Source organism: Pseudonaja textilis, chromosome 2 (assembly GCF_049901715.1).
Source record: "Pseudonaja textilis isolate UNSWEBS1 chromosome 2, rPseTex1.2, whole genome shotgun sequence".
Lineage (NCBI taxonomy): Eukaryota > Metazoa > Chordata > Lepidosauria > Squamata > Elapidae > Pseudonaja > Pseudonaja textilis.
Genome location: NC_141991.1, coordinates 197,624,075 through 197,768,253, shown reverse-complemented (window position 1 = coordinate 197,768,253; position 144,179 = coordinate 197,624,075). Strand labels below are relative to the sequence as shown.

The 144,179-nt window shown below is 36.7% G+C and overlaps 3 protein-coding genes across 13 annotated transcripts; 2 read left to right on the top strand and 1 right to left on the bottom strand.

Annotated features, from left to right (window-relative positions):
* The first annotated feature begins 16,341 nt into the window (after positions 1 to 16,341).
* Positions 16,342 to 44,203, top strand: GOLM1 (golgi membrane protein 1). 3 transcript variants are annotated; one of them, XM_087926798.1, is made up of 10 exons: positions 16,342 to 16,894; positions 29,560 to 29,705; positions 31,342 to 31,521; positions 33,632 to 33,686; positions 34,806 to 34,908; positions 37,227 to 37,359; positions 39,771 to 39,939; positions 41,677 to 41,985; positions 42,797 to 42,916; positions 43,143 to 44,203. In XM_087926798.1, exons 2-10 carry the CDS (start codon positions 29,577 to 29,579, stop codon positions 43,214 to 43,216), a joined length of 1,272 nt encoding a protein of 423 aa, XP_087782924.1. In that variant the 5' UTR covers positions 16,342 to 16,894; positions 29,560 to 29,576; the 3' UTR covers positions 43,217 to 44,203. The 3 variants fall into 3 exon arrangements, with proteins under 3 accessions (XP_087782924.1, XP_087782925.1, XP_087782923.1); XM_087926799.1 differs by having other exon boundaries at positions 16,400 to 16,894; positions 37,227 to 37,305; XM_087926797.1 differs by lacking the exon at positions 16,342 to 16,894 and adding an exon at positions 17,220 to 17,234 and having other exon boundaries at positions 37,227 to 37,305.
* Positions 44,204 to 49,036: 4,833 nt separating this feature from the next.
* Positions 49,037 to 74,083, bottom strand: NAA35 (N-alpha-acetyltransferase 35, NatC auxiliary subunit). 4 transcript variants are annotated; one of them, XM_087926794.1, is made up of 24 exons: positions 73,994 to 74,065; positions 73,706 to 73,869; positions 72,818 to 72,951; positions 71,847 to 71,880; positions 70,381 to 70,495; positions 68,651 to 68,725; positions 67,296 to 67,463; positions 66,472 to 66,538; positions 65,650 to 65,693; positions 64,993 to 65,043; positions 64,537 to 64,620; positions 63,265 to 63,379; positions 62,427 to 62,605; positions 61,998 to 62,057; positions 61,811 to 61,917; positions 58,890 to 58,956; positions 58,057 to 58,155; positions 56,783 to 56,961; positions 53,473 to 53,609; positions 52,532 to 52,599; positions 51,945 to 52,085; positions 51,395 to 51,517; positions 50,319 to 50,399; positions 49,037 to 49,489 (listed from the first exon to the last, which is right to left on the bottom strand). In XM_087926794.1, the coding sequence occupies exons 3-24, from the start codon at positions 72,939 to 72,941 to the stop codon at positions 49,430 to 49,432; spliced, it is 2,178 nt and encodes a 725-aa protein (XP_087782920.1). In that variant the 5' UTR covers positions 72,942 to 72,951; positions 73,706 to 73,869; positions 73,994 to 74,065; the 3' UTR covers positions 49,037 to 49,429. The 4 variants fall into 4 exon arrangements, with proteins under 4 accessions (XP_087782920.1, XP_087782921.1, XP_026559655.1 ...); XM_087926795.1 differs by lacking the exon at positions 73,706 to 73,869 and having other exon boundaries at positions 73,994 to 74,083; XM_026703870.2 differs by lacking the exon at positions 73,994 to 74,065 and having other exon boundaries at positions 73,706 to 73,963.
* On the top strand, positions 73,936 to 127,962 carry AGTPBP1 (ATP/GTP binding carboxypeptidase 1). Of its 6 annotated transcripts, none has more exons than XM_087926790.1 (27): positions 73,936 to 74,124; positions 83,456 to 83,544; positions 90,108 to 90,235; positions 92,243 to 92,310; positions 94,550 to 94,617; positions 94,845 to 94,987; positions 97,031 to 97,162; positions 98,187 to 98,280; positions 98,545 to 98,582; positions 99,248 to 99,456; positions 101,679 to 101,856; positions 104,701 to 104,798; positions 107,325 to 107,441; positions 110,763 to 111,466; positions 112,519 to 112,557; positions 115,334 to 115,417; positions 116,782 to 116,868; positions 116,949 to 117,097; positions 117,981 to 118,068; positions 118,720 to 118,864; positions 120,196 to 120,349; positions 120,980 to 121,160; positions 122,863 to 122,992; positions 123,710 to 123,841; positions 124,913 to 125,089; positions 126,293 to 126,453; positions 127,642 to 127,962. In XM_087926790.1, the coding sequence occupies exons 2-27, from the start codon at positions 83,513 to 83,515 to the stop codon at positions 127,817 to 127,819; spliced, it is 3,714 nt and encodes a 1,237-aa protein (XP_087782916.1). In that variant the 5' UTR covers positions 73,936 to 74,124; positions 83,456 to 83,512; the 3' UTR covers positions 127,820 to 127,962. The 6 variants fall into 6 exon arrangements, with proteins under 6 accessions (XP_087782916.1, XP_087782918.1, XP_087782914.1 ...); XM_087926788.1 differs by lacking the exon at positions 73,936 to 74,124 and adding an exon at positions 78,259 to 78,559; XM_087926789.1 differs by lacking the exon at positions 73,936 to 74,124 and adding an exon at positions 78,259 to 78,754.
* Positions 127,963 to 144,179: the final 16,217 nt, after the last annotated feature.

Genomic DNA, 144,179 nt, shown 5'->3' with positions numbered 1-144,179 from the left:
TGATCAAGGTTTAGATACCAATTGTCCCTATCTGAAGCACACTGGTCGTAGAAAGGAAGGCCAAGGAAGTCCACATTGACCAAAGTTGGGCAGTTGATGATTGGTCTGATATCCTTTATTTGGAATCCTCTTAACTCCAGGACCCCCAACCTCCGGGCTTCAGCCCATTCCTAGGCCTTGAGCTATTTGGCACTGGGCCACAGAAGTGGTGGGCGAGCACACACACATCGCCACTTGCATGAGCAGTGGGCAAGGTGTGCTCGTGCGAATGGAGCTGTGAGCCCATACTTTGCCTGCCACTTAAAGCAGAATTGTCTCCTCTCTCCCCCGGCCCCCGGGCTGGGCCACAAAATGGAAAGATTGGGGGACCCTGATCTAACTCATTTTATCAATTATTTGCGAAAGTGTCCCAGCCACTTGACAATATCAGGTAATTCTCATTAAATGAGGACAAATCAGGACTTGTAACACTGTTGCTAAGTGATGCATTATAATGTAGGTTCCACCGTGGCTGTAAAGTATAACATGACAGTAACTTATTGTTTAAATTAAAAAAGAAAAGTTACTAATACTGAAGGTCTCTTCTTGGTGAATTGAGGAACTCCTCTAAAGCTTTTGGTGTGAAATCACTCATCTCTGGATTCCAGAGCTTGATAATGCATGTACAAAACTATCCACTACCTGCCTCTGTCCTCTGGCTTCCCTGCCTTGGCTCTTGATTCACTGACCTGGGTCTGCCTCTGCTGGACTGTTTTTTCTTGATTAGCAACATTTCACCTGGGCCAGTTTCTGGTTTATCTGGTCTAAATTAGGCCGCTTAGCAGCCCGGTATGTCTATATTTTCAGATAGCTTTGTTTGTATGCTTTCTTGCTCTGCTTGATATCCCTCCACATTTTTTCCCCTTTTTCCTTATTAAGTTACAGTACTGACTTCTGATAGTCTGATATTTATACCATCTGAGTAAAACTAATGAATCCATAAGCACCGGAGTGGATTTCCTTAATTAAGATGTGGCCTATGCAGAGGTTGGTGATGGCTATAGCCCCATTAATCTAACATCTAACCAGAAAGTGATTTGACTGTAACAATGGATTCAACCCTTCCAGAATACTTGGAATATGCTTTAAGGAAAATACTAAATCTGTTGAATGGACACCTGTGTGCATTGTGCCAAGTATTACCTGGGATGCAACCAGGTTGCTATAGAGGTAATAGACTGCTGAGTCATCCCTAGAACTTGTCCTCAGGATTTGAAGATTGCAAACACACCATCACCAGCTTGATCAGATCCAACTTCAGCCTCCCATGAGATCAATGATTTCAGGTAGGAATACTGCAGCAGAGTGAATGTGGGGCACCAGTAGTAATGTCCCAAACTTTAATATTTTTTTTCCTTGAATGCCCTTTGATGTTTATCTTTCACTGTCTTGGAAAAAGTACCGTAGACCAGTACAGTACTGTCGTACTGTTTTAGACCAGTTTTTCAGAGGCCAGCAATGAGTGTCGTTTTTCTCAGAGTGTATCTTCTTTAATGGCTTTATTAGACTTTTTATGTTATTACAGGCTAAGCAATTAGGTAAGTGCTTGAAATTTTTATTTTTTCCGTGTATAGGATTAAGATGAGAATCCTACTGTGCCGAGAATATTCTTGAGTGTCCTGCATGACACTCAGCTATAAAGACTGCATAAAAGGCCTACATTGCTTTAATTGAATTGTAACTGATCTACTGAAACATTTGCAATTTTATTCTGATAGAAGAGCAAAAATATCAATTTTCTTTTTCTAATGGCAGTATAGAAATGCGTGCCAAGAACTAATGATAGAAGAGTACAGTTTACTCAGAACATCATGAAACCTGGACACACACACACACACACACACACACCCCTTACCATGTTGTATAGTATATTATTTTACAGATAGTTTTGACTTAAGTATTTTTTACTTAATAGGCTATTATAATTGTAAGCTTAGGTTTATATAATGCTTTAAAGTGATTTGCTTAATATGTTGTGGGAATCCAATATTAGTAAATATTGCTTTGGGTTTATTTAGTGGGTTAGGTTTATTTATTTAGGTGACCCCCCCCCCCCCCCAGTGAATTTGTTTATTCAATCAACCTAGTTATATCATATTTTATCATGATATCTAATTTAAAACTCTAAGTGAGCATTGTATATGTCCTTAAAAGAAAGTGAAATTCTACATATGAATAAGGGCTTGTGACTGTATATTATACACAAATATAGAATCACTGCAAATAATTGTGCTGCTGTCTTATTGATGAATATATAATTACTGCAAAACAATCTCTTATGCAAGATTTTAATATGTTTGATTGAAATACTATATACAACTTAGAACAAACCATTACTTTGACATATCCATATTTATGACAGCAAGTGTAAATCTAATTAATATGGTATTAATTAAATCTGCAGATTCAATGGTTATTTTCATGATAAAATATGGTTTAATGAGCATTTTTTAAAGTCTGTGTGGGAAGAATCTATTAGAAGAATCTATCTTTTGAACTGTATTGTTGCCTGTCTTCATCATTGAACTTGCAAGCAAAGAATGTGAAGTTATTAATGTAAGCTTTTTGAGTAAAATGGTAGAATATAAAAGTTTTTAAAAAAACAAACACCATCCATCTATTATGCTAGGCTAGGGCATAACAAAGTAAAACTTTTTTAAAAAAATATTAGGCTGGCCAGCAGATGGCAGCAGACATAAAATTTTGCACAAAAATCATTTGCTGGTCCATGGGAAAAACATAAAATCCAAAGCTGGATGACAGCTTTATTGAGATCAACAAAAACGACACACAGGGGTGTGACTCTTAAAGCAAACCCTGTTCACAAAAGATCTTTAACAGTAAAATAAATAAAATAACAAAAGGAATTGATTCTTTTCATAGTCCTTGTATTGCAAGCTCATATTTGCTTACAGACAGCTCTCCAGCTAAAGCAGCTCTCTAAGCAGTTTACAGAGTCAGCATATTGGCCCCAACAATTTGGGTCCTCATTTTACCCACCTCGGAAGGATGGAAAGCTGAGTCAACCTTGAGCCTGGTGGGGTTCGATCTGTCAAATTGCAGGCAGCTGGCAGTCAGCAAAGTAGCCTGCAGTACTACACTCTAACCACTGTGCCACCACGGCTCTTATGCACTTATGCACCGCCCCATAATGTATCAGTAGCACTTATGTACTCCCATCATGTTTTACAGCACTCTGAGCACTCAATCTGAGTCCTCAGGATAGAACTTCAGGCTGTGGGCAGATTGCCTGCAATAAGGCATTCTAACCATTGCACCACTAGAGATCCTTATGCTGCTATTAATGCTAAACTCATTCTTTAATACACATAATGGCACTGCCTATGTACATACGAGACCTAGTTTGGTGTAGTGGTTAAGGCATTGAGCTATAAATTGGGAATCTGAGAGTTTTAATCCACCTTTAGGGACAAAGTCAATTGTGTGAGCTTGGGCCAGTCCTTCCCTCAGCCCTTGGAAAGAGACAGTGGCAAACCACTTCTGAAAAACCTAGAGCCAAGAAAACTGTAGGGATTTGAGAACTGGATACTATTGAATGGAAGAGGGGAAAGTACTATGAGAGACAGTAGGAGTTTGGACAAACATAAACAAAATTTTATGATGTGGGATCACCACGAATATGCTCAGAATGCACATAGAAAGACTTGGAATATTAATTTAGTTTAGTTTATTGTCATTGCACCTCATACAATGAAATCAAACACCATCTTCAGTGAACATCATGACCATGAAAATAAACACACACATCCTTCACACTCCACACATTGAATTGAAAACCCTGACACTACACCAACACTGCACTATACAGAAGAATTCAACAGAGCTACTGCCCTGGGATAGAACTTGTCAGTCTGTGTACCAGATGGTAATCGTTCAAAAAAAGGGTGCCTAGGATGAGATGGATCTTTAAGAATGTTTTGAACTTTCTTAAGGCAGCGGGAGTTATAAAGCTCTTCCAAAGAGGGGAGAGGGAAACCCATGATCTTCTGGGCAATGACATTAACCATCTGGAGTGCTTTCCTATCTGCCACTGTGCAACTGGCAAACCATACAGAGGTGCAGTAAGTTAAGATACTCTCTATGGTGCAGCCGGGGGTGGGTTTCTACCGGTACTGTCCACCTCTGTAGAACTGGTAGCTCTGAGGAGCAGCAGACATAGAACCGGTTCTATGTCTGCTGATGTTTTTGCCCACTGGCTCACCCAGGCTCTTACCCGACCTTTATTTCCTGATTTTTCAACTTCAGCTGCCGCACGAGGCACAGCTGCAGTTAAAAAGGAAGGAAAAGAGGGCTGTTTCAAAGGCTGCTTCTCTGCATGCAGCGTGCCGATGATGATTTACAGGCGCGTGCATGCAGCGTGCAGGAAACACATCGTAAATCACCGAACCGATAGTTAACCCTGTCCAAACCCCTGGGTGCAGTGGTAGAACGTCACCAGCAGTTTTCCATTCTGTTGTTGTTTTCTGAGAAGTCTCAGGTAGTATGATCTCTTCTAGGTCCTTTTGACCAGTGCTGCAATGTGGGCACCCCAGGTCAGGTCCTCTTTTAGGGTAATACTCAGAAACTTAAAACTGGCCACTTGTTTCACCCAGTCTCCATTGATAAGCAAGGGCTGGATGTCTGATCTGTTCCTTCTATAGTCCACTATAAGCTCCTTGGTCTTATTGGTGTTGTGGACCAAGTTATTGCCTCCACACCACGAAAGAAACTAGTCGACCTCATCTCGATAGGCAGAGTCATACCCCTCCCCCCGGAGATTAAGGTGGATATGAAGAAATGCATTGTTCCTGAAGAAAGCACAGATGCCTTAGCTGAGCCTGGTGTTTAGGCATTTTAGATAACATTGTGCAGGGTTTCAGTTTATTTTAAAAATTTATACCAAGCCTCAGTCCTGGCTTCATCAAATTACATAACAGAGACAGAAGCTTCCTTGTAGAGAAGTGTTACCCTTGGGAGGTAGGCCAGACAAGAAGTACACCCAGAAGTACTACTTGTCTCTTTATTGTAATGTTCGACTGTCAAAATCTAGCAAAATCTAGCAAGAAACTAGGGAGATCCCTACTGAGATGTTTGCCACAGCTACATTCTTTCGGTGGACTCAACTGCCATTTGCCTGGTCTGTGGCTTTTCTTCCAGTCCCCCAAGGTCATTCCCACATACCAATATAGGAATCTACTAAAGCAACTTATCGACATGTGAATGATAATGTGCCATAAAATAGGTACCTGAAGTAGATTCCATGGTGTCATTCGTACTATGATGTCATGACATACATTTTGAAATAATCGTGGTTTGTTACTGATGCCCCTAAAGAGATCAGAGACAATCTGAAGCATATTTGCTACAGCTAGTCCACTATCATAATCACTTGCTTCATTCTCCTGCTTTTTGATGCCTTAGGACAACGGCATAATGGCTGAGAAAGAAGACATTTGGGACTGTTGTAGTCCCAGTATAATATAAATGCATAAAAAAGGCATTAAGCTTGGATATGCACTACAATGTATTTTAAAAGCTTGTACCAGTGGATAATAATATTCTCCTGTTACATTTCATTTGTTAGGACAGAAAATCTGTTAAGACAAAACACACAAACAAAAATGCAAAAGTGATTCTCCAAGCAGAGGTGTCCATAGGTGGGAGGTCCTAAAAGAAGAAGATGGCTGTGACTGATTGATCATCTGCCCTTTTTTAAAAAAATGTGTGTTGTATTTATTTTGATCATGCAGTTAAGGCTGCTATTTTTACTTTCTTGATTTTCATTTATGGACACTCCAGGTTCAATACAAACAGCAAAAAATATTTTCAAAGAGATTAAAAATGTAAACTGGATTTAATTCGCTATATCACAAGATTCTATAGAGATAATACACGAATACACAGTTCTCTTGTACGCAAAAATAAAAGGCGGAAGACTTTAGCATAGCACAATTAAAAGGGATTCACTTTCATACAATATTTCTGGCTAAATATTTGTACTGATTTTATTCAGAGTTTCCAAAACAGATATCCCCCTCTATTGTTCCTGGGAATGCCAGTCAATTAATTCTCAGGCTGCTGGAAAGAAGGAAAAACTTACAGTAGTTCTTCTCAGCCTCAGAACCCAATCTCCAATTTTGTCTTTGGAGTTCTTCCTTAGGTTTAAAAAAGATTCACATTTTCTGTCTGTGAGATTGCTTAGTAAGATCTGTTGACTCAGCTGCTAATAGCCTGCACAATAAATAAAAGTTAAACCATGGTTTAATTGCACATTTTACTGAATTGTAAGGGAGAAACAAGAGGCTGCCAGCTGTTTCCCAAGTAACTATTAATGAAGTCTCCTGAAAGAAGGTATTTTCACTAAGAATTCTAACAAATCCTAAGCAAAATAGGGGAGCGTATAATGTTCAGTATGTCACTCCTCGCTAAGCTAAACTTCGGACTACAAATTGTCTGACGCACAACTGCTATGTCCATATCACAACATACTAAATGCTAACTTTTATAAAATATAATGGTTGGTTTCACACAATATTAGTTTATTCAAGAGGATTTGATTGTACAAATCTGGATGTAGTCAAGTTCCTAAATCCTCCATATTCCTGCAAACTCCTGGCCTTCAGGGATCCAAGTGATTTTATTAAGTCTGTCTAACTATTCCCTTCCTTTCTCTTCCTTAAATAACTAGTGTTTTTCTTGTTGCTAGGGAAACATTCTTTCAACTTAACAGACTTTTACTTGTAAGATGTACCAACTGACTCTTTGTTCTTTTGTTTACCCTCCCACCCTTATCTGTCCACTCCTTGACAGGGTAAGCTTTTCCTTCATCCTTCCTTCATCCTTGCTTAGTTTTGCCACATATTTTTCTTTGATCTTAATTTAAATACCCATAATTCTCCAGCCCATATTTTTGCCTTCTCCCTTGTAAGCTTTGACAGGTGATTCTTGGTTCAGTAAATTGGTCTCAGGATTAGAATTTACTTTTATTTTGCGCCTTCAAATCCATCTTGACTTGTGGACTCCTCTTGAACAAATCTACAGTTTTCTTGGCAACATTTTCGGAAGTTGTTCACTATTGCTTTCTTCCTCGGCTAGGGCTAAGAGAGGGTGACCAACCTAAAATCACTGGTTTCATATCTAAGGCAGGCATAGAAGTCTCTTGGTTTCTAGCCTGAATTGGGAAGCCACTGTGCAAACACAATGAGACACTGACTGGTTTAAGATAGACAGGAACTGCATTTTTTCACCTTTCTTATTCAACTTGTACTGGATGCCAAAGTGATCTGGAAGAAGCTGGAACTTGAAGAAACAAAAATATAATAGTTTGGAGGATAAAATTAGTATATGCTGATGACACAAGTCTCTTCCTAAAACCAAAGAAGGCATGAATGAAACAACTGATCACAAGAAGAAAGCAAGAAATTTGGCCTCTTCCTGAATATCAAAAGCTCAGGACCACTGTAAGGAATAGAAGTGTCAAAATAATAGTTGATGGGGAAAAGATCAAATGCATGCTAGAATTCACTTTCCTAGGGACTTAGATTGATGAAAGCAGTGAATGTGGTCTAGAAATAAAGTGTTAAATTGTACTGGGTCATACAGCAATAATGAGCGTGAACTGAGTATGGAAAGCAAGAACATCAGCTTGGCAACTTTCCCATAGCTACCTCTCATATCAAGTTGCAAAAGTTGAACCATGAAAACAACTACGTAGAAAAATTGATTCACCCCAGCTGTGGTGTTTGAGAGGCTTCTGCAGCTGTAGACAGCAAAGGTGACAAGAAAATATTGGAGTGTATAACACCAGACATACCAAAGGAAGGTGAAATCACAAAATTCCAATATACTTATTTTGCCCATGTCATGCAATCAAACTCTCGGGAAAAGGCAGTTATGCTTGGGATGTCAGCGGTAAAAGAAAATAAGGCTGTCAAACCCCATGGAGGTTGAACACCACCAAAGTGATCACCAGAGTATAAAATAAATGAAAGAACCTGAACAGAACTGGAAATTGTTGAGAGCTAGTTCATAGAATTGTTGAGTATCAGGCATAATTGAATAGAAAGTACCATAATCAAACTCCTGTTTCAGTAAGTATGTTGGACAGCCTTTGAAGATATGCAAAATGTAGGTGTAAAATGTTTTCATAGGGACCAGAAATTCCACATGACTGCTTATTTTCTGAGAAAAATTTAAAATGCTTAGCAGGATCTTGGAAACTTTTTACCCTTCAAGACTCTAATTTAACATCCATCTGCCTATCTGTGTCCTTAAATCTTCCACAGAGGATTTCCTTCCTCAATCAGTATTATCTGCCTCTGCTCTCATACATCCAAGCAATCATGTGTGCCTCTCCCCAAAGAGAAGTTCTCATTATATCCGTGCTTTTTCTTTCTGGCAGCAGGTTAATGCAGTGTTAATTTTCTAGATCTGTGCTTTTCTAATTGTGTTATGTGCTGGCAGTTTTAATTCCTTTTACAGTTTGGCCTGTTTAGCGGTAACTTTGTGCTGTCTTATCAAGCTGCTGTTGCATTGTTAATAATTGGTTCTTATATTTTCTTTTTTACTGCTATAGTAGTTTTTAATATCATTGTGAGTCCTTTAGAATTTGGCATTTTATTGTGTCAGAGTGACTGACCAAAGGTCAGCCAGTCAGCTTTGTGCCTAAAACGGAACTAGGGCTTCTAGTCTCCCAATTTCTAGCCTGATGCCCTAACTACATCAAACTGGCTTTAACCTTACCTTAAATCAGTGGTTCCCAAACTTTTTAAGTCCACCGCCCCCTTGGTGCTACAAACTCATCCTCAGTGCCCCCCACCCAGGGGTGGGATTCAAATTTCTGTAGCCATGGCCTAATTTGAAGGTATGGCTTGCTGGTCATGTAACTGGGTAGGCGTGGCCAGGTGACTGGCAAACCAAATACAACTGGTCCTCGCTTAATGGCCGGTTGTTTAGCAAGTGTTCTAATTTATGACTGGGCTCCCCAGAACTACCGTATTTCCCCATGTATAAGCCACCCCTTTTTTCCAAAATTTTCAAGCCCAAAAAGTAGGGGGGTGGCATATACAAAGCAGGTACACTTTTTATACATGAAAAATGCATAAAATAATAAAGTAGGAATAAACTGGTTTTCCAGCAGTATGCTATACTTTTTTGTAAAAATTGTACGTGATGATACGATTACGAGTGCGAATACGCGATAGAAATGCATACGCTAGGCATCGGCCTGAATGCTTCGTTCCTACTCTCATTCCGATGCGTAGATTGCTAGCGTCGCCCGCACCGCTTTCGGCGTCATGACCGAAGTTGTAGATCTAGACGTCGAATTTTGTTTCTTTGTAAATTTTCTTTCTTCATAACTTGTTTCTCTAATAAAATACTTTTTTCAAAACTTCACAGTCCAAAAATTGGGGGGGGTGGCTTATACAAAGGGGGTGCTTATACATGGGGAAATACGGTACTTGACCTGTTTTTGGAGTTTTGACAGCTTTAGATGAGGGGTCTAAATCCCACCCCTACCTGTGTATGTGAGAGAGAGAGGGAGAGAGAGAGGTTGGATCAGATCTCTCTCTCTCTCTCTCTCTCTCTCCCACCAACGCCAGAAAGCCACCGTCAGTCAAAATTCATATTAGTGGTCTCCAGGATTTAAAATTATGAGTTTGGTGGTCCCTGAGGGATGAGCCTGAGAGAGGGAAAGAGAGAGAGAAAAGAAAGAGTGAGAGAAAGAGAGGAAGAAGGTCCAATGGGTTCTGTTTAAAGCCTCAACAAAATGTGAGAGCTTCCTGGTAGTTTTGACCCATGTTTCGTCCACAAAACCTTTAATAGAAGCCAAAGAGGTTTCAATGTGGAAAAGGACCTCAGTCTAAACTAGGCCTCATTCAATCTGATGCATCAAGTCTCTCTCTCTCTCTCTCTCTCCCTCCCTCTCTACCAGACTGGCTTTGCTCTACTTTCCCGATATGCCTGCGGGGCTGGCGCTTGGAACATGGATGGATGGATGGATGGATGGAGAGAGAGAGAGAGAGGGAGAGAGAGAGAGGGAGAGGCAGGCAGGCAGGCAGATAGGAAGATATATTGGTAGGTGGGTAGGTAGGTATGTATATAGGTAGGCAGGCAGGCAGGCAGGCAGACCTTTTGGATGGATGGATGGATAGGTAGGTAGATAGGTAGATAGATAGATATATCTATATTGATAGATAGGTAGGTAGGCAGGCAGGCAGGCAGATCTTTTGGATAAATGTATGGAAAGATAGGTAGGTAGGCAGGCAAGCAGGCAAGAAGACAGACATATCTTTTGGATGGATGTATGGATAGGTAGGTAGGTAGGTAGATCTATATTGGTAAATATGTAGGTAGGTAGGTAGACAGAAAGACAGACAGGTTGGCAGGAAGGCAGGCAGGCAAACATACAGAACTTTTGGATGGATGGATGGATGGACGGACAGACAGACAGACAGACAGAATGCGACAATAGCGGCACTTTGGGAAAGCGGTGGTGGTGGCTTTTCCCAACGTGCTGCCATATTTGAGGTGCCAGTTCCAGTGCAGTAGAACAGTCAATGGGGTGAGCCTGCAGGGCCGGCGCCTCGAACGCCCCCCTCGAATGCCCCACTGCCGCCTCTTAGCACCCCTCTGCCGGCCCCCTTGGGAACGCTAAGAGGTGGCAGTGGGGCATTCGAGGCACCGGCCGGCCCTGCAGGTTCACCCATTGACTAGCACTGTTCTGGAGCCGGCACCTCCAATGCGGAAGCGGTGGCATGTTCCGTGCCACCACGGCCGCATTCGATGCACCACCCCCTGCTGCCTCTTAGCTCCCCTCTGCTGGTCCCCTTGGGGATGCTAAGAGGGGGCAGGGGGGTGGCGTGTCGAACGTGGCTGTGGCAGCACATAACGTGCCACCGCTTCTACATTGGAGGCGCCAGCTCAGGAGCATTACTAGTCAATGGGTGAACCTGCAGGGCTGGCACCTCGAATGCCCCCTGCCACCCCTTAGCGTCCCCAAGGGGGCCAGCAGAGGGGCACTAAGAGGTGGCAGGGGGTGGCATGTTGAATGCAGTCGTGGTGGCACGTAACGTGCCACTGCTTCTGCACTGGAGACCAGCTTCGAAGCGGTGCTACAGTCAATGAGTGAACCTGCAGGGCCAATGCCCACCTGCTGCCTCTTAGCACTCCCCTGCCGGCTCCCTTGCCTTTTAGCGCCCCCCTAAGGCATCCCACCGCCCCCCAGGGGGCGGTACCACCCACTTTGGGAACCACTACATTAAATCAACATAATTTGTGAAACACAGTAACAAATTATCCAAATAATGTAATTTCACCAAACTCACATAGGTCAAGAACAATATGAATCCGAATTAAGACTTTTGAATTCTTAAACGTTCACCAACCTACCTAGGATAATTATTTGAGGTATTAATGATTTTGCTTGCAAAATATGACATTTTAAGGTGACTTGTTCAGTTTTTTGTTTACTGCAATATGTGAACCCACTGTGGATTATGAATCATGGTGTGTGATTCTTTCCCAATCTGATACCCTCCCAGATCAGGGGTAGCCAACCTTTTGGACCACAGGGACCACCAAAATCATAATTTTAAATCACAGGGACCACTAACTGGTTCTATGGGCATGGCCCTCCTGATTTGTGGGGGTGTGGCTTGGTGGTCATGTGACTGGCTGGGCATGGCTTGTATGTAAATATTATAAATATTTATATTTTTTATTAAAAAAGAGCAACTTTTTTGATTTTTACCCAAAATCAGGCAAAGCAGGTAGGCAGATTGAGTTGCTCACAGAATCATTCAGTGATCTATCTATCTGCCATCAGCTAGCTCAGTCTCTCAAATTTGCTTGCCGTGAGTCTGCACTAAATAATAGAACCTTCAGTCCTAAGGGATCTTCAGCTGTGCTTAAAAGCAGAGCCGAAGATCTAAAGACTAGCTAGAAAGCAAGAAATCCAACCATTTTGTTTCCTAGCTAATCTAAATCTCCGGGCACAGCAGAACAGATGATGATCGGAAAAAGGAAAAATGGCAATTTAGCAGGCAAGTTTGCCAGGTAAGGAGTCAGTGGGCGGGGAGGGTTCCCGTGGGTCATGTGGGATGCGCAGCAGCCTGGATTAATTGCTTTTGGGGGGGCTCTGGGGGTGAGATTTCTCTGTGGCCCACCAAAGTTTTCTCACGGCCCACCGGTTGGCGCCCGCTGCTCCAGATGTGTTAGGCTGCATGTCTCATCAGCCAGCACAGCAGATATCTTGGTTGATGGGAGTTTTAATTCAGTATTCTTGGAGGACACCAAGGCTTGTTTATGGTTTAATGTTCTATGTGAATATACTCAATTATAGTTTAGTTAACAAACCATGATTAAACGATGAGATTCGTACAGTGTTTTAAACTGTATCCATTCCCTTGGTCTCGTTGCATGAGAGAATGGGCCATATTTTTCACACTCCCGTTTACGGTAGTAGCGACATTGATGGGACTGCCACAACTATGGATTTTCAGATTCATACAAGTCTAAATGCATTGACATTTGGTTTTGTTTTGTTTTAGTCAGAGTCGATTAACAGTGCCCTAGCTGTAATTTTCCCTGGTGTCACAACCTGTGTTAGAATGTGTTACACCTTGCCAAAGTACACATAAAACAAAATCATAAATGTACTAATATTTGGAACCCAGTTGTGTAACAGGTATTACAACTTGTTTTAAAAAGCTCAGCAAGATTGAGAGTATGAATTCTAGAAGGATTGCAGACACTGTTGGCAACAAGAATTAATTTTCTAAGTCGGTAGCAATTATAGGGATCTGTGGGTAAGAAAGCAAGGGGATGTAAATGATGAAACGTATATTGTTATATTGCAATACAAACCATGCGACTTAACATAATTGTGTCCAATTTCAAGTATGAATGTCTGGGGTTTACATCATCATGTTATTCCCCCCCCCCAAAAGTGTGGTTTGTATCCAACATATATAATTTATAGTTTTGCAATTAATTTCTGTCCTCGGAGCAAGCAGCAATACCCATGAGCTAGAGGAGTGGGGAGGAGGATAGACTGACAAATGCAGTGCTAGTTTCATCACTGCTGTGGAGTCATAATGCAATCCAGGCTCTCTTTTTTGTGTACATGCATTGCAACGTTGAACGCACTGAAGTGGCAGAGCTTTCAGAGCTACACTGCTTTCTTGTTCTCATGCAAGTTACTGTAAAAACCATTAGAAGCACAGAATTTCATTTGATTACTGAACTCAGCGGTTTGATTCTGCAAATACTGGCAGTCATTCCAAAGGGAACTAATGACACATTCTTAATTTATTTATTTACTGAATTTCTACTGCACTACTTTGTTTCTTCAACAGTCAAGGAGGCCAGCAGTGATTTAAAAAAATGTAACTACAGCAACCATTAAAATAAGAATTAAAATTAAAAATTCCAATACAAACACATGGAGGAATATGTATATATATTTATTAACACCATCCTAAATATTGAGCATTGAATCAAATAAATCCCCCCTAGGGAGTGCATTTCACATCCTAGAAACTATACAGATATAGTCAAGCTTCTGTGGGCGAGGAAGCCTCGAAATGCTCAATCTTGATGATCTAAATTAGTAATTTTCAAATATTTGGCCTCAAGACTTCTTTACATTCCCAAAATAATTGAGGACCCCAAAGAGCTTTAGTTCACTGTGTGTGGGCTGTATCTAGTATATTCACTGTACTAGAAATTAAAACTAAGAAATTTTAAAATACGTATTTAATTGGCTTCGCAGATCCTGCGAAAATATCTCAGGGACCCCCAGGGATAATCAAACTACACTTTGAGAAGGGCTGCTCTCAATAGAATGGTTCAGAGTAGAAGAGGCCAATTCTCTTTAGAATTAGATTTGGGGTTCAAGCTGTTAAATGCTTTAAAAATCAATATTAGTATCTTGTACTGTGCCCAGAAGGCAACCGGTAGGTGGTCCAGGCATTATGTGATCCCTGCATTTTATAAATGCCAATTAGGACCTGTATTTTACAATCATGTATTTAATTTTAATTGTTCAAGCTGTTCTGTGAATAACCTCCTTATGGCATTTTTATTACACCAGTAGACCAACCTCCTCTCTATAAAGTGAGCCATTTATGCTAAGGTTCAAAAGACTGTCTAGCCCTAGAGATTTCTCCAACTCCTGATTTTCTGCCATCTAGATGCATAGTTGATCACATATTAACCAGGAACTTATAAAGTTGGATGTTGTTTCTTTATTCTGATTGGAGCTTTAGTGGAAACAAGACTTTTCCCAACTCCTAAATATAACCATAACAATGTCCTAGCAATAAAACGGAAGCAGTATGCCAAGTTCCATATTTGGGTAGACCAGGTTGCCCTGATAAAAAAAAACATTTTGTTCTGGTATTATTATTATTTTGCTATCTCCTGATGACATTGACTTCCTTGTCCCCAGATATATGACTTAAATCATCATCAGCTACTCTGCAGTATTTTCTCACTTATTCTGGCACTGCCAAGGTCATTTGCAAGCTATTTGACTTTAACATCCATTAGATCCACTTAGAGCAGTGTTCTTCAACCTTGGAAGCCTTTAAGATGTGCCTCGGGAATTCTGGGAGTTGAAGTCCACATATTTTAAAGTTGCCAAGGTTGAAAAGCATTGCCTTAGGGACATTACAACTGTAGTGATTAGGAACAGTTAATTAAGAAAAAATTGCAATGGGGAGGTGTAATAAAGTTCTCATCAACATGATTTTCTGAAACCAAGATGGAGAAAACTTCAGTTCATCAGCGGGGGACCGTCTACACTTACAGAAAAAAACAGCCCTTTTGTTTTGGAAAAGAAGAAAAATTTTAAAAATCCCTAGGTTCAGAGGTGGTATTCAGCAAGTTCTGTCCAGTTCTGGAGAACCAGTAGTGGAAATTTTGAGTAGTTTGAAGAACCAGCAAATACCACCTCAGACTAGCCCCACCCCCATCTATTCTCTGCCTCCTGAGTCCCAGCTGATTGGCTGGGTCTTCTTTTGTTGCCCTGCACAGGAGAACAGAGCTGGAAAGCAAGTTAGTGGGGTGGGGAGGGAATGGGACTTTGCAGTAACCTTCCCCCAGGACTGGAGTGGGAATGGAGATTTTACAGTATCCTTCCGCTGTCACGCCCACCAAGCCATGCCCTCAGAACCAGTAGTAAACATTTATGAATCCCACCACTGTGTAGGTTCCTACCCAAATAATAAAGACATAGATGGGAAGCCTTTGCCCAGGTATTGCTGAACTACTGCTTCCAACATCCCTGGCAACAACAACTGTGTTGTTACTGAATAATATTAGGGAATGAATTGTTGAAAACAGTAAGTCTCCTGTGTCTTTAAATGTTACAAAACAGGAGTTGAACCTGACTGTCTCCCCACCACCCAAGTCCTTTCCTGACAGAATCTTATTGATTTCCTAATTTTCAACTAAGCAGCTTGAAAAAGGGAAACCTCTTAGTTAGAACAAAAGAGTTCCCAAAGGTGGAGCAAAGCCTTCATACTAACTTTCCTCCCTACCATCTAGGGACAAGGAGCGATGCTACCTCTTGGTGACAGATTTGAAGCTTTTATCTTAACTGAAAGCAAATAGCTAGGCGGAACTGTTTTCCTGCTCCATGTAGGGTAGGCGAATAGTAGATTACCACCATTAATAGTAATAACTCATTATTAAAGCAATGATGATAGCAGAATCCATCATTACAGTACATGCACTGTTCTCTAAAGCAACTTTGGAGCAAAGAACAACCAACAGCAAATAGCATGTGCCATTTGTATTGTACTATATTTGCACCCCTGTTGCCTTAAAAGTAAATCTTACTGTTTGGTGAGGCTTTATCTCTAGAGAATATACCTAGGTTGGCAATTACGCTGTATATATTTCAAAATCCCCATTGTGTTTGAAGGAGCTTAAAGGAAAGTGTGTGTGTGTGAGAGAGAGAGAGCATTGTAGCTTTGGTTCATCATTACATTGCAGAAGTGACAGTGATCACAATTTTTTTTTTGCAGGTTGTTTTCATTTCCTTGTTTCACTCTTGCTCGAAGGAAGGGCTACTTTCATCTGTTTCTCCACCTTATGACCTTCAAGAGGGTTAGGGTCCTCTGGGAATTGACATCCACACACCTGAAAAGTGCACGCGGTTGACAAACACTGCTCTGGGTGGTGGAATCACATTGCAAGAAAGAGGCTATTGAGGCCCGACGGAAGCAGGCAGCATCTCCCTTGCAAAGTTTATCTCGGGGAGGCGTCTTTCCTTCCCTTCCCCCCTCCGCCCTTAATCTCCAAGGAGCACAAAGCAAGAGCAAGCAGATATTGAGGGGGTCTCGTTCCTCCTTCTCTCTCTCTCTCTCTCACACACACACCGCGGCTGCGAGCAGATGAGGCCGAGCCCTCCCGCCCAGGACCTTCTGCCCGCTTTCCTCCTCGGCGCGGCGAGAGAAGGAGCTCTTGTCTAGGGGCTACCTGGGTGGCGGTAGCGGCAGCTCCCTCGCCTGCACTTCCTGCTCTGCCCGCAGTGCCTCCTGCAGCACCAGCGGGAGTTGAGGCGCCAGCGCCCCCAGCTCCTCTTTCTGGTGCCTGTGAGCTTGGTTCCCCCCCACAGCAGACGCAGCCCCGGTCGCTTCTCCTCCTCAGCCAGTCGCTCCCCGCCGCCGCCGCTCCTCCTGAAGAGAGGGCGGGGAGGGTTTGAAAGGCGCCGCCGGGAAGCCAAAGCCAGGGTTACTTACTTCCTCCTCGTTTTCGCCCCAGGGAGCGGGAGGGCTGACCTTACCAGCCTGCCTAAGAGCAAGGAGGGCCTCGGAGCGACGGGGACGGGGGGGGGGCAAGGAAGGTAAGCGCCCCTCATTGTATAGCCGGCCGCCTTGTCTGTCTCTGTGGGCTCCCCCGGTTGTTTCCCCCCACCTTCTCGGATTTGCCCTCTGAAGACTCGTCGCCCATTCATCCCCCTTCCTCCTTTCTCTCTCTCTCTCTCTCTCTGCCCTTTTGAGCGCTTGGCGGTCAGTCCTTCTGGCCACTTGCTCCCGTGGGAATGCTGTTAATTCCCCTTTGGATGAAGGAATCCAGGTTGGGCGAGTCCTCGAAAGACAAAGTGCTGCGGAAGGGGAAAAAAAAACAGCAACCCACCTCTCTGGTTGCAATTCTTCCCGGGGTCAGAATTAATCACCCCCAGAGTAAGGTGGTTATTTAGGGTCTCTCCATTTCAGGTTTTAATCTTTCTCTGCTTTTGTTCTCCGGGTTTGGCCTTGACCAAGACAGTATTTTTTGCAAGAATGAGTGACAGGAAAAGTATCTTTGCAGGTTTTCCACCCAATACTCTGCTTTGAAATCTGTTCAAAGCAGGGAGGTTGAGGTGAGCAACATGATGGCTTAAGATCATTTGGCTCAGATATTGAATAAGTAAACAGAAACTTAACTTGAGGGTGGGTTTGGATTGGTTGGAAGAAATGTACTGTAACTTGTGATGGTTGGGAACTTAAATGTGCTGGTGCTCTGCTGTGGTTAATACAGAAGGAGATCAATGCTGATGATAATGCTCTAGAAGTAATGTGGAAACAGTCTGGTCCTTTTGGGGAGCATTTGTTTCGGTTTGAAATAATTGCTGCTCATTAATCCAGATGCCAAAGTATGGAATTTGAGTTTGAATAGACTGGTGAAAGCAATTTGATAAAAAAGATGTTATCTTAATTCAAAGATTTGCTTTGTTTGATGATCTGCATTGGTTTTGTCTTATTTTTGAGTGTCATGAAATAATTATATGTCTTTGGGCTAATGAAGATACTAAACTTTTTGTAGATTGCTAGTTGTTAAAAATGAGTGCTTCATCATATAGATTTGTTGCTACATTTGACTTACTCTCCCTGGAATCTCATTTCCACTGTGAACACATTCTTCAATTTGGGGGGGGGGTATCTGTTCTACACAAAAGTTGAACTTTTATCAACTGAATCATATAATAATTTGCCAATAGGAAAATTCAACTGTATTCATTTGCTTTATTTTTTAAAAATCTTGCAAATTATTAACAGTTTGGCACATGAACTAATTAGTTAGGATTGGTGTTTATCAGGGGTGGGATTCAAATTTTTTAACAACCGGTTCTGTGGGTGTGGCTTAGTTGGTGGGCGTGACTTGATGGCCATGTGACTGGGTGGACGTGGCTTGGTGGTGATGTTATTGGCCAACTCAATATCACTCACATCGAGGCACACATCTCTTCGCCTGGCCTCTCATGACTGTGGGGATGCTGCAACAGTTGTAAGTGTGAAAAATGGTCATAAGTCACTTTTTTCAGTGCCATTGTAACTTTGAATGGTCACTCCACACAAGCAAAGTACCAGCAAAAGAGGGAGAAAAAACTCCAGAGAAGTTCCTGAGACATGAAGTCTAATCCTGCCAAGAATGTAATAAGGGTTAACGGAGAGGCAGTTTCTGTAAGCAACACCAGAATGTTTCCTTCCTGCCTTCCTTACAGGATTAGGCCACTAATTTCTTCTAACAACCGGTTCTCCAAACTGCTTAGAATGTTAACAACCGATTCTAGCAAATAGGTGCGAACTGGTAGAAACCCACCCCTGGTGTTTATACTGAACAAACTAAAAATCAAAGGGCAAAAACTTAAGAATAAACCTGGAGAAAAAACATGAGCAAAAAATTTGACAATACATACTTGAAGAACAAATATTTTAAATATCTATTTCAGTGTTTCTATTTGGGTTTGAGCATTACTGTAAAAGTTGGTAAAATGTACCAATTTGTATGCAAACCCAAACATTATTTAGAAGAATTACAATTTATATAAATCATTGTAGTGACATATAATTCAGTTTATGGATTATTTTCATGATTATTTTCTTGATTAGCACTAAAATCTAAAAGGAACTGATAACATAAAGAATTCTAATATAATTAATCAAGTTCTAATTGGAAATCACTCTTCCAGACTTTTAAAAGAATCAGATTTACTATAACAATTTTATATAGTATGGTTGAAGTTCATTTGATCTTAAATATAGATGCTTAAAGCTAGTTTTTTGTGAGCAGAACACACAACATTCCCAGTACACATTCACTCTTCTTGAACACATCCTCCTGGACAAAATGCACAGCGGTTAGCAGGGCATGTCACTGGTGACATGAAGAGTCTGATGATCTCAACACCTTTTGTTGGAAAGAGAAAAGGGTTGGTCCCTTTAAAAAAAAGAAAAGAAAAGGAGGAAAAGGTTGGATTTTTAATATCACCTCCAAAAGCTTCTGATGAACAGCTGGAATCTCAAAGGGAAGTCCATATATTGAACTAGAGAGACCATGTGATTCAATACAGGACAAGTAAGGTCACAGCTACTATCAGCATCAACAATATCTGCCAGGCTGCCCTATCCTCTTTACATAGATGATCTGAAGATGTATGGAAAAACACCATCTGAAATAGAGTCATTCTTCAAAGCTGTATGTTTATAGCCAAGATATTGCACTGGAATTTGGGTTGGACAAAAGGATTACCCTCACCGTCAACAGAACAAATACATATAAAGCCAGAATTGAGAAGATAGTAACAGACAGAAAATACTATCTCTGCAAAGATGTTGTAGAAACAGTGGGCCACCAGTGTACTTAGCTAATGCAGGAAGATTGCACAGACTGATTACAAACAACATCAGGACACAGTAGCAAGAATGGTGTATTAGAACATCTTCAAGAAATACCCATTTTCCTCCAAACAAGCACTGGTGGAACCACAAAATAGACCAAGTAATAGAAAATAAAGAAGCTAAAGTGCTCTGGGATTTTAGAATTCTAACAGACAAGCATCTGCCACATAACACCTTAAAACTGTGGATAAGAGAAAAAAAAGTATCTTTATAGTGGATGCTGCAATACCTGTAGACAGCAGAATAGAAAAAGAACCAGAAAAAAATGACAAAACGCAAAGATTTACAGAGAAAACTAACATAGAATGTTTGTGGCAAAAAAGCAAAGGTAGTGCCAATAACAGTAGGTATCTTAGGCATAATTCCAAAGCTATCTGGAGCACCACTGGCATTGACAAAATCATGATCAGTCAATTGCAAAAGGCAGCTTTACTTACATCCTGTGACAATGTAGGTTGTCCTTATTTAACGACCATTCATTTAGCTATTTGAAATTACGCTGCTGAATGAAGGGAAGTTACAAACTTTTCAGTGTCCTTATAGCCACATGACAAAAACTTGTGTGGCCACGCTTAAAACTGCCAGGGACGTTGCAATTGACACTGCTTATTTTTCCCTGATATCAGCAGGAAAAGCAGCCCTTTAGGTCAAGGCCAGGCATTGCCAAGCCTTGATCTAACATAGAGGCCTGGGGCCTTCAGCAATCTCAGCCAGTTTCCACCACCCCAGGCCTCAATGTCAGTCCTAGCACCGCTGCTGCTTCTCAGAAATGATACTTTGCACCATTTTTCAATACACGTGAGCCTGGCAGTCTGCACAGTTGCTCCCTTCATTCAGTGCTTCTGAGGATCGGTTGCCATGCGCTGCTTACCTTGTGGCATTTTCTCCTGCTTTTGAGAGGCCCATGCAACCTATCTGACACAGTTCCTGTCACACTAGGCCTTCTTTCCTGAAATCATGAAAGCCTACGGAAGCCTTTGAAGTGTCAGGCCATGTAGGCCTCCCAATAGGAGAAAAAATGCCTGAAGCTCTGGGTGAAACAAGTAATACATGATTTCATACAGTTTACTTTGGAGAATTGGTTATAAAAGTTGGTGACAAATGCGGGTCTCTTGTAGATCCACCTAAGTAATTGAGCTATAAAATCATATGGTTTTTTTCCTGCTGTTACTGTATTTGAGATTGATTTAAACAGAATTGTAAATGAAGCTCTTGAAATATGTATGTTAAAATACATATGTTCTTGGCTATATCCCCAATACGAAGATTTTAAGATCAATTATATATCCAAGATATCAGAAATATTTCCTTACCAAATTCATCAATGTGTTCAACAGTGGCAGAGCTTCTAATGTACTGGAAAATAATAATCCAGGGAGATACTTGGAGATGTGAATGTGTGATGCATAATTTCGCTCAGTTAAAGGTTACAGATACAAGAGTTTTAGTAGCATATTCATAAGTGTTCCTGTGATGAAAAAATGTGCTGACAAGTTTGCGATAATGCCACAATGCGGATCCTGACCTGTACTAACTTTCTGATTCAAATATATAAACCATTGACTTTGCATTATCTTAACATAATTATCATGGTAGTATCTATCTATCTTCTGTGAAATACTTAAATGTTAACAAAAGTGTTAATGTTTGGTCCTGCCAGTTTTTAGATTTTTTAACTCTTAGTCTTAATTTTTACACTTGTCTTAATAATAATATGAATATTGTAAGTAATATTATCTTTACCGATAGACTAGCAAAAAGAAAAAGAAAAATATGAATTGTATGTATAGAATATTTTATTTACAAATGCATTGGCTGTTACATAGTTATAATTATACCAATAGAGGATAATATTTATAGCTTGAACTTGATGCTCTATGAGCTTGATTGTTTTCTTGGAGAGGTTTTATGATTAAACTAGATAACATAATCAGTGCTGACAGGGATTTGCTCTCATTTTATATACTAGTGGCTTTCCCTATCAGCGTTGGTGGGAGCAGTTTTGGTGGTTGCTTGATTAGACTGTTTACGGTTAGCTTCTTGGTCTGAGTTGGTAGATTTTTTATTTGAATATTGTTTGTTTCTTGATTGCTGGTCTAGTATTGATCGTGGTGTTAATGTCTGTTCAACTGGGTGTTGATTTCTGCTGGGGAATTGTTTTGGTCTTTTTTGTTTCCTTTTTATTGTCTCTTTTTAATGGTATATAGATGCTGCATATCTTTGTGTATCTATTGATGGCTGATTTGTCTGAGTGCTAGGCTTCTAGGAATTGTCTTGGGTTTTTGGACTTGGTTTGGTCTAGGATACTCGCAGTTTCTCGACATCATGGTTAAGTCTGTTCATGTGTTGTGAAAAGAGATTTCATCATGTCTTTTGACTGTTAGTTGGTGTTCATGGATGCACTCTGTTAGTCTTCTTCCTGTTTATTTTACGTAACAACTGTTTTAGTTTTTCCATTGTATGTTATAGATCAGGGGTGTCAAACTTGTGGTCTGCGGCCTGGATGCGTCATGTGCTAGCCACACCCACGCCCAGTTTAGCAAAGGGAAAAAAAGTCGTGATACCTCACGTGACGATTCGACTTTGAACCTTTATTATAGATGATTCCGGTTTTTCTTCTTCTGGGATTGCTGGATCTTTTGGTTTATTTAGGATGTTTTGGAGGGCTTTAGTCACTTTGTGTGCTGTGGTGATGCCATGTCATTGTAATAGTCTGTTGTTGGTTTCTGAGACATTTTTGATGTATAGCAATATTATCAGTGGTGAGATTCAAAAAGTTTTACCACAAAGTTTGGTGGGTGTGGCTTGGTGGGTACGGTTTGCCTGCACGCATGCTGAATGCGCATTTTGCGCAGACGCAGAGGCATTTGCACAGACACAGAACTCATTCCAACTCACCTCCTGCAAGCCTGCACTCTCCCGGTCACTTCAGCAGCTGCCACGCACCACTCTGCTGTGCCGCGCAAACCAGCTGCACTTCAAAAGCAGAGGATAAAGGTGAGTATGGGAGCCCAGACAGGTGGGTGGGCCCAACAACAGAGCAACAGAGAGAACCGGTTCCGTCTCCGCTGCTCATCGTCGCTATCGGCTCGGCAGAACCGGGCTGAATTGGTAGAATACCATCACTGAAGATTATCCTTTTCACAGTTTGTGTTCATTATGTTATATTGAGTTGAGTGACCAGACACCTTTCGATAAAATTGTGTGGGTATCCATTTTGTTGGCAGATCTTGTATAGATGATCTATTTCCTTTTTGCTGATGTTCAGGGTTTCTGCACTGTGTTTGTGCTCATCTAAATAGTGTTCTTATACAGCTTCTCTTGTGAGAGGTTGGGTACTTTGGTAGTGGAACAGTTGATTGGCGTGGGTAGTTTTATGAAGACCCATGTTTGCCATCACTGCTTCTGCTGATAAGGATATCCAGGAAAGGTAGTGTGTTGTTTTCTTCTTACATTGTGAATTTTATTCCTTTGAAGATGTTGATGTGTGTATTCTCTAATTAGTTCTTTTTCATTATGACAAAGATGTCATCTATGTACAGGATCCATACTTTGGGTTGTATGCATGGGAATGCTAATATAGATTTCAGACGTTGCATTGATAAGTATAAAGAGGCGTTTCTCACATAAACACCTTTACAGAGCTACTGTATTGTCAGGAAACAGCAAGACAGTTTGGTTAATTCCCAAATTACAATATGATATTGTCATTCTTGACAAAATCTCTTTTCTTTGGAAGGGAAAGATGGAGGTTCATGAGTGGGAGATAATTACATTTCAAGCATTGTTGTATCACATCTTGGAATAACAAACTCCTGATATCCATCCTGAGCACAAACTCCTGCAAATCAGAGTGTAACTAAGCATTTTGCCCCCTTGACAAAAAAGATACAAAACACATACATTCCTTTCTCACAAGAAAGATCTTAATCAACTTCAGAGGAATAATCTAATCTCATTGAAGAAAGTGCTAACTAATTAGAAGACAAGAAGCAATGGGTGGAAGCTAATCAAGGAGAGAAACTTAGAACTAAGGAAAAATTTCTTGACAGAACAATTAATCAGTGGAACAACCTGCTTCCAAAAATTGTGACTGCTCCAACACTGGAAGGTTTTTTTTTTTTTGTAAATTTTATTTGAGTTTTCACAAAGAGAAAAAAAATACAAATAAAACATCTTTTTTGAAAGTAGCGTAATCCCAGGTTACATTTCTTCTTCGTACAGACACAAATTCAAGTTCATGCTCATTTTTATATTCTATTCCATATCTTATTACTATTTTTACATTTTCTGCATAGCTTCTCCCCTCTTTTAATTTTCTCAATTTTATTTTAATTATCTCATCTCAATTCAGATCATTGTATTTATATTTTTTGTCTGTCCTGTTTCAATTATCTATTATCTTTTCTCATTAAACAAAATTTCTCCTGTAGTTACTGATTGGAGTATGACGCCTTTGTATCTTTTAAGTTTATCCATTTAACTCTTATTTAGGCTTCAATATATACCCTAAAGTTATAACATTCAATATAATACATAACTTCCATTCGGATTCTGCTTGGTACATTCTTAAAATACACACTATGTTCACAAAAAATTTTTTATAAATGTATATAATTAAAATAACACATTCCATTCCAATTCAATTCTGTCATTAATATTAATATTCATTAAAGTCTTAATATCTTTAACATTACTTTTCAATTAAATATCATACTTCTATGGGAACAATTATAAGCTTTCCATAATTAATTCCCCCCTTCACTTATATTTTATAGAACATTAACTAATTAAAATATTCCCATTCCTTCCTAATTCAATTTTCTCATATATTTTATTTCACTTATTTTATTAACAAACATTTCACTAAATTACACTATTTTATCCCTCATTTTAATCATACATTGTTTTCAATTTTCTAAAGTTATTTCTATTACTAATATAACAATACAATCTTATGTACATTTACAGAACCCCTTTTTCAGTTAGATTTTCACCCATTATCTCTAAATAGGTCCTGTTTATATCTTGCTCCAGTCCTTTGTAACTTCTTTTCCTTTCCTTCTTCCCTCTCTTCTTCTCTCTCCCCTTTTTACCCCCTTGTCTCTCTGCCTCTATTTCTCTCTTCTGTATTCCCCTTTTCTGTTGCTTTCCAGTATTATACTTATTTTTCAAATTATTTTTCTTTTCTTTGGTTGTTTTTTTAAGTCTTAAATTCTCCATTCTCTTTCCCCCCTTTCCTTTTTCTTCCCCACATAAAATTACTTGTTCATTAGAGATGGCTTCTTCTTTGTCCCAGTCTTCTTGTTTTGCAGACGTTTCTTGTTGTTTCTCATAGTTCCAAATCTCCATTTCTAAAAATTGAAAAACGGAGCCAAAAGAACCCTTCCCTTCTTGTGCATCTTCTTTGTACCTTTAAAGTTCCATTTTCAATTCATCCAGAAGTGGTACCATTGTATAAATTTTTAAACAATCACCCACTTGATTTTAGTCATTCAAATGTAATAACCAAGAATCCAGACATCACCAAGTAATCCAAATACACGCAAGCTGTTTCTTTTTGCTCTTTTTTTTCACTTTCTCTTTCTGGGGTTACTGTTTAGTTACAAAGTTTCAGTTAAAATGTATCTTTTAGAAGTCTTGTTGAAGTTTTACTGTGGATTCTTTTTAATTCCAGGCAGTCTCCTCCCTTTTCCAGATCCTGCCCTTATTCTTTTTCTCTCCCTTCCTGCTTATGAAAAAAAAAAATAGTGTCCAGAAATCTTTATTATTCCTTTGGCATTTTGTTTTATTTTCAGCTTAATTGCCTATTGATGTCAAAGTGGATTTTTCTGATTTCTTATTTAAGTCTCTTAATTGTCAGTATAGGGAAGGAGAGAGAAGAAAAAAAAAGCCAAACCTTTCCTTCGCTGCTTCTGACTCTTCTTTGGGAGCGATGTTATTTTTTAAATTCCAGGGTACCTTAGTTGTTGCTTTTACACTTTAACCTGGTCAGCCAAAACTTTCACTTCTTATCTTCCTCCTGCACATTCTTTTCCGGTCGAGTTCTTCTTTGAGGTGGCCATTTCTGACCACCGCTGCAACCGCCTTCAGGAAAGGGAGTAATGGCCAGCTGAGGAGGAGAGATGCGGCTCTCCTCAACCCTGCTGGCAGTCTCCCCCCTCTTCGCTACCTCTACGGGGTGGCCTAGCCCCGAAACCAGCCGGCTCAGGGTGCTCCAGCAGCAAGCCCTGACCGAAACCGCGCACAATCACGGATTTCTGTCTGTCGCCAAAGAGAGTTCAAACCGGAAGTCGCAACACTGGAAGTTTTTAAGAACAGATTGGATAACCATTTGTCTGAAATGGTATAGGGCCGTGATGGTGAACCTATGGCATGCCTGCCACAGGTGGCGCACAGCCATTTGTGCCGGCACACGAGCTGCAGGCAAACTTACCTCACTGTGCATGCGTGTGCCTCACAGCTGATTTTTCGGCTAGTTTGAGGCCTTTTTCGGCCTCCCCAAAATACCGGAAATGATGAAACGGGGCTAGTTTTTGGCCTACAAAGCCTGCAGAAGCCTTCCTCAAACCCCTGGGAGGCCAAAAAAGTCCTCAAACCGGCTAAAAATCAGCTGTGAGGCACAGTGCAGGTTAGGTGGCAGTGGGGGTGGGAGGGTGGGGATTGTCCATGCATGTGAAGGGGGCGTGGAGGGGGTGCACAATGCCTTCTGGGTGCTGGCATGTGAGTGTGAGCATGTAAGCGTGCACAATTTTGGCACAGGAGCCCAAAAAGGTTAGCCACTACTGGTGATGGGGTTCCTGTCTGAGCAGGGGTTGGACTAGGAGATTTCCGAGGTCTCTTCCAAGTCTGTTATTCTGTTAATTTTTAAATAAATCATGCAGAATATCATCCATGTCATAAAATACAGCAGGATGGCTTTTCTATTTTAAAGATCAACAGTTTTTCAAGCATCTCTCCAACTAGGATATTCCTTTCTTGCATGACATTTGCAAGAAATGGACTCTAATATTGACTAATATGGACCTGGATATTTATCACATCAACTAATGCAAAGCATTTCAAAGCAAGGCACATGGGAACCTTAAAGATAGAATAGTACTTCTGACCACCACAGCGTTGGAAGAAAATTATTATCCTTTCCACTCATGGAACATTTGGAAGTAACTTTCTTGCTATACTTCAAATTGATGGAAATTATGTTTAATATTAATATTTATGCATTTGGCTTAGAATACAAATGAATCAGTTAACGTAGTCTTCTTCACTGAAGCCCATCCAGGACCCTCAGTTTTATTAGTTTCAGAAAAATCTAAATCAGGGGTCCCCAAAACTTGGCAACTTTAAGACTTGTGGACTTCAACTCCCAGAATTCTCCAGCCAACATAGCATAGCTGGCTGGAAAATTCTGAGAGTTGAAGTCCACAAGTTTTAAAATTGCCAAGGTTTGGGACTTCTGATCTAAATGCTAGGATGGAGTTTAACAATGAGGCTCTTTTTGAGAAGCTTAGCATAGCTCTGAGGAAGAAATATTAAAGACCCCTTTATTACCAAGTGCTGCAAAGAATCTGAAGTAACTTGGCTGGTCTCTGCATCAAATAATTCGCTCTGCTTTGGACTTGTGCATATGAAATAACTTGCTTGCCAGGAACTGTCTGGCTGTATGTACCTTTGGAGGAATGGTAGAAAGCCCACTGTTGACCACTGGCTAACTTCCTGTAATATGACTCACTACGACCATTTCCCAAGTCATTCAGTAAAACATTAGCCAGATTAATTGAATTGAAATATCCTCAAATAAAGAACTATTGTACTGGAGTATGTATCCAGAGGCATGATAAGAGTTGAACCACCCCTGAATCCCACTTAGGATATTGGAACAGCTGATGACACAAATGAAATCTGATCTGGGTGAATAGAAAAAAAACATAAATAAGTTAATATAAGCCTTATGTTGATTTTATGTTGTTTGAACATGAGTGCCTGAAAGCAAAAAGGCAAGGAGGTTGGTGGCAAAGTGGTTAGAATGCAATATTATATGGTAATTCTGTTGATTGCCAGGAGTTTGATCCTCATGAGCTCAAGGTTGACTCAGCCTTCTATCCCTTAGAGGTCAGTAAAATGAGGATCCAGATTGTTGGGGCCAATATGCTGACTTTATAAAGGGTTTTAATTCACTGTGGGTTTTAATTCACTGTGAAGTGGTATATAAGTCTTATTGCTATTGCTATTCAAGGGGTTGCTTAAATTATAAATAGCAGATTATAATAGCACACTGGGTAGCCCTGCTTAATGTCAAACAATCATATAAATCTTATAGTGCAAGAACATCAAAATCACATTAAAACTTGGCAGATGTTAATTCAAAGTGTCAGTAATTGCCAAGTCTCACTTTTTTTGATATTTAACAGTTGTAGTGTATCCTAAGACCAGGTCAAATAAATGCCTGTATTGGGGTAGGAAAATGTTATAGAACTGTATTATATGCAGATCCAGAGTATATGCTACATAACCTTACAATGCAACTAGTGAAGTTTGAAGCATAGCTCCCGGTTTTGTTATTGGAAAGAGTAAATCTCATAATGTCAAATCCTATACAGAGCACATGTGGGAATTGATGCCCTGAAGAATACTATCAAACTGATAGAAATGAATTTTTTGAAAAATATTCTTGCTGCCCTAAGATGTGTAGCCAACACTGTTCTGTGAATTGTGGTGGGCATGTCTATCAGTTATTGGCTACATATTCAGTTCTTCCCCATCAGCCTATTTGCCTTGTATTATCAGAGGAGCATTGTCCAATTTGGAAGAATGCTGTAGCACTCAAACTGGGACCTTTTGGTTGGTTCCTTCTTAGCCTGGGTTATTAAAAGGCCAGACATGTACTCACTCAAAGCATATGGAGTACCAACTGGAGAATAATAGGACATCACCTAAAAGCAAAGTGAGGATTTTAAGAGAAGTTTGAGGGCCAACCAAATATTTCTCATCTCCCACATCCCCTAGCGTGTGAAAGAACTTGAGAAAAGTCCTTGAGGTTGAGAAAAACTTCTAAAGAAGCCAACAGTAAGCCCAACTAAAGAAACTCCAAGACTGCCCCTACCAACATTGGCAGGGCAAGCCACTGGAATAGGGCTGTCAAACTCCCAGCCCAAATGTGTCACGCCACACCCACGCCCGGTTTAGCAAAGGGGGGGGAAAGTCCCGATTCATCATGTGACATCGCCGTGATGATGTGAGTTTGACACCCCTGCACTAGAATATAAACTGAGAACAAACAACACTCCTTACTAACACTGATGATGTTATCTAGTTTAAGTAGCGAAAGGTCCTCAGAAAAGACTTTGTTTGAGCACAGCAGAGTGCATAATCATCAGCTCTTCTTCTGGGCAGATATTTCAAAATCCTCTAATCCAAATGAACTTTTGATTTGGACAAACTGAAATCCTTCTCCCTGTAATGCTGCATTGCAATTTATACAAGAGCAAATGGAATTCTTTTATTTCATCTTTTCCGTGATGGTATTCTGGATAAACAGATATTTATTACAGAAAGCTCCACTTTCTGACTCTAATATTTGGATTACAATATTATGATTAAATTCTATGTTGCTGCTGTTAAAATGTGTCATAAAACATAGATTATTATGCTTTTATATGTTTATTGTGTTTTTTCCTATGGAGATATATAGATATACAGTATATGTATACACACACATTTTTTAACTCATCAAGCCTTAAGCATCTTCTGAGCAGATACTGTTACTGGCAAGTTTTTTTTTAATTGCTTGGAAATTTTCATTAATCAGCAAAGGTAAATATAAACATTTCTCTTTTTAAACCAACAGAAATCTGTAGCTTTAAGATGGTTGGGCTAGGAAACAGTCGTCGTGGGATAAAATCACCACCTCTTCTAGTAGCAGCGCTTGTGGCTTGTATAATTGTTTTGGGATTTAATTACTGGATAGCAAGTTCCCGTAGTGTTGATTTGCAGGTATTGCTCTTTTGTTGGTTTTTCACAATGAGTGAATCAATGTATATTTTATTTCAAAATGTTGGTTTTTATCTCAAGATTACAGTGCACTTTAGAATAATTCTATCTGACAAACATTTGGCAAATTAGCAAATAAGGAAGAAGAAAAGTACCTTGAAAAGATTGCATCCTGTTCAACTAGGAAATGTAATTTTATACCAGGGATAAGCAGCATGGTGCTCTTGAGCCTTGTGGTATCAAAGACGTCACTAGATAGCATTCATTGACCTCTGCCATTTTTTCCAAATCTCATGGGGCAGTCAAATCTTAAAATATCTGTATTGACATTTAATGTTTCATGAGTGTCTCACCATTTATTGTTCATTTTTCAAATACCTTTGGCACCTTTAACTTTGCACAATGCTGACTGCTGCCTTAAAAAATACTATTGGGCATGACTTCAGATTAATTTTATATGATTGAAAAGACCATTTTCAGTTTACTCTGAGTATATGCAAACAGGCCAGCAGCCTTCTTATTTTAACTCAGTATATGGAATTAATTGTAACCTTCTTGGTTCTGCTATCTCATGGTTTTGGCTACTCCAATCCTTGTCCCATTTTGCCTCATAAGAATGCACAGATCCACCTGTGATAAATGGCAGTGTCTCTCTGGAGCCCTTTATCCTCCCGAAGCATCATTATATCAGTATCTTTTTCACAGATGTTGCAGTAGATCACATTTCATAGTAACACAGAGTCTCCTATTCTGTATTCCCAATGCTAAATATAAACATTCAGGCAGACATAAATAGCACTTGAACTGCTAAAAAAGTCATTGGATTGTGGCTGGAGTGTATGACCCATATACGTGGTGCATTTTTAATACAATAGAATACCTTTATTGTCATTGCATTCTACAAATACAATGAAATTTAAAATAGTTGGGTAAATGTATTAAAATAAAGTTGTGCAATTATTCTTAGCTGTAAGAGGTGTGTCTATGTGTATAGAAAGTTGGCCATGTTCCCATGGAAAAGCTTATTAATCACTCTTTTCAAATAAGAGGAAATAGAGGCCAACTAATTCCCCCAAATATCTTCACCTTGCCCCAGATCAAAGATGAAAGTTGGGAAAATATTGCAGAGCTGGTTTTACAGCTTTTAAGGCACTCCTTTACTAGATTGGATAACTATTGAAATGCAACGAGTCTATTAATGCAACAACCAAAAAAAAGAGACTTCTCCAGATTGGCCCCTTACCTTCTCTCCATCGGTTTCTGCTAGCAGCAGCTGAATTCTATTCTCTGAGCCAATTAATGTATTTCCTCACAATTACTGTACTATCCTGAGGATCCAAAACTACAAGGAACATTATTCTCACCATCCTTCCTCTACCCACATTTTCAAATTCTGTGATTCCCATTCAGCTAGTGAATTAAAGAATTCATAAGCATTTCATGGTAACCTCTCTATATGTGCATATAGAGAAATAAATATAATTTTGGACTTGTTTTGAAGATACAGAAAGGAAAAACAAATTCTCATTATTCATGTATACTGGAGAGACTTAATCTGGTCAGTAACTGTGATAAAGGTATAACTACTGTATACGTATTGTATATATGGAGATTTTTTTTCCAAATCTTTTCCTCTTAGAATCGTTTAATGGAATTAGAAGGCAGAATGCGCAGGGCCGCTGCAGAAAGAGGCGCTGTAGAAATGAAAAAGAATGAATTCCAAGGAGAACTAAAGAAACAGAGGGAACAGATTGACAAAATTCAATCTATGCATGATTTCCAGATAGAAAATATCAACAAAATACACAGAGGTGAAAAGGTAGAATTTTTTTGCTTCTCATTTTTGGACTTTATATTAATGTTCTATTAACATTGTCTGTTCTTTCATAAAGGAAAAGGCTTGGTTAATAAAAATTAACATACAGTTTCTAGGGATAATTCGGCAGACGTTATGACAATAGTGTGGGAATTCAGGATTCTAACATGAAATCTGTTTTTCATGTTGCAGAGAGTGTAAATCAGTTATCCATGTTGAATTTATCAACCAATTAGATTAACAACTTCAAAAATAACTTATTTAACTATTTCCCCTCTTCCTTCTTGTTGATTAAATTTGTAAGCTCTAGTTTACTCCATTGCAAACACAGGAAAACTAGAATACTGTAAAAAAAAACAGTAATTCTTATAATCATTTCCACTCCAGTAAAACTCTCAACAGTTCATAGAATTTACATCAAAACAATAAAATAAAATACTTAATGAAAGGAATTCCAAAGGGATAGAGCCACTACCAAAGATCATTAATTCATATAGGGAAATGCATAGCATCATCAAACTCTGGATGCACTGCCTGGGAAGTTGATTCTATCAGAAGGAAATGATCCTGAATGAATCTTGGCATTAAGCTATGAAGGGTTTTATACGTAATAAGCAGCACTTTGAATTGTACATGGAAGTGCATCGGCAATCAGTACTGTGCAACAAAATTGATGTTGAATGGTTAGGAATTGCTGTATTTTGCATCAGTTGCAGCTTCCAGATAGCCTTCAAGGGCAATTTTTGCAAAATGCCACATGCAAAATTCTAGTAGCTGGTCAAAATTGGGATGGAACATGTATTATGGTCACCTAGAGCTGTTGCTTGAGGAAGGTCTACAATTGGTGGCCCAGCCAAGGTTGTGCAGTCTCCCTAGCCATGATCTTGACCCACAGAGCATTCTTCTCATTTCCTTGAAGTCAACAAAATATTGCTGCTCCTTTATCATAATTTTAATCAAACTAACCTTAAATACAGAGTATATCAGATAGGCATAGTCTTTCAAAAACCAGGTGGCTTTGAATTATGGCTACTGGCAAATCTGCCTTTAACACAGGCTGGAATGCTTATGTAATTTTCAGTTTTCAGATAGGGCTATCGCATTTTTCACGAGTCTCTACCCCATAGATTAAGCTAGAATCTGCTTTTAAAATAAAAGTTATCAATATGCTGTTTTTCTTTCTGAAGTCCTCTTCTGAATTTACACAGAAATCCAGTACAGCTCACAATTAATTAATGCTAACTGTGACATAAAGCTCTTACAAATACAGGTGTGTTAGCTGAAGAAAGTTTATTCATTTCTAAATTAGTTGTCTAGACAATTTTACACAGATTTTAAGCAGAACATTTCCAGGAAGTAGTCTTGTACCATCTGCTTGCCAGCTAGACCACAAATTGCAGACAGCTATTGACAGGTTTGCTTTATAAGATAACTAAATACTAGTTGTAATAACAATATGTCTTTTCTTTTTTACACGAACAAAGATATATTAAAAAATTAGGCCATAATAAAAAAGCAGACCATGCAATACATATTTTTAATTTGATTATTTTCCCCCTTGCCTGAGTTAAATTTGTTCAGGTCTAATAATGTTGAGTTTGTGTCACATCTTATTTGTAATATAATCTTCAGAGCTGGCAACTGTAAATGAATGATGTAGAGAATGTGTAGCTGAATAATGTAATTAGAAATAAAATTGATTCAGGATATTTTACAGTGTGGAAGAAGAAAATATTGGTGGAGTTAATTGTAAGTTATTTGAAGTGAATTGAGATCAAATGATGAGCAAATACAGTTTTGATTTTCTTCAAAATGAAATCAAGGTTTTGGTAATATTCCAATACAGGCTTCTGAAGAACATACCCAGACTATAATCTGTTGCAAAAAGAAACAAATGCCACTTCCCAAGATTAGTTAACATTTATATAGTAATAGGAGAATGTAAAAATTAAACGTTGAAGGCTTGAGATGAAATCTAGACATAGTTACAGGCAGAGGAAATTATTTCAATATCATTCTATTTAACTATGTGACATGTACTCTAAATATGATTTAAGGATGGATCCAATTGATATTTTTCAACCATGAAACTTCCCATTTTTCTTTATTGTAGGAAATATTATTAAATAACATCACAATAAATGATCAACTGATCCAGAATCTTCAAGGTAAATCTCAGTAAAGTATCATCATTGCAACTTTTATTCTGTATTTATTGATATTTTTTTCCATTCCGAAACAGTAAAAAAGGACAACCAGAGAATATAGATTTAGAATGTAAGCCTGATATATAATTGGATGAAAAAAGGAACTTGAAATACAATGCTTGAAGAAAGAGTTTCAAGGCCATTCTTGAAGGATCATCTGTTTCTTTGTTTATTCCTTAAAAGAAAAAGAATTTGTGATATATTGATGTGGTTCCAAATAGATATCAGCAGGAGATACTAGGAAGCAAGTCATGTCTCATGCATTGTGACCTCATGCAAATAACACGATTATATAACATAATGCAATTCATGCAAATTGTGTAATTCATGTCATTTACATGTATCTTGTCACCATGGCTTCCTGCGAAAAGCGTGTGGAATGTGTACAGATAAACAGTTGTGTCCAGAAAAATAAAATATCAACCTACTAAACCAAGGGTCTTCAAACTTGGTAAGTTTAAGATGTGTGGACTTCCACTCCCAGAATTCCTGAGCTAACATGACTGGAGGAGGAATTCTGGGAGTTGAAGCCCACAAGTCTTAAAGCTGTCAAGTTTGAAGACCCCTATACAAAACAATATTGATACTAGGACTTAAGTCATAAATTGTTACAATATTAGAAGCTTAAATTGTGAACAAAAAATTGAAGTAATTGGAAATATTGAGTCTTTACTGGTTTTCAGGACAGAAGCAAATAATATTCTTTATTTAAAGGCTTCTTCAGAAGTGTGAGTAATGCTGAGGATTGTTCATATTTTAATGCATATGAAGGATACTATTCCAATATCCATTTTTGTTATGTAAGAAAAAGAGGAAGGAGGGAGGGAGGGAGATAAAAACTAATTGAGGAGAAAGTTGGAAGAGAATCATGCAATTATACTTTTAAGACTGCAGTCTAAAACATCTGGAAATAAAGTGGACCTTTCTTTTAGATAAATAGAATAGGTCTGGCAAGACTGAAAAAATAGGTTTTATTTAGTCTAATGATTATGGACCAGTCTCTTATTAGTGAAAAAAAAAACACCTTTGCTCTTTCATATCTTGCTTTTTCCTCTTTTATTAAAAATAAAAATGCTGCAGAGAATTTGAAAACATTGCAGAGGAAATGTGAAAAGCTTCAATTAGACGTCAACAGATTTCAGAACAATCAGACTGACCTCCAGAGAAAATTTTTATTTGACATGTAAGTTTGCATTAGTCAGCTATTTTTATATGCAAAATAAGTACAAATCAAAATTTGATTAAGTCTGAATATGAATAATATTTCTGTACTGAAATTAGTAAATTAGATTTTTAAATACTTTACATATGTGGAAGCAAGTCCCATTAAAGTCAGTAGGGTTTCAGAAGGAAGCTATCGTTGCACTATGGATCGCTACATCTAAATGTGTTACTTAACTGATTCATAAATTCTGGTATTTGAAGTCAAACGCTTTATGTAGCCATATATCAAACAGGCAAGAAATACACATGATTTGCAGTTCAAATGAAAGTTATATTTGGTTGATCTTAGCTATATTCGTGCCATTAGAAAGGTGAGTGCAAAAGAAGGAAGAGAGAAGTCAAAGAGGGACTGGAAAAGAAATTTCTCTTCTCATGGAAATTAGACTTCATGTAGTTCCTCAGCTATCTAAATTAGCTGAAAGTGGCCTTGGTAAATTTTTGGTTTCTGATCTTTCCAAGGCTACAATAACAGGAAAGTTGTTGTCAGGACAACCAACAGATCAACATATGTAGAGTTCAAGCTGTCTACTTTATTACATGCTGCCTATTACAGGTAGTCTTTAACTTACAATAGTTCATTTGGTGACCGTTCAAAGTTACAACGGAACTGAAACATTTGACTTATGACCATTTTTCACAGTTCTTACCTTTAACAGCCCCTTGACCATGGGATCAAAATTCAGATGCTTGGCAACTGTCCCATATTTATGACCATTGTTGTGTCCCAGGGTTATATGATCGCCCTTTGCAGCCTTCTGACAAGCAAAGTCAATGGGGAAGCCAGGTTCACTTAACACTGGGCTGCTGACTTATCAAACTGCACAATTCACTGAACAACTGTGGCAAGAAAGATCGTAAAATGGGGCAAAATTCACTTAACAAATGTCTCACTTAACAACAGAATTTTGGGGCTCAATTGTGGTTGTAATTGAGGAATACCTCTATGCAGGAATCTCCCCAGACTGCCAGCTTTTGCCTGGGAACAGATAAATAAGGCTTCATAGAGCTTGGGGTGAGGAGAGTTGTCAGTCCTTTTGCGGCTGCACCAGGATTCCAGGCTAATTCCACATTTGAGGACTCCTCCCTGCCTGGCTGGGTGTTTCCCAAAATTGACAAAAAGCCTTTACACCAGTGGTGGTATTTGACTGGTTCAGCCCAGTTCTGGTGAGCCGGTAGCAGCGAAGAGCAGTGGAGACCGAACTGGGTCTCCACGCCACTCTGCTGTTGGGCCCATTTGCCTGCCTGGGCTCCCATACTCACTTTTATGTGCTGAATTTGAAGTGCAGCTGCTTTGCTTCGCACAGAATAGTGTTGCGCGGCAGCTGCTGAAGCGACCAGGATTGTTCAGGCTTGCAGGAGGTGACTAAGAATGCCTCTGTGCCTGCGCAAACGCCTCTGCGCCTGTGCAAAGTGCATGATTGGCACACATATGCATGCAAAGTGTGTGTATGCATGCAAAGCGCGCTCACCAAGCCACACCCACTGAACTGGTGGCAAAAATATTTGAATCCCACTACTGCTTTACACTACAATAAAAGATTAGCAGGCTTTGTTCAGATTATTTCTTTATGATGTTCACCTTCCTTGGATGAATTCAAGGCAGTACTGTATGCACTGTTCTCTCCCTCTCTCAATTTTATTGTCACAACAACACTAATGTAGGTGTTGAATCTCAGAGGATAGTGACTGTCCAAAGGTCACTCAATAAGCTTCTTGGCTGGATAGTAATTTGAACCGAGTCTCCCCATTTCTTATCAAACAGTAACTGTAACAACATGTTGGTTAGTGGATTATAGATTTTTAATGTGTGTGTGTGTCTTGGCATGTTCGGGTCTTTTCCTGTGTAAGATTGAGAGTATCTTGGTGACGTTTTGACGAGGTCCCACTCGCCATCTTCAGGCTGGTGCTTTCGGCTTCGTGCTTGTGTGAGCAAAGCGTGATCTCAGCTGCCGTCTCTCTATAAATACTGGTGGGGAGGTTGGCTGTGTTGTCATTTCTTAATTGGTTGATGGAGTTGATGTTTGCAGATTGGCATCAACCAATCAAGAAATGACAACACAGCCAACCTCCCCACCAGTATTTATAGAGAAGGCAGCTCAGATCACGCTTTGCTCGCACAAGCACGAAGCTGAAAGCACCAGCCTGAAGATGGCGAGTGGGACCTCGTCGAAACGTTGCCAAGATACTCTCAATCTTAGACGGGAAAAGACCTGAACACGCCAAGACCTGCATACCTGTACCCGTTAAAATCTACGAATTTCTGTTCTTTGCTTCAAGGTCTAAATGTGTAAGTAAGATGGAGGAACTGAAGGAACAATGTGAAGAAAAGCTAAAAGCATCACCAGAAGATAGCAAGGTACAACAAGAAAAGAAAAAAGAACATAATACAAATATATCAGGAATAAACCAAGTAAGATTGTAATGCTTTTTGTAGATGATTTATAGTTTTATACAAACTGAATGATCTCATTATTCAGAACAATATAGTTGGGTTAAACCCAATAAACCCCAACCTCCCTGGCAGGACAGTATGGCGCTGGGTTATTTGGTCCATGGATAATTGCCATCTTTGTTCTTGGATGGAGTCATACTGCCCCATACAGACCTGGTGTGTAATCTTGAGGTACTCCTAGACTCATGACTCCTGTTCAAGGAAAAGGTGGCGGTTGTGGCCCGGAGGGTCTTTGTACAATTATAGGTTATAGGTCAGTTATGGCCTTTCAGGGCAAGGTGTGTTATGGGTCTCCTCTCTTAAAGAGACCCATCTTATGGGATGAAGAAGAAGGCCTTCTCTGTAGTGTCTCTGCCTGAAATAAGATTGACCCCCACCTTGACACTCTTTTGAAAGATCCTGAAGACATGGTTTTGCCAGGAGCCTGGGGACCCCCATCGGTTTGATTGCTGGGGGTGGTGGTGGTTATTGGGTTTTGTATTGGGGTTTTATTTCTGTAAGCTGTTCAGAGTCACTGTGAGGGAGTCGGGTAATCATGTAAACTTTCTAAATAAATACATGAAAGACCACACTGCTTAGATCCACCTATATACTACACTATCCTGGGTTTTGGGGAAGATGTATATGAAGGTTAACATCAGGCAAAGAACTGGCAGTTGTGACTTCACATTGTTGTGAACAGATTGTAATACATAGTCCCAATGAAGTGGTTGTAGGGTTTGCATGCTTTAACAAAGAAGAGAACTATGTCAGAGGATCAACCAAACTGGAGGGTAAGGTCCCATCCGAGTAAGTAGCCAAACAAAGTGTCTTTCCCATAAACAGTATGGTGAGTAGTAACTTACAGAAACCTGTACTGGATCAGTCCTTGTCCAGGTGAATTAATTGGCATGCTAGATATTGGAGTTCCTGGATATCTGGTAACAAGTGGCTCTCAAGATTTTTGGCTGGGCAATAAGAACCAGCAGTTGCAGGACTATTGGAAGAAAAGTTGCTTACTCATCACAAATTTTAAAAAACTGAAAATAAAGAATGCTTTGAATTACAAACAAAGTCCAATGGGAAAAGGATATCTGAAAAGAGAGCACCAATTGTAGAAAGAACCTCCAAAATCTGAAACAACAGAGGCTAGTGAATCCATATCGATTTATAATACAAAATAAAATATTCACAAAAGTAGAAGTAAAAGAACTGCAATTGGCTATCCAGACCAAGCAAACTGAAGCATTGCCAGAAGTAGCTCAGACAGCAAAGATGAACTAGGGAGAGTTTGGAGTAAGAAAACTATGAATACTTGGGTATCTTTCAAGTTGACAACACTAAGCACGCTGAATAAAAAGGTTAGAAAAGAACACAACATGAGAGTGAACAAGATCTTAAATTCAGTGGCAGAAATCCTATCAAGGCAATTAATATCTGGGCAATTTCTGTCATTAGAAAAACAACAGGAATAGTGCACTGAACTCAAGCAGAACTAAAAACACTGGATAGGAAGACTAAAAAACCAATGACAATGAATCATACCTTTAAGTTAAAATAAAACAAGTACAAATTTAAAATTACATAGAAGTATCCATTCTGAGGAGAAAGGGAAAATCACAAAAAAAGATTGATGCAGAAGTGGGCCTGGACCAACACATGAGGAAAGTGACGAATTTTGAATATTCTCTTAAGGATAGTAGATTGAGAGTATACTAGGGGAATGTTAATCCAGAGAGCAGGTGCCATAAGAGTGAAGGTATGCCAACTGTGTCAGATATTACTGGACAATTGGAATTGGTATTGCAGGCTCTATGAGACAGAGCTTTATTGATAACAACCAGCACCTGGAATTGGACCTAGAAACCAATGCAAATATTTTGAGGTATACCCACTGTTTCTAGATATGCTGTTCTAAAATATCGGTGTAATTGTCTTCAGGGGAAAATTATTGAAAACATTAGGGGTTTCTACATGAACACTTCCAGCACTTACATACTATTTCCAACTCTTGGAATTTCTTTAGTTTTTAACATATTGATCTCCCTTTTCTTCTGATTATGGTTACCCAAGAATTTTGCATATGTACAGATTGGACATAATTTTGTGATAAGGTATGCTCTTAAATATATTCTGAATATATTCACACAATTGTGTAGGTAAACAGAACTATGTATTAACCCAGCACTATATTCTGCTAAAGAATTCTATATCTGCTTTCTCAACCTTATGTCCTTCAGGTGTATTAAACTATACCTCCCAGGAAGGCTAAGCAGAAAAAAATATAGGTCAGAAATTCTGCAGGATAAAATTTGGGACAGACTACTCTGCAATGTTTTTCAATATGAAACAAAACAAAAAGAAAAATATTGTCTTTTGTTTTTTAAAAGGCCAATATACAGATGCAGGATTTTGAACAGACAGAGATTGATCCTCATGATCTGACAAACCAGGAAAATGAACTTCAAGAAAAAAATCTGTCTAATAAGACTATGAAATTAGATTCAAAACCAATGTCTGTACTAAACAAAGAAGAATTGAATCATCATAGAGAAAAGGGTAAAAAATATAGCAGTTAATGATATTTTGATTTTTCATTAAGATTTTATGTGGAATGTGGATGAATGTGGCTCATAAATTTTGTTTTACTGTCATGGCCTGTCTTCCATACATGCAGTTGAATAAGTCATTTAAATATTGAAGTGAATGTGAATATGAATGCCATATCCAGGACACTTTGAAACATTTTCAATCTGCAGAATTTATTTCTGGAACAGGCCAAACTGCTCCCAGAAGAGTATGAGCTGGAGAATATTATAGAGTCTCTTGTTCCACTTTGTTGCTGAATTTTGCATACTACTCACATGTGTATATGTGCACTACTAAAGGTCATACTTCAAAGAAGGGTAATTGCAAGAGTACCACTTTCCTTTCAATTCACAGTCTAAGTAATTCAGGAAAAACCCTTCATCAACTTTTGGACAAGTGGCATGTTTCTTCTGGCAACTTTCAAATATAAACCTTCTTCCCGATACGATTGCCCAATAGAGTTCTATACCTTAATTTCCCCATGATTTGAGAAAGGGAGAATTTTCAAGGTCAATCTTGAAATAATCAACCAAGTAGAAAACAATATCCTGATCAAGGAATTATCAAGGTGAAAATTTCACCCTCACCAACACTGCCAGGGTGAAGGTAGTCCTTGACTTACAACTGATCACTCATTGAATATTTGAAGTTAAAAAGGACCTCCCAAAAGATACTTATGACCCAGTCCTGAAGTTATGCCCACTGTAGCATCCTGTAGTTGTTCACTGTTACGATCAGCTGCAAAAACATTGCAGTGTGTCCCTTTGTCTATTTCCCCTCACTTCCTGGTCTGCCAGGTCGGTCCCCCAGACACTACACCTGCTTTGCCACTCCAATTCCACACGCTCCTCCCCTTCCCCTCCCAATTGCTCACCTTTCAAAATGTCTTCATTGCTCAGGAAATTGGGAAGGGAAGGATAGACTACTCTCTTGCTAGGCCACATGGCACAATCCCACAATGGCCACTGTTCTGAACAAAAAATAATGCTGGCGAACTCTCAGTTTTCCTCTTCTTACTAGTCTTTGGTCTGCAAGGCTAACACTGGTAAAGATATGGGTAGTGATATGGAGGAAAAAATCCTTGTGATTTTATTTTTCTCACTAAAGCTAGCTTTAGAGCCACTAAGCTAATGCTGGACCCCCAGGGTCTCCCCCACCTGAGGCCACCCCATCCTCCACTAAACGACTTGCGTGTTTGGTTAACAAATGCATTGTGGAGAGCAGGGATGAAGTAGTCACTCAGTGAGGCAGGTCACTTAGTGGCTGTCCCAAATACTGACTGTAATGGGTAGGCTCCATTATGATTGTAACCTGAGGGCTATCTGTATATGTACAAGGAGCAAATCCAAGAGTCACTAGCACTGATAATGTTATCTAGTCAGGCAATGAAATGTCTTCAAGCAAACATTCACTCACAGAGGACACCAAGGACTCCCTAGTTCAACCCAGAGCAACATATCTTTTATATTGGAACCTTAGAGAGACTTATGGTGATCTCCAAAAGTGGAGCTGCATATTGAATAATTTGCCTCATTAGCTTTTTTTAAGTTTAAAGCTTCCAAATCAACTCCCAAGAACTGGAAGAATTTTAGATTTTCTTGATCTGAACATCCCATTCTGTAATTCAAATATAGGGGAAAATATCGTTCATATTAAATTTTGAATTATTTAAATCAGTTCTAAAAACATTTCTTCTGTTTATGTAAGGAACCAGTGACCTTCCTAATAAGGAGTCCAGGAAAGAGGAGATCCTTCTCAATCAAGGCCATCTACAAATACCTTCTGTTTCTAGCAGTGATCATAGAGCACTTCCTCCTGAACCAGAAACAGATCTGAGTCACCATGAGCAAATTAGTAATGTAGTTGGAGAAATTTTAGTAGAAAGCGAGAATGGCAAATTTTTAGAACTCCTCGGCCACCAAAACATCAAAACAGCAAACAAAGTTGAAGAAATTGAACGCGAGGAACTCTTAAATGATGACTTACAGCAGGATGACCAGGAAACTAATCAAAATGGTTAGTATAAAGATTGCTTTCTCTGTTTGTATCAGGGTTGCAGTATTTGAGGAAGTGGAATAATTGATTTAATGTTTATGGAATTGTTGTGTTATTATAGATCGGGGCATCAAACTTGATTTGATTGAGGGTTGCATCAGGGTTGTGTTTGACCTTGGGGGGCTGGGAGGGCCTGGCCAGGGGGGCCTGGCCAACATGAAGCCACTCGTGTCAGGGGGCGCCTGTGGTGGCCCGAGTGCTCTGCCAGTGAAAAGAGCCTCCCAAACTCTGTTTTCACTTGGGACAGCATCCTGCAACCCTCTGCCAATGAAAACGGAGTTTGGGAGGGCCAAGTGCCGCCCTCGCGAACTCCGTTTTTGCTGGCAGAGGCACCACAGGCTGGTCCTTCACTCTTTCCAGGGCAGCCCCACGGGCCAGTTCTAAGCACCCTGTGGGCCGGGACTTGAGTTTGACACCCGTTATAGATGGTATTCAATGTAAATAGTGTAATTTGATTTGTTACATGATCCAAAGAGAAACCAGAATGCATGGTTTCATTCTGCTTGATCAAACTGTTATGTTTGATTCTGGCTCAAGTGTGATGTAAATCCATCTATTATAAGCATTTGGCAAACCATAGTTAAGTACAATATGGAAATCCAAACTTGATTTATGATTTCATGATGTATATGATTAATTACATTAGTCTATTTTTTTCTCTTAATATGTGTTATTGTGTAGCAAAACTTATGTTTGCAATAAAATCAGTATACTGTTTTTCAGTTTGCATGAAGTTGTATGCATGAAATTATTGTTTGACTTGTTTTCACAGGTGAAATCAAAAGAGTGGGCCAGGATAATAAAGGGGTCGATTACAACTTCGATACAAATGAGGCAGAATCCGAAACAGATAAGCAGGCTGCTCTCATTGGCCAGCAAAATAGCTTCAATGGTAATTTTTTGTAATTTTCATGTTCTGGCATAGAAAAATTGCATTATAATTTGTTTCACTTTTAATTAATTTTAATTTAATTTAAATCTTGCCTGGAAGAAAGGCTTTACAAATGAAAGTTTTCTACAATGTGGAATGTGAATGATAATTTCCCAAGTAAGAGTAATATGAGTAACATAAAGATGACTTAATTACTCCAATTTAATTATTTTTCCTCCTTTTTTAGTTCAGAATCATGAAGATCCCAAAATGGAAAATAGCTTATTTAAGCTCAAGGCAGCCCAACAGCAGAAATTGTGAACAGCGATTTTAGTTTTCGATACTTGTTAAATTATTTAGGCAAATCCATTCAAAACTTTCACAAAAATCAGGGGATTAAAACCAGTTCTGATTCCTCTCCATCAGGAAGATTATCTGCAGACTTAATAGGGTGATTTTACATCTATCAGGTAGAGTATTCCAGTGTTGCAGGGTGGAAATAAGCCCCTGAAAATTTATGAAATCAACCTGTTACTCATCTACCAGGTATAGTTTCCTTTTCAAATTATAACAGTACCACCTTAGATGCAAATTATTTTGCTCTAAAAACTGAGAATATTGCACAGACTGCAGTTTTTTTCTGTTCAGATCTCTTCCATCATTATTTATAAACCAAACTTAGAAAGTCAGTTTTTATACTTTTCTACCAGATCTTCCTTCAGAAAGAGAATATCCTAAGCAACTTATTAAATTCCTTTAAGTGCTTTGCTTCGAGGGGCCTGCCTAGTACAGTGGGATATGATATCAAATAAATGCACATAAAAGTGAGTTACATACCTACATCTTTTCTTATTCAAATGCTTTTTTTTTGAATTGTAGAATGATTTAAGTATTAACCAAATGCAGGTGTAAAACAGGCCTTACACATTCCGGAATTCTAATACACTAGAATAGCCAGCTACGTACCTTAATTTGTACATGAAAAAAATGAACTCCAAATGTTTTGCTGCTTCATAGCATATCTTATTTGGTGTAAATAAAAGAACTGCAGTATCATTTAGGGCACGATGCAAATTTGCCGTCAACACTGATTATAGCACTTTAGCCCTGTTGAAGAGAACTAGAATAGAGTAAGTGCAATACAATTATTTTGTATGACAAAGAGATTTACAGATTACTATAGTATTTTGTTAAATGCAAATACTGGGTTTATTTTGATCAAGTTCTTGATTATAAAATAAGTGGGTTTTCGAGTCTTATAATTTGGTTGTGAGGTTACTATCAATAAAATACTCCACTCATTGGGAACAGTGTCCTGTAATGTATGTTTTGTTTCTTAGTCTTTAATTATACTTGTTAATCTGTCAAAAATGTTAATTTTCATTGGCATAAACTTAACATTACTTTTTTCATAGATGTACTTGCATAGGTTAAGATGATCTCACTAAAGGCAATCCTTGGTATCAATAAAGGAGAATATTTGTAGCTCAGGGTTGAAATAAGTGGTCTTTGGTGTGCTCTTTGAGCTTGGTTATTTTTTGCAGATGTTTCATTACCCATATTAAATAACCTCATCAATGCAAGGTAATCCTTGGGTTCGATGACCGAAGTTTTCATGGGTACTGGTTCTCAAAAGTGTGATTGTCACAGCATCTCCAAGGCAATGTGATTGCAATTTGGGCCTTTGACACCTGGACCACAATTATGATGGCTGCAGCACACTGTGGTCACATGATCACTATTTGCGACTTTCCCTGCCAGCTTCCCACAGATAAAAATCAATGGGAAAGCTAGGTCATCACAAGTTGTCCCCACTGCTTTTTCACTTGCCAGCACTTCATATAGCACCCATTTGTGGCACCTGCTCTTGGCATCCATCCAACCATTTGTAGGTCATACTCACCAGCCTGCCCATGTCATGTTCATGTGAGGTCCTTGTTTAATGACCTGCATGGTCCTGGAGTTACAATGGCAACTGAACTGCTAGGATTGCTAAGCGATGTGGCCAGGGGTGGGATTCTACCAGTTCTGTCTGGCTCTGTAGAACCGGTAGCTCTGAAGAGCAGCAGACAGAGAACCAGTTCTATGTTTCTGATGTTTTGACCCACCCGCCTGCCTGGGCTCTTACCTGACCTTTATTTCCTGCTTTTTCAACCTCAGCTGCCATGCGAGGCATAGCTACAGTTGAAAAAGCAGGAAAAGTGTTTTTTCAAATGCTGTTTCTCTGTACGCAGCGCTGCTCAACTGTCCAGGCAGCAAGCTGATAGTGATTTACAGGCGCGTGCGCAGCGTGCAGGGAAGCACATCATAAATCACCGAACCGGTAGTTAACCCTGTCAGATCCCACCCCTTGATGTGGCCATGTGATGGTTGCGCTTTATAACCACATTGCTTAGTGTTGGAAGTTCCAGCCACAACTGCTGTTGTAACTTAAGGATTACCTGCAGTCCAAATGTGTGAACAAACCCTCCCCTTCTAAAATGTGCTTGCTTCAAGTTAGATACTACAATTAGCTGACTCACTAGAAAGTAATCCCAAGGCAGACTTGTTTTATAAGGAAACTGATGTTTATATATACAGTGGAAATAAAAAGTCTGTGTACCCGTTAAAATGGCAGGTTTTTGAAATGTTTAAAAAAATCAGAGCAAGAAAAATCACTTCAGAATTTTTTTTACCATCCTTAAATATAGCACATAAGCTGTACAATTCAACTGAAAAATTGAGAATCTTTGCCCACCCTTCCTTGCAAAAGCACTCTAAATCTATCAGATTGTGAGAGCCTATCCTGTGCACAGCTCTTTTCAGGACAACCTACAGATTTTTAATTGGATTCAGGTTCAGGCTTTGGCTGGGGCATTCCAAAACGTTGATCTTCTGGTCAAGCCGCTATTTTGTTGATTTGGAGGTATGCTTGTGTGTCCTATTGAAAGATGAAATTCCTCAGTATTTTAGTAGCCTGAAGGTTTTGTGTCAAAATTGACTCATATTTGGAACTGTTCATAATTCCCATCATCTTGACTATAGCCCTAATTCAAGCAGCCCCAAAACATAATGCTGCTATCATGCTTTACTTTGTATATGGTGTACTTTAGATGATGCACAGTTGCGACAAATATATTTTTTGGAATTAAGGCCAAAAAGTTCAACCTTGGTCTCAATCAGACCATAACACATTTCCCACATGAGAAATGTGGGATGAGACCTGATGCATCTTTTTGCAAAATGTAGCCAGGCTTTGTGTGTGTGTGTTTTTTATAAGAAAAGGCTTCCATCTTCTCACTCTACCACACAGCCCAGACATAAGAATATGGGAGACTGTTGTCACATGTTGTACATAACCAGCACTTGCCAGAACTTCTTGCAGCCCTTTAATGTTGTTGTAGGTCTCTTGGCAGCCTCTGGGCTCAGTCTTGTTTTTTAATCGATTTTGGAGGGACATCCAATTCTTGGTAATGTTACTGTTGTGCCATATCTTCTTTTCTTTTTTTTGAAAATTTTATTGATTTTTAAAAACAAACATAAACAAACAAAACATATAAACATAAAACATCTTTTTTGAAAGCAGCATAATCCCAGGTTACATCTCTTCGTACAGACACAAATTCAAGTTCATGCTCATTTTTATATTCCACTCCATATCTTATTACTATTCTACATTTTCTATATAGCTTCTCCCCTCTTTTAACTTTAATTTAATTTTATTTATTTCATCTCAATTCAAATCATTGTACTTATATTCTTTGTCTGTCCTGTTTCAACTGTCTACTATCTTTTCTCATTGAACAAAATTTCTCCTGTAATCACTGATTGGAGTATGTCACCTTTATATATTTCCCCTAAAATTATAACACTTAATATAATACATAACTTCTGTTCGGATTCTGCTTGGTACATTCTAAAACTACACACTGTATTTTAAAAAAAGAAAAATTATAAGTGTATAATATAATTAAAACAACAATCTATACCAATTCAATTCTATCATTAATATTAATGTTCATTTAAATCTTAACGTTTTACACATTACTTTTCAGATAAGTATCATACTTCTATGGGAACACTTATAAACTTTCCATAGTTAATTCCTCCCCACTTCACTTATATTTTATAAAACATTGAGTAATTAAAATGTTCCCGTTCCTTCCTAAGTCAGTTCTCTCATTTATTTTATTTCATTTGTTTTGTTCACAAAAGTTTCACTAAATTACAATTTCATCCCACTTTTTAATCATACGTTGTTTCCAATTTTCTAACATTATTTCTATTACAAATATAACAATACAATCTTATGTACCTTCAAAGAATCCCTTTTTCAGTTAAATTTTTACCCATTATCTCTGAATAAGTCCTGTTTCTTTACATCTTGCTCCAAACCTTTGTAAAGTCTTAAATTCTCCATTCTCTTTCCCCCCTTTCCCCTTTCTTCCCCAAATAGAGTTACTTGTTCATTAAAGATGGCTTCTTCTTTGTCCCAATCTTCTAGTTGCGCAGTCTTTTCTTGTTGTTTCTCAAAGATGCAGATCGCCATTTCTAAGAATTGAAAAACGGAGCCAAAGAAGCCCTTCCCTTCTTGTGTCTCGTTTATATTTTTTAAATTCCATTTTCAGTTAATCCATAAGTGATGCCATTGTAGAATTTTTTTAAACAGCTACCCAATTGTTTTTAGTCATTCAAATATAATATCCAAAAATCCCAAAGTCACCAAGCACACTTTCTCTTCCTGGGGTTACTATTTAGTTCCAAAGTTCCAGTTAAAATGTATCTTTTAGAAGTCTTATTGAGATTTTATTTTAGATTCTTTTAAAGTCCAGGCAGTCTCCTTCTTCCAAATCCTGCCTTTATTCTTTTCCTCTCCCTTCCTCCTTATAGAAAAAAAGGATTTTTTAGTGTCCAGAAATCTTTATTGTCCCTTTGGCATTTAGTGCCAAAGCGGATTTTTCCAATTTGTTATTCAGCTCTCTTTGTTGTCAATGTGAGGAAGGAGAGTAAAGAAAAAAAAAAACTTTCCCTTTTCACTTTCTTTCGCTGCTTCCGACTCTTCTTTGGGAGCGATGTTATCTTTTATAAAATTTAAATTCCAGGGTACCTTAGTTGTTCTTTTTATCCCGATCAACCAAAACTTTCACTTATCTTCCTCCTGCACTTTCTTTTCCGGTTGAGTGCTTCTTTGAGGTGGCCATTTCTGACCACCGCTCCTACTGCCTTCGGGAAAGGGAGTTTGGCCAGCTGAGGAGGAGAGATGCGGCTCCCCTCGACCCTGCTGGCAATCTCCCCCCTCTTCACCACCTCTACGGGGTGGCTTAGCCCCAAAGCCAGCTGGTTTGGGGCACTCCAGCGGCGAGCCCAGGCAGAAACCACGCACAATCGCAGATTCCTGCCTGCCGCTGAAGCCCTGCAAACCGGAAGTTCTGTTGTGCCATATTTTCTATCCTTCTGTTGACTAATACCTTCCAACAATGAAATCACTTTGGTGCTTTATAAGCTCTTTGCAGGTCATAGTTTTTGCTGTAAAAAGCAACTGAGTAAATGTCAGGAAAAATCCTATTAACAGCTAAACTTAATATGGCATCAAGCATTCATCTTAATTGATGTCAGGTATGAATTATTATTTAATATCAGTCTGAATGCAATTGATTAATTCTGAACACAACCACATCCCTACTTATAAAGGGTGTGTGCACTTATGCAACCATGTTATTGTATATTTTTTTATTTCCCCCCTTATTTGTTTTTCAATTAAATTGTACAATTTATATGTTATATTAAAAGAGGGGGAAAAGTTATTTTTCTTGCTCTGATTTTTTTTACATCTCAAAAGTGTACTTTTTATATTCACTCTACTTTCTCTGCAATGGAGCCTAGCAAAAAGGGCCCTTTGCAGAAATGTTAGAAAACAATGAAAACCGATCGAACTGTAGATGCTAACTACTAGCAAGAGCTAGTAAGCAAGAGCTATGCTAACTACTAGCAAGAGCGACATACAATCAAAATGCAAAAAGTAAAGAGCAGAAACTGTCTAGTGTTTCTCAAGGATATATAATCTATCTAGGACTAGAACATGAAAAAAAAAACCAAGATACTTCTTTTTGAAGTATTTTTTTGTCCAATAGTATGATGATCAGAAGTAATAGCTAGCCAAGCTCATTGAGTGGAACTTTAATATTTGATCAGAGGCAAATGGACAGAAGGACCAATGAATTTGTTTTGTTTACAAATGAATTTTTATGCATATCAAAACAAAACAGTTTCTTTTATTGCACTGTATTTTCAGCATGTTATGAAATGTTCCAACACCATTCATGACTTATAAACGTACAATAAAATAAAAAATAAAAACTGTTTCAACAATGTACTTATCAAATCAGCTCCAGCAGAAGAACATATAAACCATTTTAAAACAGCAGTTATTCCAGCTGTTTAGGAGGACTGAATGAAATTGCTCCTGATATGAGTACTTTTGACCAAGAGTTTTCTGTCCTTTTTCAGCACAGCATAAAGGAGATTCTCTGAGCAAATTATAATTTACCTGTCCTCCTAAACAAGTTTCACTACTGGGAAATATCTATGAGGAGAAAAATCAAATTCTGGAGGAACCTGGAAAAATAAACACACACATATATATATATTAGTCTCCATTTAAAATAGCTTTTCAAGAATTTTGTCATTCCAAGTGGATTTTTAAAATATCAACTATACCAGAAAAATTCCAAAGGGGTAGGTGAGAGGGAAAGATGGACATATGAAATTTAAAAAAAATTCAGTGAAGTTGCTTCTGAATAAACACATATTCTTCACATATTCTTTATAATTGTAGAAATTGTTCCATTAATGTAATTTTAGATCATCACATGTAACTGAGTACCTCAATCAGACACGAATTTGCAGTGCTGATATCTTTGCAACGGGTACTTTAGTATTATATTAGTCATGCGAGAGTGGCCCACGGGCTGAATGCATCACGCGCAGGCCATGCCAACCCCAGCTCTCATGGGAAAAATGTCACGAAACATCATGTGACGACAATGTGATGCCGTGACTTTGACACCCGTGATCCATACTATACACCCCAAATTTGTTTCTGGCCAGGCCCCAAACCTCCATTAAAATTCTCCCAAAGGTGCTTTTTCAATAGGCAACTGGACTTTCTGGATTTTTCTTTGACAACGTTTCGCTTCTTATCCAAGAAACTTCTTTAGCTCTTAATGAGAAGTGAAATGTCTTCAAAAAAAACAAACAAAGCCCAGAATGTGCAGTTACTTCTTGAAAAAGCACCTTTGGGACAACTATGACTTGGATGACAGAGAATCTCCATTACAGATGTTTCAGATTTCTGCTGGATACAGTTCAATACGACTGCCCCCATTTGACAAACTTCCGTTTGTTTCCCATGGCAGCTGCTTTAATTTAACTGCAATTTGCTTACTTTAGAATCTTTTTTGTGACCTCCTGCCAGCAGCTTCATAACCACAATATTGGGCTTGGCAACTTTAAGAATTCGGTTGACCTAGAAAGAGATAGTCAAGTTTCATACTATGTGTGCGTAGTTAAAATAACAGTTGCAGTGAAGACTTAATAATATTCCTTGCAGTTTTTACATTTATATCCCTATAATAGCTTATTTATTAACCCAGTTGTACATTAACAAATGCACTTTACAAACATATTGTTCTAATGTATAAGTAATAAGCACAGTGACATGCTTTTCAAATACTGACAATATTCCAGGGTCTATTGCAGCATTCTGGGGAAGCAGGCAAAGTGCTGCTATGCTCTTGACAACATTTTTTAAAAGATGGACTTCTTTCCATATTCAGAGATGATCAAATTCTCTGGTTCTTTTTTAAGTAAACTACAAAGTTACAAAAAGAGAATGCAGAGCAGATTTCTGACTAGTTAACAGTCAAGAATATGTAAAGCATAAACGCCATAATAACTAGAATTTCAAATCTGGAGAGCAGTTGCTTTATTTATAATGATTTCCCCAGCCATTTTTCTTTATTATGATTGATCCGAAACTAAATTACTTTGTTAATACTGAATTGATTTTTTTTATTAATTAGTTTATTATAATTTTTTTTAAATCTTGAATATATAGAAACTTCCCCTATGGAGTATCTAGAGACCCTGTAACATCAGCAATATCAATCTGTAAACTGCTAGAATTAATATTAAATAGTATTTACAAACTTACTCCTTCTAAGACTTTTATTTGTGACTTAAGATAAAAACAACCATCTTTCATAGTTAAGATAACTTCCATCAGTAGGCACTTCATTTGTTAACCCAAAACTAATATAGAAAAAAGACTTAAGGTTCCATTATAAAATATCAAGCAATTAAGTCTCCAAAAACTTCAGATATTTAAGGACAATAGCACATTTAACATAAAGAGTTTATGCTTGCAGAGATATGTAGACAATTAGCATTTACTTCAGTGGAGTCTTAATATCCATAAGCAAGTTTCAATTTATTCTCTCTGTCCTATAGTTATATGTTTACCTCATGATCTGGGTTAGAGATATTCTCCAGTATCATTTTAGCTTGCTGGAAGTGTTTGCTAGCAGCCATGTAGAGATCAGAAGACTGAGGCGGAGGAGTGTATTTGTTTAGGTCAGACATTTCCTAAACATTAAATAATAGTCATTTAAAATTGAAACAATAAAATACCCTTATATAATTTTTTTAAAGTTGTGGTTTGATAAAAAGAAACAGCATACAGAAGAACTATTTTAATTATTAGTTCATGTATAATTTTATAACTAGGTAATGGTTTCTTCAATTCTGGTACTGTAAAGACTAACAAATTATCATATTTTTTTAACATCAGTAACATGGCATGAGAAATGCTATTTCATATTTTAAAGGCAGGCTTGTGATGTGACTTGATGTAAACTACTCTTTCTTGCCTTTATTCTAAGGAAAAGAAATATATACCACTAAGAACAATTGCTTGCGAGGACAAAAATATTAACATGACTTGTGACAGATTAGGTTTTTAAAAAAATAATAAAGTAAAGCATGTAAATAACATGGATTTAATATGATTCACCTTGAATTGTAAATAGTGCACAGGTGGTGGTGTGATGACACTGTTGAATGGGGCAAACCGATGTTCATATCGAACTTGTTCGCTATCAAGTTCAAATTTTGGCTTCCTCACTTTACCATCCATGTCAAAAGCAATCATAGTCTTCAGGAAAATGTAAAGTAAAAGCAACTTGTTACAACCGCAGCAATGAAAATGTTTATATGTGTTATTTTCCCACGTCATTGTAGTTGTGCTTTTAAAGTTGTAGCAACGTTTCGGCAGAATCTCATCTGCCATCATCAGGCTTCTGTATTGTGTTCGCCCTGCTGAAGATGGTTCAAAGTGTGGTAGCCCAGCTGCTACTGATTACAAGGTTTAGTAATTTAACACCAATACATTGCTTGTTGGATTAGTTACCAAAAATTGCCGGTCCAACTCAAAGTTCTTATGCTAAAGTCCTAGATCAGAGGTGTGCAATGTTGACAATTTTAAGACTTGTGGACTTCAACTCCTAGAATTCCCCAGCCAGTTTGGGTATACAAATATGCCCTTTATTGACATGTAATTAAAAAAAACCTCATTGAATTATATAATGTGTAATACATCACCTTGTACATTCCAGCACACATATTTTGATAGGCTTGACTCATTGTAATTTCTCTGCTCAGAGGACGAGCTGTAAATTTTATGCATAGAAAAAGCATTACCATAAAACTTCTGAAATATTTTTTAAAACCTATATAATCTGAAAAAGTATACTTATTGTTCTATAGAATTTGCAACAGTCCTACTGCAGAACCTATACTGTGAGACACACATGCTAAAATATTCTCTCAAAAATGCCACTCTTTAATATACTGCTGAGTGACAAAAATAGTAATTGGAAAATATTTTTATTTTACTCCGGTTTATAAGCCATTTGAGTTGTAAACGAAGTTATACAATTGGGGGAGACCTACTTTTTTCTTCTAATGATAAAAGCAAGCTACACTGCTTGACAAATGAGTTATGAAATTCCCGATGCATCTAAAAAACTGAAAAAATTAAGCCTATCTGGGAAAAACACTAGAAAAATTATTCAGTGGAAAATGCAATTAGCGGAAAGAGAAGTTCAAACTTCTAAACTTATTCAAGAACACAATAAGAAATTAAGATCATATTCCATTATTATTGTTGCTTAATTTATTTTACAATGTCTATGCTATGGGTATCGTCATACTTTTAATGTATTGTTGATTACTATAAGGCTATTTTTAACTGCTGACAGATTGTGGTTAGCGCAAGAAGAAATCTAATACTGCAAAATAAACTGAGCTCATATACATGGTTTTTTTTTACTAATGTTTCTTGTAGTGCTCCAACACCAATAATCAAATAAAGAATGAGGTTGGAGATAATGAAACAGCTTACTTGGAAGAATGTATATAATTTAGATTTTGATGGTTCTATGTAGCTGAACATTCAAAAGGCAACCATAAGTTCAGATTGTCATAAAAGAAGCCTCAAGCAAAACAATAAAGAATTTGCAAGACCCGTCTCAAAAATATACCTTTTTTCTTTTTCTTTGATTTTTTATTACTCCGGCCTTTCTGTTGCTCCTCCATTATTCTTTCTTCAGCCATCTGAGAACTATCAGCACGACTAAGTGTTGACATTAGCCATGCATAGAGAAATTCAGAAAGGTACCTAATGTAGAAAGAGTACTTAATTTAGGACATTTACTAATTTTTGATTATTTGTTCATTTATTAGTCAAATTTATATAGATGCCCATCCTAAGAGAAGTGACTCTTGGCAATGTGCAATTGTCAATAAAGAACACACACATTAAAATAGACATTTAAAAATAGAAAAATCGGCATTAAAAATGGTGATAATGAAAACTATATATACAAACCCCAAATAGAGAAAGAAAAAGAGAAAGTATATTTACCTCAATAGTGGAGCCATTTAAACAAGTCTGCAGTTCCCTGGGACCCCCAGCCCTATAAAAAGGTCTTGAGGGACTTCTAGAACATCAAAAGGGACAGAACTAACCTAATGTTGTTGAGGGGTGGAGTGGGGAGAATGTTGATAAGGTGGCCGCCACAGAAGACAAGGCCTGCTATCTGGGACGTGCCAAATATGGGTCCTTGCTGATAGGACCCGTATTTGTCAACATGCTGTTTCTGTTGGATCTAATGGGCTGGGGTGATATAACCGGGGAAAGGCAGTCTCTCAGAAAGCTTTATATCACAAAGGGCTTTAAAGGCTAAAAGAAGCACCTTCAGTTTGTTTTAATTTTATAACCAGTTTTAATTTAGATAAGATTTTAAGTAGGAAAAAAATGTAACCATTTGAGAAAATTGATTATTTTCAAATAAATTGATAACAAATAAAAATCGTACTTAGTATTTCTAGACAACTTTATGATTTAAATGTATATATCCTTTATTGAATCATATTATACACCAGCTATCATAAAAATGAATTTGTTTTCATCACTAAAACTGTCCTCTCTTTTTTCCCTCAAAGCATAAAGACAACTGATCAGCCCAAGATAACAAGCACTATCTTACTAAAATTAATACAGTCACATAGTAAGATTCTGGAGAAAGATTCCCTTTGACAACTTCTTTATGATGAAACTAGCCCAAATTTTTCTCCTTATGCCCCATCACTCTCATAGCAATAGGTGCTAAGGGGAGAGAATACTTTCTTGCCACGAATATCCTCAAGAAAACCTATCACAAGAGTGACAAGCCTGTGATTAATTGAAATTGTCCAAATTTAATTTTCAAAATATGAAAAAATAGAGACATCAAAGTTTATGACTAATGTCAATATATTAATAATTTAGAAAAAGATATTAACAGAGGGACAGCTGTAGGTGTACAATTGGAACTCTGCAAGCACTGATCAATACAAGAGCTTCCATGGAGCAATGGACAAATTATGGGAAAATAACTAGAAGTCTTTCAGTTACAATCATGTGAAAAAGTAACTGAAACACATCTTGTAGTTCATTGTGTAATGCAGGGGTGGTATTCAGCCAGTTTGCACTGGATCAGGTGAACCGGTAGCAAGGATTTGGTGTGGGTCGCCAAACTGGTAGTAAGTTATGGCTGGCCCCGCCCCCAACCTAGTCACCAAGTCGCCGCTGGCTCGCTTCGGCCCCCCTGACGCTTGCCCCTTAAGGTATTTTTTTTCCCTCCCAACAATCATATGATCAGCTCTGCCGGGATTCCCCTTGCTGAGGCCCAGGAAGGCAAAAAAAATGGAGGGAGAAGCTCAGCCCCCCCATTTTTGCCTTCTTGAGCCCCAGAGGAACCTTCTGGGAGCAAAAAGGCTCCCCCTGAGGCTCCTCTGAGTCCAGGAAGGTCCCAAAACGGAGCGTGATGGGGTGCTGCATGCCCCTCCCATGCTTTTTTTTTCTTCCTGAGCCCCAGAGGAGCCTTCTGGGAGCAAAAACAGGCTCCTCTGAGGCCCAGAAGGCCCCAAAAATGGGTGGTGGGGTGGCTGCAAAAAAGCAAAAAGAAAACAACCAAAAACGCATGCCCACCCAGTCACATGGCCGCGCCCACCTAACCATGCCCACCAAGCTACGCCCACAGAACCAGTAGTAAAAAAATTTTGAATCCCACCACTGGTGTAACATAAATGAATAAAAATGCAAATTTCACTGCTGGAAAAAAATAAGTATACCTTTGCATTTGTCACTACCTCACATACCTAAAATTAGAATTGTAAAAAATTATAATCATATGTAGAGGCAAATCTAGGCAAACCCTTAATGAAACTTGAGGTGTTTATTGTGATGGTATCACCATGCCAAAGTCAAAAGAGCTCTCTGAAGCTTTCAGAAAAAAAGGTCCTGATGCCTGTGAACCAGGATTTCTGAAACAATGTGCTCTGGACAGAAGAGGCAAAGCTAATGATACGGGTAAGTACCAAGAGACACGTTTGGTGAAAGTACAGCATTTATCAGAAGAACCTGATACCAGCTATAAAGCATAGTGATGGAAACGTTATGGTTTGGGGCTACTTTGCTGCATCGGGGCCTGAGCAGTTTACCATCACAGAATCTATTTTTGTATCCAAGGTGCTGGAGGATAATGGGAAATCACCAGCTAGAAGATGGAAGCTTTAAAGAAAGTGACAGCAACCATAAACTTTTTAGTAAATCCACCAAACTGGCTGAAAAAGAGGAAATGGAGGGTTCTACTTAAATATTGTTTCAGTCAAAAGGGGAAATCTCAGGTTTTGCTTACTTTTGCCACATAAGAAAATGCCATATCTATTCAATCTTTATTGAATATTTTCCACTGGGTTTTTCTGTTCAATTGCATTATATTTATCATCTTACACCGTTTGAAGATAAAACATTGGTATGCCCGCATATGTTAAAAAGGGAAAAATATATATGGCATGCATTTACTATTTCATATCACTGTATGTCTGATGATTCTCTTACATCCACACCCAATGAAGACTATATTCATTGCTTTAAGACTAACTGCTCTTAAAAGAAAACTTTAGGCAAACACAGGCATTACAAAACAAGGAGATCAGTAGTATTTTCGGTAAAGAAATATCAAATGCAAGTATCTCTATAAACAAAAATAGCTAAGGAGTGCAAAGTTCATTAATTTTGCATGATGCTTAGAAAAAAATTAACAAATTCAGTGAAGTCGCAAAAACACTGAATATATCTTTAAATATGAGTAATAGGCATTTATGGAATCTCTGCCAAATCATGATCAATGGGGGAACACGGATACAATTATACCTAAGGAACCTGTTAAGACGCATATATGCTTCACTATATTTAGGGTCTGGATAGCACACCCTCCTAATTTGCAAGTAACTAACTTTTCTTACCAATATATGTAATAATATTCATGCATACTGTATAGCTCCAGTTCAAACCCACTGAGAAGATACTGTATCATAATGCGAAGATTATGGTATAGGACCCATGTTCCCAAACAGGCCAAATGCTGTCTTTGAGGTTCTTGTTTCAAGAGCATACTGTGAAGAGCTGCATCCACTTTCTCTGCCTAGTGAAAAAAAAAATATTCAGCTTAATGAAACAACAAGTGATGAGATTATACTAACAAAATTTTGACAAATAAAAACAATTCTAACAAAAAGAGCCAGCTTGGCCTAGTGGTTAAGGCCTCAGGCTAGAAACTGGATTCTTGTCCCACCTTAGACATGAAAGCCAGCTGAGTGACTTTGGGACATTCATTGAATCTCGGTCCAACTCACCTCACAGGGTGGTTGTTGTGGGGAACACAGGAGGAAAGAAGGATCTTTATGCATGTTCACTACCTTGAGTCATTTATAAAAATAATAAAGGTGAGATTAAAAAATATATTTAAAAAAAATCTAAAAAAACCCTTTGATGCTTGTATCTGCATTTACATTTTAGATCCCACAACTACTGTTCTTTCACATCAAAACAAATAACTCAAATGTAGGCAATAACATGTAAGGATCAAATCAGTTTTATTTGATTTAGGTGTAATATATTGTATGGGCGATGGTAATAAATTGAGCATTTTGTCTTCCATACAATATCACACCTTAGAATTTTGTGTCATATAATGAATTCTTTTCACCTTTGAAACCTATTGGATATTCTGATATTTAATGCTTTAGTATAGGTGTGACAAACTGGCGGCCCGTGGGCTGGATGCATCATATGCAGGCCACGCCCACCGCAGCTCCGTGAAACCTCATGTGACAGAAATGTGACACGGCAAGTTTGACACCCATGTTTTAGTGTATAGTATCATATACCTTGAAACAGATTGATAATATATTGTCTAACATTAATAAATATAGCAGCATTAGTTACAAAGAAAAAGTGAGTTTTCTCAAATTTAAGGTTTCCTTAAATCCGATATTCTAGATATTAACCTTTTTGAAACAGCAATGGAAACAAAAAAACTTGTATTGAATGTAGTTCTAGGAAGCATAGAGAACAAAAGCATGCTGCTTGAGTACTACAAACTATTCCTAAAGGTCTCACTTCAACAGATACTAAATGTACTTTTAAATAATTCTTGTACAACCAAATCAACTAGAGAGAAAATGCAAGCCATCTTCACGACAGATTTGATAAAGTGTTTGATACCTGCTTGTATTACCTCATCTTGCAAAGTAGCAAATTCTTCAAGAATATGACCAAGTTTATCTCTCTGCCGAGCTCTATTATGCCCATGAATTTGAACCAAACTGCAAAACGGCTGGGGAAAAAACAGAACCAGGCTGCTATATTTGAGACTTTACATGGCAAATCTTAAGAACAACACTGTAGTGACAACAGTGTACTGTGAGGTGATTTATAAATACAAAATCAAACAATTCTTAGCTCACTTCTGACACATCTGTTAATTGAGTGTAAAAGGTGATTGTAATATGCATCTTACTCCAATGGTTTCCTATCACTATACAAACAATACATTGCTTTTTTTGGAGTGCAGAATTTTCCTTCAATAATTTCCCATTGTTTCTTATTGGTCTATGAAAGTATCTTACAGCACTACAACTGAGAAATGTAGAAAGTTAAAGGGAAAATCGCAGGACTGGACATCTGGAAATTGTTTCATTTTGAAATGTTTCAAGCACAAAATTTACTGTAATGCCATTTTAGCTGTAGAAATGGGCCACTGTGTGCCTGGAATGGGAAACTGTGTAAAATTTTATACCAAACAAGTTTCAAGACAAAACATTTTGTCCATAATCCTAACAGGGCCCTCTATACTACTTCCTTTGCTATTTTACAAGGCGCTGTTTTATAAATACTTTTTTCAAATTAATATATTTCTTCAATTCAAATAGCTGGTTGACTTTTTGCTAAAAGCATGTAACATTCCAACTTTGTACAGGTCACACATTGAGAAAATTTACCTTTTATGCATACTGTATTTAAGCATTTAAATAAATGCACTTATTATTTCATAATGCTATCAATACTCACTCGAACACAGTGTGTGACAAAGGAGTCAATATAGTCCTTAGCCTGGTGATTGTTATAAAGACAACACCTAACAGAAAACAACTGAAATTATTTTGAGTAAAAATTAAATATGCATATTGTCCTAAAGTTGAAGTGGGCACCCCGTCCCCAATTAATTTTATGCCCCCCCCACCCCGCATATGTATAATGTGGCATAAGAGTATGAACCTTAAGTGATTTTTTTTTGCACCTTCAGTGACATCCCGCTCCAAACTTATACAACCTCCCTAGAACTTCGGGCATCTGTTATCATATCATTACCCTCTGGTCCTTGGAGGCTTTTTTGAAAGTATAGCTCATGAACAAATCAACTGCTTCCTTCTATCCTTAGGTGAAATACTTTATTTGTATTCTTAAGAGGGCTACGCTCCTAGAACTCCTAGATACTTTTTCTCTCTTAACAATACTTAGGTATTTTTTTTGATTCACAGAAAAGTCCATTTCCAATATAAGTGATTTTACCAACTCCTGCTTCTTAAAGATACCAATATATCTTTAATATAAAGATATACTTTACAGTATACTTATTAAAGCAGTGGTCGCCAACTGGCGGGACATGGCCCACTGGTGGGCCGTGGCAAAATTTTGGCGGGCCGCAAAGAAATGGCCCCCAAAAGCAATTAATCTCGGCTGCACAGTTCTTGCACCTCCTGGCTCTCCGAGGGACCCTGGAGTCAGGCCCCTGAGATGCATGCGCCAACCAGCTCCTATACCTGGCGCCGGCAGCAACAGCAGTCCCCTCCCCCAGCACCCGCTGTCAGCTCTTCTCCATTAGTTCTCTAGCTCTGAATTGCTCCCGGCTCTCTCTCTTTCCTCCCCCTTGCCCACGCGCAGGCAGGAAAGGAAAGGGAGATGGAGCCGTGCACAGCTCTCCCCTTTTCCAGCTCTTGCTGCCTCTCCCAACACCGAAGCCTCGGAAACGCAGGCAAAGCCACCGCAGCGGTAGCATCCCGAGTTGCCTTAGCATGCTCGGTTAGTTAAGAATCACCCTACCCAGAGAAGGAAGTGGTGCTGGAGGAGGCAGTAGTGGAGAAGCAACTCAGGGCGCTACCGCTGTGGTGGCTTTGCCTACGTTTCCAAGGCTTCGATGTTGGGAGAGGCAGCAAGAGCTGGAAAAGGGGAGAGCTGTGCATTGCTCTGTCTCCCTTTCCATTCCTGCCTGCACGTGGAGATGAAAGAGAAAGAGCCGGGAGCAATTCAAAGCTAGAAAACTAATGGGGTGAGCTGACAGTGGGCACTGGGGGAGAAGATTGTTGTTACCGCCATTGCCGTGTGTGGGAGCGTGCATCTCAGGGACCTGAGCCAGGAGGCACGGGAACTGCAAATGGGAGCGTTTGATGATTTCAAAGAACTCCCGGAACACGGTAGATTAGTGTTTTGTAGGTCTCAGTGAAAGAGTGAGCTTTGTTTCATCTCCTTTCCTCCCCTAGTAATGCGAGAGATGCTTTCTTTCTCCCCCCACCACCCTGAAATAATCACTGGCTGTGGCTGGGTTTGGCAGCGAAGTGCTAAAGCTAGAGAAGTGCCCCCAGGGACACCTTTCCTTGCCTGTCTCCAAGTGATGCTGGAAGACCACCCCCCCCCCCAGATTTTCCTCGGCTGCAGATCTGAGCCTCTCAATCCTCCACCAGGGATCTGAAAGGAGGTCCCACTTTCTCCCCTCCCCCAATTAATCACCAAGAGTGGCAGTCCTTCTGCAGGCAGATGCCTGCTGAGAAGCCCCTGGAGTGGCAAGGAGAGCAAAGCCCCCTTTCTGCCTGCTTCTCCCAGCGGCAGTTGCCCCGAGGCCCCTCAGCTCAGACACACACACACACACACACACCGCCCGCTATTCTGTCTCTTTGGAAGATGCCACGTGGGGAGAGGCTTCCAGCCCGGAACATTTTGTTATCTTTAAGCATTTACATTTTTGTTATCATTAAATGTGTGTGTGTGTATACGTGTGTGTGGGTGTACATGTATGTATATATATATATATATACACACACACAGACATGGATCTTTGGGTATTCGGGTTTTCTCTCGCGTAAAATTGGAAGTATCTTGGCGACGTTTCGACGAAATCTCATTTGTCATCTTCAGGCTTGTGTCTGGCTTTGTGCTTCTCGGAGTAATGTGAGCTTGCAGCTGCTTCTTCCTTTTAACTGCTAGTGGGGGTGGGACTTGATTGGGTGGGGGCTTGGCTGTGTTCTGATGGGCTGGGGTGTGTTCTCATTGGTTGGGGGTTTGGCTGTGTTCTGATTGGTTGGGGGGTTGGCTGTGTTCTGATTGGCTGGGGTGTGTTCTGTTCAGGTGGGGGCTTGGTTGTGCTCAGGTTAGTCTTAGTTGCCGGGGGATTTGAACACACACCCAGCCAATCAGAACACAGCCAACCCCCAACCAACCAGAACACAGCCAAACCCCCAAACAATGAGAACACCCCCCAGCCCATCAGAACACAGCCAAGCCCCCACCCAATCAAGTCACACCCCCACTAGCAGTTAAAAGGAAGAAGCAGCTGCAAGCTCACATTATTCGGAGAAGCACAAAGCCGAAGATACAAGCCTGAAGATGACGAATGAGATTTCGTTGAAACGTCGCCAAAATACTTCTAATTTTATGCGGGAGAAAACCCAAATAACCAAAGATCCACATACAAATACCTGCGAAAACCTCAGAAAACAAATACACACACACACAAATTTATATTTAACATAAAAAATTATATTAAATATATTAGCTTTTTTAAAAAAATTGTATTAGCTGTCCTCGGGATTTAAAAGTATGAGTTTGGTGGTCTCTTAGATCCAAAAGGTTGGCGACCCCTGTATTAAAGTATCTAAGATACTTTGAGAGAAACTATAACTATATAAATTCATACCCAAATAGATTTGGCTACTCACTTTGGTGAAAGTACTGGCGGACTGACAAAAGACCTTAGGGCATCTTTTACCATGTCTTGCATAAGGTGTGTACCAAACACTTTTTTATTGTCCACAAGAAAAGTGGTCTGAAACAAAATGTATCTTCGTTACTTTACATGGCTAGAAACATAATTTTCAATCTTTTATTGTACTATTTCCAACTTGCCTGTAACAGTGATCTTGAAAGAACACAGGGTGATTGTTCACTAAATTCACAGAAAAAATCCTAATTTATAAACAGAATAAGAAAACTATGGTTAATATTTTGTATAAAGTCAAACTGCTCTTTAGATATAAAATATCTTTGGACAAAGAACATCTTCCATCAGCAGAAGAGAGTTCCCTACCTCTTCCTCAATGGGACATTTGAGACCCTTCTTTAGGAGTAATTATAAAAAGTAATCGCAGTATTCTATTTCAATAATCTTTTTAAAAATTTCTTCATTCATTGTTTTCTGTTTTTTAAATTGACATATGAAACATGAAATGAGATTTCATTTTAAGTTTAAAAAGCATTCATGAAAAAAGCCCTTGGAATTATTCAAAGATGATGCCTTTGTTTTCCAATTAATATGTTAAAGGTATTTATACTTACTAGTATGCAATGCAAATTGGTTAAATTGATGACTTCGCATACAGTTTTGATTCGTTCTATAAGTTTTGAAAAATAGTTAACCATTTCTTCTCTTTTAATAATTTTTGCATATCGAGGAAAAGTTGGAGGAAGCAATCTCTGATTAACTAGTGGCTCAAACCCCATCATTATAGGGTGATCTAAAAAAGTAATAAATAATTCAGTTATGATTCTCCATTTAAGTTCTCTGTTATATAATAGTTAGCTAATCAATGAACAGCTTATCAATTAAGGAACAACTTTCAAAGTTTTAATTTTGTCAGCTAAGCAATTTAAGATTATCAAAATTTATTGAACAGCAAAGCATTCAAGTACAAGGTATAGGTAATAAGGAAGCAAAATGAAATATTGTGCATAAGGATCAGTCTCAAGACAACTAAGTTCTGAAAAACCACACAGCAATACTACTTATTTGTAAAATCTGAATATACAATGACAGAAAGCTAGAAATCTGAACTTATCCTATGAAGGAGAAAAGAGAATATTGAAGATACTCTCAGTGAAGATCCCCAGTTGAGAAAGGATGAAAGAAGGGCTCATAGACAGTCTGAATTTTGCTAAACCATTTAAGAATTCTATGGCTGATCTCAATGACACACAAAAATGACCATCTTTTTCTTTCAACAAACTACTAAATATTTCTATTTCTAGAATCTCAAATCTGAAGTACCTCCTTGTACTAACAGGAAGTTTTGAATATGTCTGTGTCTCAGGAAGAATGCCAAACTGAGACAGAAAAGTTTAAATAACCCTCTTTCCCAGTAAGAGCCAGGGAACATTCCTAAAAGCAAATGCTTACCTCCTTTGGTGGTATCATTCTGAGCCTGAATACCATGATGTATTAAATTGTGAATCGCAGACAGCAAATCAGCAGCCTGAGTCAGCAACTTCTGAGCTTCTGCAACTGCACTAATCTGTTCAGAAACAAATTTTAAAAGCTTATGTACAATAAAACAATTCCTGTGTTAAGAATTTGTATGAAAACAGAAAGCATAACATATTAGTGTTACCTTACTCTATCATATCCTATCCTTGCTTATACATATTAGATCTAAAGATGCATCTCATCTTTAAACATTCATTTACTTTATGATACTTTAAAAATTCAAAATCAGTCTTACAGTCTTGATTATTGTAAAGTAAAATTACAGCTTTTAAAATGGGTAGTGGCAACATGGCCCCTCATTCCTCTAAGAACTCTACCTACCTCAAAATGTTGCAATTGCTACAGTGAAATTGCTTCAGTTCTCAGCAAAAACTGAAATGGCAAGCAATGTCAGCTTAAGTTCCCATGAGAGTTCAGCCCTGACAAGAGCATTCACATTAACATGTAAGTGTGTGCTCTGGGGCATGAAATTCTGAATTTTTTGAGTGTATTTTGGCACTTTATATTCTCAGCTTATCAGTGAGTATATATGGTAGTTTCTAAATGTAGAAGCTCTACATAATAACCTGCACGAACTTATAAAGAAACAATTTGAGGCAATTAAAATGTGTTTAAGAATTATCAATTAATAATGGGTAGATATTTAGGAAGGTAGACAATGGAAAAGGGAGAAATGTTTAAAATGAATTGTCAGGACATAGATGCAGATAGGGATAAAGATCCAAGAGACGAATATGGGAGGCAAGTTAAAAAACGAACAATTAAAGCTTTAGAGCGGACAAGAGATGTTAAAAGTTAGAATAGGGATAGAAATAAGAGAGGGGGGGAATATTAGTATACACATTTTTATACAATAAGATAAAAGTAATAAGAGGAAAGATTAGAAATTGAATGATGGTATTATGTATGTATGTTTAAACAGTATTGTGATTGGCACTGTAATAATGTATTGAAACACTGAATAATTAAATAATGAAAGTCTATAATTTAATACAAATATTTGTATCAACACTAAAACTACATAAGCTTGAGGAATGTAACAAATTTGATTACTAGCACTATTTTTATTTATTTTTAAAATGTATGATACCCAGGTGCCACACTGTTCACACATTGATATGGATATATTGTAAAATAAAATAAAAAACTTGAAATTGTAACAAAAGAATATTCAATTAATCATACCTCTTTTTTGGTAAAGGCTATTAATACAGTCAGTAATATCCGAGTAAACTTCACTCTGCTGAAAACTGCAAAGCACTGCTGATGCTATTGGAAAATTAATTTCAAAATTAATAATTTAAAAATATTATATAAGAGAAGGTTTGTAGCTTAAGCTGTTTGTTACGTATGTATGCATATAAAAGTTGTGTAGTTACTCTGAACACTGAAACATCTGGATGAGTTAAAAATAATAATAGTGTAAGAGTGCAATTTTTAAAATTGTACCTTAAATATGACAAAAGTGCATGATTACCATTAAAAGCAATGTCCAATTCAAGTCCTGCCAAAATCAAGACCCAAAAAATCTTCCCACCCAGGAATCTTACAATTCTAACCAATTAATCTTTTATATATAATTTCATTTTTCAGCTTAGGATGCTTTTTATGTAACCTTATACAGAATACAAGCATTCTTACTTCAAGTTCTACTTCTGGATCTCTCTCTTCTCCTTGTCGGCTTCGAGTGCTCTAAAATAAAAGGCATTACAACAATTTAATGGAGTATTATATAATGAAGTATTATATAACTTCATAGTCCATATACATGGACCATATAACTTCATGTCATATACATGTCGTCTTTGTGCAAAAATAAGTAATATGTTCTATATTATAAACACTTAAACTTCCAATTCACTTATGGAATCAGAATCGAAGTACTTATGAAATGTGTATCCATCCCATTCACATCTAAAGCATGACATCTAAACATCCTTTCATGGTTCTATATTCATTCCTATCTGATAAAGTCATTTAATTCAAAAATAAATTTCAGTTAAACAACTGCCTTACATTTTGGGACAAGAGCACAGAAATTAACAATGTAACAAGCCAAATACCTACCAATATCCCAATTCTTGCTATTCATATTACTGGTATCTCTGTACCAAATGTATCATACAGCATGGAATAACTTTATTTTACATTTTAAAGTATAGCACTCCAACTGTTTTACTGATTCTCTACGTTATACAGTCAAAATATTAGTGTTGTATTTTTGAACAATTTGTCCATATTTAATTATACTAGAAATAGCCTTATATACCTAACTTCTGAAATAGCCAACAGAAATACCTTAACTCGCCGTTGCAGGTCATCTTCAACATCCTTTAGCATACCTTTAGCATGAAAAAATATTACTCAGTTCAGCAATATGAATGCTACTGGAGGGAAATATTACTTATCTACAAAAGTCTGAGAACATGATCAACAGATCCTGGTGTTTTCCAAGACTCTATTGAGCTGGTTTTTTTTTTACTTTTTAAAAAAAAGAAAGACAGCATTTTGGAAAGCATCAGCTGCTTGGTTTCCAGTTGTCTTAAATTCTATCCCTACTTTTAGTAGAGGTCTCTAGGGCAATCTAGAAAACTTTCTGGAAAGGGCAGGAGGCAAGATTACTTTTAGCCACCAATCAAAGATGAACAATTTAATCAATATACTATATTTCTATTAGGAACAGTACTGAAGACAGGCAATGATACAGATAAAAATAACTTCAGAAAAAAAACCCTAATACACCTGGCTAAGAATTTGCATTAAATTACAGACTTTGGTTTTCAGTGTGGTCCTAGGTCTCCTTGTGTTTAATTCTTTATACTAATTAAAAACTTGGATGTTCAGTTTTTATTCCTACTTCAGAGTGCATGCATAAAAACGTTTTTCTTTAGAATCATACAATTTGTAATACTACATTGAAATTTGTTTATTTTATTCAGAAATGTATATAGCTGCTCAGTTGCCCAAAGCAACTCTAGGTGGCTTACAACCAACAAAAAGATATAATATAGAAAAGAAAAACAAACAAACAATGATAGTGTGCACAACTTAGACATTATTCACTCAAACTAACAAATGACTATATTCTTCCAGTAAAGAGACAATGAATTTGAATTTTACCTGTAACTCGAAGATCTGTCACACTGTTTGCCATTTTAAAACCGTATGTCATAGACTGAAAATCTTCCTGAATACAAAAGCGGGTGGGGGTGGGAGAGTGTGGACAACAAAATTTTAACATTCAAAATTTTAGGAATTAATACTATTCCCATTTCTGTATGACTTGCTCCATAGCGTATATTTTATATATACAGTTTCCTAAATAATACCATAAACATTGATGAAAAAGGAAGCTTTACGATGGTAGTGATTTCAGGTTTAATTTATGAAATAGTTTAAATGAACTGCATTTTCCTAATTCAAAAATTACAAGAAATCTTGTTTTCAATTGAAAGAGAGATTTAATTGGTTTAGTCACAAGCTTTCTTACTTTATGGATTTGTTCATAATAAATAAAACAGCACATATATTTTAAGAAAATTTATATGGCTGCATAACTCACTCCCAGCTTTTATTGGCATTTTGAGTTTTATGAAATACTTCCAACTAAGTAAGGGCAAACCTGTTTTAACAGCACTCAGTACAAGGAGGGATACATCAAATGCAAAGTAATGAAGAGTTTTGCATCCATACATGTAAGCTACCCTACAAGTATAGATGTTCCAGAAAGTGTATCTTTAACTGAAAATTAAAGAGGAAAACTTATAAACTTAGCAAATAAAATGTAAAAGTGAAATTAATATCCTGAGAAAGAGTCCACTATAATTAAAAAGACAAAGATACTAAGGGATAATAAAAATAATGCATAAAAACTGTAAGGATAGCTAACTACATTTTGCAATTTTATTGAAAGTGGGAAAACATTAAGTCAAGAAGAAACTCACCTCTTCAAATACTGCTGCTTTGTTTACTTTTTCTCTAGCAATATCGCAAATTTTCAGGATACCCAGGGCAAATGCCTTCATAGCAGGATCCTCAATGAAGTCAGGATTATGAATGTAGAGACAGGTGAATACTGTCTGTGCCAAGGAATGGCCTTCTAGCCACGTTATCTGAAAATATTGAGTAGGTAATAAGGAATGTGAAGCCATTTGTGGGGCATCAAAAGATTTTTTTTAAAAAAAACTTGTTTTGTCCAGAGCATGGAAGAAACTTTTGAAAAATGTCTTGCTTTGTTATCCACACAGAGCTCTTGAAAACGCCACTCTTGAGCCTGGAGTATTTTTTTCAGTCCTGGTATAAATAATGCATGGATATAGTAACAGACACAAACTCCTCTCATTAAGTATCTACTTAAATATCTATCTAATACTATGATAATGGTTATACCTATGATGACCATATTTTCTTGGAAAAAACAAAAGATAAATCTGAAAAAGGGACAAGCCCAAAAGAGGTTCATAAGGATAACAAAAATTGTGCATATTTATAACTTTGCTTTACAAAAGAAAACAAAAGAGTGAAACCAAGAAAATAATGAAATGAAATCAATCTAAAGGACACCTTGCTATCCCTTATAATAAAGGGTATATCACTGTTGTAAGTTACACCACAGATTAGCCCCCAGTATACTCTAGTTTTGACTAGACTTCATTTACTTTCATTAGGGCCAAGTGGTTGATGATGTTAATGGTGCAATATACCAATGTACAGCCATAAGAATCCTGATCTAGCCAGGGCCTTTGTAATATGGACCATTATCTGAGAGGGGGGAAAAAGCCAGATAAACCCCTTCCTAATTCTGTCCAGAATACTGTAGTCTATTGTGCCTTGATATTTCAATTCCATTCATGGGCTGCACCGGCATATGGCTATGCTTCCTGGCTCCCTATTATAAAAAAAACTGATTGTACCCATCCCATATGATTATCATGTATGGAAAGAGAAAGTTTTTGTAAGTTAAACAAAGGAATTCCACTTTATTAAAGTTGTGTCCAAACACAATGGCTTTAGAAATTATTTGTTTCAGAAAACGCATCAACGCAATTTTCATGCACAATGAAGACTATTTTAGCACAAGTAATCTTATTATCTTCAATAAGATCTACTCTCTAAATCAGGTTTTTGGAGCTACAACCTTGAAAATTAGTTAATAAATTTGACTTAAATTCAGAATTAAAATATTCTGCACAAGCTACTTTTATTAATCCAAGTCTACTTTTATTAATCCAAAACCTACTTTAAGGGCTTAAAAAATGTTATTTCCATTCATGCAACATTAAAAACATTAGATTCTTACCAAGCAGCAAAAGCAAGTGTCCATTATTCCTATCAATTCAGGCAAGGATAAATCTTTAACTTTAATGGTTCCATCCTTTAAAAGAACAAGGGGAAAAACTTGAATTTCTATTAGTAATAAGTGAAAATAAAATTGTGAGAAAATATTTTCATTCACTGTTGCAATTACTAGCTGAGACAAGGGATTTGGTTCTCTTCTGACAGGCACAACTGACTGATCTATGAAGGAGAATAAAGAAGGATGATCTACTACTGTAGCAGTTTTTCTCACCAGATTCACTATTGTAATCTAAAGCCTCAGTGTGCTCTCTAACATAGAAAACCCTGCCTCTGTCCACATCCCCCTAGTGTGATACAGTCATTCACACTTTGAACTATCCTGCCCATTATGGTCTTTATTCCCAACAAACATAACTACAATCCTCTCCTGCAGAAGGTCATCTATTCCTGCAGAATATGAATGCTGATATTATTTACAATAGGTATTTGAGTTACCCTGTTTTCATTTTGCTAGCTCGTTTTTTAATTTCCTGCATTGTATAACTTTGATTAGGACTAACTCCTGATTACTCTGTAAATCATTCTGAGAATCTCAAGATGTTTTTAGATTCTTAAATAGTGAGTAATAAAAAAATAATATAAGAGAATCCTGGATCAAATGTATTATTTCAATGCCTTTCAATCAGGCTCCAGGATGGAATAGAAACAGCACTGCTGTTGCTCCACTGAATGACTATCAGCACCTGAATGAGCATAGGGCAATCACATATCTTGTTAAACCTCTCAGCAGCATCTAGTATCATTCATCATTATTATAGTCCTGAGTGGGTAGATCTAGATAGTGCGATCAAGAAAAAATAGCTGCTGGCTCCTCCTAGTGGGTTGCTACAGAACTTACGCTCATTTTTTAAATTTATATGCTGCCCAGCTCTGGTATCACAGATGCTGCAAATTATCTTTATTCAGTATCTCCTTCAGGAATATTGAAGGACTCAATTGGACAAAGCCTGCTCAAACTGAAAATCAGAAAGGTAGGAGTATTTTCTCAAAAACCATTCATTCCAACAGTGGCTCTAGATAAAATTATATTCCCCTTATATAGCGAGTCTACAATCTGAGGGAACTCAAGCATTCAAGATTCTACTTATATAGCTGATAGCATCCACAGATGACAAAAGTCATGCTTCTTTGCCTAGCTTTTCAAATCAAATATTTTAGCAGGCTTTTCTAGTTTTTACTTCATTTTTAACTCATAATGCTCTTTCTTTTAACTCAAATGTTAATAAAAACTTTTATTGTTGTTCTTTTGATAATACTTTGAACTACCTTAAGTCTATTTATTTTGCAGGATACAATTTATATAATAAACATAAATATCATCTACCCTCAACAGAATTATTTCATTGAGTGTTTTTAAGATGTTTATGATACAAGAGACATTCTTTAATTAGGATCAAGTTTCAATGTGCATGATTTGCTCTAAACCTGAAAATCAAACTCATGATCGTTCAGCATTAACTGCTATCAGAAGTCATCTGTTTTTAAATATTATTTGTTGGTTTTTTTCCCACTAATCAGTTGAAGGATCTTTGGTGTAGTATAAGGAAGAAAAAGAAGAACTTAAAGTCCTTCATCTCAGTCTTAATGAAATTCACACTTATTACAATATTTGTATTCATGTAACAATGAATTATTTTTATAATTCATTAAACAGTTGACACTAAAACTAACCTTGATAGCTTGTTCGAAGTTAAGAACTTTACGATTAACTTGGTTTCCAATCATACCCGCATCCATCTTAGGATCCATCATTTCAATAGCAGACATGGCTTCAAACAGACCAAAACTAAGGATGTTTAGAAAAGAGAACTATGTTACATTAGCAACTTAAACAAAATTAATGCTTCTGCAGTTAAAATGTATTGTGCAAACTTAAATATCCATCTTAAAAAGTACATCCAGAATATACTCTTAAGAAAGTAGAAATGGAGAATGTGAAAAATTACTAATGAATATATTTTCAGTAAAAAAAGCAAATCTAACTAGGTATTAAATGTAGAGCTTGAGTATTATTTTGTTTTCCGTAATTTTTATCTTCATCTACTTTTACGATTTTTATAGTAAGAAACCAGATAATTAGACCGAAAGATATCTATGCTAACATAAATGATCAACATCCCATACATATATTATACAGTCTGTTATATAACTCTATAGCATTTTGAAATGTGTCTCCCTTCTATTTGTTACTGACCATACCCTTAATTGTGAAAACTGGAATACATAGAGAGAAATGTTTACTGATTATTGTACTTAGGGCAAATAACCTCTCTCTAAAACAGGGGGGTCAAACTTGTGGCCTGCAGGCCAGATGAGTCATGTGATGGCCCTGCCCCCACCTAGTTTAGTGAAGGGGAAAAAAGTCCCCATATGTCATGTGACAACGCTGTGACAATGCGAGTTTGACAACCCTGGTCTAAACTAAACATTAAGCAAAGCTCTCCACTTCCATTAAAAATCATTTTTAGAAGCATTATCACCCCTATTTATACTGGTTTGGATTCAAATTTAAAAGATTCATTGAAGTTAATGAGACAACTGGATTCAATACAGTATGTTCCTAACTTTTTCTGTAACTTCTAGCTTCCTAACTCAAGCAGCACATTTCAAAAAGTAACCCCGATAACCCCAAGCCATTAACACCAATGACGAATGCCAGTGTTGTCTCAGCAAAGATTCATATGCAAATCTAACACCAACTAGTTGAATGAAATTTATCACAAATTCCAATGTTTAAATGACCAATGTATTAAAATAAAAAAATAAAATGATGTAATAGTGTTTCTACACTATCAAAAATCACTGAATCTAAATCTACTTTTTATGACAAAAATATATATTTCAAGCTTTAAGAGATTTTTTTTCTTCAAACATTATCAGAACAAATAGAGAATATTGCCTAATTTCAAACAGTTTATACAGAATTTAAGTTTGATTGAAGATGTATATTTTACAGTAATACAAATTTTAATTGTTTGTCCATACTACTCATATAATAACATACACTTTTATACCCAAGGTGTCAGAATGTACCACTGAAATGAAGGATCTACCAAGCATTTGTTTCACATCTGAAGATATATATATTTATATATATATAAAACAAGTATAAACTACTGTTCTTATGATAAACTCACAGTTTGTCATGAAGCAACTCTCCTAACTTCAATTCTAAAAAAGAATTACAAATGAGTTAATTAGAAAACACTCCAAATGGTATTTTCATATACATCATATAATCAAAAATAAATTCACACTGTGAAAGTATATATTTGTATAGGTAGTCCTTGATTTATGACCAGCTGCTTAATGACTGTGTAAAGTTACAACCAACCCTCAAAAGCTACTTATGATCTAGTTTCGAACAACTGCTGGTCATGGTCTGATGACCAAATTTGGGGCACTTGGCGATCGGCCTGCATTTATGGCCATTTTCAGGAGACCGTCAGTTCTAGTCCTGCCCTACGCATGAGGTTGGCTGGCTGATCTTGGCCCAGTCATTCTCCCTCAGTCCTAGGAAGAAGACAATAAGCCACTTCTGAAAAATGTTGCAAAGAAAACCGCAAGGACTTGTCCAGGCAGTTGCCAAGAGTTCAATCCTGACTTGAAGATACAAAATAAAACAAAAAACTTGCTCAGATAGCAGATTTTATGAGAACTGGGAATTGCCTCCTTTCTCATCCAAATCTCTTATCACTTGAACACCTACTTAGAATACTGGGATGAGCCTCAGGAACAGAGTGAAGGCTCTGAAAAGATGCACTCCAGAAATGTCCAGTCATTATGAAAAAATTGGAAAAAAAAACCTGGGAAGTTTTCAAAAGTGGGGAAATGTTCATCATTTCATTTTCATTGCACAAATGCTGATACTAGTTATAGAGGAGGACAAGATACAAGACACAAAAGGGTTGTGTCATCTGATGCTGTTAGTGAACTGAGTTTTGACAATTCAGGGCAATCAAAACTATTTGACACTTTCAAGTAATACCGTTCAATCCTCTCCAGAAAAATCTTTGGTTATATATTGTAAATTTTCTCATAATACTCTCACACAATTCCTATTTATGTTTAGAAGCATCATCTAAACCCCGTATTCAGCATGACTTACCTTTACAGCAATCTTCAAAATCTTGGGTGATGTCTATCCAGCTTGTGTTACCCTTTTCCATCTTCTCAGCTATATTCATCTCCCATCCTGAATCATCATCATCTACAGCAGCTTTCATAACCATGGCCTTAAACCTGCACAGATGTTAGGACATTTAAAAATTAAGCCTGGAAACTCTAGCAGTCTAGCCAAAGGACAGTGGACCCATTTTAACTCCATTTTCTGCATTTATACAGGTAGTCCTCCACTTATGACCACATTTGAACCCCAAATTTCTGTTGAGAGATTTGTTAAATGAGTTTTGCTCCATTTCACGACCTTTCTTGCCACAGTTGTTAAGTGAATCACTGCAGTGATAAGTTAATAACCTGGTTGTTAAGTGAATCTGGCTTCCCCACTGACTTTGCTTGTCAGGTAGCCAAAGGGGATCACATGACCCCGAGACACTGCAATGGTGGTAAGTGTGGTAAGTATGAACCAGTTGCCAATCATCTGAATTTTGATCACAAGCAGGGAAATGCTGCAAAGGTCGTAACTGTGGAAAAACAGTCACAAGTCGCTTTTTTTCAGTGCCACTGCAACTTTGAACGCTCACTAAATGAACTGTTGTAAGTCGAAGGCTACCAGTACAGTGGACTGACCCCCACCAGCTGTGTCACTACACCTCGCTTCTGATTCAGAGTATCCAGAAAGCAGAGCCAGAGACTTTAAAATACGGTTTTGCCTATCGCTGTGCTGGGAGCGGCCGAGGCTAGTTGGGAGAAGCCTTTGTGCCCCACCAATACCCAAATCGGCGAGGTGCAGAGAGGCAGGCATGGTATCCCTCGACCCCAGACAGAGCAAGGAAGGATTCCTCAGCAAAGGGAGTCTAGGGAGTCGGCCTCTCACCTGCCTGTCCACCGGAGATGGTGGCCACGTTGGAATGCTGCTTCTCAGCCCCGCAACTATTTCTCTAGCCGGCAGCACGTGACGCGGGGTGGGGAGGAGAAGAAAGGTGGGCGTCGCTTACTCGGTCTCCTCCGAGCCTCTGCCCTCCGGTCTCGCGCAGCCGGCTGGAGAAAAACAACAACACAACTACTTCCCTTTCCCTTCCCCAGCGTAAAACCATTCAGCCGCAGCGAATGCAGAACGCCCCCCCCTACCGCGCTTGCGCAGAATTCTATTTACTTGACGAACCCCGGATGAGAGGGCTCTAGGGTCTGTGGAACCCTGTTTTTCCATAGAGATAAAAAGAAGAGAAGGAGCCGCAGAATGCAGACCGGATTTCCTGTCGCGGTTCTTTGTTGGAACTCTCGCTTCTCTGAATGGTAACCACGGTTGGCAGCGCTGGGTTTTCAAATTCAGATTTGATTTCTTTCTTTTTTTTATGTATACCTGTCCAAGTGTCTAGATTTTTTTTTTTCATTTTAAAATGTACTGTAAATTTTTCTATACATTATATATTCTATGTATTAAGTAGGTAAAATAATGAAATTTTAAACTGATCTCTTGTGGATGTTGTTTGCAATTGTTAATGCGTGTAGAATCTGGGCTTATTTGAGTTGGGTTTATTTGAATGCGAAATCTTAGTTATTTTTTAGAAAACCCCGCCGGCAACTATTTGAATTGCTTAGAAGAAAATCGGGCTTTTAGTGTAATAGTTTCGAAATACCAAGTTATTTTCAACAAACCAACTCAGAAAATAGAGAAATTTTCGTGTCCCCACCCCCCACCCCCCGGCCCGGAATCTTTATGTCAGCGCAAAAGTCATATTTCCGCTTTGTAGTCTTTATGCACCACTGCATTGCATTGTCTGATTTCATTATAGCCCTTCTTATAATTAAACAGGGATTTTTTTTCCATATTGTAAGTTGCAGCTTGTGGGAATGTGGCTTTTTTTGTTTGCATGAGGCGTCTACCTATGGCTAAGTGATCCCTGATTTACTTACCTCGGTTCTCACAATTCCTTGTATTATAAAAAGGTGCTTTGGCTGGTTTTATTCAGCTGTCTACATTTCTTGTGTTGTAAAAAATCAACCCGGTTTTAGTTAAATAGCCTTTTATATTATCTACATTTGGAAAACAGTAAACTCTGTAAATAGTTTTTCCAAAGCTTGGTTGTTTGCCTGCAGATGTTTCATTATCTCATTAGTAACATCATCAATGTTTTCCTCTCAACTATGAAAGAGAAGCAGCCAAAAAGTAATCCAGAGCTATTATATTTATTTTGCAGGTCTTGGGGTGTTAGCAGAAAAAATAATATGGCAACTCAGTAATTAAATCTAGTATTATCATTAAATCATAGAGGACAAAAGGGAAAAAGGTAGCTTAACATACAGGCTGCTTCTGATCTTTCTTTGCCGCAAACCGTACATTCATATGCTTAACTTAGATGTAATTGACTGATTTATGCCATATTATGTATACCGTAATACAAACATAACTGAAGCCAATTGGATATGATATCTCTAGCTATAAATATTATTTTTGAAAGATTTATAACGTTACTTGCAATAAGAAGCTGCCATATAACCTACAATTAACTGTAAACATATTCAAGTGTAATAAGACATAAGACATAAGAATTTTATTTGTCATTACACTCGCAAGCGGGTGCAACGAAATGAGGTGCTCTTCCACAAGTAAAACTGGACAACACTATTGAAAGAAAAATAAAATTAAACACAACAGACCATACAATAATCTCTATACAATTTAAAAATGTAAATACCCCATTACTCTCAGCCATTAAATTCCACAAAATCTTATGACCCTGCATTCAAACTCAAAACTGCACTTGGATAAAAACTGTTCTTAAATCTAGTCGTCCTTGTTCTTAATACCCTGAATCTCCTTCTCGATGGTAATAGTTCAAAGAGCTGATGTCCCGGATGAGAGGAGTCATTCAATATATTAAATATCTTCCTCTTACATCTATTCCTATACCGTTCTTCCAAAGAGGGGAGTGAGCAGCCAATGATGTTTTGGGCCATCTTAATCACGCTCTGAATTGCCTTTTTCTCTGCCACTGTGCAGCTCGAGAACCATACACAGAGACAGTAGGATAATATACTCTCAATTGAACTCAGATAGAAGGTAGTCAGTAGACTCTCAGCCAGTTGTTGTTTCCTAAGAATCCTTAGTAAATACAACCGTTGTTGTGCCTTCTTAATTAAAGCAGCGGTGTTTGCACTCCAGGTCAGGTCATTTGTAATGATGGTCCCGAGATACTTACATTCAACCACCTGTTCCACACGAACTCCCTTTATATACAGTGGCTGAATGTCTGCTCTTTTTTCCTATAGTCCACTATAACCTCCTTGGTCTTCTTAATGTTAAATAGAAGATTATTATTTTTGCACCAGTAGGATAGCTGTAATACCTCATCCCGATATGCAGACTCATCATCCCCAGAAATAAGTCCTACAAGCGTAGTATCGTCTGCAAATTTTATTATCTTATTGTTGCGATGTTTATTTGTGCAATCTGATGAATAAATGGAGAACAGTAGTGGACTAAGGACACAACCTTGCGGAGTGCCAATGCTAAGTGTCTTGACAGTAGAAATATAATCATTCAGTTTAACTCTTAGTGGACGATTTGTTAAAAAATCCAATATCCATAAACAAATAGAATCTGGAAAATCTAGATCTTTGAACTTGGCTATTAATCTGTGCGGTATGATGGTATTGAAAGCAGAACTAAAATCTGCGAACAACATTCTTACATAATTCCCCGGTGTTTCCAAATAATACCACAGTAAAATGCAAATGAAGTTTAAATACATGAAAGGAATAATACTAAATACTAAAAGTATTTGTAACTTGATTTTGAAAGCTAGAAGCTTAGAAAATAAAATTAGCTTGGCATTCACTTTTGAGCATGTGCCATAAATTAAGTCATAGAGGTGCAATAATTTTAAGGATAAAAGAGTGCAGGCAAACCAAAAGGTTAATATAGATATAAAAAACACCTTCCACATTCATAAATTGTTCATCCCATCCGAGTTCTAATATAACTGCAGCTCACACAAATATGGATTGTTATCACAGATACGAATTGCTGTCACTATTTGTTCTTGCTGTGCCTAAAAAAATCAAATAGTAAAGTCAGAAGTTTTTAAACTTGCTGCTATAAAGAGCAGTTCAAAAGAAATGAATGAGTTTGAAAATTCCTGACAACTGATTACAGGTATTATATAATATTAAGCTGCATCCCAAGTAAAATGGTTTTGAATTTATTTCTAGTGAAAAGTTTTTATATTATGAATTTGTAAGGTTTTATTGTTTTATTTCTTAAATTCTGATTGCTAAAAATGAATATTATATTCTTGTCCAACTCTAACCATAATGAAGTCATGAGTTCTGTTTTGGTTGGGAGAGGAAGTTTTTGGAGGGTATCAAAGCATTATTATAATTTTTAAAGCAACATCTTTTTAAAATATGTTGTAAACTTCAGAAACTTTTGCTGATATTAATTGCTGTGATGTATAAATAGTCTTAATCATATAATCTTCCTATGTGCCAGGAAGTCCTAAAACATGATTCTGTGTTATAGAATCAAACTTTATTTTTCAAAATTCAGCATGTACATGTGTAAGCTAATTCAGTAAAAACAAAAGTATTGATGAGTTGTACGATGTAGTCATGAAAGCAAAATATTACATTTAATAGAGCTTCATTCTTACTAATATTACTGCTGCAACCAGACATAACACTGATTGCCTTGTGGAATTTTATCCAAATAAGAAGAAATAAAGCTGAATTATATAGTAAGATTAATGCAACATTAAAGAGTAGCTGTAGGAAAACAAAACATGTTGCTTAAAACATCAGGAATGTAGAAAAGATCCAAGAAAAATGTTCCATCGTGGGAAAGAAGACAACCTATTACAATCTATTATTAGCACAATCACTTTATCCCCAAAGGCTGGACTATTCTTTGCCATTTTTCCTATTCTGGAATAGGAAACATTCAAAACCACACTGGCACCCGAGATGTCCCATGACTTTAGGATTTTTGTTTGAGGCAAAACATTTAACATGGAAAGTATATTTAAAAATTCGGAAAACTCAAAGGGTTTCCTGAAAACTAAATTTAGATTACAGTTAGGTCAGTTTAAGACCTAACTAGAGGACTGGGAACCAGGATCTCTATATCCCTGCTTCAACTGAAGGACAACTTTATTGGATTATCCAGCGTTTTCTGGATTTTGTATATGAAATCCAATAAATAAATAAATAAATAAATAATGCATAAATAAATAAAAAGAAAAAGGGCGGGCAGCAGCACGTGCTGAGAGAAAACGGCTCAATCTCCCCCACCCCCCTCGCGCCATCCCTTAGCGGGAGAGACTAAAGACCGCAGTCCAAAGGGAAGGGCGTTTAGCCTCTCGGCCCGCCTTGGACGGGGAGCATGCGCAGGCTGCGGCTGGGCACGCGCGCGGCGGGGGAGGGGGCCGTGAGAGCGCGGTGACGTCGCCAGGATGCGGGCAGGTTTCTGCCGCGTCCTCGTTCTCCCGTCGGGCGTGTGCGGAGAGTCCGGGCTCGGCGACACCGGAGCCGCGGCGGCCGCTGTCGTTGCCTGTCCGCGGGAGTGGCGGTCGGCGCCTTTGGCGCTGGGTCTGGCCTCGCTTTCTCTCACCTGCGTCCCTCCGAAGCCAGGCCTGCCCGCTCTCCCTCCATCTTCTCGCCGAAGGTGATGCAGTGCTGAGGTACCAGCGCCCGGACCTTAAGGAAGATCGCCGCCCCCTACCTGAAAAAGGTGACTGACATAGCCCGGGGTGGAAGGACACTCGGCTTGACTTATCCCTTTAACAAGCTTTGCCTGTCGGCGGAGTTTTTCAATGGTTTCTGACCTCTGGCGGCGGCACCAGCAGAAGCAAACGGGATAAATATGGAAAGGGGGCAGTTTAGCCGAGGGAATTGGTGGTCTCTGGAAATGGTCACTGAAGAGCAGGTTCGTCATCATGGTGATCTCGCTAGAATAGAAGCAGTAATTCTGGAATGGCTGGCCTCCCCTCCCCCCCGCCACCAAATTTTCTCTCCAAGTATCCTATTTTTCAACGTTCACCTTCATTAGATCACTGTGTCACAAGGTCTGTTTTTTTGGGTGGGGGACTGGTTTATTTTCTGGGATAAATTAGACTAGATTTGAAATCGCGCCTGATTAGGATTCGCAGTGAAATAATGTCGGGTGGTGTTTCGGTTTATTAAAAAGGCATGACTTGTTAGTTTTTCACACTCAGTTGTGGGGGGTGGTGGTGTTGTTCTAAAAATAGCCCATTTGTTTCTTAACTTTCTTTTCCTTGCCACAAAAAAAGGTGATTTATATAGAAACAGCAATACAATTAAAAGTGGTTAAAGCAGTCCAAATGGATGCCAAGGATCTTTTAAAAACAAATCTTATCGTTGACACACAGCAACATTCAGTGTGTATGGATGATAAGCAGCATGAAATTGTATATGGTTAGAATTCCAATACAGCTCAGTAAAACCCAGTTTGCTGTCATGGATGTTTGTGCAGGTGTTTCCCATGCATACCCAGCTGTTCTTTTCTCCCTAGTTCCTGCTATAAGCACAACACGCTTATATATTTGTGGGGAGGGGGATCTGGAGAAAAGTGTGTAAAAATGCATAGTTTTTCAGTTTCTCCTAATGCCTAGCTGCAATTGCTTAAGTATTGTGAAAGAATCCCGCTTTTGATGTGATTGGCTTTGACTCAACAGATGTACACTCAGCCATTATAATGTATAAAGTCTAATGTATGTCTCTGTGTTATATAGCTTGTTCAAGAAACCATGATTCAAATAAAGTATGATTTCATTTGATGTGTTCCTTTAACTGAACATGGTTGGAGTGAGCCATATAAGATATTTCTAGGTAAAAGGAGGCATGAGGAAAAGCCAAACATCTGTTTCTTGTTTTCATTTGAAGGTGCACAACACAAGATGGTCTTAATTTGTATCCAGAATTGTTGTATCCCTACAGTTAGTTTACACAGAATGAATGAAGCCTTAGCCTTCTACACCCCATACTGCTATAAAATATTTATGTTAAGCAGATGTTGGTCCAGTTGAAATAGCAACTGTAATACGCTTCAGAATCTTGGCATATTTATGACAAAGCATTTCTGAGGGAGGTTTTTTAATCTTATCTGGAAAACACAGAAGCCTTTATTTACTAATATGGTGTTTTATTTAAGAATCATATTGCTTGATAATCCCAGTAAGGCGAGGTCAGAGAAAAGCTCTGGTGAACCACTAGTTTGCATAGGGTCTCATGCTTTGGTGATTATGGAAGGCAAATACACTTTGTAATAAATCATATGAAGACTTCAACATAAGTAGAAAATCTTTTATTTCAAATAGTTTTTCTCATGAATGTAAATGTATATGTAAATTTATATGGTAAAACTCAGTGGTCATCAGTGTTCTTGGTTATACTTGGGAGAGGAGAAACTCTGGGGAACTGCTCAGGGAAGTAATAATCAACTAAAATCATTTCTGTTCCTTCCATTTATGGAATTCTTAGTTGGATCAAGGGAGCTTTCCATGATGAAAGGCCAAATTGATATAACCAGTAATTGGTAAAGTCATCTTTTGGATCTCATGGGCTCCTGCAATTCTTTGCATAATATTTTTTTAAAAATAAAATTTCATTACAAAATGTACATTTGTAAACACTGAAAAGATGCGATAATCAACACAAGGTGTTGGAAGTACCGTGTTTCTCACAAAATAAGGCCGGGCCTTTTTTTTTTTTTTTTTTTTTTTGAGCGCACACACACACTCCCTTTGCCCCGAGGCCGCTTCTACCAGCCGATCGAAGTGGTTGGTGACTGCACTTGGGGAGCTTCCATCGCTCGAAAGAGACTGCCTAAAGGCGAGGGGACACGGGCAGCCATGCCACGCCCTGAAGCAGGTGGGGACTCTGCCTTTGGGGAGCTTCTATCCGCTATCGGAATATTCTAGCCTAGGCTACCTGCAGGGCACTCCTAAAGGCAATTTTTTTCCCTTCCCCCCCATTTCTCTTCAGCTCATGTAGTTCTAACGAATGATGTGAGAAATGGCGGGGAAACGCATGGTTTAAATAGGCCTAAATTTTGGGGTGGGGCTTAATTTCACTTCATGCCTAGAAATCATGCTGTGCCTTCCTATTGGTGGAGGCCGTATTGTTGGAGAAACACGGTAGAGATTTGGGTCTGTGTGTATGAATCAGTGTTGGCGTTGGGTGATTGCTTACACATGTCCCTGCAACTTTCTTAATTACTTTTAGAAGTTATTAGCCATGGTCATCTTCCTACCGCTGAGAGAAAGTGACTGATCAAGCACACCTACTGTAGCTAGCTTCATACCTAAGGTGGGACTAGAACTCAGACTCCTAGTTTGTAGCTTGGTTTCTTTAATTACTATACTAAAATGGCTCTTGAGACTAATAAACATATTGCAATATTTAGAATTCTATCCACATCCTGTTTTATCACTTGAGAAAAATAAATTCCTTGCAAACTATGTTTTTGGCTGGGACGGTCTCCTGCAACCCTTTGCCAGTAAAAACGGAGCTCGGGAAGGCTGCGTGAGCCCTCATGAGCTCTGTTTTCACTGGCAGAGGCACCACGGGCTGGTCCTTCAGTATTTGCAGGGTAGCCCCGCGGGCCAGATCTAAGCACTCCACAGGTCAGATCTAGCCCCTGGGCCTTGAGTTTGATACCCCTGCTGTAATGCAATAGCTAGATGGGTTTCATTCTCCTTAGTGTGACTCACTTTTGAAGACAGACATAAAAAGAGGCATACAATTGTGCTGTGTGAATTTGATCATAGCATTGACTACTTGCTTCCTTGCTTTATCCTAATATAGTAATGTTTGGCTGAGATAATGACACTTGATATTAACAATGTTTTCTAGGAAATAATTATAGCCTTCACTTTTTCCCTTACTAGAAATATAAAAAATAAAATCATTTTTCTATGTGGAGATTTATTTTCTCTGGCTTAATTCAATTATAATGTTGAAACTTGATCCCTAGTCAAGTATAGGTAGTTCTCAACTTATGACTTCAAAAATTGGGACTGGAATTTCAGTTGTAAGTCATGATTATTGCAAGTTGAGGCACCCATGTGACAAGATTCATTTTATGACTGTTTTGAGCCAGAAGCCATTAAAAGAATCACAAATTGTAGTCACATGACGATGGGACACTGCAACTACAGTTGTTAGCCATTTTCCAAGTGTCCAAGATGCAGTCATGTCCATGGGATTGGGGAGGCAGCACATTTATGACAACCAGAAGAGCTTTACAGACTGTAAAACACACCTTGAGGTCATCATAACTTTGAACAGTCATTAAATCACCAGTCATAAGTTGGTGTTGAAGGACATTTTTGAGTGTCTTAGTAGTTGCATTATATATACCAAAGTAATCTAAAATCACAAGATCTGATGTCTGGTGAGCTTGCAAAATTTTCAGTCTTGCAATGAAAAGATTTGGCCACATAATTAATTGGGAAAAAATAGAACTGCAAATTAATGTTACTAAAAAAAGTGCAATTTTATTACTATGAACATGTTTATTCAAAGGTGCAATATTTTAAATCTTGGCATAATCTTTAATTAGTTAATGGTCAGACACAGCTTTTTAAGAAAAATCCCTAACTGAGAATAGCATTTTGATTTTAATGTATTTTTAATATTTGAGCCAGGAATTTTTATGCATTAAAAACTACTGAATTTATATATTGGTAATACTGAATTGCCATCTTCTTATGAGTACATTGGTGGGCCATGTTGTATGCGTGATCCTGTTTACACTGGTCAGTTTTGTCCTTTAAGATATTTCCAAGAAGGCTGTTCAGGTAAGTTCTTGCTACTGATCACTTGTTCAGTGACCATTCAAAGTTACAACACACTGAAAAATGAGACTTACAACTGGTCCTCAAAGTTGAGGCTATTGCATCTTCTGGTGGTCACATGATCACCAACTGCAACCTTCACAGCAGGCTCTTGGGAAGAAAGTCACTGGGAAAGCCAACAGAGAAAGTCACAAGTGATCACCTTCTGTGACTTTTTGACAAGCAAAGTCAGTGGGGAAATCAGATTCATTTAACAACTGGGTTACTAATTTATTAACACCAGTGATTCACTTAACAATTGTGGAAATAAAGGTCATAAAATTGGGCAAAACAAATGTCTTACTTGATAACAGAAATTTTGGGCTCTCTTCTGGTTTTAAGTCGAGGACCACCCATAAAGGATACAAATCACGAAATAGAAAGGAATCGAATCAACTAGTGAGGTCAGATTGATGGTTTCCTACCAGTAAGGAATGGATGTAGATGTGCATGTTATATGAGGGAATGAATGCTCATATGCAGTTCCCAATTTGGGAATTTTTGCATATCTTCTCCCTTTTTCCTAACTAGCTGCAATAATTGCAGTCAAACCACTAATTAAATGTAACGAAAATTATAGCCCTAATCTGTACTAGAGCCATTTTAATGAAGTAGACAATTTTTAGAGATCTGTCTGCAAATTATGTGTTTTTTCTTAGCCTCATTTTCACATTACTTATTAGGTATACCTATTGCATCAACTTCATCTGCCAAATAGTGTGTATACTATTACAAAGGAAAGGACTTGTATATGCTTCCTTCTTTTTCAGATATGTTGATATGAGCAACTGATCTTTTTGTGATAAAATCTCAAAAATCTCTCCAGAATGAATAAACTGAAAATGGCATCAGAAAAAAGGTAAGAAAATTATTTCGTTGATTTTTTTTTAAAATTCTGGTTTGTAAGAATTGCATTGTTTTTTTCCCTTTTCTCTTGTCTTTTTATTTATTTTTTTCATATCCTGATTTTAAACTTTGAAGTTTATGTGTGAAGTGTACTCAAAATGATAATGTTCCTGATGATCTAATAACAAACTTGATTGTAGAAAAGTTAATTGAAAACTGAAATATATACATTTGAAAAACTAATATTCATATACCATGGCTTTCTCCAAAGATTTAAGGAGGCTTTCTTGCTAAAAATAAAAAAACCTATTTTTTGCCATGAAATTCTAATATCTTACAATATCTTCTAACAACAAGAATCTTTTTGAAGTTACTTTTTTATGATAATGATACATATTTTTCTAACCCCAAATCTGATTCATAAAATTGAACTACCATAATTATTTTTTCCTTTTATGCTCATGATTATTTTAATATATTTAAATTTATTTTAATATTCTTTTTATATAATATTCTTCAAAATTATTAACATTTTAAAGATTAATTGGAAAATAAACATTGAGAAGAATTCTCTGACGAGACTATGTTCAGTAGGTTTTCTGTGAAATTAAAATTATGACTACCTTTTTATATATAATTATGAGAGTAAGTTTTATTTGTAGTGTGCAAAAATACTGTTTGGATTAAATAAGTGAAGTAAAAGAAACCTGGAAATATATGTGGAATCTGTTGTATTTGAACTTGTTAGATGTGTAAGCTATTAAAAAATATAAGACATGAAACAAAATTTTAAGTGCTGAGCTCTTATTTAGAGAAAGCAGCCATTGCACGTCTCTCTATTTTAGATTTTTATTTCTATTTGTTTTTGTTGAGCATTTTTGTGTTGCTATATAACTTTGAATTTTCTGTCCTCAGGACTTTTCTCTTTTCATCTTCTGTGTAGATATTGGCAGTGCTGTGTATAACTCATGGCATTGAGACACAATTGACTCAGGTTATATGCAATATGTATTCTAAAATAATACAGATATATTTGTATTTTGTATTTTTTTTTTACATTTCTCTGAGAATTGCTTTCAGCTAAGCCAATGATAATTACAGTGGTACTACATCTGTAATGATTATTTTTGGATAAGACCTGATAATTGCTAGCAGAGATATTTTTGAAAAATAGTATGAAATAGATAGCATACATACATTTACAACATTTCACAATAGGGAAACATTTGGTAAATCTTACATAATATTGTTTGCAAAATAAGGAAGTTTAAATGTTCTCATTCTAGAAATCAAACATTATGCTCCAAATGAGATTGTACCATTTTTTCCTTTGCATTTGATTAATTTATAAGATACTCTGTTCAGAATATTTTCCTTCCTGTATTTTCACACCTCATATCAATTAGTTATGTCTACATGTTTGCCAAATTTTGATTTTTGTGTAAGCCGTCTACAAACCTTTTACACCAAACTTTTTTTTTTCCAGTTTCATCATCTTGTGAAGGTACTCTGGGACATAATAGGTAGCAGAGTATCAATAAGAATACTACGTATTGTGCATATTTTGTCACAAACCCTTAATATAATGTCTGCACATTTAAGAAATATAATTTTAAAATAAAACACTTGAATTAAAACAAACTACATTTGTTCAAATTGTTTTAAATAGAACAGTTAGTTGTATTTTAACTTCGGCGATTAAATTAAAAAATATAAAAAAAGAAATACAATAGTTAGAAAAATAGTTGTTTTTATTTGTTCCTTTTCCCAGCTGTTTTATGTACTGCGAACCAGATGGGTGGAAATAATTATAGTTGACTGTTCTTTGCATGCAAAGTAATCACATTTACTGTACGTAAAGATAATAATATAGGCTGCAATTTTTGTCAAATCATGGCATTCTGGTTATGTAAAATAGGTGTGCTCACATGAAGGAATGCTGTATTTGTGAAGTGACCCTTGTGTTGTTTCGAAAAAAAACTTATTTCCACAGAAGTATTACTATTACATTTGTTCCAGAATCAGTCTTTTGAATTCTGTAAAACAATCTCAAGGTTTCTGGGTTTAGTCTTGAAGAGGAACTGTGGCCTTATGACATGAAGTGGTTGCCCTGGTAACATACCATATAGCAGTTGTGTCTTGATCTGGCTCTAGAATTAGATCACTGTTTAAGGAATGATTAAGCTATAGATTAGATTTAGTTTTCAGTTTGGATGAAGGCATTTTTAGAAGAAAGAATGCAGAAATGAGGCGTAGTCATCGGTTACATGTTACAGTCAGGATGTTTAAACCACTTGGAAAGTGGGTCACTCTGGACAATTCCGCTCAGTCTTGGCAAGAGGGAAATATTTCTCGGTAAGTTGGAAAGCCTGGGAAAGGTATTGAACCAAAGAAATATTCATCAAATACTTGAGCAAACTATCAAATGCTCAATTCATATCAGTACTGATGATGGCTGGAATTTCCTTAATATTGTTTTTTAAACTATGGAAGAGAAACATGGTTATATTTTACTGGTATTTTAAATTATTAAATTGGGTTTTTTAAAAAATGAAATATTTCTGTTTGTTACATGGCCAGTCTCGTATTTTCACAGGGAAAATGAAAATTGTTTCTGAAATATACTGTCAAAACTTTTAAATTAAATTAAATTAGATTTTTTTAATGCTGCCCAACTCATAATGGGTGCAGAATTGAACAAAGCAGTGTAGAGGAGCATCCTTAGGACCCCATTTTTCAAATTGGTTCAGGGCCTAGGAAGAAAAAAATAGGTTTTAAGGATGTTTTTGAAAATAAGGCCAAGGTAGGTAGCCATATAAATCTCAGGGGAAATGCTGTTCCAGAGGGCAAAAACAGTAGCAAAGAAGGCCTACTTCCTGTCTTGTCTGATCAGGTGACATTGTTTAATTGATGGGGTCCAGAGCTTGCCAACAGTGTCCAAACAAACAGACAGTCACTATGAGAGATAGAAAGTACTTAAAGTAGCTAGGTCCTGTGCCATTGACCGCTTTAATATACAGAACCTCACTTAGCAACTTCATATAGATGTTAAACAATAGGAGTGAAAGTGTAGCACCCTGCCTTGTAGCACCCACCCTGCATAATACAGGGAGCTCTTCCTCATTATTAATATTGACTAGAATTTACTTTGGAGAAAAGAGTATCACAGAAAATAGCAGAAACACCATGTTCCCCAAATCTAATCAGACATATTATAGAAGGATACCATGGTTGATGATATATCAAAGGCTGCTAAGAGATCAAGAAGAACTAGAATGGTTGCATTCCATCCTGACTTTGCCAGAGTTCATTGAAAAGTGACCAAGATTTCTCTGTACTATGTCTGGTCTGAAATCTGACTGAAAGAAAAGGATAATTTGTTTTCTCCAGGACTCTTTGAAAATGTAGCCCAACCACTTTCTCAACAATCTCCCCCCAAATGGGAAAGTAGAGACTGCTCAGAAACTGTGAGGATCAGAATCTACATTGCATTCACCAATATCCTTTTTATACTGTGTATTTTGTTTTAATGTGAGATTTTGTGACACTAATGAATATGTCACCTTCTATAAATGTTTAATAATGATTTGCACAGATTAACCAAGAAATTAATAATGTGTTAAAGAAGAAAGGTGTATATGATATAATAACTGTAAAATAAATTATTTTAAATATAGGTTTTAATATGTTCATGTTAACCCATTGTGTTTCTGAATTGAAAAAGATGATTGTATAACAAATTATAAATTTAGACCATTTTCTAATGTGCAGTAGAATTGGTTTGTAATAGCAGGCCAAAGAATGGTAATCTGTTATGGGTTTAATAAATGTATACTGATAGTATTATTAAACAGTTTATTCAGGCTGGCCATATTTTAGTATATGTATACAATAAATTATCATGTTTATGCTTACAAGATGGTAAATGGAATGTCTTGCACTGCCAATTCTTATAATGCAGTAGCTATTACTCTGAAGTTCTACACATTGTGCAACTCACTGCCTAATTTTATTTAAATGTGATTTTTCTTGCTGTGATTTTCTAGACTGTTGCTTACAAAGAAATATAAAAGAATGGGGTATCATGAGCTTTGGGGACATCTACATTTGTACAAGTAAAAAAATACTTATAAAAAGCTTAGATGGCCAAAAATGAGTAAATGAAGTATAAATATATTCACTAGGCATAAAGCAATGGCCCCCAACCTCTTTTTTTAACCAGGGATTGGTTTCCGAGAAAATATTTTTTCCATGGACCGACGGCAGCAACAGGGGAAGGGGATGGTGGAATGGTTTCTTGCGCTACCTAGATCCCATGCATGTGCAGATGAAACTTCTCTTGTTTGCGCAGACCAGTTCCTAACAGGCTATAGGCTGGTACCAGTCTGCGGCCCAGGGGTTGAGGATAAAATGCTTATTGAAAAGCCAGTGAAAAGAGACCCATTGGGTAGAAAGAATTGTAGTAAAATGTTCTGAATTGGAACAGGACTGGTTGACATCCTGAAATGTGTATTCTATACTGATTGCATGATTTTGGATCCAGCATTGATAGTTATGTACAAAAATAATGGGTGGCCTTTTATTAGTCATATATTCTGGAATTTGTTACAGAAATTTAAACCTAAACTAAGGCACCTGCTAACAGTAAAAATATTTAATGCTGCAGTTATTTTGACACATGTTGAGTTTTGTGTAAATACTAATGATAAACAGTTGACTTTTTATAAAGTATAAAGAACAATTTGAATTAATTTTGAAATGTTAGTATAGAAGTCTCATATCCCTTTCATTAAAAATATGTTCATTGTATTAATTCTGCTGTTATGATTCCAGAGGCTGTTTAGCATAATCAAATACCTCAGTCATTTTTACTTTCATTTTGAACGGGCATAAAGTACAGGTGGTCCTCACTTAATGACAATTTATTCAGCAGCCATTGAACTTAACAGTGGTGCTGAACAAGTGTACTACAGCTAGTCCTCAGAGTTCTGGCCTTCTTTGCTGGCTTCCTATAAGCAAAGTCAATGGGGAAGCCGGCAGGAGGTCACAAATGGAGACCATATGATATCTTTGCTTAACAGCAGCAATGGAAGTGTTGGAATACCTTTGATAAGTGACAGGATCATGTGACATTGCGTTTTAAACCGCATCCCTTAGTAATGGAAATCCTGCTCCCAGTTATATCATAATTAATTAATTGTATCTGTACTGCCTATTCCATAAGACGCTACATCAACCTGGGCATTTTACAGCCCCCAGGCTACATCCAGCCCTTTCATTGTCCATGTCCAGTCAGAAATTAGAAATCAAATGTATGTAAGCAGGAGAAGAAGGTGAGTTGGGTCCATCTCTGCGCAGTTGCCATGAGTTCCTTCAGTCAGCTGGTGGCCACTGGAGGGCGAGGAACAAAAGCATTTTTCTGTGCCTGCATAAGATCACCTGCTGCTGGAGCAACCTAAGGAATAGAAATGATGGAGTTTGAGGACATCAAATAAGGTTGCATTGGTTCGGCCCTCCAGAGCATCCCAATTTCTCATGTGACTCCTTTGAAAAATTAATTGCCTATCCCTGCTCTACCCAGTTAATCAAGGATAAAGCGTGTTCTTTTTATGATTGCATTGACTTTGGAAGGCACAGATTCTGGCAAAAAAGTCACCTCATCCTCTACAGAATGATTAGGATGAAGCTCTTGAGGCTGCAGTAAGAAGGGAATTCCAAAAGTGGTGGATGAATTTACAAGCATCAAGCAGGAACTGAAAGAGTGTCTGGTCCCTACTTGCTCTCTTGGGAATTGATTACAGCCTGTTTTAGTTTGCAGAGATTTCAAACATTAACAGACTGTCACTTTTATGTCAACAGGGTTAATAGCTGGCTATTTTCTGCAAGGATCTATTTTCGTTTAGTTTGAGGGGACTGATTTTTTTAACAGTTTAATCGCTATTCTTTAGTTCTGTTTTATGCTTCGGTATTGCATTCAACATACTTCGGTGTCAAACTCATCTAGTGAACTTTACAGAAAGGACTATTTTGCAACCTAGTATCTGTTGTGTGCCATCCCCCACTACTGATGCACCACTTCCAGTTTGAGAAACATGATCTTAATATGTAAAGTTCCTACAGAGTTAGTGTATTTGTATATATAGAAATTGTTTTCTTACCCTTCAGTTGCCTATGCTTTTAGTTAAGTTTTAATCTTCTTGAAAAGTAAAATGAAAATAAGCACATCTGTATTTGCACAGGCATTGAAAATTTTGAAAGCAAAGAAAGGACTTGGGAAAAGAGGCCATTTCGATTTACCAGTCGTCCTCTCTAGCTTCCTGTATGTGTTCAACTTGCAATAATAAATGAAGTTTGTTTGCTGAGAAACTGCCAAGATAGATTTTATATTCAATTTAGTTCTCTTTTTTCTGTTCCCTTTTTTGTTAATATGGAAAAGCAAAGTATTGTCAACTCCATATTATTTTTCTCTATGTAACATATGGGGTCATTTTCCTAATTTTAAATTGCTTGACATTTCATTCCATACTTCGAAAAATTCCTGTCATATCACAGCCTAAATTCATTTGTTTTCTCCAGTGTAACTAACAACTCTCGGATTTTAAGTCTGTTGGCACAACTGGAGAAGATCAATGCAGAATGTTTGGTAGAAGTGGACACTGCCAGATACGTTACATCAAAAATTCTTCACCTGGCTCAAAGTCAAGGTAAATATTATAGATACTCCTTAATTGAGGTGTATGCATGCATCTGTGTTAGTTCTCACATATATTCTGTATAATGTTTAAATTATATTTCTGTAATGTTGATATAGATAGGTGAGAATCCATTTTCATGGGTTAAGACAAGCATCTGGCAGTTTTGCAGCATGGCTGATCAAGTCTCAAAGAAAGAACACCATTAAAAACAAAATTTTAAGTTATACAAACAATTTTAAGCAGTGGAGAGCAAGTTTAACCTGCCTTGTTTGGCATTTACTTTGTTTTTCTCCTATTTTATGATCTGATCTGGCTATTACATTTCTTCAATTATTTTTTTACCTCTGTAAGAACAGCGCAGTGGCCTAGAAGATGCTCATCTCCCACTCGAAGGTTTAGAGTTCAATGCTAAGCAGCAGCAGATGTTTCTCTCTCAGGGCGCAAAAAGAAAATATCTGCTGTGAATTCCATGTAGGTGACAGGATGGACATCTGACCATTTCCCGGTAAAGGAATTAAAGGGTCATTAAAATAACAAAAAAAAATTACCTCTGTGGTTCTTAGATGAAAATCAAGAGTGGAATCCTAGGCTTTCAATTTTCAGTTTCCAGTGTTTTTTCATTTCTATTCCTGTCCACATATTGCACTAGTATTTTATTCTGGGCAAAAATGACAGATGATCTTTGTTCTAATCTGTCCTAGTATCTCCTAAAGCCTATTCTTCATGATTTCAAATCCTGGGCTTTTAATTAGCTCATGATTATTAATGATTTTATTAACTAATAAAAAAGTCCACGCTTTATCCTTGATTTCATCACCCTGTAAAAGATCTATTGGGGAAAAATCAGGTTTAAATTACATACAGTTTTTATATATTGTAAGATCATATGTCTTATCAAAAAGTTAGAAAAGATCCTTTAAAACTCCATTTTCAATATAAATAAATAACTATACTGGTGATACATTTGGAACAGATTACTAATTCTGTATTATATACCTACATTAAGAAGAGACCTTAAGCCAATAAGCAGAAAAAAGTATTTTTGTTTTTGTTATATGTTTTAAGTGAAATCTTTGCTGTAACTTGGAATCAATCACTAGTTGTGAAAGTTAATGCTTAATTGTTACTACCACTTTTTACACCCTTGAACATTAGTATCCTAGTACTTAGCAATCACCACAATATTTTCTGTTGCCTTAGCATGAAAAATAAGGGAGCATTTTGTTTCAAGTCCCCACTGCTCTCTATGGTGAAATACTCAAAACAGTACAGGTTTTGTTCTCTTTGAACGTAAGCCACTTGACATGAATCAAGTAGGGATGTTTACATATAGCCTGGAATAATTTTTTTTTCTTCCTTTTGTCTTGAGAAAACTGAATATTTTTCTTATGAGATATAAGCAGGAATCTGTAACAATATGTTATGATCTGTAAATGTTCTTGCTACTGCTTTTTCCAGCTTATTCCATTCTTATTTTTATTCCTGGTTCTTTGTTTTTCCCGTTTTCATTTCCCCTCCTCCTTTTCAATGATCAGCCAGTATTCTGTAGTCTTTAAGCAGTGACTTTGGGCTGTTTTTCTCTTTGAAGGATTTTTTTTTTTTGGTGGTAGGTAGAATTTTCTGGTTATAAAAAAGATTGGTACCTAAGCATCCTATAAAACCCCATAATGTAAACGCAAAAAAAAAAAAAAAAAAAAAAAAAAAAAAAAAAAAAAAAAAAAAAAAAAAAATTTGGTTGAAAAAGCAGAGTGGCACACTAAGGCATCCAAATATAAAGAGTGGGCCAAGAAACACACAAAAGAAAAAAAACCTTTTTTGGTTTTAATATAGTATTTTATATTTAAGAAGCTCAGGCTTAAAAAAAATCTAGAAGATGATCCATGATGTCTAAAATTCATTTGTTTAGTTTGCTTTTGTGTACTTATCTTTTCTACACCTTTTAAAAGTCATCTACATTTAATATTTAACTCTTAAAATTTATTCAGTTAATAGAAGAATGTACAACTTTGATTTCAGAAAAAATCAGGAAAGAAATGACTGCAAAAGGTTCAACAGGGATAGAAGTTATTCTCTCAACTTTAGAGGTAATTATATAATAAAATTCACATTTTCTTGTTCATTTGGCTAGTAATTTTTTTTCATGCCTATTATAGAATGAAAGTTTGGAGTTTTGCTATAGTAATGTAAACATTAATTGTGTATTAGATGCAATTAAAACGATTGGTAGCTTTTGTTGTTTGGCCAGTACTATTTGTTTAACATGGAAAAGCCAAGGACACAGTAAAGCCAGAATTAATAGAGGTGTGGCGCACTTCAGATTCAAATGCAAAAAAATACTTTGAAGTATGATGGAAACACTCATATCGCCTGTCTGTAATTGTTGAAAGAAGCTCTGTCATCCTGGGAAAAACCCTGGTGCTTTAAAGACTTGTAGGGAGATACAACATGATCAGTTCTGCATGTTTCATCATACATTTGTAGATTGCAGAACCCTAAAAATTAAGTTTTTGTACCAACCTATTGAAATTAGTGGACAACAAATCTGAGAAATATTGCACATAAAACATTTTATATATATGTGTGTGTGTGTATGTATATATGTATATATGCATATATACATGGTGTTCAGCTTTGTTCAGGTATTTTCCCACATCTTTATAGTTGTGCTTTTAAAGTTGTAGCAACGTTTCGGCAGAATCTCATCTGCCATCATCAGGCTTCTATATAGTGTTCATCTGTGAAGCCTGATGATGGCAGATGAGATTCTGCCGAAACATATATATATGCAGGTCTTGGCGTGTTCGGGTCTTTTCCCGTGTAAGATTGAGAGCATCTTGGCAATGTTTCGACAAGGTCCCCCTTGCCATCTTCAGGCTGGTGCTTTCGGCTTCATGCTTATGCGAGCAAAGCGTGATCGGAGCTGTCATCTCCCTATATATACTGGTGGGGAGGTTGGCTGTGCTGTCATTTCTTGATTGGTTGATGGGGTTGATGTTTGCGGATTGGCTGGTTTTTTCGTAAGAACGTGTGGCTGCGGTATTAGCTGTGTGTCTATCAGCCTCCTGCATTGTAACGATCTGGGTAACGGGCTGTGTGATGACCTTCTGAGTTCTATTGTTTTGACATCCTGGGTCTTGTGCTGTAATCTTCTGGGTCGCTGACTGTGTTGCAACATCCTGAGGTTTTGTGGTATAACCTCCTGAGTTCTGCGATGTGATATCCTGAGCGGGTGGTTGTGATGTGACGTTCTGGGTTTTGGTTTTGCTCCGAGTTTGAGGCCTGGATATGTGTTCATGGTGTGTGTCCATTTGCTTGGTTTGGGGGTTGGGGTATGTGGCAGCTGGTGATGCAGCCGTGGTCTGGTTTCTGGACGGTGGTTGTCTTTTGTCTCGGATGGGTTTAGGTTTGAGTCTGGTGAGGGAGAATGGTGGTGGTCTCATGTATTGTTTTGGGTCTGGTGTTGTTTTTGTGGCTGGGACTCGTTTGTTAATTAGGGCTAGTTTCCAGATGTCTGGTAGGCAGGAGGCATCGTCCCATTTGTTCATGTTATGGGGGGTGTTTCTCTATTTCAGTGGCTTCCCTGATTATTCTCTTGTTGAAGTGTTCAGTATTGGAGATTAATTTGGTTCCCTCAAAATTAATTTCATGTCCTGTGGCTTTAAGGTGCTGGAAAAGGGAGGAAGTATTTTCTTCTTTTCTGACTGCGTTTTTGTGTTCTGAGATGCGTGCATATATTCTCTTGTTGGTTTGTCCAATGTATGTGGCTGGGCAATTGTTGCATGGTATTTCATAAACTCCTTGGTTTTCTAGCTGGATCTTGTCTTTGGGGTTTCTTAGGATGTTGGCTATTTTTGGTCAGTGCTGAAGGCTGTCCTGATATTGTGTTTGTGGAGAATTTTGCTGATTTTATCTGTGGTGCCTTTGATGTAGGGGAGGAGGGCGATACTGTTGTCCTGTTCTGTGTCTCGGTTTCTGGGGGAGTTTATAAAATATCATACATTGGACAAACCAACAGGAGAATAAATGCACGCACCACAGGACACAAGAACGCAGTCAGAAAAGAATATCTTGTGTGTGTGGGGGGGGTATTCAGCTTTGTTTGGGCATTTTCCCATGTCATTATAGTTGTGCTTTTAAAGCATAAATAATGACGTGGGAAAATACCGAACAAAGCTGAATACCATACATGTAAGTACCCGCGAAAACTTATATATATATATATTCTATTAATATTATATTCTAATTTATATATATATAAATTTTTGTTTTCATATATATTATGAGATAAATATTCTTAACTTTCTTCCTGTTTGTTCATTTCAGAACACAAGAGATTTTCAGACTACATTAAACATCTTAAATATCTTAATTGAATTGGTGGCAGCAGGCAAGTATTTATTTAAAATGATCATTTGTAGGTTATATACTTTAGAAATTTTGTCTAATATATATGAATTGTTACATTCCTACAATGTAACATACAAAGTTTAATATTTTAATGTCAAGAGAATAAATAATTTCCTACATAAATTTGCAGTGGTCATGTAAAGAAATTATGTCCTTATAAAATCAGTTTTTTTAAGATTGCAGCAATAGCTCATATTTTATTTCTAGGCAGTAGTCGAAGAACAAGTTTTCTTGTTTCTCGAGGTGGGACACAAATTTTGTTGCAATTACTTGTGAATGCGAGCAAAGAACCCCCACCAAATGAAGAATTAATGGTGCTACTACATTCTCTTCTTGCTAAAATTGGCCCCAAAGGTAAGTTGAACCCAAGTGAACTCCCAAGTTTTGCTTGTAGTGTGATGAGTATTGCTAGAATAAAATGCTGTTTTTGCACAAGTGCAATCCTTGCTTGAATTGTGCCAACTGAGAAGGAATAGAATGTCCACAAAATATTACAGGCAAAAGAACAAATTTGGAATAGTAAAAGTAATGTGAGCCTTTATTAGAATTTCAGGTTGTCCTTGACTTATAATCACAATGGAGCCTGGAAATTTGGCCTTGTTATTGAGGTCCTAAATTAAGGAATCAAATGATCAGACCTGATTTTATATGGGTATTTTTCAATGGTTGTAAAGCAAGTCATTGCAGTTTTTAAGCAAATCACTTAGTCATTAAGTGCGTGACCGTGGGGCACTGCAATTGTATTAAGATACAGTTTGAATGCCAGTTGTCAGGCATCCAAAACAGAATCACATGTCTCTATATGTGCGTGAGTATGGGGGGGGTGGGAATTGTAACTTTCAGGATGGGTTGTGCTTTTTGAAAATCTGTTGTAATCTAGAATACTTGTTAAGTGACTGGTTGTAAGTCAAGGATTACCTCTATGCAGTTACACACCCCACTGTTGCTTATATGACCTTATGTTTGAAAGAGGTGTATTTTTTTTCCTTAAAATGCTTACATTGAATTATTTATTTCTTTATTAGATTTTTTTTTATCCCACAAGCAATCCCACAGGGCAAGCACATATAATTTCTCCTCCTGTTTTACCCACAACAATAATAGTCCCGTGAGGTGGGTTGGACAGGACAATTGTTTTCCCCCAAACCAGCAAACTCAAATGTTCTGCTCTTTGTCCTATTAAAGAGGATATATATGAAAATGGAGATAATTTAATGTGGTTGTAATACCAAAGCTTTAGGATTCTTAGAAAGTATTGCCTGACACTATGAGTTTTCCCCTTTCTGTTGATCTCCTAGACATCTTTATTTTTCTGATTTAATTCCATTGATACTTCATTCAGCTTTGTCTCTTTATGTTGTCCTGCTGAACATTTTATTCTTCCAGTGTTTACAAACTTATTATTCTACGCAGGATGCTTTGAGAAGAGTGAAACGGAAAAGCAGAATAATGGATTATTGGAACAAATTTCCTGAAGCATTAAAATTAACCTAGGAACACTTTTTCTATTTTGTTTTGGGTTTATGTAGCTCTAACTGCTTGCATCCAACAACAAAATTAACTTTTTGAGAAGTAGTGGAAGCTATTACAACTTAGGATAAACCTTAAGAAAACTAAAAGAGCTTTCCTCAATGGAATAATAAAAAACCCTCTATGAATGTCACCCAGAGAAGAATTGCTTCTTACAATTCATACTATTGAAGCAAGCAGGAAGGGTACATTTATTTTTCAGTAAATATTAAACATAGCCTGAGAGTGGGTTGGCATTTAAGACACATGAAAATTTAGAGTGATTTGTAGCTGTGAAATAATTGTGTATATTATAAGTACAGTCAGTGATGAATTGTAGCGGTTAATTAAGATCCCAATCTAATGACTTCTATTTCATTACAACAGTCAGTAAAACATTGTAGGTCCAGAATCTTGGTCATTAAATAACATAATCATTAGCACAGTTGCCCTATCTCTCTCCCCATTCCTTTGGGGAGAATGATTACAAGAACAATGGTTTCGAAAAGGCTGGGGTACACAAGTGTTTTCATCAGATTTAAGGTCCATTTCTCCAGTGCATGGGAACAATTCCCCTCCTTGCATGGAGTGAAGGGGAAATCCCTCCACGCACTGGGAGTGCAGACTTCCAGTATCCCCTCCACTTACATATGGCAATCACTTGATAAGAAGGCATTTGCAAGCGGTTGTAAATATGAACAGGTTGCTAAGCAGCCAAAATAATGTGACTGGTGTGGTCCTGGCACAGTTTTTTTTACAATGGGTGGAAATGCTTAAACGACTGGCAATAAGTCAGGGGCTATATATAATTAAATGTAGTTACTGTGTTGCAGTATGTCAGTATGTTTGAATTGGAGAGATGCTCATATTTCTGTTTTCGGTTTTCAGATAGAAAATTTGGGGTAAAAGCCCGAATTAGTGGTGCTTTAAATATAACTCTGAACATAGTGAAACAAAACTTGCAGCATCAAAGGCTAATTCTGCCTTGTCTTCAAGTGTTAAGAGTGTATTCAATTAATTGTGAGTATTGTAATTTTTTAACAATGTATATCTATTAATATAGGTTATCTTTCAGACTGTTGTCTTACTGAAATAGCCAACCACTTTTCACCTTCAGTTTCTGCACAGATAGAGGAACATTAACTTCTACGATATGTTGATATTTAGTTGAATACATTGTTCTTTCCACTTGCATATTATATCTGGGCCACATAATTCCCAAGGCATAACAGATTTACCCGCATAGTTGATGGTTGGCATGGTATTCTTTTCTTCAAATTCTTCGACCTTTTTTCTTTTTTCTCTGAATATTTCTTGGAATCAACTAGTACACTTTTTGTTTTATCAGTCAAAAATGGTTCATTCCACAAAAGTCTTGGGAAGTTTGAACTTTCCAAGGCTTTTTTGCATGCTTTAGAAGTTTTATCATATAATTACAATTGTGTTTGCATTCAAGTATATATTAAGCCATAAATGCGTGGGTGTTGTGAATAGAGGGAAACATTTTCTTAAGTATTGCACTATCAACTTAAATCCACAGAAGATGGTTACCAAAATCTCCAGTATTTATCATTAATAACACACTGTTAGTAAAGTGCTTATTAGTTAGGATTCATTCACCAGAGATATGGGGATTGAAGTGAAAACTCTTACATTTGATTATGGGAACGTTAGAATCACCTTTGCAAAATAAATATAATTAAATATTGATTGTATAATAAAACTTTCACTTGGCATTTGATTGGTTTATCAATTCTAAAAATCAAATGGGTTGTATGAATGTATGAGAAATATTGAGGTTACCTAGTAAACAATGCACTAATGTAGATTTCCCACCCCCAACCTCTTCATTTAAGGTAATTTACCAAAGATATATGTGTATATATCTTCCATTAACCTGAACATAATATATCAAATAATTATACTTGTTATCTGAAATCATACTATTTAAATAAAATAATAGAAAAAGAAATATTTTGTGGTTTTTGTGAATAGTGGCAGCACCATGTTTATATACTGATGTAGATTGTTGTTTTATTTTTAGCTGTAAATGCTGTTTCCTTGGGTAAGAATGGAGTTGTGGAATTGATATTTAAGATAATTGGTCCTTACAGTAAGAAAAATACTGGCCTTATGAAGTAAGTAGAACATCTGGACATGTTTGCATAACTTGTGCAATGTTAAAGATAATTTTTAAAATATATTCGTATCTAGTAGTTAAAATGGGAAAGCTGAGATAATTTTAATACCTCTTTGGTATACAAAGGAAAATAAAAACAGGAAATTAAGGGAAGGAAAAAGAGAGGGAAAAAGAAAATTTGCGATACAAGAGAAAAAAAGAAAAACACTTCTATAACAATCTCTAAACTTTTCACTTACATTCTTGTTTGCTCTGTTTATAGGGTTGCTCTAGATACCCTGACTGCACTCCTAAAATCAAGTAAGTATATGTTGCAGTTAGAGAGCATATGGAATATGACCAGATTAATATTTGATTTTGCAAATAAAGCAAATGAAAATTAATATTCCATAAAATACAAATTGTCTCATCTTGTATACTGAAATCATGAAACAAGAAGTGATTTGAGATGCAGAAGAATTGGTAGAAGATAAATGTTATCTACATTTTGAAATAGTAACTGGCTTTGTTCCCCTTGGGATTGTTTCTAGTATCTATTAATTGAATATACCCCCATAAATTTTTTCTCTGAAATCTCAGGTTTCTAAGTTATTCGACATCAAATTTATGTGCATATTAAGATGAAGTAGTATATGAGTTGCTCACAGATATACCCTACATATATAATTTTGAATGGGACTTTAGGTATATTACTTTCCAGTTAGAACTTGATTTCTGCCTTACGTTGACTTGTATGTACAACAGTGATTATTCATAGCTGTTATTTTGTACTTGCGTGTTAGCTGATCCTAAAAGGTATTTCAGATGTTTCTCTTAATATTTTATCATAAAGCAAGGGAAGAAATAAATTCTATATTTATTCTAATTCGATATTATTCAATTATTCATTTGCTCTCATAGTTGCCAGAAGAAATGTCAGGTTGTTTATTTATTATAGTACAGCTCTAAATCTTTTTTTTTTCAAGAAACAAATGCACGGAGAGCTGTGGATAGAGGCTATGTCCAAATGCTTTTAACAATCTATATAGATTGGCACCGTCATGATAGTCGACATAGACATATGTTAATCCGCAAGGGAATTTTGCAATCTATTAAAAGTATTACCAATATCAAGCTGGGAAGAAAAGCATTTCTAGATGTTGATGGAATGAAAATTCTGTACAACACTTCACAGGTAAATTTTAAAAATTATAAGGGGTATGTATACAATTTAAATGGTAATATAAACATTTTATAGATAAAAATATAGAATCTGTATTCTTCAGCTGAAAAATTATGATTCACAAGAAAATATATTCAGTGCGTACTAGTATATTTGATACTTAGAAGTTTTACAAGCAGTCCTCATTTAGCAATGTCTCAGATACTGGCCATTCACAAATATGTTGATAATAAATGTAATAAAAGTTGATTTTCTGATCAACAAGTCTTCAGTGTGAAATTGATTAATGTCTGGTCACTTTCAGGCAGCTGCTGTATCCAGCCATGGGTTCTAATCAACTAATTAAGGTCACAAAGCTGAACTTGTTAACTTGCAGTTAGCTCTTAGAGAAATGTGGCACTGTAGAGAAAAGCAGGTTAGGAAGAGATAACATTTAATACACTCTCCGCTCTAGGATGACACAAAAAAGGGAGAAAACTTGGTCAGTCACAGGTGTTTTGTATAAAGAACTTTCTCTAAATGTGATGACAGTAACCAGTGTTCTTTATAGTTGTTCTCCCTCCCTCCCTCTGTTTTGCTTAATGACCAAGTCATTGGAACTAATTGCAGTTGCTAAATAAGAGCTATCTATATTCCTAATTGGTAGTATATTTTATTAGTCATAACTCTTTCTGACCAAAGAACATTTTATTTCTGAGAAGACACCCTGAATGTTTTATTTATGGAACTTCTATACTGACAGGTGTCAGTATAGAAGAGGCTCCCAATCCCTGGTTTGTAGACCAGTACTGGTCCGGGGCATACCAGAAACCGGGCAGTGCAAACAAACCCCATCCACAGGATGTAGACAGCATGCGAAACCATGCCCCCTCCAATCCATGGAAAAACCTCTCCACAGAACCTGTCCTGGTGCCCAAAAGGTTGGGTGCCATGTTATAGGATCCTCAGCAGTTAATAATACTGAATTATCCATAAGAAACAATATAAAATCCCTAATCAAAATGTATACATCCATGATACAGCAATGCTAAACAAACCAAGAAATTTATTAACAAATACAATTAAATAACAGTCCAAACAAAATCTTCATCCTCTGCAAGCTCAGTGGTACTGTATCTGTCACAACATATGCTATATGCATTATCTTAGTTTTAAACATTTTCTCAATGTGGAACTAAATCTGATTAGTCAGACCATGTTACAGTCTGTTTCAAAAGATAGTTACAACTGCTGACAGATTGTTGTTGCCTTTGAACCCTCAGCAGCCTTTTTCTGAACAATTAACTCATCAGGTTAATTATAGTTCGAGAATGTGATCCTAGAGCAAAAATCAAAACCGTCGCTTTAAAATTGCACCCCAAAGTCTTTTGAGCACATTAAAGGGCCTGAAACACAAGTGTACTATCATGTGCACTCAACCAAGGGAGGCCTATTAGCAAATTGAACCTTAGTATTTTTCACAAGCTGCAACGTCCTGATGATAAACAGATACTGACCTGAAAGAACAAAACAGGTAGGAAAAGAGTCGGTCAATGAAAACTTGGCAAGTCTTGATCATACCCTATATCCTATGGTTCCAATGTGAGGATATCAGTTTCTCTGATGGTATAACTGTTCCCTCTAAGAAGCCCTTGAGAGTTAATAAGAGCTACTTGATGAAAGAAAAAGAAAAAAAAGATAAGTACAAATAACCCTATCATCTATTTGAAGTTGGTTTTCATGGTTGCTGCATCTGTGCCATTCCAATATTCTGTTTATTTATTCTGAAACAAACACCACCTATTTTCAATTATTGCATGGAAATTTTCAGTAGTTTTGTTTGTGATTTATCTGTTCTCAGGAGGTCTGAACAATGAAATGGTGTCGGAGCACAACATATAATCAGGCTGATACTATAGGAGGAATTCAACATAAACAAGATCTATATTATCCAACATTTTAGATTTTCTAGTACAGAAAGTATGCCTAAGAATTTGAAATAATTTGAAACACTTCGAAATAATTGCAACATTTGTATTGCCATTTCTAGTTTAATGTTGCAGCGACTTGTTAAAATTGTGATCGTGTGCATGCATATAAGTTCATGTAAGAACATAAATAGGCAAGAATTCCATTCTAAATGAATGAAAATATACCCTTTCTGTAACAATCGTTACAAAACTATAACAATCGTTATAGTTCATAAAATATTTTTATTTTCTGTAATTTAATATATGAGTTTACTTCTATAATAGGAATGCCTTGCAGTAAGAACTCTGGATCCACTTGTCAACATTTCCAGTCTGATCATGAGGAAATGCTATCCTAAAAATCGTCTTCCATTACCGACCATTAAAAGTGCTTTCCATTTCCAACTACCTGTTATGCCTGTTAATGGACCAGTGTATCAGCTGTATAGTTTGCCTCCTGAAGGTACGAGCAATTTTAAAACTATTTAATTTAGAATTAGAATCAGAATAGTGCTGGAAGGGACGTTGGAGGTCTTCTAGTTCATCCTCCTGCTCAAGCAGGAGATCCTATACCATTTCAGACAAGTGACTGTCCAGCCTCTTCTTAAAAACCTCCAGTGATGAAACACCCACAATGTCTGAAGGCAACATTGTGGTCTTTGCTCTAATTTGGGTATTTGATGCCTGTTTCTAAAATCCTAATATCACAATAAAAATTCTCTCTTGTAAAATAATAGATCTTTTTAAAAAAGTAATATGCATTCATGTACTGTATGATTGCTATAAAACTAAAATGTTTATCATAATTTTAATTTTGTTCTACTGACCAAAATTAAATTCTTAAACTCAAATATCAACCTGTTTTATTTGTAGTATTAGTTTTATTAAGGGAAATAGAACCAAGTTCCTCCTTGTCACTCCTCCCCCCCAGTTTTTCTGGATATTGGGGTGGGGATGTTTCTCAGTAGTAGTAAGAGCTATGCCATATGGCATTGCAGTGGGAGGAGCAAAATTACCCCCAAATAGTTAGAGTTTTATTAGTGAGTAATACCTCTAGTAATATACTACTAGTGAGTAGTAACCTTCAAATTTTAAAACATTATCTTAATATATTTGTCCTATGTAAAGAATCAAATAAAACAGTTATAAATCAAAAATTTTAAAAGAAAAGTATCATCTTTGATACTCTGCAGTTTTTTAAAAACAGATTGTGCAATGTGTTTTTGCTCTCATATGTGAAAGGTAACTGTCTACAGAGTTCCCCAACCTGTCCGGCATGGGGGCGGGGGGGGGTGTTCTGCATGAATGGACAGCAAGAGTGTGCATGTAAAACTCCACTTTGCATGCGTGTCCGCCCCTCACACAAATGGAACATGCATGCAAATGCTCACCTGCTGCTCGTACAAGTGGGGATGCACGTGCATGCACGCGCACCCTCCGTTTCCAGTCCGGTTGCAAATAGCTCACGGCCCATTAGCAGGCTACGGCCCAGAGGTTGGGGGGCCTTGGTCTACAGTAAAGAGAAGGCTGTCTTGCTTCTCAAATGTAGAAACTACATGCTTTTGGAATCATTCTAAGAACTCTTGAAGCTTGAAGTTAACAATAGATAAGTCTGTAGATAAGCAGTGTGTGTGCTGTCAGCTAAAAAGATGGACTATGTTTCTACTCATCTTACAGAAAATATGCTTTTTCTGTACAATAAAATGAAATGAGACAGCAATAAATAAACATAAACATGTATTGTAGGTAGATTAGATAGTAGACAACAGTAATTATAGGTACTTGACCATAAAACACAATAATTAGCACAGGAGAGAGGCTTAAAATAAACTATTAACGTGCCTGGTTCAAGAGGATTATCTTTGCCTGTTTCTGAAATGTTAAGAACATTGGCCTTAGGTAAGCCTCATTGCAGAAAGCTTAGGGGGCAGCATTGTGATGACAGCATTTATGTCTGTTTTTCCTGCTTGTGGGATCACGTCACTTGAAAAACTTGGCACTTGGTATATCGTGGTGTCTGGAAGCTGTGGGGGCCTGAATGGTGGACAATAGGCTTTAGCTGAACCCTGGCAAGACCGAATAGCTTTCGGTGCATTGAGCTTCAAGATCCAGGACTTCAGTGAAGTCCCCCCCCCAATGGCTCAGGCCCGCTCCTCATTAGCAGAGGAGGCATAGTGTGAATTCCCTGTTGGTCAGGGAATTCTGGTAGCGGGGTCCAAGAGAAGAGTGTTCTCTGCCATGGTGCCCATCTTTGGAACATCTCTCCCCCCACCCCCACCCCAGTGAAGTCAGCTGCAACTCTCTTACTTTCCACAAGAGCTTAAGAACTTGGCTGTGCCAATTGGTCTGGAGACCCAATGGGGGATTATCACACTGAAGGACCAGTAGTAGGTCCCATCTCCCCCCTGTGTGTCCTCTGCTCCCTCCCTTCCCTTCTTTGACCTGTTTTTTTGGCCTGGGGGAGAAAGTTAAATATGGGAATTTGGCAAAAGAAAGCAGAGGGAAATTGGTCCAATTCCTTCCATAAAGGTAGAATAATATGGGCTGAAATTGTACAGCCAACTTTTGGCTATTTTGCTGCCAGCATTTAGCCCATATACTATTGTATGTGATAGGGCTGATCCTGGTATAAAATGCTCACTTTCAAGATTTTTTTTCAAATGGACAGTCTGTATTAAAATACTGCTAGGTGCCAAAATAAGTAAACAAAGAATTTTAATAGTTACAGTCTGTTAATTCTGGCTTGGATTGAGAGAAGCATCAGTGTATATGGAGTGGGGGTGGGGGAGTAAGGTCAGTCAAATATTATTTTCCTACACATAAAACATTTTTGGGGGATTCTGGGACCCTCTGTCTTCCTGCAGTATATCTGGCAGGGTGTATTGCAGGGAGATAGAACTGCTGAACACAAATAGATGTATCTTCAATGAGCAGGACATAAGAGCTGTTGTGTTCCAGTTTTCACAAGTTCTATCTCTTATCTCATCCACTTTAGGACCACTTCCAGGTTCTCAAAATAAGTTTTCTAAGAATGAACTATTAATGAAGAATTTAATATATGTAAACACTGTCATTCTGTAGTCTACCTAATGAACCTCCTGGGTAAAATATTAAATAAGCCTGTTTGTTACCTAAGAATCTATATAATTAAATATACAGCACCTGGTGCCATGGAAAGTTAAGTTTTTATGTAGTATTAGGTTCCAGTTGATGAGTGAGAAGTTTCACATGCATCATTTCTTTTCTGGGATATACATATTGTAGAAAACGTACATCTGCCCTACTTATAGAGCATTTTATATCACAGTGGATGACGTAGTAGATGAAAGTGATGACAATGATGACATCGACACAGAATCTGAGGTTGAAAATGATAATGAAGATGACATAGATCAACATTTTAAGGTTAGTAATACTTTTTAAGAAATAACATGCATTCTTAATTCTAAAAATATTATTTTTACTCTTCAGAAAAGTTGCTTATTAGGACACCAGAAAACCTACATGGATTTTTTTTTTTAACAATAAGTACATTTGGGATTGCAGTGTTTCACAAAACTATACAGGCCTACAAAATTTATCTCCTTCAGTATCTCTGCTTCTTACTTCATTTTATCAAATTCAATAATATTTTTTAAAAAGCAAAGAATCTGCCTGAGTAGTTACACAAAAAGCCAGACTTTGGTCCAGTTATGCTTTATCTCTGAAAGCAGGTGGATCACACAAGTGGATGGCATAGCACCAGCATGCATAGCCCCAGCATGCAGTCCCCTCCGCTCAGTGGTGCAGAGCCACAGCCACTCCAACCCAGCAATGTGGCACAAAGCTGCAGCTGCCCCAGCCTAACAACACAAAGACCCAGCCAGCCTAGCCCAACAGTGTGGTACAAAACCTCAGCTGCAGCCATCTTCACTGTACTGCAAACTGAAGTCCCTGCCACCCTGTACTCCACCACCCCAGCTGACCCCCTGTCTTCTTCCTCATACTGATGAAGTGTACCCAGCTTGCCCTTTCGCAAGACAGCTGCTGACCTTCTTCCTAAAGTTTTGCAAGGAACTGCTGTGTGCAACTTTCAGAAGCAGAGTTCTTGTGGCAGGCAACTGTCTCACCAAAGGCAGGCTGACAGTGCTTGGTTAAATCCCTTCCCTTTATTAGAAGATAGATAGTCACTTTATCTGTATGGATACACCCTGAAGCTTCTGGAGATAATTTACAAGTGTAACCCATGCCATCTCAATATATAACCTGGTTTGAATGCTGTTGGAAGGGGAGCAAAAATCCATTTCATCCAAGGCCCCTTGAAGCTGAGTGTCTAATGCTTTCTTAGCACTTTTCTCTAAAAAGGGAAGAATGAAGAGTGAACAAAAATTATCCATCTCTATCAGGTTCAAGAACAGCCTCCTGAGAAAGAGGTGTGTCAACAACTCCTTCATGGCAGATGCCACTATCCTTTTTCACAATGAGGCATAATCACCACTTGGACCCAACTTCTTGGGTGCCATAACCATGCTGAGACTATTCCTCAGAGCAGCCCTGCAAGGGCTCCCCTGGTTCCTTGTTGTCCAAATGGAACCTGGTCAGCCAACTGGTTCTTTCCTGATGGAGTAAGAGTGGAGAAGTAAGCTCATTTCACTGCTCTTATAGTCACAAGGCAAGTCCTAATAAAGGCCTTACATGTGCCTGGCCCATCTAATTATTCATTTTTCACCAAGTACAGCTCTAGTGTCTCCTTTCATTTCACGAAGCTCCCCAGTAAGCCAGCAAGTTATGTAGGATTCCTAATTGGAGAATCTGCACAGGTTGCAGATTGGGCCCTCAATAAATTGGATCAGATCCACACTGTGAACTCTTCTGCCACATCTGACTACGTACCCAAAAAAGACAGTTTCTTTGGACACAGAACATAATCCTGGTGTACTCCACTATCATCCTGACCATAGAGTTGAGAAGTTTGGACAGGAGTACTGCTACACTGCAAAGAGGAAGTCCCAAAGGTGTTTTTCAAGAGGCAACTGGACGCTCTTGTTTTTTCTTTGGAGGTATTTTGCTTCTCATTCAAGAAGCTTCTTCAGCTGATGAAAAGCAAAAGTTCTCCAAGAAAGTCCAGTTGCCTCTTGAAAAAGCACCTTTGGGACAACCATGACCTGGATGACTGAGAATCTCCATAGATATGCAGAGAGGAAGGTAAACAAGCAGTCCCAACTGATTCCTACAACTGAACCTCATAAAACGATCTCGAATCTGGTTGTGCTGCATCAGCTCATGACATTGGTGCAACACCTGAAACCCAAGAGGGGCCATTTTTAGGAGGTGCATCTCTCCGTTCTACATGCATTACCTATCCACAGCTTAAGTGTTGCACTTTTTTTTGGCTATCTGAAGCTGCCTTTATCTTTTACCAGCTTGAGTGAGGTAGCTTCAGTCCTTCTTAATTACATTGGTATTACAATATGTTTTCTCCCTTATTCCACTCCCTTAAATTTTATTATAGTCAAAGATCAATATATTCTGACATCAGAATATTTTATCATGGGATGATAGAGGCAGAATAGGGATCAGTAATGAGGAAGGAGCCTATGTTATCCTGGTGAGGTTTTTCTGCTGATTCAAAGATAGGAAAAACCCACAGTGTGTTGTAACCAGTTTCCATCAATCAGTCAGAAGTTTTGATGTTTTTCTTCTGTTAGCATAGAACAATAGCAATAGCACTTAGACTTTTATACCGCTTCACAATGCTTTACAGCCCTCTCTAAGCAGTTTACAGAGTCAGCATATTGCCCCCAACAATCTGGATCCGCATTTTACCAACTTTGGAAGGATGGAAGGCTGAGTAAACCTTGAGCCTGGTGAGATTCGAACTGCCAAAATGCAGGCAGCCGGCAGTCAGCAGAAGTAAAGATTTTTAATTATGCTTATGGACCTTTTTTTTAGAACGACGACATTGAGACAGATATCAATAAACTGAAACCAAAGCAGGAATTGGGACGACCAGTAGAAGATTTGAGAATGTATGAACATTTTTTCCCAGAACTCTCAGAGGATTTTCAGGTAAGGATGCTGCTATTTTGAAATCTAGTTGTTTTAATTTGCCAGTGATGTTTTGATAACTTTAGTTAACTGTGCCACTTCTCTGCCTAATTTTACATGGATAATAGAATGTTTTGGAAAGCATTCTGGGTGTAAAATTAACTGGAATAAATCTTGCCAACATTCTTTTGGCTATAATATATCAAGAGAATTCTTAGCGACCTTAAAGGTTAAATTATTAAAGAAGAACAACAGCAAATGAAAAGCAGTGGACCTGTCCTCCCACAGAAGCCAGTCATATCTCTTCATCCAATTGTATTGTTACCAGAAAAAAGCTTAGACACCTAATAGAGGGAAGCAAATACTCCCATCAACTCCCACTACAGTGCCCCCAAAGAATCAAAGAAACAACCATAGATAAAACCAGTGTCTCATTTGATGTCACAGCACTCTTTACATCCATAACAGCACTACTACACACCACACTTGACCTGACCAAATACAAGAATCATGAACCTCATCAACCTTTGCTTAACCACATACTTTCAATTCAATGGACAACTATATCAACAAATCAAAGGAACGCCCATGGGATCACCACTTTTAGGACTCACAGCAGAGACTAATGCAATGCTTAGAATCTATAACACTGCCATATATACAGTCCATATGAATGGATTTGGTATATAGATGATACCTTTGTCATCATAAAAATGACCAGCTAGAGAAAATGCATAAAACTATCACATTTTGAAAGGAATAACATTCACAAGGAAAGAAGAAAACAACAATATGCTACTTTTCTTGGATGTCTCTTTATCAGCAGAGGCAATGATGGCAAATTAGAAACACAAGTTTATCGTAAAACTACCCATACCAACTAAATGCTCCACTATCAAACTAACAACCCAACTTCCTACAAGAGAAGCTGCAGCAGCCCTGAACATCAGAAAAAGGAAAAAGATCATCTATATAACATCTTCCAGCAAAATGACTATCCATGCAACTTTATCAAAAGGTGCCTGATTAGTGAACCCAATATAGCACAGCCAACAAAGGATAATACTGCCATACATCAAAAACATCTCAGAAACCACCAATGAATTGTTACAGTCTATTACAACCACATGGCATCAGTATAGCACACATATTGACTAAAGCTCTCCAAAACTTCCTAGGAAAACCAGAATACTCAGCAGCCCCCCGCCCCCCCCAAAAAAGGCAGGAATCATCTACAATGAACTATAAGAACTATAACAACCACTGTGTAATGCAAACAGAAGACTAGCAGAGCACATCCATGAACACCAACTTGAAGTCAGAAAAAAATGAGGAAATTCATGGTCAGACTTAGCCATAGTTTCAACTAGGAAATTCTGAACACCCTAGACCAAGCCAGTCCTGGAAGCCTGGCACTCAGACAAATCTGTCATCAACAGGCAGATAGAAATTAACAATAGCTATATATCACTCAAAAGAGACAATCAAAAAGCCAAACAGAAAATAAAAAGACCAAAACATTTCCTTATATCAATCAACACTCAGATATGCAGAAATAAACATCAAGAAGTAAAGTATACCCTAATCAAGGAACTATCAACTCAGTAAACAACAACCTAATCAAGCAGGAACATTCCCAACTTGTCCAATTGACAGAACAAGCCACTTGTATATGAACAGAGACCAACTTCATTTCCTTCTAGCACTGATGATGTTACCTACTTGGCTAATGAAACGTCTGCAAGAAAATAACCATGCTCAGAGAGCACCAAAGACACCACAGTTCAACCCTGAACTACAAATATTAATATGAGCTGTGTTTTGCGAAGAGTTGGGTTTTGTGATTTCTGTTGATTAGATTAAATACTTGAGTTTTTATATTCTATCTCCATCAAGGTGATAGCAGATTCTTGGATAAATATGCAATAGAATGTACAGTGATTTGTAGGAATGCATGCTGAGAGAAATCTTTGTACTTTATTGGGATACAAGCTGAAGTTTCATACATACATTATGGATTTTAAACTCTTTGGGAGAATTTTACTTTGAAATTAGATGGTAAAATGTTATATTGGAAACTATGTGTGAAAGCTGGAATACTTGCTTCAAATCAGTTGTTATGTAATGATCGTATGAAGGATTTTTCTCAGTTTGAAACAGAATTTGATTTTCCTGGTTTACAATTGTGGCAGTATCTTCAACTTAAACATGTTCTGATAGCTCAAAAGTGGGCAATTGTCATGGCTGCTTCTAAGGTATCTGATATTTTTTGTTATTTAATGGAATCCATGATTTAATTTAAGTCAATGGCATATCTGTACTGAAAAGAAACCAGTTTTAAAGTGAATACTATGGACTAAAGAATTGAAATATCTGAAAATGCCTCCTCAACTATCATAATACCGTAAGAACATAAAATATTAACAGACTTGTTAATATAATTAATATTTGTGTTGGGAATCACAAAACAAAGTTAATTAAGCTTGAAACGCACACAAAAAATAGTTAAATATTGCCTATGAGGATGGCTAAATAAATTCATGAAAATCTGTCAATTGTTATGCACTTTATTTCCAACAAGTTCACATTAATTGAAATGTGTGCAGGCACTCACACAAACCTCATAGAAAATTGAACCAGAATTAAAACTGAGCAGGTTTGTGTATGGTATTGCTGCTTTATTCAATTCAGAATATCAAAAAATTGAGCAGGGGGCTCCTTCCTTGAGCAGGAGATTGGACAAAGACCTCCAAAGTTTCTTCCAGTCCTATGATATACTTGCATAAAGGTAATCTTTGTCAATTTTGTTGAGGTACGAAATTTGTATCCATGATTGTTAGTAATCACGAGCAGATATATTTTTACCCTTCTGAAATTTCCATATTTGACTTGATTTTATTCTCTTCTGTTGAGTTGTCTCCAATTTTTGGAGTCTTCCTGGACAAGTCACTCTCTTGGCAAGGGAGACTAGAACTCATGGTCTCTCAATTTCTGGCCTGATGCCCTAACCACTACACCAAATTGACTCTCTTCTGACTTCATAGTATCTAATAAATCTGAATTAGAATTTGGATTCAGATTGGGTAAATGTTTATTTGATCTGATAAGTCATATAAAGTGAACCATATCACTTTCAATATTAGCATGTAAACTCATCCTGACATTGTAATTCTTTTTTTTCCTCTTCACATTTAGCTTCTTCAAAAGGAAGCTATACTATTTGTTTCCATTTCTCCATGGTTTATCCCTATCTGGATCAGATCCTTCAATGCTCTTTCTTCAACATTTCATATTGTAATCTCTAACAAGTATCCGGCATTTCTTTCTTTCTTTAATATTAAGGAATGTGACCTCATTTCAAAGGAACCAAAGTCTTTTTCGAACAACTCAGCTCCAGGAGGACCTATTGTTGTTCCAACTGCTGGAGAGGAACCATCCTTAACAAATGACATGATGCAACTTCCTGTGAAGGAGCGTAATCTACAAAGTGAAGACTGTAATAGAAGACCAGGCTTTTTGGGATTGGTAAAAAATGATGGTATCATGGATAATAGTTTGCAGCATCAAGATGATCATCTGAAATTGCTTCCATCATGCCAGTGCCTGAATCATGAAATTGTAAGAGACTTTGACCAAATTTCACTTCAAAATACCTCCAAAAGTGAACAGTCCAATATTTCTAAGACCGTGACAAAAAAAGAATGTAAAACTAGCTTTAGTGAAATTACCTGTAATAAACCTTTTCAACATGTTCCAACATGTGGAAGTGTTTTGTTTGAGGGACGGTCTGTCCAGCTGGGAAAACTATGCTGTTCTGGACCTGATCCTGAAGAAGAAGAAGTATCTTGTTCAGTTTCTGTAGGAGAGCAAGTAACCATTGAAGTGCCTGATACAATACAATTGCATGATCCAGAACTCTATATTGAAACAGTGAAAAATACTACATCTGTTCCTGAATATTCAGAAGTCGCTTATCCTGATTATTTTGGACATATTCCACCTCCATTTAAAGAACCTATCCTTGACAGACCATATGGTGTACAGAGGTAAGTTCAAATTTCCCCCCTCAAACATGTTTAGAGAATGATTTAATATAGTGTGTATCATTCACAGTAAAATTAATATTACTAAATTCAAATATAACAGTTATTAATGGAATATATTTGGATCCAAGATTGATGCTGTAAATGAAGGAAAGACAGGCAGTGTTCATCCATTCAGCCCTGCAGTTCTTCTCAACATATCCCTTCAGGGAACTTCAAATTGTTGAAGAAAAAATTGAAGGGAAAGTAAAAGGTCCCACTTAATTATGAAATTCCTTTCAGAAATTTTGGATTCGACTTCTTTGATTTGCCTGTCCTTAAAGAAAAATACTGTATTATTAGGTAATATATGAGAATGTTTTGTGAATGCAGAATTCTGTATATTTCTAGACACTCTGACCTGTTGGGTCATTGTTTTTGAGATATTTCCTTACCTAAACAGAGAAACGAAATGATCACAGGAGAGCAAAAGATTAGATGGAGCAACAGCAACTTCCAATTTCCTGCCAGCTTCTCCTTTGACTTTCTGTGTGGGAAGTTGGCAAGGAGTTTGGAAATGATGATCATATGACTGTGGCTGACTATAGCAGTGCTGAAGTGACCACAGCTTTGCTAAATTTCAACCCCACAAAAATGGTTTACGGATTTTAGATGCTTCCTTTAAGTTAGCCCATTTGAAGAACATTGACTCAAAAATTGTTGCCTTGTCATGCACCATTTTGCCCAATTTAAGGTTACAAGCAAACAAAGAGGAGAGTTTCAGTAATACATCTATGAAACTTTTTCCTATCATTTTATGTATTTTAACATTTAAATAACTAATCATTTTGAGTATTTGCAATGGAACATTCTAAATATTAGTATATATATTAGTGTGAGATTGTAACCTTTTTATGTGGATGTTGTGTAGTTTACTGAGATAAAACGCTAAATCACTTTCAAACCTGTAAAATGCTTTGTTATATTGAAAAATATTACCTGCATTAAAGAATATAGAATGTTTAGAATTCTCAGATACTGCATAATCTCATGTTTTATTCCTTTTCTTCCACAAGGAAGAAGAGAATGGCTGCCAGTCACATGCGAACTCTGATGTATGTGAAAGAAATATTGAATATTTCTCCATAACATCGGGGTCTCTTATACTCCTTTTTTTGGCAATAGTTGGCAGTGAATGGGTGTGTGCATTTTCCTTGAACCTTGCTTTCTAAATTGATTTTGGAGATTGGGGGAGTTTATCCAGAGATTCATAATTATTCTTCCTTTCTCAATCAAAATGACTCCTAAAAATAGATTTAACGTATGTAAATTATCACTAAAGTTAGTGCTATAATAATATATAAAGCCAATAGTAATTTCAGAGTTGTGTTTGTGCATAAGTCATAGGCTAAATTGATACATTTGTAAGTATCATTGTAAAGAAATATAATTGCAGGATGGCTACAGAGAAATAATAGAATTGAGATTCATACTTCAAATCCTGTCTAAGTTTAATGATACAGATAGTCCTTAGCTTACAACCGGTTCGTTAAACAATGATTTGAAATCACAGTGGCACTGAAAAAAAGTAACTTATATAGCTGGTACTCACACTTACAGCATCCCCAGGGTCACATGATCAAAATTCAGATACTTGGCAATTGGCATGTATTTATGATATTTTCAGCATCCCAGGATCACGTGATCATCACCTTTTTAGCCAGCTTCCAACAGACAGTCAATGGGGGAAGCTGGATTTCCTTAACAGCCACATGATTCACTTAACTGCAGTTATTCGCATTTACTGTGGTAAAAAAAAAAAGGTCATAAAATTGGGCACGATTCATTTAACTGTTTTGCTTAAAATATAAATTGGTTTTGAAAAATTAGGAGAAAATAGAATTAGCTGTAGAATAAATCAGGTGGAAAGCTGTATATTTCCTGCTTTGTATTTGAAATGGTTTTGTTTTGCTAAGTGACCAGGCAGATAGAATTCATGGAAATGTGTCACTCATGATAACTTAAGTGAAGGAGGACTCTTAGCGTTCATTTAATATACAAGTACAGCATCAAAAATATTTCCACAATTGTTGAATTTTAGTTAGTCTTGAAATAAGGAAAAATATTTTTTTTTTCATAATCTTGTCCTGAAAATGTCAGTGGTTGTATTTTAAATTCTGAATGTGCCTTTTGCATGAATCTGCTTAAATGAGGACATTGAAAGAAGTAAAATATCTCTTGATTTTATTACTAAAACAATTAATTTTCCTGTGGGCCATGTTAAACCCTTACTTGCTGTAAAGTCTTATGAATTTGGACAAGTAAGATGAAATGCTTTCTATTTTTTTTTAACATGGATGGACAAGTCGCTTAGTGTGAACAAATTCAAATAATTTTTTTCATCCTGATTGCTGTCTCTATTAATTGTTTTAATAATAGTTTGCAATTGGGATAGCATTGTGTTCTTATAGCCAGATTGCCATTCCATTCTATATGTACATTATGTTTGGGATATCTTCTTTATCCCATGGCTAAGTTTAAATGAATTATGTGAAAATAATTTGGACACATATTAATTAAGATATTTTTCTTTGCTGAAGTAAAGTTCTCTGCTTTTTGATAATTATGTATGGTCATGAACATTTCCCATATAAATAAGTCATTCTAACAATGAAGGATTGTGATTGATGGGAAACCTAAGGACTTTTCATATTATATTGTAGCATTACTATTCTTAGGTTAGAAAACAAATATTTTGAATATATTTGAAATATCTTTAGGATCAAAAGTCTTAGAAACCAAAAAAAATATTGTGCTTTAAGTATTTTGGAGGTAGCAAGGGTTCCCACACCTTTTAAATGAAATATTTGAATATAAAGTATGAAATATATGAAATGAAATATTTAGAAATAATTTATTTTAACAAGATTTTCCTTGAGATAATCCATGGTCAGTCATTCCAAGTTGATACTTGAGAAAACTTCAGACATTACAAATATGCGCTATGACAACTTTAAGAGAGTCTGTGCTTTCAAATATAGTCTGTTACAGGTCCAGATGTAGCTTAACATTTTGATTGAGATGCAAAAAATACATGCAATACATCTCAAATTATGAGAAGCAGTTTTCCCAATAGTAACATAGACTATTTCTATCAAAAACATTTCAATGTACAGTGCTCTTTTATTGCTTTGTGAGATGCATTGTTTCCTGTGTAGCTCTTGAAAGGACTAAAATTCGTTCTATTCAACTTTTCAGCATAGGCATTTCAGCTTGTTTGTGATCTTCAGGAAAATTTCTACATGGTTAACATGTCTTGTAGGACACTCAGTCTATGGACGTATACATAAACACAGATACTCACCTACCTGCAAATTGTTTTTCTCTCATATGTATTATATTCAGATATTTAGTACAGTAGTTCCTGTAGTATGGTGACCTAGCTGAATAAAGCACCTCTCTCTTTTTCTGTTGAGAGGGTCATCATATTTAATTAGAAATTTCCAGAGGTGAGAGGCTTGCACTCTAACCCAATCACTGCAATGTATTCAAACTATAATCGCATGAATTTTTAACATAACCTATTTTCAAACCTGAACTAGCTTTAATTACTAATACTAATTGAAATAATTATTAAATGCTAATACATAATGTGCATGTTTCCTGTAATAAGGAAACCAAACATTGGGTCTGAAAGCCTCAATGTGTTATGTACAAGCCATTTTCTTTCCATTCAGAAAATAATTGTGGCAAGTTCCACAAATAATACTGTGTATTAAAGTAGAAACTTGACTTTCAAACTCTTCTCTCTTTCCTTGTGCACTGATTCTACATGTGGCACTGTACAGTAAAAGTTTTGAAATATGGCATCTTACTTCCTTTTCTAAATAGGACAAAAATTGCCCAAGATATTGAAAGGCTTATTCATCCTAATGATATTATAGACAGAGTTGTATATGATCTTGATAATCTCAGGTAAGTTTTATATGAGTTTTATATGAAGATCTTTATTTCATAATGATTATTCATTAATTTATTTAATGAATTTATTTCATATTTATTTCATAATGATTATTCACCTATTCCATAATGATTACTTTCCCATTTTAAATTCAATAATTTAGCAAAAGTTAAAAATTAATGGGAGTATGACAATTACCTTGGCTATTTACAGTATAAAGTTATAAAAGTCAAAAACTTGCTAGAAGTAGAGTATTATATCTTTAAGATCAAATAATTTTAATAATGTGTACACAGTAAATATTAAAACTAAATGTAACTTTATTAATTAAAAAACCAGGGTTCGTTGTATTTTAATACACAGCTTTCAGGATTTTTTAGTTTTAGGGAACTGTTTTGTATCCTATGAATTATAAATGTCTTGTGGGGTGGGGTGGGGAGAACATTATTCCAATCCATCAACAAGTAGTACTAATCTTCACAAGCACTATTGAACATTGCAGAGAAGAACATTTCTGCTGTCGTTTAACCAGGGAATGAGAAATTCAGTGTTTTTTTTAAAATCAAGAATTCTTGGATTAAAATTGCAAATTTTAAACTAAATGTATTAAATAAAATAAAATAATAGCCAATGTTTCCTTTTGTTCCTCCTGCTTTCATATTCATAGAGAAGAACATCTAATACCGCAGAACAGTTTCGAAGAGCAGAGCTGGAAACAATTTGTTCTATTCACAGTAGTGGATGTAATGCTTGTTTTAACAGACTTATTGATGAAAAGGAGGGATAATGAATGTCTAATGACTATAGGGAGAAAGGAATGATTTTTGCCATTTTTCTAATGAAGCCAATAAGCACATCATGCCATTTGTACAATGTTCACAAAAGATGGCATAAATTGATGAAAATAATGTAAATACCAATACAAACTTGAACTACTGTATGTCAGGTATCTTATACCAAGGAACTTTATGATGAGATTTCACTGAATTGAAAATACTTAATGTTTTATCTTCCTAATGCAAATATAAACAAGGTTTGAGCCTAGGAAAAAACAAGAAAATTCAGTGACAGAAAAAAATTAAAAAATGCCTATACTGTATAATTGCTGATAGTTATATTGATGCTAGAAATCTGAATTATTTTTATGTGATGAAGTCCCACTTTCCTGTAACATAGAAAACATGCTTGCAGTTTATATTTTTATTAGCTCACATTAACTATGTTGGGGAACTCTTAGTATAATTTAAACCAATTTAATATACAAGACTTGGCACTCTGTTTCATTTGTATTCTTCCCCAATTAGTCTTCTTCAAATTCAAATTCAGTACAACAAAATAAATCATTTTTAAATCATTGTAATTTTATTTTATTTTCCAGTTGTTTAGTGCCTGATGAAGGAGATGTCTTGAAGTTTAACTCCAAATTTGAATCAGGAAATTTACGGAAAGTTATTCAGATCAGAAAGTAAGATATTGTTATTTTATTTAATCATTATAGATCAGTTGCCTGAATTTTGTGACTTATTTATTTCTGCTCATTTTTAGAAATGAGTATGATCTCATTCTGAATTCTGATATAAACAGCAATCATTATCACCAGTGGTTTTATTTTGAAGTCAGTGGAATGCGAACAGGCAGTGCCTACCGATTTAATATAATCAACTGTGAAAAGACAAACAGTCAGTTTAATTATGGTAAGAGTTAATTTACTTTTCTCTTGGAAAAAAAAGGACACACATAGTACAAACACAGGCATGGAGAAGTAGTTTATACAATTGTAGATAATACCAGTATGTTAATTTATCACTACAGTTAATTGCAGAATATCAGTAATAGCACAGAAAAGTGATATAGTAACTGCTTTTTTATTTTAAAAAGGTTATCAAGTTGAGATAGACAAATTATTTACAGATTTCTAAGGACCAGATAGTAAGATAGAGAACCTAGCATGGAAACTGAGACAGCATTGAAATGTCAGTTATGCCAAACCATAATCCAAAGGACAAAAACTTAATTTTATATATGCATGCTCTCTTTCCTTTTCTCCAAGCTTTAATTAATCCAAGCTGTAGAAATTTGATCAAACCAGCTTGTCCTTTTATCAAGACTCCAAACAAGGATTGCAAACTGGTTGATTTGACTTGCAACCTGAATGGCAGCTTGCTTAAATAATACTCTGCTGTTCCAGATAATAGCTGCTAACTGGTTTTAGTAATCCAGTTCAGAAGAGAATGCAAAGGAGGTTACTCCAAGGGTTATTTTTAAACTCCAGTTTAGATTATGCTAGGGCTTTCTGTACTGATCAGTAATTGTATATTGTTGCCATAGTTTTTAAGAGACAGAAGCCAGGTTATCTGACTGTCACTATTAGTTTAATAGCTCATACATACTGGCCATAAGAACCTTCAGATATTGAATTTACAATGAATACTACAATAATCAAGCTCTAATAATACATTTGCTTTCTTATCACAAGTTATCCTCCCATGTGATGCTAAGAACAATGTCTATAGATAGGTATATTTTTTGCTGACTATGGGTGGTTTTGTTCTCTAATAGTGTACATTTTTTTCGAAGGTATGCAGCCCCTTATGTACTCTGTTCAAGAAGCCCTGGGTGGCCGGCCTTCATGGATTCGTACAGGAACAGATATCTGTTACTACAAGTAAGACTAACAGTAAATCTAATGCACTCAGGCTGTATGTACTCCTGAACCATTTTGCAGCTACCTAGTTTTAATGGCAGTATTGTGTGACCTATTTTGACCCCAGTAAGTAGAAGATAGATGTGATAAACTAGCATGAGATTTCATTGTCACTGTTTTGTTTTTTAAACTTTTGCTTGCTTTCTTCCAGAAGAAAAGAAGAGTTAGAAATTTTCTCATTACATACCCAGTGGGGAATAGTGACATCATATATCACAGGGCACATCACTTGTGACTCATGAAGGCCCAGAGTGTAATCTTCTTTGCACTTTGTAGCTGATAAAGCTGATAAAATAATGAGCAGAATAGAGTAAAGTAGGGTGGGGTAGAGTAGAGTAGAGTAGAGTAGAGTAGAGTAGAGTAGAGTAGAATAGAATAGAATAGGAAAGGATAGAATAGAATAGAATAGAATAGAATAGAATAGAATAGAATAGAATAGAATAGAATAGAATAGAATAGATATTAAATGCATTAAATGCATTGATAATGAACATTTTGAAATAAATAAATGAAGACTGAGGTATTAAACATTATTTGGCTCAAAATAACCAATACCAATTTACTACATAAAATGATGCATGTTATAGATCTTTATAAATGTTTTGTTCCTAGGAATCATTTTTCAAGAAGTTCAATTGCAGCAGGAGGTCAAAAAGGAAAATCATATTATACAATCACCTTCACAGTCACCTTCCATCATAAGGATGATGTTTGCTATTTTGCTTACCATTATCCTTATACTTACTCTGCTTTAATGGTAAATTATTTTAATATGAATACATTCATAATAACTTGACTTATAATTTCATTATTTGATGATCATACCTTTAAATAATTATATTGATCAGTATTTATCACAACATTAAAAAAGTATTGTATTATAAAATAAATAAAAGTTGAGGTTAAATAATCCTATGGAAGCAATGTCTTTTACATATTTTACAAATACTGTAAAAGGTTTAGTATTTTGCAATGAGATCTCATATTAAGAATTTCAGAGCAGGAAGTTTGTTTGCTTTTTGTTTGTTTTGTTCTAGTTTATTTCAGATATATACAACACTGTGCAGTATATAATAAAGGCAAATCTGCTCAAGTAGTATCAGCATAGGAATAACAAATATAAAATTGCTTATAATGTAGAAAGTAGACCTCTAAAGGTAAAGGTTCTCCTTGCACATACATGCTAGTAGTTTCCGGCTCTAGGGGGCGGTCCTCATTTCTGTTATAAAGCCAAAGAGCCAGCGCTGTCCGAAGATGTCTCCATGGTCATGTGGCCTGCATGACTAAATGCCAAAGGCGCACGGAACGCACCATGGACTTATTTTCCACTAGTCAGGAGAACTTGACTTTTAGGAAATTTGGAACAGGGGAACATCTACTTGATCCCTTTCTTTAAACGAGAAGTTCCTATCCATTAATAGAATAGAAAACCTGTATTTAACTCTTCCCCATAATATCCAGCAAAATGGCTTTTACAGCGCAAAGTGAAAATTTAAATTGCAGAAAGAGGATTTACCAACATTTAATCTTTTTATGCTGATAAAGAACATTTGCATTGAAATGGGAAACAATGAATTGGCAAGACTTGAAAATAAATAAAATATTTTAAACATTCCTTTAGTGACAGATCATACTTTTTTAGTTTGCATATATAATAATAGTAGTATTAACAGGTTAAATGCATAGAGAATTTCATTGATGGTTTACTTGCAATAGTTTAGTATTTTTATACACTATTGCTGATGATGATACTACAAGTTCCAATATTATGAGTTACCTATTGCTTATATCTTAATATAATGTATGTTTATATCTTGTACAATTCATAAACTCTTACTAACAATGCAGTTTGATAAATTCAAGCTTCATTATTTTATGTAAGGTTTTACTCCTATAATTATTTTTATTCCTTCATTGCATCTGTGCACTAGGACAATACTTAAACAATACTTAAAACATTAGATGTAATACCAGTATTATAAGGAGTGAATTTAGAAATTCCATTAAATATTTTAGCTAGGATTTTAAAATGCTTTATTAAAAGATAAAATTGGCTCTGAATTTATGTACTTATTTTTCATGATGAAGATGCATCTCCAAAAATTAGAATCCACAAACAATCCTCAGCAGATATATTTTCGGCAACATCTTTTATGTGAGACTCTCTCTGGGAATAACTGTCCTGTAGTAACTATTACAGCCATGCCAGAATCAAATTACTATGAACACATTTGTCAATTCAGTAAGTATGCCTTTTCCTTTTGATTATATTCAGAAAGTTTCAATCAAATAAAATCCGTGTTTCTTTTGATTTTGTACTGTTTAGTTATAATAATTCATAGGCACGCAACAGAAAAACATTGGCCACAACCATTCTCAGTTAATTTGATGAATGAAAGTTTGAGATATGCTTCAGCAACAGTGGGATTAAGGTGGCATTTTTGTGATATTTGTGAAAGAATACGAAAACCAATTACACATCCATTCTAAAGGCTATAGATCTAGACCAAAGTATTATACAAGTAGTGTCAAAATTAGCTGTAACCTAAAAAAAAATTAAAATTCAGTGGGATTTTAAAATAACAATGCCAGTGCAAACAGATTCTTCCCTCTTCCACTGAATCGGTTCAAGGAACATTATGCTTATTATAATATTGTGATATAATATTATACTGATTATACCTTTTGCTTTCATAAACTATTGGAATGGAATAGTTTGCTATGGTATATTGGTATGGAAAACTATTTCATCTTTATGAATTTATAACAAGCAGATGTAATGTGATTAATCTGCCAGGGATGTTTTAGTTTATTTTTAAGGTCTTTCCAACTCGATGGCTATATCATGCTATTTTATTTGTGCTGTTTTTAGGAAATCGTCCTTATATTTTCTTATCTGCACGTGTACATCCTGGAGAGACCAATTCAAGTTGGGTTATGAAGGGAACATTGGAGTATCTTATGAGTAATACTCCTGGTGCCCAGAATTTACGAGAATCCTATATTTTTAAAATTGTACCAATGCTTAATCCTGATGGGGTCATCAATGGAAAGTAAGTTTTTGATTGTATTTAGCAATAGAGTTCATTCCGAGGTAGCTATGTTTGGAATATAGATTTTCTAGATCAGAACTTTTCTGCAAAATGTATCTTCTAGAATCTTCACTAGCTTATACAGCTATGTTATTTTAAGCGAACAGTTACTTTTCTTGACTCACATATGTGAATTTATACTTTTTAATACGTCCAATTTTGTTTACAAATAATACTTTAAGTTTGCTTTCTTTGTCAATGACAGTCCAAAAAAGTTAATTCTTCTGCTATTGCATGAGGCTTGTCATAATATTAAAAATAATTTAATCTAAATCTGGGAATAGGCAAATAGCTATTAATATGAAGCACATTTTTACTTCTGAATCTGTAGAATTTCCTTCCATGAATCTTGTTCCTGTATTGTATTAATATCTGTAAGATTTAAGTATAATCCTTTGTGTATTCTGCTCAATTCAGTGGGATTTATTTCTGCATAATTTCTCCCCTGGGCTGACTGAAGCCAAATATCCTATCCCTCATTTTATTAGACTGATTTCAGCCAAGTCTGCTACACTTAACACAGCTGGTTTTTATTTAAAAGTAATAATGAACTATTCAGTTCTAAGGAAGAAGCCTCATCTGCTGGGCTTTGACAAGGTCCAGCAGAGTTTTTCTTATCCTGAAATGGCCTAACTTTATTTTTAATACTGAGGAAAACTGTCTTCTTGTTTGTTTTCTACAAAATCAGAGGACTAGTGTTTCATTCATTTCCATGATGTAAATAACTTTTGCCGTATCTAGTGTCATGCTTTGAAGTTCACACAATCAAAGAGCATTTATCTCTCTGATTTAAACTTCATGGAAAGATAAATGACACAATTCATTTGGATTAATAAGCTTTAAAGCCTTTATTCAGAATCTGAATCACTCTGGCAATTAAAGAGTTGACTCTTATTTTCAATGTTACATAATTGAGAGTTTCAGTTGACCTTTCAAAGTAGCTCAGATACCTTCAGAACAATTTATAGATGGAATTTATATTAAAAATGAAAATCCAGATTTAGTAATGCTTAATGTATACCCTGTGAAATCAAGAAAACATGATAAAGGTCCTTTGATTTCACTGCTTCTATTCTAAACTTCAATAACTCTGAATGTAAGACTGATGAGATAAAGGATAACTTTTTCTGCAAATGAGCACTTTCTGAAATGCCACTCTAGCTATAATACAAAAACAAAAGGAAAAAACTTAAAATTGGTGGAAACCTAGAAAGTAAATCAATGACACTTCTGAAAAACTATTTTCTCCTATTTGCAGTTTAAACTATTGTCTCCTATTCACAATTTAAAAAGTGTCTGCCATTTGTCAAGGGTGGTTTGGCAAAAGAATACAGAATACGGGGGGTGTTCACTTTGTCTTTCTTTCCACCAATTTAATTCAGTTTAGCTGACTTAAAATATTAAATGCTGGAAACAACACTTTAGAGCTGAAGTGTCCAACCTTGTCACCTTTTAGACCTGTAGACATGCTAGCTAGAGAATTTTGGGAGTTGACATCCACAGGTCTTAAAGTTGCCAATGTTGAACATCCCTGCTTTAGAAGAAGTTCCTTTACCTTGATACGCTTGCAGTGAAATTGTTAACATCTGCACAAATTTTAACATTCATTTTCTTGGATAATGAAATAATCATAATGGAAGGCTTCTTAATTTTTGTTTTATAGTCATCGCTGTTCTTTAAGTGGGGAGGATTTGAATAGGCAGTGGCAAAACCCAAACCCGGATCTGCATCCCACAATTTATCATGCCAAAGGTTTGCTTCAATATTTGGCAGCTATAAAACGTTTGCCATTGGTAAGCATGTGTTTCCTTAAAAAAAAAAAGCCACTTAAAATGTGATCTTTACATTTAAAGGATGTGCAGGTAATAGCAGTTGAAACTCCCTCAACTTTTATTCTTTGTAAAAGCATTGCTTAAGGAATTGCCTTCTTGCCCGTATTACTGGTGGTTTTAGAATTGTGCTGCAGAAAAATCAATAACAGTGAAATTAATTACAGTAACCATGAAATATGGCAGGAACAATTCAATTCCTATTCTAGGACCATTCATCTAAGCATATAAATATTCATATATTTATAATTTTAAACAAGTTGAAAGAGGTAGATATGTAAACAATCAATACTACGTACTATTTCCTCACTAGATTTTAAAATTACTTTTCTTTAAAATTAAACAAAATATGCCTTCAGTAATGGTATATAATACTTTATTGAGTTGTAAATTTCACATTTAAGCCCCCCTGAAATTATATTCTTCAAGAAATTTGTGGAGAACTATAACCGACAAGCTTGGTCTAAATTATCTATTAAAATTCTTTTTAAAATGTTAATAAAATTAAATTAATACATCCATCGGAAGATTTCAAGAGTTCATGCCATTTAATGCATCCATTTTCTAAAGGATCTTGTTGCTTGTTTCTAAATAAATTATTATCAGATATGGATTGTTATATCTGAATTGCATTTTATGTTGAATGGGCACCTTTAATTTTTGAAAAATCCTTTTTTGTAGGTTTTTTGTGACTATCATGGTCATTCTCGCAAGAAAAATGTATTTATGTATGGCTGTAGCATCAAGGAAACAATATGGCATACAAATGTTAGTGCTGCCTCTTGTGATCTGATTGAAGACCTTGGTTATAGGGTAAGTAGGTGTGTGTGTGTATGCAGGTAGATACATGCCTAGGGTTTATGATTTATTTGTGTTTCTTTTATCAGTACTGTTTTCATTGAATAATAGTTTGCTAGCAGTACTGTAAACAGAGGTTAAATTCTGACTAGTATTTAAACAAAATAAACTTGGGAACATGACTAAAACTCAGCTCAGAGTATTTATTTTATATTCCAGAGTTTTCATTTAAAACTGCCAGTATCTTCAGTACCTTGAATAATTAGATTACGATAACCAAGCAAAGACACCCCAAAGGCTAATGAATTTATAATGGCATGATAAAATCAGTATCTAATTGATGGGAGGGCTTGAATAGTCAGGAAATGACTGGGATAGATGAAGTAACATCTGATTCAGTATCCATCAATTTCATATGGAAGCAAAAGAAGAATGCGGTGTAGAGGACTAATAATCAGTCTAAAATATTTTTAATTTTTTTTTAAATTCAACATTGTGTAAATCATTAATTGGATAGTGTTCATCAAGGATCAACGCAAGAGCTAAATCCAACCAAGGCTCATTTTAGTCTGGCATTTTGGCTTTACTTTAGTTAATCATATGCTTATAAGCTGGAAACAGATTCATATTGGTTTCTCTACATATGGCATTTGGATGACTATCCTTCTACTCAGAAGTAACTTTAAGCCTAATAATCCTTGATATGCCTGTCCTCTATATAATCTCCTTTTAAAGTTATCTATTTTAGTGGCCATCAGCACATCTTGTGGTAACAAATGTGCTATGTGAAGAAAAAGCGTTTTCAGAAATCTTCAAAAAATACCATGCCATAACAAAGCCCATAGATTTTTCCAGTATTTAGACTCGACTGCACGCTTTCTGATATCAGAGCTATTCCATCTTTGGTTCTGCACTCTCCCTGCTTTGTAACTTGTACTTCTTCTTGACATACAGTATATTCCCTTGTCATTCAGAGGGAGAAATCTGTAGTATTCTGCAGACCTGTGACACCTAAATTTATACTTTAAGGGTATACAAGCCACACAAAATTTTTCTATAACGTTTGTTGTTGCTTATTTCTGGTAGACTCTCCCTAAAATTCTGAGCCAGGCAGCCCCAGCATTCTGTATGAGCAGCTGCAGTTTTGTCGTGGAAAAATCGAAGGAATCTACAGCACGTGTTGTAGTGTGGAGAGAGATAGGTGTTCAAAGAAGTTACACCATGGAAAGCACATTGTGTGGATGTGATCAAGGGAAATACAAGGTAAAGTAGCATTTTATATTAATGCATCTGAAGAATTAAATTGGTACTGTATAGTATACTGTATACTTCAATTCATTTCAAAGGAGCTTGGAACTATGTCATCTCTTGCACAACATGTGATTTAATGAACATACCCATTAATAGTTAGCATTCTTCTAATGAAGAAAACCATTCACATATAATTCATATATAGTCTAGAACAGTGGTTCCCAACATTTTTTTCGCCCCGCACCCCTAAAGAAATTTCACTCGAACCTCGCACCCCCTGAAAATAAAAATGCCAACATATAGCCAATATCCTATTATTTACCTGGACTTTTCTCGCACCCCCTGGAATATCGTCTCGCACCCCCAGGGGGTGTGAGCACCCCAGGTTGGCAACCCCTGGTCTAGAATATGGAAGATGCCCTTGTGTTCATTTGGTGACAACAGTGGTTTCTGTTTGTCCTAAAAAGCATTCTTTGTGGTACGGGTAGTCCTCAGGTTACGATGGCAATAAGAACAGGGATTACCATCACTTAAAGTGCTGCAGTGTTAAATTGTGTGACATTACGTGACTGTATCATTTAACGATGGCAATTCTGAACTTTCCCAGTTGCTGCTACAATCTCAAAAGGCATGGATTATTAAGCAGGAAGAGGTGGGAGTTCTAGATAAAGAACACATGGGTATCACCAGAAATTCCTGCAGGAGGGGGGGGGTCAAGAGCTCAAGGGGGCCAGTCCAGGCTGTACATGAGTCATGGGAGGCTAGGGGAGAGATTGGGAAGGCCAGTGTAGGCTTCATGAGAGTCAAGGGGAGGGCTGGTATGTGTGAATCACAGGAAACCTGGGAGGACCATTGCAAGCAGCACAAGAGTCATGGGAAGCCAGAGAGGGGACAGGGAAGGAACTGAGAAGTATTATGCAACGTTGCTTGTTTTAACTGTACATGGCGGAGAATTTGGGATTCATATGTCATTCCTCCATTTCTGCCCACAATCTTTTTATGTTGGAGAGGATTTTAAGCACATCCAGTTATATTTACAAAGACTCCCCCTCTAGATGTTCCCATTTTGTGCAGGAAGTTGAACATATAAAAATATTGGCAGCACTTGCTACCTCTTCTTTTCTTTCAATTACGCATTTTAAGTAAATAATGAACTATATAGGTGCAGAAAGCAAATTGCACTGAACTGTTTAACGCTGAATGTTTTCTCATTAGGGCTTACAAATTGGGACACATGAACTGGAGGAGATGGGAGCCAAATTCTGTACTGGTTTATTACGTTTGAAAAAATTGACGTCACCACTGGAATATAATCTGCCATCTACTCTTTTGGACATTGAAAATGAATTGATTGAATCTAGTTGCAAAGTGACAAGGTAGAAAAAAAATAATTTTTAAAATTTTTACCAGAGGTTTATTTGGATTTTTTTTTTAAAAGACCTATAGTGGCAGGCAGCTTTTATTGCAAATTAACTCCAAGCAAATTATTGAAATAGGTATCTGCATCCAGATATAAAAATATTACTTGCAAACTGTAGTCAAGGGATTACTGTACGTTATTGTGTTCATGCCTATATGTGAAGAATGGTCAGCACCTGTGTTGTAGTAAACACATTGTTTTGGTCTAGATAGCCGAGTGTGGTCAACTACTTAAATTCTAAAATATAAACCTTGTCAGATACAATATATTTTTGTCTATTCTTTAATCTCTTTTAATACCTAACATTACAAGTTTTGGGGTTAGGCTTTACATTACAATGAAATTCTGAGATAAATTTTGGTGAAATATAATGTTAGGTTAATGGTGCCAAAAATGCTTTGAAATGGAACTTCATTTTGGAGTACCTTGCTATAAGGTTTGGAGAAGAGTGGGTTCATTATTCATTAAAACATTTTAATGCTTTTTGTTCTGGATGCACAGCAATATGAAATTTGTGTGTGTGTGTGTGTATGCCTTTGACTCAGGTTTGACTTCTGGTGATTGTCTAAACCTAAACCAGCTCCGTGAAAAGATTTTCAGGAGTAGTTTGCCATTGCTTTCTTCCTAGGACTGAGAGACAGTGACTTGTCACCTGGCTGTCTTCATGCCCAAGACCAGGTTATAATGTTAGGTCTCCCAGTTTTTAGCCTGGTGCCTTAACCACTATATCAGATTTGATCTCTGCCTTATTTTTATTTTCTCCCAATGAATAAACTTTGGGAGGCGGGGTGGAGTGGAAAATTGTTTCTTGTAGCATGAAGAAAAAGCCTAATACTGGGAAAGAAAGCGATGCTATTGAAAAAATATTTTCACTAGCTTTCTAAAATTCAGTTGCGCTTAGTCATCCCTCGTAGTTTTTTTAATTAATTGGTGCAATTCAGCATAAAATATACATTGATGCAGGTGTTCAGGATACAAGTATATAAATGTTCTTTTGCTAAAGTTGACATTCCTACCCAAGGAGAAAAAAATTAATGATAGGAATAATTTGTGAAGACTAAATGGTATCTGTATTAAATGGTTGCATTTCCTGTGAATTACATTCCATTTTAATTAACCAGAGCATTTAATATGTTTGCTGTAGCCCCACTACTTACGTTCTAGAAGAAGATGAACCTCGCTTCCTTGAAGAAGTGGACTATAGCGCTGAGAGCAATGATGAGCCAGATATTGACTTGGCAAATAATGCTGGAGACTATGAGCCTTGTCTTCATGAAGATGGACTCTCTGACTCTGAAATTATGAGGACACATTTGCCTTGAGACATTCTTGGTACATGAAGGAGCAAACTACTGTGGCTTATTTAAAAGGAATATGTTGGGTTATTTCATCTTGGGGTTTTGCTAAAGCAGATAAACTGCAGTCTACCCAGTTTGAAAACAATAAATGCTTCTGGCTTTTAAAACAATTGGCATTTGTTTTATTTGAGCAATTTAATTTTTATCTTAGCATTGAAATTAATTTGTCCCTGGATGTCTGCTACTTAGTGATGCATGGCTTTTTGCTTTCGTCCACATAATCAGTAAAATAAAAGAAGTAATTTCTAAGATGTTTGGCAAATCAGAGGGTAGGAGTTAACCTTATTCTTGTAACATAAGATGTCGGGCTAGTTACTAAAATTCACATATGGTTTTATTAGAAAGATTTTGTATTGTATGTTGGGTTTTAATTCTGTTTTTTGTTTTGTTTTTGTTTGTTGGATGTAACACAAGATTTTCTTTGAATTGATTTATTTCGTACTGTACGGATGAAAAATAGAATTACAAAAAAAAATTACATTGATAAATTTTTCAGCCTTAGATTGACATGGCTTTGCTACAGCCTTAATTTAAAACTGGCACTACCCACATTTATAGTTGAGGAAAGAATTATACCTGCAGAAAGATTTTATGTACAGAGTAACATTTTGAGAGTGGGGAGTCTCGCATTTAGCTGTACTTGCAGCTTTTCCTCCTGTACAGTTTTACGTGTCATAATATTTCTCCGTGTGAAAACACTCCACAGAAAACACAGGAGAGAGAATTAGGCATGAAGGATAAATGCAGAACATTTTTTTTTTCTGTGTGAAGGAAAGTCAGTTATATATCTCTCAAATTACGTTTTAAGGTGGTAACGTCCATCCGCTTTTTGTGAAAAAATAAGCCTCATGTATCCATGCTGACCATAAAGTATATATTTATGTTAACACTTATTACCTAAAACTCATAACCAAATTCTTTCTGAGGTTCATATAAAGCTTGGAGAAATTAGGTGTTCTTTGTAAGCATAACAGTTTCATTGTATGTATATTTTGTGATACAAATTCTAGATCTTTTTCCATATTTAATATAGCCAATATGAGCTCAAAGTGCTCTGGATATAAAGCATATACTTATATATATATATATATATATATTATTGTGGAAGAATAATGGTGTCTATTTGGGTGGAAGTTGCTTATAGTCTCTTGAACTATGTAATCCAGAGAAAAATTAAGCATGCTGAATTCTAATTTTAAAATATCTAAGCACATAGAGCCTGTGAATGTTACATTTTTCAAATGTCTGATGTCTGCTTTATCTCCCTACCTCCTGTTCTCCTATATTTTATTGAAATATTTAAAACAAAGGATGGTACAACGTTAGAACTAATAGGAGAGGATTGAAGGCCAGATCTTTGTAGTATTAGCCAATCTGTTTCCTAGAATATATCCACACTCCCTTTTTTATTTCCTTTTGTTGGTGCTTATGCTAGAGGGGATGGTCTGGATTTTTCTTAACTAAAACAACTTGCCTCATATAAAGGAAAATTATTGTATCACTGTCCCCTCATTGCCAAAGGAAGCAATTAAAAATAGAATCAAATCAGTTTTAAGAGATAAATATTTGATCTTCTGAGTTCCCAACTCCCACCCAAGCTAGATATATTTCACAGTTAGATAAAATCAATACAGGAAATATACCAATATACGGGAAAAAATAATATAGTCATTGATTTTTTTAAAAAATTAATCCAATCCAGAACTTGGCTATTCATATAGGATTTCTAAGTGTTGTGTCCACAAGGAAAATACAGTCATGCTTTAAGTGAGACAAGGATTTATGGTTCTGGTTTTTTGGAATTAAAATAAATAAATAAATGTCTTCTAGCCACAGTAGCATCTTAGAAACAGCAGATATCCTAGACCAGCATTTAAATTGTGGATTAGATTATAAAGGGATGCCCTTTATCAAATCAAGGCGGGTTGTACAGATATACTGAATTGATCCTACTTGTATTTGTTCTTTGTCTGGTTGTAAAGAATTTACTGTGCAGTAAGGAAATAAGTGGATAATTAAACCATATTAATATAACAAATTGTATTAATTTTTCCAGCCTCTTAACTGAAGCAGATTAAAGAGTCTTGTAGTTAATCTTTTGAACTTTATGAATATTTTCCTATATTTTTAAATCTTTGAATGTATTTTCATATAGTTTTGTTTTTACAAAATGATTTTGATGCAAATATGAAACACCACAAATATTAAAATATATACATTTGAGTTGTACTTTGTCAACTTCTGGGACTTTCATTGGATGGACAAAGAAAATTATGTATCTGTAATGCTTATTTCTTTTAATGAAATCTTCCTTTTTAAATATTGTACTGTATCTCACAGACAAAAATATGTGCCAACTATCAGATGTCAGTTGTATGTGGAATATTATTCTAGTCAAAACTGAATAATGACAACAAAGGCTTAAATTAGACTGGCAACTATAACATAATTTGTATAAAAGCCAGAAAGCCCAAGTTTTATTATAAGAATCCATTGTAATCCTGTAATTATAAATTGTGGCAATATTATTGTGTATGACCTATTCCCAGATAGATAATTTATCAAGTAAATGTATAATAAAATAATTATCATCATTTGATTTCTCTGCATATTGGAGAAATGGGTCTGGGGAAAATTGGAAATCTTCCATATGCAATGTCATTTCACAATTTAAGAATAAGTATTCATAAATTATCAACAAGCTATTTTTGGATTTAGATATTTTAAAAAACTTGAATAGCAAATTTAAGGGCATTCGGATTTCTGTGTTTCAAAAAAAATCATATTAATCCTATATCACGGCTTTTACTATATTTGAGATTTCTTGCCTAAAAGTCATAGAAAAGTGAGATCCAGAGACTGGAATCTTTCATCATTGGTACTACAAGTAGTCCTCAACATACAACAGTTCATTTAGTAACTGTTGGAAGTTAGAACGGTATTTTAAAAAAGTGACTTGAGACCATTTTTCACACACACGACTTGCAGCATCCACATGGTTTACATTTGGATGCTTGACAACTGACTCAGGTTTATGACGGTTGCAGTGCCCTGGGGTTACATGATCCCCTTTTGCGACCTGACAAGCAAAGTCAATGGGGAAGCCAGATTCTGCACTACTATTACTATTAATCTTTTCATCACTCCTTATCACCTATCCCCTCCCACTTGTGGCCGTATGACTGTAACTTTGTCGCTTGTATCCTTACGATTTATATTGACTGCTTCCTAGTATAATTTGTTTGCTTTATTATTATGCGTCGTACCTTATGATTCGCAACTCTTGACGACTGTATCTTTTATGTATACTGAGAGTATTTACACCAAGACAAATTCCTTGTGTGTCCAATCACACTTGGCCAATAAAGTATTCTATTCTATTCACTTAATAATATTGTCACTAATGTAACAAATGGAGTGATTCAGTTAACAAAGGTGACAAGAAAAATCGCAATATAAGGCAAAATTCACTTAACAAATTTCTCACTTAGCAGCATAAATGTTGGGCTCCATTGTGGTCATCAGTCAAGAACTACAAGCATCACTCTGGAGATCCCAGAAAAAGTCTGGTGGGTTCTGTACCATAGATTTAAATATTAAAATAGAATTCTCGCCAAATGTGTAGATAATAGGAACATCAAGTTCCATTCCTGTTATGGCTTACCCTTTGCTATGCGTAACTGCAAATAAGAGGCACAGAAAAGAAAAGGCTGAAAAGCTGCATATTTCAACATTTAAAAGCAGTGTAATTTCAATTGTCAGGATTCCAGCAATCGCTCTAATTAAATCATGAATCTCGAGCCAAACTTCAAAAAGCTTCAAAGGGTTTATTAGAGGCAACATATTGGCACTGCCCTGTATGTCGCCTCTAATAAATCCTTTGAAGTTTTTTTGAAGTTTGGCTCGAGAATCATGATTCCTATGCCTGTTTTAGTAGTTGCCATCAATTACTTTTCAGACTGTTTTCCTCCTTTATACAGGTAGACCTCAACTTATAACTACAATTGAGCCCAACATTTCTGTTGTTAAGTGAGACAGTTAAGTGCATTTTGCCCCATTTAAGACCTTGCCATGGTTGTTAAGTGAATCACTGCAGCTGTTAAAATTAGTAACCTGGTTGTTAAATGAACCTGGCTTCCCCATTGAATTTACTTGTCAGAGGGTTGTCCCTGGGACACTGCAACTGTCATAAACATGAGTCAGTTACCAACCATCTGAACTTTGACCCCATCTTCATGGAGATGTTGCAATGGTCTTAAGTGCGAAAAACTATTGTAAGTCACTATTATCATTGCTGTTGTAACTTTGAAGATCACTAAATGAATATTGTAAGTTGAGGACTACCAGTATATCATATGCTAGTAACATGCTCAAGCATGAGTCTTTTTCACCTTAACACATCTGTTTCCAGATGGGAAGATCAGTTACATGTATTGTTAGTCCTTTCAAATTCAGAGAGGGCTAGAAATTTAAATCAAGGATTGAAGAACTAGACCACAAAATGTAATGTTATTTTGTGGAATTCTGGTGGCTTGGTTTTGTGCAACACATAAAGTATATATGGCAGTGAAAATAGTACAGCAGATGTTGGGAGCTTTGGGTCATATATGGTGAAGACACCAGACATTATAAGAAATGGAGAAAATCCACAAATCAGAGAATACTCTAGCATATTAATGTATATGTTGTTTACCAATAGTAAAGGAAGTTTCCTTGCATGTGAATAGAGTATCAAACGGCTAGCACAGCAGCACAGGGAATATGCATATATTAAACAAGATATTTATTTTACTAAACAAATTTATATAGCCTCCCAGTTCACGAAACATTAGTCTTGGTGGCATAGAATACATAAACACAATAAACATCATAAAACACTTGACAAAAACAGAAAAAACCAAACAAAAAGATACAAACAATAGTTTTATATCTTTATTAAGTTTTTAAAAGTAAAGGGTAAAAAAATAACAAGTAATAGTCGAGAGAATAGATAAGGAAATAACAGATAGAAGTTCAATAAAATAAATATAAAAAAACTTTCAAATTGTTATAGCAGACATATATAACTTAAATTTAAGTCCTACTATTATAGCAGAGCATTCATTTTTTATAATCTGTAAATATTACTTGTTTATAGATTATAGTTTCATATGTGAAACTGAAATACATAATGTGGTATTTCATTTTTTGTTTCATGCAAACAGTCCCAAAAGGGGCTTCCAACTGGTATCGAATAAAGCTCAATTAGCTTCAACAACCACTCTTCCATTGAGGGTATCAACATATCCTTCTAGTGTTGAACATATAGAAATCTTGATGCTATTATCATAGAAGAAGAAAGTAACCATGACATTTTTCCAAACTTTTGTTAATAAACCCTAGCAAAAATGTCTCTAATCTAAACTGTATATTGACTTTCACATTTTTTGAGTTAAGGATACATATTTTTAGTCCAATAATTGTTAGCTTTTTATAATCCAAGGGTAGCAAAAAGACCCTTCTTTACATTTCCAACTTTATACATTTTTGACAATACTTCTAGTGATAAATATCATCTATGCATCATTTTATAAACATTCTCTTTAAGATTACAACAGCTAGTATATTAAAATTTCATTTTCTCCTTAATAATTCTATTCTTTTCAACAAGTCTTCTACTACCAATACATCATCTTCAAATGATCTTATTTTATGAGTTTTTAAATGTTATCCCCGTTGTCCACTCATTTTACCCTAACTTCCAAAAGCAATCTAAATACTTGTGGGAATAATGGACACTTGTCACATTCCTGCTTGAATTTCACAGGATGCTGCTAGATGTCCAATTACACTTATTGATTTAATTCCAGCTGTTCACTGTTTTATTGATAGTTGGTACACCCCACGTCCAATTCAGGAAGATTCTTGCTTTTGTTGTTACTGAAGAACAAAACTCTTTTTAAAACTCCAAGGTGGAGGCTGTTGGGAGGTATATGTTCTTTCTAGACTAGCAAAGTCTTCCCCATTGAAGATGTGTATTGAAACTCAGATGCTTGCAGTATGCACACTCATTAGTCTCAAAATCTATTGCACTGAGGTTGTGGTAGGAAGGAACCAATTTTAATAGAATGAGTAGGGATAAAATATTGAGAATTCATTTGATTTAAGTTTTTTTATTGAAAACATTGAAGAGGTTTTTACAAAGAATAGCTTCTGTAAAAGAAACGAGAGAGAACTTAAGATAAAAGTCTAAATGAAAAAGAAACAAAAGGTCTAGATCAAATTCATTGGCAAGTGGCAATAACATAGAATCACAGGGTTTGAAGGGACTTTTGAGGTCTTTTAGTCTAATTCCCTGCTTGAGCAGGAAATTTTATACCGTTTCACATAAATGGTTGTCCAACCTCTTGAAAACCTCCAGTGATGAGCACATGCAACTTTTGGAAGTTGAACTAAACTTTATCTAAACTAAGAAAAATGAAGAATGGAATTGCAAACCAACCCTGATGTGCAAGCTGACAGACAAGGACAAATTTGAAGTGTATGTAGTTCTGAAAATATTCCTGTTTATCTCTTTTCATTCTATTACCAACTTATTCAAAAGTGTCATCTCCTCAAATGAAGAAATTCTTTATTACAAGGAATAAATGTTTGGTTCCAGATTTCTGATAGCATACAAATGTAAATAACCAGCAATTTTTATAATGAAAAGTTGATGCAGGAATTCACTGTTGAGAAACAGAAATGAAAATTAAAAGAGGGAATTATGTTTCAATCTTTCAAAAGTCCATTTCTAATTTCAGCAGAATTTCAGTACTTGCCTCCAAGGCTGTTTCTATAGTAAATAAAATAATGGAAAAATAATGTGCAATATATGATCAAAAGTATTCTTAGCAACCATTAGAAAGAGACTAAAAACCTCAAGGTTTTAATGTAAATGCATGAAATTGATACATTCTGCTCTATTGTGTATATTGAAAGTGTACATAACTTATAAAACATACTTGCTTTGATGTGCTAGTTACACTAATCTCTAATGCAATACATTCATATTATCTTGCACTTTTTAATTTATTCTACTTTTTTGTATTGATTTGGCCTTCACTTCAAAATGGGTCTTTGTATAGAAACCAAGAGATGGAGAGATAGCTGTGGATTCATTTTACTATGATTTCAGTTTAACAATTATTATTAATTAAATGTCAGGGTTCTTGTAACTTTTCCCCATTTTATTACCTCTTCATTTTCCAGCCTGGCTGGAATATCATGGGGTCCTGATGCTATCTCCCTACCAACAGCAGCCTTGACTTTGGTTTACTCCACAGCTGAATAGTGTGCCATCATGTGGCTTACCAGTGCCCACCCCCAAATGGTTGATATCCAACTCTGCCAGACAATGAGTATCATCTCTGGAACATTGCATCCCACTCCTGTGCACCGGTTACCAGTAATTAGCAATATCATATTGCCCCACATTAGAAGACAACAAGCTTTCATTTGGCTATGGTCAAGGATGCTGATCATCAAGACCCTCCGTATTTACCGGGACAACATACAGCCCATCCAAAGGTTGAATTCCTATAGGCCAGCTTGGAAAACAGTTATTCATTTAACTTCTACTCAGCATAACTGCGAGAATGCCTGGAAAAAGGAATGGTCCAAGAGCCATGGTGGCGCAGTGGTTAGAATGGAGTACTGCAGGCTACTTCTGCTGATCATTGGCTTCCAGCAGTTTGGCAGTTCAGGTCTCACTGGTTCAAGGTTGACTCAGCCTTTCATGCTTCCAAGGTGGGTAAAGTGAGGACCCAGGTTATTGGGGGCAATATGCTGACTCTGTAAACTGCTTAGAGGGGGCTTTAATGCACTGTGAAGTGGTATATAAGTCTAAGTGCTATTGCTATTGATACCTTGTGATTTGACCATTAGTGATTCCTCTACTAAACCACCTGTTTTTGACCTGCCTTGCTTTGTCTTCTCTAAATTGAACAGAATTAGGTGTGTTACTGGAAGAAGTGCCTCTGCCCTGTATCAATGGAGATGGAAAGATTCCCCTAGTTGTGACTGTAGTACTGACATGCAAACTATTACACATACTGTGCAAGATTTCTCACAACATGCATTCTTAGGGTCCCCAGAAGATCTGCATTAAGCAATGTCAAAGGTGATCACCTGGCGAGCTGAATTGGACATCCAATTATGGGGGCCACTGCCATATCCCCATAGATGTTTTAATTATAATTATGTGGATTGTGTATATACGTTTACACTTTTCTGTTGTATTCTCATGTGCTAAATAATAATAATAATCTCTACATTGTTGAAACTCTGAACTCAAAACAAAATTATAAAATCCCAAATGAGCCCAAAATTTTGATTGCTAAGTAAGACAGTTGTTAAAATGGCCCATTTTTCCCCATTTTACAACCTTTCATGCCATAGTTGTTAAGTGAATCCCTAACCCTAACCCATTGATTTTGCTTGCCACATGATCACAAAGGGTTCTTACCAGGGGTGGGATTCTACCGGTTCTGCCCGGCTCTACAGAACCAGTAGCTCTGAAGAGCAGCAGACACAGAACCGGTTCTGTGTCTGCTGCTGTTTTGGCACACCCGCCCGCCTGGGCTCTTAGCTGTCCTTTATTTCCTGCTTTTTCAACCACAGCTGCTTTGCGCGGCACAGCTGCGATTGAAAAAGCAGGAAAAAAGGGGCTTTTCCAACCTCTGCGCACCCCATGCAGTGCTGCTCAGCAGGTTGTAACTGCACTTGCGTGACTCACGCGACTCGCGCATGTGCGCGTGACGCAGAGCAACAGAACCTGTAGTTATACTGGTCAGATCCCATTCCTGGTTCTTACTCCGTGCGTGATATGTAATTATTTTCCTCACCTAAATTCAAATCCACTTCCAATGTTGATAAGAATACTTTCAGTGGTCTTTTCAAAATAGATAGAAATATATATATGTTTTCTTAAGTTTTTGCGTTTCATATATATATGAAACCATATTTCATATAAATCAAGGTTCATGGCATGAAAGATCCTTGATGAGAAAGAAAAAGAATGTAACTTTATTTATTTTAATGGGCTAAGCAGCATGAGTACGCAATTTTCTTGGGGCTAAGCCCATAATTGGATTTAAATGATTTACCTGAAGGCCACTCTCTGAAAAGCAGGTATGCAATTTAATTTTAAACTTAAATTCGACTAATAAAAAAACTAATTTTATTTCTCTGCATTGATTTTACCACCTGTCATCAAAGTCCTTGGGTGATACATAAATATCAAAAGCTAATAACTATTTAAAACACAAAAAACATATAAAATGAATAAAAAAATTTAAAAAATTAAACTACCAATCTAGCAAATGATAATTTTAAAAAGTAATCTCCCTTTTTTCTAATTTCAACAAATTTGGAAGCTACTTGGGAGGGAGGCAATTTGAGACAGCTCTTTCCCCCCTTTTTTTTAAATTATAGAAATCATGTAATTAAGAAGATTTTTACACTTATTTGATAGTGTAAAAAGATTAAAAAAAACTGTTTCAAATCTATGACCTTGGAAAAAGAGGATTCTGTTTTTCAAAAAAAAACAATTGTTCAATAACTACCAGTGATAATATCACTGCTTGAGATACCAGATAGGGCAGGTTTTAGATTAAAGTTTTGAAATTCCACTATATTATAGACCCTGGAAACAACCAAATTAAGTCATTTGGCAGCAAGATCTTACACTGAATGAGACTGTTATATCTTGGGATCAATCCTGGAAACTCCATTCTTTCACATCAGTATGAAACCCTACTGAGTTGGCTCTGATTTTGTGTACCTAGTGTAACATCACTCTAAATCAAGTCTCCAAACTTAGCAATTTTAAAACTTGTGGACTTCAACTCGCAGGCGTGAAGAGACATAATAACTGTAGTTTTGTATCTCTGATATACTTCGTAAGCGTAAACTTGCTCCTCTTCCAGAATTATGCACTGATTTATCATCTACTCTAGGTGGCAGTCTTGTCCTATTTGTTCCTTCTCACCAACAAGTTAGGATTTTCTTTGTGGAGAATAGGATAATAAGTGCCCACAAGCCCTACAGCATTTAAAGCAACCTTCTTCAATCGGCAGTCCTTAAATTATGTGAATTTTAGCTTCCAGAATGATTGTGCTTATGCTGTTTAGAGAATTTCAGAAGATGATTTGGGTAAATCCATATAGGTTTGAGTGATAGGTTCTTTATACAGGATCCTAAAAAGAATGAGAAAATAGTCTTTGAAGGATTGAAGCAAAGAAATGTCTGCATTTTATGATGTTTATGTCCAAAGACAGAGTATATATTGTTCTGTGTAAAAGGAGAGGTGGGGAGGGAGGAAGAGAGAGAAACTGAGCTTTCTGAAGTAAAGATAACCTGAAATTTTTTTACATATTCTATTATTTAGCATATGGCATTTTGTGGAAATTATATGCATGCATTTCATAAATTCAACTTTCTATGTGTATCTTGCCCGTTTTGTATCCAAAATCAGTGGAATGGGCTGAGTGGAGAGAGGGAAAGATTGGCCCAGTGAGCTCTGTAATCAAGTGGGAACTTGAAAACTGAACCTCCCTCCAATTCATATACCCACACAAACACAGACATACTGCTGAATGTGTAATACGCAAATAAGTGCCTCAACCATCATATACATTTTTACTCCATATGACAGCTATGAGCAACTATGGCAGCTTTGTGACCTCTGGACTTCAAGTCCCAGAATTCCCGAGCCAGCCAATTTTTTCTAAGTTTTCTCAAACTTGGCAACTTTATTGACTGAGGAATTCTGGGAACTAAAGTCCACTGATCTTAAAGTTGCAAAGTTTGAGTATCACACGTATAGATAAAACAGTGATTTTATGATCCATTGGTACAGTAATTTCTAACTACCAAATTATGCCCTGAACTTCTTCATTGGGATTATTTGATCTCTTTTTTTGTGTGTTGTGTGCAATTCTCCTTCAAACTTTGATAGTGCTCTGTCACCTGAAGGAAGGACATCATCTGTGATTAGGAACACTTACAATTCACTAAAGCAAATGTATGACTACATAGAAGGACTGATCAGCATCTCACAATTCTGCTGTTTAGGCAACACCAATAAAAGCAAGCACCAAGTAAAGAACATTTTTTGTGGTAACATCATAAAGTATTTTGTGTCTCTTTATTTTTCCTTTTTAATTGCAAGGGAAGTGGAAAAAAGAGATTTTGGAGAATGTAATTCTGAAGATGGATAAGGAACCAGTTTTATAGAGATGGATTACATCTAAAGATGGCTAAGAAGTCAGTTCTGCTTAAGACATTAAGGCTCAAAAACAGGAGATTGTGAATTCTAGAGCCACTTTGGGCATAAAGGCAACTGGGTGACCTTGGGCCAATCTATTTCTCTCAACCCTAGAAAAGAGGAAGGGGTAACCATTAAGGGTGGGATTCTACCAGTTCAGACCAGTTCAGGCAAACCGGATGTTCATGGCCAGAAACAACCCAGAAACTACCCATGGTGGGCATAGCCTATCAGAACTTCTGGAAGGCCCATTTTCCCCACTTCCAGAGCCTCCGCGTGGACCCTGTACTTACCTGCATTGAAAATGGGCCATGTGGAGACTCCTGGGGGGGCAGGGGGGGCAGAGCCAGTTGGTCGGTTCAAATATCAGTTCGGCAAACCAGATGCAAATTCAGCATCCGGCTCACCCAAACTGGTCCAAATCGCTAAAATCCCACCTCTGATCACACCCCTGGTAACCACCTCTGAAAAATCTTGCCAGGAAAAGTGGAAGGACTTGTCCAGCAGTCTCTGAGAATCGGACACAATTTAATAGAAGAAGAAGAAGAAAGGAAGCAGTAGAACAAAATATAGAAACCTTCATCTGTGTCCTACTTGCTGTGGTTTCTATAGTTACTTCAGATGAATTTCTACTGCTGGTTAAGAGTCTGCTTCAAAATCGATAGGCTTAAATGGCTATCAACCAGGTTCTCAGTTGAGGAAACAGCACGGGGGTAGTCTTTGTATCATATTAGCAAATCAGAAGCCCATAGGCTTAGTTGCTTCCCAGATTCTATATACTATGCTGGCAGATTGCATGTAAAATAAAGTATTGATTACATTGTGCGAGAATTACAGAGAGAATCTTCTTGGTAATTGGAAATAGGGAAGTGCACCAATTACAAGATATAGATTACAAAACAATTTGGTGATCTGGAAAACAGTATAACTGGAATTAAAAAAAAATTCAGAAGCTGCTCAGATCCTTGCAAGTCTACTTACGAATTTATGAATGACATTTCCCCCCCTTCAAATCCTTTAATAAAATTTAACTCAATCAAATAACTCTTTGACTTTTTAAAGAGAAAAAAACTAGCAAAGTGAAGGCATGATGTTGTGCTTCTGATGCTAGAAAAATATGTTTAAAGCGAATTAAAACACTTATTTTTTTAACCAGTTTCAATGAAACGTACTTGTGAGAATAAAATTTAATTCTGAATTTTTCATATACAGTATGTTTATTTTAACTGAGGCATTAAAATGAAATATGTTTGTAAAATAATCTTATCTCCCTGTCCACTTGTCTCTAGTCCACTTCTGCAAATGGTGATGATACTGAATTGCAGCAGATTACTGTAAGGTTTATTAAAATGACAATAAATGAGAAATAAGTTAATCCTTCCATCAAATGAGATTATAGAGAAAATTTGGGTGGTCACCACTGCTGCTGAATGGCAATGATAAGATTTAACAAGGCGCCTCCTATGCCTTTGGGGCCAAATAGTTACAGGTGGCTGTTGGGTAAATCACAAATTCTCAAATTTGTTTCTTGAGAAAACCTAAAGCAGCACAATTTCAAAATTAGAGTACAAGACCTAAAGGGGTGAAGGATTTGAAGACATAAGCAGTAAGGAAAAAGTTATCTGTCCCATTTCTCACAGAGTGGTGTTCCTGATGTATCTGAATCCAGTTATTAGTTAAGGGTTTAATATTTAACTTTAAACTTCTTCAGTTTAATCTTCTCTAATTCCATGAACTAATTCCATATTTTATAACTGTTCTGACCATTTTTAAATGGTCTGACCAGTTGTATAATATTTAACACTTGTATTCAGCCCTGATCTTTAGTGCCTGGGCAGTGTACAGGTAACCACAACATTTTTAAAAAGCCAACAAAAAGCTAGATGGTAGTTCCTAAATTCCTCATTAAATAGTGAAGACTTACTTAATCAAGGTGGTTTTAATGAACTTCAAAATGCCAGAAGAGAAAGGAAGATATACGCTTTTGGTGGACAGTACATTCCACTATGGAAGAAAGAACTGAAATGGCCTTTTACTGGCCCTTCCCATCATACCTCGCATGGAAATAATCAACCAATCTTTCATTACAGTCACAGACCAGAATTAAAAACTAAAATATTAAAATAAAGCAGAAGAGAACAAGACATAATACCACATTACAGTTAGTGGTGAGATCATTGATGGGTGACCAAAATCTGCCTAATTTTATCAATGGTATAACAGAATTTAGCTAGGTTTGTTCCTATCTTCCTAATTTGCCCTACAGTATTAATGTTAACTGGTTATTGTCATAGTTAAATTAATTGGAAACTGTCATACTTTTTCAAATACTTTACTATCTAATATAAAAACAATAAAATGAAAGTACTAATAACGGTTTCAAGTGCTCATTATCTCTTCTTTTAGCAAGTGCAAGTGGCCGAGTGCCAACAAAATCAGAGTCAGATTGCTGTGGACGAGAGGTAGGCATTAGTATGCTATGAAGAAAATAGATGTTTGTAGAAGAACAAAGCAAAATAAACAAATTCAATATCAACACCAGACATAAATATACTAATTCTTGAGGATTGGGTTGCTTCAAGAACTATGGAATATTAAGACTTGAAACAAAAAGACAACCATTTGATCAAGGAGGTATGCTTTGTGAAGAAATAGTTCAAGGAGCCCAAAGCAGGTAATATTAACTCCGCTTTTGCTTTGCTTTCCATAGAATCATAGGGCTGGAAGGGACTTTGGAGATCTTTTAGTCCAACCCTACCCATGGCAGAAGTTATTATACCATCTTGAACAAATGGTTGTCCATTTTTTTCTTGAAAATCTCCAGTAATTGAGCACCCACAATTCCAGGAGACAAGCTGATGGGCTATTCCATTGATCCCAGTTGATCTTTAACTCTGGGGGCCTTGTGTGTTGACTCTTGCAATGTGTCCTACATGGGGCTGCCCTTGAATATCACTGGGAAGATGCAGATATCCAGAATGCAGTAGTGTAAACAGTGGTGGGCAATTGCACTGGCTACTTAACTTCTGGGTGCAATCAAGGTGTTGATTATCACCCATAAAGCCCTTCATGGCATAGAGGCTGACTATCTAAGGCAGGGGTCGTTAACTTGTTGGACCTCTGGGACCACCAAACTCATAATTTTAGATCCCAGGGACCACTGAATGATTTTGTGGGTGTGGCCTAATTTGTGGGTGTGGCCTGGTGGTCATGTGACTGGCTGGGCATGGCTTGTATGTAAATATTATAAATATTTATATAAATATTGATTTTTTAAATAAAAAAATAGCAACTTTTACCCAAAATCAGGCAAAGCAGGCAGATTGAGTTGCTCACAGAATCATTCAGTGATCTATCTATTTGCCATCAGCTAGCTCAGTCTCTCAAATTTGCTTGCCATGAGTCTGCACTTCATTTGCTTGCAAGCAAATCTTCAGTCCTAAGAGAGGTTCGGCTGTACTTAAAAGCAGAGCCGAAGATCTAAAGACTAGCTAGAAAGCAAGAAATCCATCCATTTTCTGCTTCCTAGTTAATCTAAATCTCCCGGCACAGCAGAACAGATGTTGGCCAGAAAGTCAAAAATCCCAACTGTGTTTTTATATGATTGTTAATCACAGCAGTCAAGAGCTCATTAAGAGATATTTCCACTAGGTGCTGAATTTTTTAACTTAAGTTTCTGTATTCTTGATTAGCAATTGCTTTCAGAACGGGCAGCAAATTACACAGCAAATTATCCACAGCCCCTAGAGAGATTAATCTTACTTTGTCCATGCGTGTTTGAGATGATGGATGTTAACTGAGTACCAGACACAAAGACAGAGATTTATAGGCATCAGGCCACCTGGGACATAGTGTCTGGCTTCATTTATCATGTTGAGTTATGTTCATATTGTCCTCTAAACAAGGTTTATAATCCACATTGGTTGGGATGGCACCTAGCTTACATGAAAACGAAATGAACTAGGTGATGGCATAGTATGATACATGAACTTCATAGTTTTTGGTTCATGCTTATTTCTGCAGCCACCATTCTAGGAATATAAATTTGAGTCATTTTAGGTCCAGCTGTTATTCTTGTGAACTTATATTGTAGCAGTATCAAAGCATACCTAAAGCACCTGAAAACTGTAAGTTCTGTTTACTGAAAATACGCATGTCTTCCATTTAAGAAGAATCATGGTTTAGAGTTGCAAAAGATCCCTAGGTTTGATTGAAGGAACAATGATCAGCTGACCTCAAATTTCATTTAGAAACTTTTCCAATGTCTTTAATCTACAGCATCAAATACTTTTCATGGATATCTTTAAACAGTATATTTTCTCCATCATGCTATTCCTTTGAATTGTTCTGAATTCCACAACCCTTTCCATCTTCAACTATCAAGTACTGTGGTATATATACAAATATGTTTTGAACTGTGGAGATGATACATTATTTTCTCCACAACATAAACTTAAGAGCATCACATGAAGATTCCCCAATAGATGACACATCCATACAAAAAAGAGGATCTATGGTCTTCTTGAAGCAGTGTTATCTGTTCTTTCTTTCTTTCATTCTCTCTCAGTTTAGAAAATCAGCATCATCTGGAGAGAGACACAGGGTCAGTTGAATCACAAGTTGCTTCACTAAAAAGAATCCGGGCAATATCATTTTGGGTCTTGACAGCTTGATCTTGTAAATTGTCCCCCACGTCAGCTTCACAAGTTTTCCACCTTCAAACATACATGGACATTAGATTACAGAAATGTAGTAGTCGTGGGCACTTTAAGAATCGTACACTTCAGAAGTGGTGGGGTCACAAAAAGACCAGGCTGTGCCAGCCTACTTAAACCTTTAATAGCCTGCTAGACTTTGCTGGAGTTAATAGCTTTTCCTGTGTAGCAATATGCCAACTTGGAACTCGCGCTCTATGCTGTCCAAGGTCCTGATGTTTTATTGCCTTGTAATAGTCTTGACCTTCCGTGATTGTGACACATAATATCTTGCTGCTTACTCACATATGGTGTACATTAACCATGATCAAAATGGAATGGT

Coding starts and splice junctions, on each gene's coding strand:
- AGTPBP1 (XM_087926793.1), top strand. CDS start 85,777: ATGAGGCGTAGTCATCGGTTACATGTTACAGTCAGGATGTTTAAACCA. Junction 92,311..94,549: donor TTATTCTCTCAACTTTAGAG/GTAATTATATAA, acceptor TGTTCATTTCAG/AACACAAGAGATTTTCAGAC. Junction 118,069..118,719: donor ACAGATATCTGTTACTACAA/GTAAGACTAACA, acceptor TTTTGTTCCTAG/GAATCATTTTTCAAGAAGTT.
- GOLM1 (XM_087926798.1), top strand. CDS start 29,577: ATGGTTGGGCTAGGAAACAGTCGTCGTGGGATAAAATCACCACCTCTT. Junction 37,360..39,770: donor ATATATCAGGAATAAACCAA/GTAAGATTGTAA, acceptor GTTTTTTAAAAG/GCCAATATACAGATGCAGGA. Junction 39,940..41,676: donor GAATCATCATAGAGAAAAGG/GTAAAAAATATA, acceptor TGTTTATGTAAG/GAACCAGTGACCTTCCTAAT.
- NAA35 (XM_087926795.1), bottom strand. CDS start 72,941: ATGGTTATGAAAGCTGCTGTAGATGATGATGATTCAGGATGGGAGATG. Junction 70,496..71,846: donor GAGTTGCTTCATGACAAACT/GTGAGTTTATCA, acceptor AAACATCCTTAG/TTTTGGTCTGTTTGAAGCCA. Junction 58,957..61,810: donor CCGCCAGTACTTTCACCAAA/GTGAGTAGCCAA, acceptor GTTTTCTGTTAG/GTGTTGTCTTTATAACAATC.